Genomic DNA, 102,768 nt, shown 5'->3' on the forward strand with positions numbered 1-102,768 from the left:
CCCTGTCCTATGTAAGAAGTGCACATAGGCTGCTGTCATTTTTAAAAGTACATTCTTTCTATTTTGTATCTCAGTGCTCTATTGGGGGAGGACAGTGATTTCCAGCGTATTGGTTAAAGTTTTTGCTACGGTGTCCTGAGAGTAAGCAATTCAGCAAAAGAGGAGCTCTGCCAGCTTACGGTCTGAGGGATGCAGGCCATCACAAAGGGAACATCAGGTGACAGGAGTATGTGGCAGCTGCTTGTTAACGGCACTGGCAGAAAACAGAGCTTGGGCTGGAAACAGCCAACCTGGAACCCCTCAATCCCCCCACCCTCGCTTTATATCTGCCAGCCAGATCCCAGGTCCAAAAGGTTCCATGACCTTTGGACACTGTCCGCAGCTGAGGACCAATTGTATAAGCATGAGCCTGTGGAGACCATTTTACCATCAAACTGTAAACATTCCCACACAAAATCTTCTCGATTGTTTCCATCCTCCGAAACCAGTTGCCAAAATTGTGAACTTCTCTGACTTTTGTCCCGTTCCCTGAGAATATTCTAAGACAAAGATGTGAACATTATCATAGTAACCCCAAATGTTTGTGAAAGGTCTTCGTCCTGAAATCTGCCCATCTTTTCCACTGGAGGAACATACATCACCCTGTACAAGGACTGCATTCCCAGTACTCCCTAGCCCTTTCCCTTCATCCTGCTCAACCCAAGTGCCAGCCACATGCACTAGAATGGAGAAAGAGTAAGAAGATACGTAGCCAAGAAACCTGTTGCTTTCTAGATATGAATGAAATCCACTGATTCCTAGGGCTGGGTGGTTTTATCCTCAGTTCTGACTGTCAGTGTATGTGTGCCCAAGTACACACATGCACACATGCACACATGCACCAGACTGTCGTGAGACACTTACATTAAGTCTACAGGCAGTCCAACTGGAGACTTCCCTGTTCTTCCAGCCCACTGCTTTGACCGGTTTTATAACAGATAGAGTGGGTTGGAAGTAACAGATTGACCCCATTCCTGCCGACTTTTTTCGAAACACTTCCAGCAGAATTTACAAATGAAGAGGAAAACAGTCTTGTTAATCAGACAAACACTGTGTTCGGCAACACTTTGCAGCGCAATAAATTACAGCTCTTCCTTGTCACCTCAAACTCTCCCACACCCCTTACCCCAGGAAGGAAGAACAGATGTTGGCAGACAGGATCATGGGAAATACTGAATGGACTTTAGTCCCCAGCAGAGCCATTCTGTTCACTGGCAATGTGCTTATCCCTAACTGCACATGAAAACAGCTTCAAAGTTTGTGTTTTCTAATACTATCTGATGCCACCCCTGGCCCATTAAGCCTTCCTCTCTGAGGAGTGAGGTGCCTGCATCAGTACATGGTCAGACAAAGATAACAACTACAGAACCATTGCAAGTTCACAGACCAGACTCTTTCAGATACTTGACGCTTGTATGGCCCTGTCCCATTTGGGCATGATCAACTTGTGACCCATATGCTGTATTCATCCCAGGATAGCTAGGAATGTGACCAAATGAACTCAGTTGTAGATCACAGTGTCACGTGTCACTATGTCAAAAGGTTGGCCACCTCTTCATCCCCTCCAACACTGAGTACAACTGCTTGTCTAAACCAGTCTTGAAGAGAAGCACTCAGGGTGAAACAGAGTGGCATAATTGCATTCATTGTCACCGTGTTGCATAATCCTGAGAGTTATTGACCAGTCTAACTGGTCTAGACAATAAGATACCACAGAAGAGCCAAGGTATGGCTTCCAAGACTAGATCATCAAATACACTGTAACCCTAACCTTCTCCTCATTATAATCACTGTCTCTGGAGGAAGCCCAGTCTCATGTCATGGTGACATACATGATGATATGCAAGCAACCCTGCTGACACCCACCTGCCCCAGGGCTTCTGTTAGCAGGATCCACCAACTAAATCACCAGCCCTGCAAGCAAGCCACCACCCTGGTACCAGATTCCCTAGCCATGGCTTCAAATGACTGCAACTTCAGCTGATGCTGTAGCTCATGAGAGGCACAGTACCAAGCTATGCTTTTTTTTTTTAATTTATGACCTGCTGGCACTATAAGAGGAATAAATGCTTGTTTAATACCACCAAATTTCAGTATAATTTACCACATAGCAGTAGATAACTAACACAGCTCAACAAATGGAAAAATAAATTAAAGTTTGCCTCCTTTAATTATTCTCAACTTCTCCTTGGTTCCCAAGTAACAAAGACTTGCCTCATACACATAGCTGTTGTTTAATGAGATAATTATTTTTATTTAAACAACTTAATCATCACTGATATATTTACATTTTATTATGGATTTAGTTTGTTGTTTTATTTGGAGACATGAATACAAGCAGAAACAGCAAGATAAAAAAATGGCAGATTTGGAGACACAAATAGTTTTAGTAAAGGGAGAGATGATTCTACAGTACAATGTAAGTATGTCATTTTTAAGTCTGTGACGGGTGTGCTGGTGTTTTTACATTGGCTTCTTTTGAAGAGCTTTATTTGGTCTTTTTTTGGGCTTGTTCTGGTCACCATTTGCAATTCATCTCCCATTTGACTAGAAAATCAGTCATTTATCTGCTGGTTCAGTCAGTGACTCAGAGGAACTTTTCACAGAACTACAAAGTAGAGGGGCTAAGGCATCTTTTAGGTAGTGTGGCTTGACATCCCTTGTTCGAGCAAAATGAAGGTATCAGATGCACCTTAAAGTGGGTACCAACGAAACCCTACAGCCAGCCTCAAACAGCATCTCCATTCTCTTGTCATGTGGGCAGAGACTGTTCATTTCCTGGCCACTCAGAGCCAAAACAATCGCTCAGAAACTATATTTATTACAATAGCTTAGGCATATTCCTGCTTAATTCTTATATCTTAAATTAACCCATTTCTATTAATCTGTGTACCGCTACATGATGTGGCCTACCAGTAAGGTTTCATCTGTCTGGTATCTGTCTCCTGAGGCAGCTATATGGTGTCTCTCTTTGACTCTGCCTACTCTCTCTATATATCTCTTCCAGCCTGACTGTATTCTTCCTGCTATAAGCCGAAGGAGCTTCTTTTAGTAACCAGAGGTAGTAAAACACATTCACAGCATACAGTGGGGAATCCCACATCAGTAATAGACTCAGAGCCAGTAGTGGTGCTCTTACCTGTAGTTCAAGTAATCAGAAGGGGAAGGCAAAAGATCAGGTATTCAAGGTGAGCTTTTACTACATAGAGATTGGTTCTAGCCTGGGCTATATTAACACCCTATCTCCAAATACGTGTGTGTGTGTGTGTGTGTGTGTGTGTGTGTGTGTGTGTGTTAGTGTGTGTTTTGACACAATTATGTTCTACAGAAATATCAATATTTTTACCTTTGTAGTATACACGTCTTCACCACTGCCTTCATTTTCACTAAGAGGAATTTATATAGAATCATTCTGTCGTACATGACATTGTTATTCAGACACAAAAATTTTCTCACCTACTTGTACCGTTATTACACTTTGATTATGATCTTGGTCCTGTGACTTCTTTTGATCAATGGCATATCATGGCATGACTAACTCAAGCTTGGAAAACTGAATGTATGTTGGAATTATACTCTTGTTTTTGTATTGCTGTGAGACATTTTCACACTAGCATGATAATCCCAAGAACAAGATGAGAAGATCATGGTGTAGAACTGAACCGGCTAAGCCAAGCCAATGCTACACCAGCCAACCCCATAACCTACGATCTCCTGGGACACATAAGTATTTGCATATCACAGGAATTTTATGATTACCATATAGCATTGCTGTGGTAATATTTGTACACATAGATCAAGAAACATGTATTTTTATTAATGGCAAATACCTACACTTGGGAATAAAGAACATGCCCCAATCATAAAAGAATTCTTTCTCTGACTCAGCCTACCTTTTAGTTTTAACTGAAGAAGGTATAGTTGGCTTCACAAAATTTATTTTGCATTTTAAGTCTTTAAAATCATAGGATCCTTAACAAGGATGGACAGTAAAGGTCATTTTACAAATAGAGACGTAAATCCATAAAGTTGAGTTGCCCAGGGTCATACAACTAAACGCAGCAACATCAAAATGGTGGCACAGTTTTCTCATTCCTACCTCCAGTGCTCCCATCTTTGATTGCTTCCATACCTCCTTTTTATTTTTACTACAGAGACGACCTGTTTAAGTTATTAGTGATTTTTTAACTGTCTAGGCAATATACTCCAAAAATTTTTAACAGAAAACAAAACAGAACAAAGGCAGAAATAATTGATCCCTGAGGAGGAGATGGCTTAGAAAGAAAGGGGAAATGAGTAGATAACGAAAAATAGAGTAAAATCGGAAGCTGAACAGAAAGTCTAGAGAAGTTTGCCAAGGTCATGGGCAACGAAAGGTTGTTTCTCAGAGGTTCCGAGCAGTGGAGGGCCTCCGAGGCAACTTTGCCTTGAACCTGGAGGCTGACTCTGCAGAAACAGGCTATATCTCCTAGGCAGAGCTGAAAACTGCATGCTTTTGACAGTGGCACCCGCTACTGTGCCAGGAGAACAGAGTGAGAGTCCTCGAGCAGGGGCAGCTGCACTGGCAAGCGAGAGCTGCTCCCGCAGGAGAAAAGCCATTAACCAGCAGAAATGGGCTGATGTTCCAACCAGCAACACAGAGTGAGAAACTGGGGACAAAAGTTAGGTTCTGTTCCAGCTGCCGCAAGGCAGCTTCTTTCCAGATACTGAGATTGCTAACAAGGCTGCATGCTGTATCAGGAAGGCATTGCCAGCAAGAGGAGAGAGTATGACCTCAGGAGCAGAGAAAACTTATGTAAGTTATTCCAAAAATATACCGAGAGCAACTATGATGGATCTTGACATTAGTTGCAGGAAGATTAACATAGGAACAACAATCTAATGCTCACTCTTCAGCTAGCCTCTAGGAATTCTTTAATAACTGTTCAATTACTTGTATGACTCCTGGTATGTGTTCACAGGCTCTGCCATTGTGGGAACTCAGGCTATCAAGACCCAAAACAACAATCAGATATCAAGTTATAAACAAGAAACACTCAGATAAACCCCAGGAGCATATGCCCATTTTCCCTCAATTTTGTCAGACTATTTCTAATATACTGCCTTAGGAAAACATATCTAACCAAATAAAGCCGACTACAAGGGATGGGATGTAGTTCAGCTGGTAGAGAGCATGCTCAAGGCCTAGGGTTGAGTCTCGAGCACCACATAGACAGGATTGTGGGGTTGCAGGACTATAATCAATGCACTTGGGAGGTGGAGACAGGAAGATCAGAAGTTCAAAGTCATCTTTAGTATGGGATAAATTTGGAGCTAGCATAGAGTACTTTGAGATCCTGTCTCAGAAACAAGCAAAAGGAAAAATAATAACAGCAGTATCATTTTGGCACTGATTTATTAACAAAATTATTCAAAAGCACTAGAAAGGTGGTTTAAATGAGATAGGAAAACAGTGCCTTGTTTCTTAATCTGATAGGGACCCACTAACCTGAGGATAGGGCCCAGAAGTGGGTATCTGTGTGCTAGCTTTCTTCTTTGACACATAAACACTCGCACGTGTGTGTGTGTGTGTGTGTGTGTGTGTGTGTGTGTGTGTTATATGCACACATGTGTAGATGTGGATACCTGTACATATACATGTGTAGGCCAGGGCATAACATCTGGTGTCTTACTCTGACTCATTATCTTATTTTCTTAGACAGTCTCTTACTGTAACCTGAAGTTGGCTGTTTGACTAGTCTTCCTGACCAGCAAGCTCTTAAGATCTGCTTGTCCTCCTCCACCACTGGAAATACAAGCATGTGAAGTCATACACAGTGTCTTAGTTTGGTTTCGGTTACTGTGATAAAGACCATGACCAAAAGCAACCTGGGGAGGAAAGGGCTTATTTGGCTTACAAGTCCAGACCAGTTTATCACCAAGAGAAGTTGAAGCAGAAACTGGAGGTGGGAACCAAGGAGCAAGAAGAGAGACCAGAGAGGAATGTTGCTTACCGGTAGGCTTGCTCTCTGTGGCTTGCTCGGGATATTTTCTTATACAGCCCAGGACTACCTGCCTAGAGATGGCACTGCTCAGAGTGGGCGTGGCTCACCTATATCAATAAGCAATTTAGAAAATGCCCCATAGACACACCCACAAGTCAGTGTGATGGAGGTTATCCCTCAGTTAAGGTTCCCTCTTCCCAGGGATGTCAAGTTGACAACTGAAGCTTATGAGCTTCTATCAAGGTTGGGAAGGTGGACACATTCCTGTATTGCTGAAAATAATGTAAAATGCCATAGATGCTTCTAAAGGTACTTTACAGCACCAAACCAAAGCCTGTTTCCCTTTCTCCCTTGACCTGGCAGTTCCTCAGGAGGAGAGACCCTCCTGAGGCTCTCCACGCTGACAAACTATATAGACCTAGCTTATTCTTGCCATCACTGTCTGTACTTGATAAGTACTGGAAACCATCTGAGTGCCCAAACATGAGAGATTGGTTGAATAAACTATTACAAACACCTAAAATGGAGTAATGTTGTGCTCATCAGCTTCTGTTTTGTATGATAAATACCTGTGATAATAAACTTGCAAAGATAAAGGTCTGTTTGGCTCACAATGCTGGAACTTTTAAGCCATCATTTCTGGGCCTATGGTGAGGCAACACATCATGGCAGGGGCATGCAATATGACAAGACTGTCTACTCTTCAGCCAAAATCACAAGATGGAAAGAAAGGGGAACTGGGATACTAATCTTTTTTCGAGGATACTCTATGATGAGATAATTACCACATTTTAGAGGCCGCATAGGTCATGAAGATTACAGGGACTATTAGTTTAACCCTTAAGGCTTTAGATGATATGGGAGTCTCCTCTGTTACCATTGGTTAATAAAGAAGCTTCCTTTGGCCAATGGTTTAACAGAATATAGCCAGGCTGAAAAAGATGTATAGAGAGAGTAGGTGCAGTTGAGAGAAGCCGTGTAGCCACCCATAGGAGACAGATGCCTCTGCTGGAGCCCATTGGAACCCTGCCAGTAGGCCACACTACAGCCACATGGAAATACACAGATTAATAGAAATGGGTTAATTTAAGAGATAAGAGTGAGCCAGAAATATGCTCAAGCTATTGGCCAAACGGTATTGCAATTAATACAGATTTCTGTGCAATTATTTCGGTTCTGAGTGGCCAGGAATGAATGAACAGCCTCTGCCAACAAACTGGCACCAACCTGGTCAACTAAATTTACTTAAAAACCTGAGAGAGCTTGAAAAGGAATTCTAGACACAAAAAAACAGAGTTTCTTATTCTGTTTGCTGGCTTGTCACAGCTCCTTTAAGACAGGTCTTCCTGACTCAGCATTGACAAGGAAGGCTGCAAGGCTTATTTAGGAGCCGGCTTCCTGGTTTGGCAGCACAGCACAAAAGGCTCTGACTCTTCCAGGAGATCTGGCTATGAAGCATTTAAATGGGTTTTGTGAGCAGCGTGTTATAAACTACTTAACAGTGTAGACCCACTATATACCTGGAGCAGCTACATTACGGGCAGTGGGAATTCCCCCACACCTATTCATACCATGCCAGATACCAGAGAAAATGGCAGCAGCAAACCTGCAAAGTCACAGAGGTAGTGGGAGACATTCTGGAGCTGAAGCCCTTGGGGCCTTTCCTATTTAAGATCCACCCATCAGGGCTTTACTTCCTGGTAGGCCAATCTCTAGAAGCTCAATTGCCAACTGCAGCTCTACCAACATGGCCACCGGCAGACAATGGTAATTTTTCAATTTTATCATGACATGGAAGCAATATATATTCAGTTGGAACCTTATTTCAGACTTTGATCTCTTCCTGCACTAGTAATATGCAGTGTGCTGTTCTCTGATGACAGGTTGGCTCCAGTGAGGCGCCATGCCCAGTTAACTGAAATCCCCATCCGGCCAACAGTGAAGACTCGATAATTTGCTGTGTTGCCAAGGCAGCCTGTGGAGTATGTTAGATGTGATGAGCGCATTTGAAATTGCTTTATTCCAACTGAGCATGGTAAACTGTTTATGTACGTATATATTAGCTAAAGGAAAATCAACAAAAGATCATGGGGTTGGTTACCTGTGATGGCTAAGGAGGGACGTGGAGTGAAATGGGAGGGAATGTGTATACTTGATGTAGGAGGTGATGTGTGCTGTGAATATGTTTTACCGCCATTGGTTAATAAAAAAACTGCTTTTGACCAATGGCTTAGCAGAATATAGCCAGGCTAGAATGGAGATATATATATATAAAGAGAGTAGGCAGAGTAAAAGAGAAGCCATGGAGCTGCCAGAGGGGAAAGATGCCAGCTACCAGGTGGAACCTTGCTGGTAGGCCATGAGCCTCATGGTAAAATATAAAATAATAGAAATGGGTTAACCAAAGATATAAGAGCTAGCTAGCAATATGCTTAGGTGATTGACCAAGCAGTGATTTAAATAATATAGTTTCAAAAAATAATATAATATAGTTTCTGTGTGATTATTTCGGGAGTCTGGGCAGTCAGGAAACAAACAAGCAACCTCCAACTACATACACTTCTCTGCATAATATTATCAGACAGAAATATGTTAATATCTGGCCTATTCAAATAGTAAAATTGAACACAGAACAAGGAAAGCAAGCAAGAAAACTGAAAGAAAACTGAATGAAAACTTGTATTTCAGAAAAATACTGCAATCATAATGAAAGAAAGAAAAGAAACTAATCCAAGAACTTTCACAGACTATACTAATTACATATTTTTATTTTGATGTAGGATAGAAGTAAGAGACAAATGAGAAAACTGTATACAAATCTAGAATTATTTGTAATAGGATTTGTTTGGTTGGTTGTGGTTATATGAGCAAAGTACTTCTTAAACTCCTCTGTATATATAATATAACTGAGTGAATATATAAATATATTATTGTTGAAAGTTCATATTCTCATTCTGGGAGAAGAAACAGAGAATTATGAAATAAGGAACAGTATGAAAAACCCCTCTGTGTGAGCTCATTGCTTCCTCTATAATGTAAATGTGTAGGTGTATGCATATTCATACATGTATGTGCATAGTTAAAAATATCCACAGATAACACAGCTGGAGGCCCCATGATGTTCGCCTATACCTCATGCTGTTGTTAAACTTAGCCAAATTTATCATGCATGTGTGTGTGTGCATGCATGTATGTGTGCATATGTGTGTATTCGTGTGTGTGCTGTGCGTGTTGAAGGTCAGAGTACAACCTCTGGGAATCTGAACTCTCCTACTCCATGTGAATTTCAGAGATCAAACAGGTCATCAGGCTTGGTACGACCTATTCCTGATAAACCATACCACCAGCCTCTAATATATTTTTTTGCTGAAAGGATCTAGAATTACTCATAGAAATATCTAACCAAAGACAAATAGGTATAAATAGGCCTAGAATGTCTGTTTAAAATAATATCAGAAAAAACATAGCCTAAATATGTTGGATTATATCAAGAGAAAGAAAGCAGCAGCCTGAAACGACTATACCAGATAGAGCAAGGATCATTTGAACACCAGCATAATAATGGTTTTTAAAATACTGAATAAAAACAAGGGTTCATAAGTCTCTTGCCAGCCAGTTGGTTGGAGTCTTTGGCATTATTTCAAAGAAAATTGTGCATGGGCAAAGGGCGTGTTCCTCAGGGGTGGTAGCCACCCAGCCCACTAAGTAACAATGGGCTTGTGGACTAAACTAACAGACCTAGATGCTTAAGGCTCTGAGTCCTGAAAATCAGTAACAGGTGATGGTACTTAGTCCCTCAGAAGGGGCGGGTTCTTCTGAGACCTGCCACACAAATGGTTGCCAATAACAGGCAACAGACACGGAGGCCCAGAGTAGAATGCTGAACGGAGACTGAGAAATGTGGGTAGATCCTATAATTCTGGGGTTCTCTCGTTTTGTCGTCATCATAAGAACTGTATCACTCTAGAATCGTTCATGGGCATTAAACCACAGAGGAGGTCCGAGGGAAGATTAGGGTGTTTGTATGGTTTCTGGCTTCCTGCAGATGCTCCTTAGTGACAACCAAGGAAAAAGAAATAGCGAAGACATCAAACAACCACCTGACCACAATAATGTCTCCATGGAATGAAACAAGGGCACTGTGCCCCTCCATCTGTCTGTCTGTGTGGCATACATCCCCCACACAGTGCTAGGACAGAGAAGGAAAGCACCATACCCAGTCGCAAAGTAACATCAGACACAAGAAACAGTCTATTAAAAGGTGCCTTTGTTTTGTCTTTGTGACGACCAAATGTCCCATAGAACCTAATTAAAAGAGTAAGGGTTTATTTATCTCATGGTTTCTGGTCTGCATGCATAGTCCTTGACTCCCATGAGTCTGGGTCATGCGAGGAAGAACTGTATGGCAATGGGAATCCTTGACTGAGGTCATCCATCTCGTGGCAGACAGAAAGAAGAGCACCCACCTCCTCCAGCTAGTCCTCATGTCCTTCAGGTTTTCGAACACCCAATAAGAGCACCACTGGCTGGAGACCTGAACTTTAATAGAGGAGCCTCCGGAAGACATTTCTTATTCAAACCAGAATAAAGGGGGATTGTATTTTTCAAAAATGTAGCTATCTAGAAGACAAAGAAAGACTCTAAAAATATTTCAGACCAAAAAAAGAAAAGAAAAGAAAAAAACTAAAGAGACATTTTAATTGCAATACCTGATCCCAGACTGGATCTTCTACTAAAAGCGGAAAGATACTATAAGGAGCGTGGGGAGAGAAGTTGAGAGCAACATAATGTGGGTTGAAGACTTGTACTGTCAGCTCAGCTATTGCTAGGCGAAAAGGGTATTAATATTTTCATGAAATACACGTTGAAACATTGAGCATTAAAGGCATATATGCATGTACACAACCATCCCACAGTGTGTTCATGTATGTGCCTGCTTACACATATACAAACATACATATTCACAGCAGGAGAAAGGGAGAAAACGATGATGTGAGGGGGTAAATTATTAAAAAATAGCTTAATCTAGGAATAGAAAGAGTTTGCCTTACTTTCTTATGAAGTTTTCGTTTTTCAATCTTATTCTAAGTTCGAAAATATTTTCAAACACAAATTTGGCTTTGTTTGGTTTTATTCCAAGAGACGAGTGTCAATATGCTACTTAGGATAGCCACAAACGTGTAATCCTCCTATTTCTAGCTCCCAAGTCCTAATAGAAAAGGTAAATAAAAGCGCCCACGCAAGGACCTAACTAAAGATGCTTATTTATCCACAAACATCCTATTTTTGCAACAAATGCCAAAGTCTGTTTCTTGGGGCTTTTTTTCTCTGAGCATGGCTTCACGGTGAAGTTCAGAAGGAAATGAAGGCGTCTTTATCTGGCAAGTTCACTCTTTCCATTTCATTGCTGAGTCTTATTTGGCCCTAGGTCCTGGCTGGGATCCACTAAAACTTCAGTTTTGTTTTTTTTTTTTTTTTTCCTTTCTGAAGGAAATGAATGAGGTTCTTTGATTTCCCTAAAACCTTAGGGCAGACTTAGCCTCCCTCCCATAAACAATTTCATATCAAAAGAAGCTGAGCTGCATCTGCCCAGACCTCACCCATGAGTGAGACCTCCCTTCTTCCTCCAAACCCTGAGGCGGAGCTTTCTGTTGCAGCCTTAGTGGGAACTATGGAAACAGAGCCCAGTTTACCCGGCCCTGCAGAAAGAATTTCACACAGAGAGAGCAGTGGAGGCAGCTGCAGTTCAGAGAGCCTGTGAGTACCCACGAGGCGCTGACAGGACAGCCTCTGCAGTCACTTCCCGTCTCTTCCTCTAGACCTGTCAATACTCTATTGCTGTGAAAAGACACCTGATGATGGCAGCTCTTACCAAGAGAGCATTTAAATGGGGCTGGCTAGAGTTTCAGAGGAGAGTCTGATCTCATCAGGCAGCTCCCAGGCAGACACTGCTGGAGAAGCAGCTGAGAGCTACATCCTGATTTACAGGCTGCAGACTGAGAGAGCTGCTGAGCCCGGCTTGGGCTTTTGAAACCTCAAAGCCCTTTTGCAGTGACAAACTTCCTCCAACAAGGCCACAACTCCTAGTCCTCAAGTATCCCAGCTCCCTGATGACTAAGCTTTCAAACGGCCCTGTGGGGGCCACTCTCAGCCACGTTACAAGACCTCTTTCTATCACCTTTATATTTGAGTGCAGGACTTGCCCATGAGTTATTTATTCAATAAATGCTTAACTTGCAGGGGCTGGGACTGTGGGTCAATTGACACAGTGTTTGAGCAGTTTGCACGAAGCCCTGGGTTTAGTCCCCAGCACATCACAAACTGGGAATGGTGCTGCACACCTTCAATCCTAGCACTTAGAAACTGGGAGCAAAATAATGAGAAATTTAGTCGAGGCCAAATTTCTCAGCAAGATGGTTGAGACTAGTCTGGGATAGATGACATCCAGTCTTCAATAAAGAAGTCAGTAAATAGTCAAGAAACACTTAACTCGCATCTACTCAATATTCTACTGAGATGAAAATTTTGTTCACTGTTGTGGTTGGTATGAAGTTTATTTACTTATTTTTAAATATTTAGTTTATTTATTTGTATCTATGTCCCTGTGAGTATGTGGTGATAAGACGTGAAAATCAGAAGGGGGTGTTAGATATCCTGGAGATGGAATTACAGGCAACTGTGAGCTGCCCCCTGGGGTTCAGGAAACTGAATTTTAGTCCTCTAAGAAGCAGCAAGCTCTCTTAACCACCGAGCCATCAGTCCATCTCCAGCCATAACATCTCAATCAAAATTTGCAATGTCAGACCAACAAGATGATGCATTAAAGGAAGGCACTTGGCACCAAGCTGGATAGCCTGAATTCAGTTCCCAGAAACCACATGGTAGAAGGAGAGAACCGATTCCAGCAAGCTGTCCTCCGACCTCCACATACACCCTGGCATCACCCCCACCCCAGACGCACACACTGAGAGAATGAAATGCAAGAATAAGAACAATGGCTGCAGTGTCGCCCTGGTTTAGGAAGATCAGGTTATGAACTCCTGGACTGGACTCCAGCATTCTGGGCTAAGGACAGCTGCCTTTGCATCCTTCAGCATCCCTAGCTTAGGGGTGAGACCGGGACAAGTCAGTGCTTGGTAGGATGCTAGAACAGGAGAGAGAGAGAGAGAGAGAGAGAGAGAGAGAGAGAGAGAGAGAGAGAGTAGCCTTGTGATGTTTCTAACTCACACCACCAACACCAAATCCAAAGTCAACCAAATTGGCTGAAAGCAAGCGTTCCTTTAGAAGACTGAGCTTGTTAAATGATAACGCATGGGCAGGGACCCATCTATTTATGATTACAATCTGAGTTCTCACTAAGGGACATGTTATTAAAAGTCTCGGAATAAGTGAGGTCTCAGGGTGAGGTGGTGGGGGGACGGGCTGAAAGTGGTCCCACAGGCCTATAATTCCAGCACTCGAGGCCTAGATGCAGGAGAATCAGGAGTTCAGGCTGGGCCAGTCGTGAGTTGAGCTGGAAACCGACCTGAGCAATAGGAGAGAATAGGAAGAGAATGAAGGGGGACAGGCAGGGAGGAGATGGGGGAAGAGGGGGAGGAGCAAAAAATAGAAAGATAAGGGGGGGGGGGCAGAGCAGCTGGTTTTCCTGCCAATTTAGTTGAGATGAACTAACAGATGTACTGTTGCCACAGGTACATTTCTCTATATGGAAATTGATATGCAGTGTGTAGAAGAATTGCTTGCTCTATCTTTCTACCTGTTCTTTTTTTCCCCCCACATAAGAAAATTTGGTCTTTCGCAGACGAAGTCTCAAATATTTAGGGCATAAAAATCCCCAGGGGAGTTTTCTTAAAGGGTGGTAAATGTCACCCCACCCAAGAGGGTTGGCATTTGAACCAGGAACCACATAAACAATCTCTTCATTGTCCCTGGTGCAGGTGGTTCGACCTGTTGGAGTCATTGGAAACTGAAAGGCACTCTGCTGTAGTGCCAGCAGGTGGCGCTCTCGCCTCTGAAATCACAGCTGTTGCCTAAGGGCTGAGGGCTTTCAGACGTGAGATATAAGATGGGTCTGAACACAGGAGTAAGATGGTGTTGGAGGAGGAAATGGATATGAAAACAAATGCTACCATAATCAATTTGGGGAACTCTCCTTTAGGAAATTCCGCAGAAATACTGCGTTGTTGCTAGGGGAAATTTTCTTCTTAGAGATCAAAACCGTGTTGCGCCATGCATTGTGAAGGCACAAAGGCTCTGACTAGACACGCGTGCACTAAACACGTGTGCTTACAAATGTCGCCAACCCCTGGCACATCCTCTCCTGTCTCCCTCTGCAGTCTCAGCGGTGGACCACGAACAGAGGGTTGCATGCGATAAGAGCCCATGATTACTTCCTGCTAAGACCCTGCTGTCTTACACTATTTCACGCGTCCTGGTACAGTCAAGGCCCTGAGTCACAATAACAGCGGAGCAAAAGTTTGGGGCTCCAGCCCTGATCACGAAACATGTGGACCAAACACATGAACGCTGCCTCATGGTCAGGTGTATGTGTGTCGTCTCACATGTTCTTGAGACTGTGGTGACGAGCCATGACGAAACAAATCGTTTACATTACACTTACATGACATTCCATCTTCTACCTTCTGGCTCCTCATTTTAGTACCCTTTCTACCCTCTCAGGGAAAAGGAAGAAAGAAGTATATGTGGCTGGGGGGAGGGGAGCAGAGACAGAGAAAGAAAGACGGGGGGAGACAGAGAGAGAGAGACCACTGCAGAACTCAGAGCATCATAGAACCTCTCATGTCTCAAGCAACATCCCTGCATCAGATACACCTGGCCTGGTCGCTGATCCTGGTTGAGCTCTGGACTTTTTTCACCTAGCACATGGCCCGGACGGTAAAGGCTACACAGTGTAGTAGGCTCTGACTGTAGAGACAGCCCCAGTCCCCACACCTCTAAGACTATATGTTTGCTTTGAGGCTCTTTGAGTGCCTTCAATTAGAGAAATTTCAGCCTGGGAATCCTGCCAAACAGATTTAGGTGCTAAACTATTGAGGTGCTGCCCTGTTACTCTCTTTCATCATTTATACCATAAATCCAAACAAAACAAATAAACCAGCATCAGAATATAGATATTTCGAAATATAGCATAGCCATTAAGGAGGGGCCCAATGCTATAGCGATCTTTTCAGGAATCCATTATGTTCCTTACTCAAGTCTTAGATAGGACGTTTCAGAAAACAAAATTTGTAAATGGATCTGCAAGAAGGAACAGGTTTGGTTTTATATATGTAAAAATAAAAAGGGATGAAGAGTTTGATGAGGGTTTAACGTGATGAATATAATTTAAGAGGTTGTCTGGATGCCCACCCAGGCTCCAGAATTATAGGTTGAGAAAGACAAGCAGCAGACTTAAGGAAGGCCACGCATTTATTGCCTGGCTCTCTGACTTATTTTTGCTTAGACAATCGATTTTGATCAGTTACCTAAATTATGTTTGTTTTCCCATTATTTACCACTCTGCTGTAGGAATCTTCCTACAATACCAGGTAGTTTCATTCTCCCTTGTTCTAAAAACTTACAATCGTTTCTCTTGCCCAAAGAAAAGGGTCAACGCTTTAATACGCTTCGGTCATAAACATGCCTTGCCTGATTTATGATAATGATAGGTAGCATAGAGCAGGGAGTCCTTGGCAGAGTCACAGCTCCGCTCCTAAAAACCGGGACGTGTTCAGCCTCTGAGCAGGAGAGCGGCAAGAGTCCGAGTTCCTGAGGCTGCTCTGAAAGTTAACCGAAAGCAATAGTGCCGCGTGTCCATTTATTCCCGCGGCCGCGCGGGTGTGATTGTCTGCTCACACCTACACTCGCTCCCACAGCATTGTTCGTGTTTTCTCGGCTGTACCCGTCTTTCTACTCCACCACACCCCCACCTTCCAGGAGCAGACCTTCTTAGAACTCAAGTCCTTCCTTGACTGCCTCCCGCGTCCTTTGGCCCTTCCCTTGTCACAGTCTATGCCTCTTTATTGTGTCTGGAAACATGTGGGCTATGTCTTCATTCCATGTCACCCCACTACTTACAAGGTCCTTTTTTCCTCTTCCCCCAGCCCCACTTTCTTTTTTTACTGATTATATACTGTCTCGGAGGTATTCTGCTTTCTCTCCATTCCTGAAATCTGTCGGAACGGTTTGTGACTATTTATTAGCATTAATTTTAAATTTTCATCCCTTCTATTAGTTTCCTGTCTACTTGACAACTTTGACATCATAGTATCATGAACACTCAATTTCTGAATACTATTTTTTATGTGAAAATGATGTTTGTAAATGTCTGTAGTAGTTTTGTCGTTGTTGTTTTTGAAACAGGGTCTCTCCCACTGTCGCCCATCATGACCCGGAAGACCTGGAACTCACTCTGTAGCCTGCTCGGACCTTGAGTTCTTGGGCAAACTGCTTCAGCCATACAAGTGCTAGGATCACAGGCATGGTCCATTGCACGGAGCTCATTGGTGCTTTCTTTATCGGCTCTTTCTTTCTGAGGCAGCATGGACAGACAGGGGAAAGTAGAACCTGGGAAGGGAAAGAGCCAGCTTCCTGCACTTGTTACCAAGAATCAAGGGTAGGGAGCCTGCTAACTGGAGACTTTCTCAGAAGCCCCTATAAAAGGGCAAAGTCCAGGAATGGACTTGGCAAGGCCTGTCTGATGATGGAGCCAGTGCCACATTGGAGTCAAGGTTGCAGCTTCTGGGAACTATGGGGACTATGGTTCTTCTCTTTGGGCTATGGTTATATAATAGCCCTTGGGCAGATAGGTTGGAAGTATACCTTGTTCTCTTTGCTGACATTGTCTGACTTAGCTCTCCACTAACCTTGATCATATCCCCCTGCAAGTCATAAAAATGGTGCTGTACTTCTTAATACATTTACTTGGCACAGTCATCAGCTCATGTGAGATCTCCTGGGCCCAGCTATTGCTTTCATCCTCCTGCTTTAAAGGAGTTAATAAAGAAGTTCTCATCTTCTTTATTCTCATCCCTGGTTTTCCTACCCAATACCTCACCATTCAGGAATCCAAAGTGCTATTTAGTTCCATAGTAAGTTCTAGAGTATGTTTGGTTCTTTGTGGCCCATTCTGCAAAGAAAGAGAAACAGAAAGTGATTGGAAACCGCCGTTACTTAGTGACCTTTAACAGGTTGAACCAGGTTAAGGCATGACCTTTTGGGTACCCAGAGAAAACCACCAGCCTACCACCACCCAGGACTTGCTCTCTCTGGTCACACACCTGAGGTTGGACTTCTTGTTCCTGTTTTGTGAGTTTGCCCTTTATAATATGTGTGTGTGTGTGTGTGTGTGTGTGTGTGTGTGTGTGTATTTCAAATATTTTGGTGTTAGCTTGGGATTCTTTGACTTGCATTAACTCTCCAACATAGTTTTTCCTCAGGGCTGGGGACACCATTTAGGAGTTGACTATTACTTCTATAGGGTAAAGGGTTGGGGTAAAAATTATCTAGGCCCAGAGATCTCCTTAAAAAAAGAGAGAAGGAAAATTGAATGGGATAATAGGTAACTTAGTTGTGAACTTACTCACACTAATAATAATAATAATAATAATAATAATAATAATAATAATAATAATGATAGTGAGTAATAAAGTAAATACATGTGAGCTATAATTTATGAACAATTTACATTGGTATAGTTTCTTGTATATTGATACAGGTTCAAATTATATTTGCTATTTCTGTTTACAATATTTGTACACCTATGAAAAGTTATTCTATCAGATTGTATGCATGCATGTTTCTACCTCTGTTTAAGACATTTTATATATTGATACATTTTTTAGGATATTTTATCATATTACATTATATATTTCTACCTCTGATTAAGATACTTACACATTATGTACATTCTGAGGTCATTGTTCTCATTTACTGCACAGTTATTTACAGATTATTTAATATTCTGATATAAAGTCTTAGTTTTTAAGTTATACATGTATTTAGTATTATAAGTTAATAGTTATTCATGTTTGTTATACATTTAGTCAGATTAATTAGGTTCTTTAGATACATAGAGATTGTATTCTACATAGATAGGTAATCTTCAACCACTTCAAGGATCTGTAAAACATGGCATTTAAATAACTTAGGGATTTGTTGATGTGAAATACGAGTGTTCATGATAGCATCAATCTATTCCCGAGAAAATGTTGAGTACCAAAGACACTCACTCCACTTGGAGTTTGTTTTCTTCTTGGAACAATTGGCCTTTGTGCAAGAAATTGCCCATTCCTCGACCACTGACAAAGTACATGGTGTCCAGGCTGGATAAGCAGGTCACAAGAAAAAAGACTGCCAAACCTTACCAAGACAGGGTAAGACAGTTCTGAAGTTTTTCCTGCCTCTAAAAATGGTCTGTCAGTTACTCTAGACCTTAGCCAAAGTTGGTTGCTTCAACATTGTAAATGAGACTTTGGGTGATTGCTCAGGTAGCCAGCTGTCTCTGTCATATACCACACATGTTGGAAGCTACTGGATTGCACTTCCTGCCTACTCAAGTAATATTATCTCCGTTCTTAGGCATTTGATGGATTTAAAGATTAATTAGTCGTAGTTACCTTCCTCGTATAATTTAACCAAGCCATTTCCAATATAAGACTTAAACTCTTTAGGATAAAACATTTAACATGTGTTCCTTGTTTACCCTGGTTGTAATCCTAATTTTATACTTGATATCTGTTCCTAATGTATAAATTGGGTTTGAAACTCTATTATTTAGACAAAAGGTGGAGGTGATAGGGAACCTTTGTCAGTCAATGATCTTTAAGAGGTTGGGCCAGGTTAGGGATGATGTTTTGGGTACCCAGAGAAAACCACTGGAGCACCCAGGGCTCGCTCTCTCTGGTTCCCATGTTACACACCTGAGGTTGGACTTCTCATTCCTGTTCCGTGAGTTTGTTCCTTATAATAAACAAAAATAATAATTGAAATCTTTTGGTGTTATCTGGGATTCTTTGATCCATGTCCATACTCCAACAGGAAAGGAATGAATGGGGGGAGAAAAGATGGGAAAAGGAAGAGGAGACAAAGGAGGGACTAGAGGGAAGGAGAAAGGGAAAATAATAAAACACAGACAAACATGGTTGTAACCAGCCTGCCTGGAAGAAATGAATATGTAGCACAATTAATAAAAATCAGAGACAGATATTAGGGTTCAGCCTGAAGTCAGTAAAGCAAAACAGTCAGCCACTGGCTCTTACCTCTACCTCAGTCTGAAATGACGATCCTGCCTCCAGGAATTCTCAGAATGAGACCGTGTCTGAGAGTTGTCTCCTCCTTCTTATATTCCTCTCTAGTGCTGGGATTAAAGGCATGCACCACTACCACTAGTATCTATGGCAAACAAGTGTGGCTACAGGAATTAAAGGTGTATGTTATCACTGCCTAGTTTATAAGGCTGACCAGGGCTGCTGTTTTATTCTCTGGAATCGGGCAAGTTTTATTTATTAAAATACAAATAAAATATCATTATATGAGTATAGTCTAGAGACATCTGTACCTCTCTCTTTGGCAGTCAGACTATTGAAGCAATGGATCCAAAGAAATTAAATTTTCATCTCTGGATAAAGGTTTACAATTTTCCAAATGACCATGCAGGAGAAATTTGGAGCCAAAACAATGGAAGTCGAGGTAGAATGGGAGACAATTTATTTGTAATATATATATATATATATATATATATATATATATATGGGGTGATATCAATGCCAAGTCCATTGAAAACAGGGTCTTATTTAATGCAGACTAGACTGGATTCAAATCTGTATCCTCTTTTCTCATGTTCCTAAGTGCTAGGATTATAGATATGAGCCACCATGACCAGACTTATTATGCAGCCCAAGCTATCCGCAAACTCACTATGTACCGAAGGCTGGGGTTGATCTTGCTTCATCCTCTGGAATGTTGGGATCATAGACATGCACCACCATACTTGGTTTACGTGGCGCTGGGGCTGCAACCAAAGATTTGGTCCATGCTAGGCCAGCACTCTTCCAACTGAGCTACACACCAGTCCCATTAAAATCTTCCTAAATTCCAGCTTTGCTTCACAAGGACTATCCTGGCGTGATTTTCTACAGTGTAAGTCAAAGATCCCTGCTTCACCTACAGAAGGCGTCTGAACAGAGCTCCTCAACGCTTGGTACCACTGTCGGTTCAATACCAAGAATACAGGAGAAGCGGCAGAGCAAGGGACACTCTACAGCTGAGTTTCAAAAGCACATTTTGTGGATCTTAGCTCCCAGAAGACTGTTTTTGTCTGGAAACTAAATACATACGTATATACTCAAAGGAAGACCAGAAATGTGGAATCTGCAAAACAAATCTTGAGACACTGCTCGAGGGACTTTTTGTCTTGTGGGGAGATTTTGTTGAGTCTAACAGCTAGGTGACATATTGGTAAGATCTTGTGGTATCATTAAAAGAACACTATATACTGCAATGCCCTTTAAACACCAGAAGATTCAAGATAAATATTATATACTTTCTTTTAATGAGCTGTCAAGCAACACTCCTCCATGGAGACTTAGTAAATTTATGCATGGAAGCTAGTTTAAATGAATGTTAAGAATATCCGAGAAGAAGAAAAAGTATGTCAAAAGGCACCACTGTGCCTCGGGAACTGTGGCTACAGAACAGAGATGAAGTTGGGTCATTTGGTGATTAAATGACAGCTGGCCTAGGGTTCTGGACGGGAGCCTCTGATGCTCTACTTGCCTGAGTCCTGGACTCGGTTTTCTTCTTCCCTAAGGCCCTCCTCGGTCTCCAGGGCCCTTCCTACCATCAAGGCCACCTCATTTTAAAATAAATTTGCCTGTTTGCAAATTACCAGTGCGATTCTTCTTTAACTGGCCAGATCCCTGGGATCCCCATCATGGAAGGAGTGAAGGGAAGCATTCACATTCAATCCGCTGAACTTCACATGGACATGCTCACAGATAAACACATACAAGAAATCTGCAAATGTAATATGAGTTCTAAGCAATCAGATCAGGTCATGGAATTCTGTACTACATTTAAGTACTATTTGAAGTGGGAACATTTCAGCCAGCAGAGAAATGGGTCTGTGCTCTACAGACCAGGTTAGGGAAAAGAGGTTAGGGAAATTTCAAAATGAGGTTTGCACAGACTGTCCCATGTGACCTGCCTCGGGCTTGTTTCATCCATTAGAAGGAAGTGTTTCAGCAACCCTTTCTGCTTTGCAAGCCGCCTGCGTAGGGAAACTGTCAGTTTGCAACGTCTCAAACACAAACCGTCCTTCGATAGCTCTCATCCAAATACTAGCCGCAGCACCTCTCTAGCTCTCCCGTTCCGGCTGCTTTCGTGGTTTGCCGAAAATGGAGTGCTTTCTGGGTAATTTTCACCACAGTGAGTGCAAGGCGGAGGGAAAGGGGAGAACTATTTGTGGTCGCCTCGAAGATCCAGCTGGAAAGATCAATCTGAAGACAGCCGGCACAGTGCACATTTCCCCTTAGGGGACAGCAGGCCGCAGCTCAGCCAGTCCACACGCAAGGGGTCTGGAGTGGAGAAGGGAGGAGCTAACAGGCAGGGGAGGCGTGGGAGCGGGATGCAGGGGCGGGCCCCCAGAACGTCGACCAATCATAGCGCACTCCGTCGACGACCAATCACAGCTCGCCTAGCCGGGCAAATCTGCCCGGCAGTGCGGGGCGGGGCCGCCAGAGTCCCGGGGCCGCCGGTTACTCTTCTGAGAGCCTTTCAGGAAAGCACAGGGCAGGGGGCAGAGAAGCTGGGGAGGCGGGTGGCAGGCAGGCCCAGCTTGTGTACTAGCCCAGCGACACCCACGGAAGCACCCGTGAACTAGAGATGATGCAACCCGGGCGCGCACGTGTGTGCAGCCCTCTGGCATGTCTCTATGCCCTGTGGGCACCTGTCGTGTGAGTAGCTGCGGGTGTGGCTGTTCCTGGATGCCGTGAGTGTCAGTGAGGTTTGTGTGTCTTCGGGCCTGCCTCCCCCGTCTCCAGAGGGGGACTAAGAAGTTTAACTGAGCAGGGACACTGAGGAGATTAAAGGAGTAGATCTCAGAGGCGAGGCGGAGAGGGTGGGGACTGCGGGCGCAGCGGCTAGGGAAGCACCTATTTGACCCTTCTCCCAGGCAGAAAAGCATCTTGAAAAGGCTGGCGTGACCCATGTGGCTCTGAAATGTCTAGAGAGCCCCGAGCGGTGATGATCACAGAGTGACTGGCTCAAGGCTGAGCCTGTCTAATTCGTGGACAAGAGGGATGCTAGCATTTAGAAAGGCCAGGAGGAAACTCAGGATGGGGACCATCTGCTCTCCCAATCCCAGCGGGACAAAGGCGGCCTCGGAGGTCTGCAATGCCGACTGGATGGCCTCGCTCCCCCCTCACCTCCACAACGTCCCCCTTTCCAATCTGGCAATCCCAGGTACTCGTCTATAATTACTTGTTCACATTGTGTTTAATTCTGCCATTTTAGTGTTTGTTAGTGGGCTGGGTTGTTTGCTGTTGTGTTGATAAAAACAATAATTGTCAGTGATCTCTTTTATTTCCAAATAAAAAACTTAACAGGAAGGTTAAGATTTAAAGAGGGGCAAGCAGACTGCATCACTAGCAAAAGGGACAGACGGAAGAAAGGGACACGGCACTGCTGTTTTGTTGTTTTTATTCTGTTTATACATACAGCCTTGATCTAAGAATGCTAACCTTCTTAAGACTGAGCCCCCGGTATGTGAAGGGCTCCTTGTCTTGAATCATTTAAGGAAACGGGGGGGATCAAAGATGATGGATAAAAAGTCGTTAATAAAATTAGCTCTGGATCAAAATTGAAGCTTAAAAAATGTATCTTTTTTGTTTATCTGCCCTTGTGTGAAAAAAAAAGTCAGATAAATGTTAGAAAATAGGTTCAAACTTGGGGCTGGATATGAAGACACATAGTTTTGTTGTTGGGAAAAGCCAGAAATAGAGGATGCAAGCTGTCCTCGCAGACAGTCATTAGGTGTGATGAAGTGATGGTGTTTGAAGCTTTGTCTATATATACACAGGTGTCTGCTTGGCTGGTCTAGAACTGTAGCCTTGAAAAGTACCTCTGCTCCTGTCGCATTTCCTGCCAGAGGCTTTACAGCTTGACTCTCAGGCAATTGCTTAATCTTTTCACTAAATGCATTGTTAGGGCATAGTTATCTTGGGAAGAATTTTAAGACCACACTGAGTTTGGCTTGATGAGATGAGCCCAGTCCTGTGATGCTGGCACTTAGAAGGGACTCGAGGAGCAAAGGATGGACCTGTTCTTTCTCTTTCCTGGACATGTAGCAGTTAAAGTTCACCTTTAGAGTGTAAGACAAACTCACAAGCATTCCCTGGATCGGTCTGCTGTTGTCTGCCTTAAAAGATGACCTCATGCCACCTCCGTCTGCTTTCTATGCACGGGGAAGAGGAATGCTGGCTGTGGATGCAGGTTTTGCTTGGCTCACCTCTTCTTTTGGAGCTCTTCCAGGATCTTTGTCCTCATGGGCCTTCGCTGCTGCTGAACAAGGGAAAGGTTGAAAAATCTTGTTACAGTTACGATCCCTTTTGTTTTACTGGCCCTTAACTACAGTTCCTTGGGAAATGCCAGATGGCCATGCTTTAGAACATGCCTTTTCCATGTTTAATTGATGCCTATGGAGTCATCTCCAAAACGATGCATGGGACACTTTTAACATGACTCATTTGCCTCTGGGCTCTTCCATGGAATTATTTCTTCTGTGTGATATGGCAGGTGGTTCATGTTTGCAAACAGAATGGCATCTTAGGCAGGTCCTAAATGACCCTGTCACTCAGCGCATGTCCAGGTAGGCTGACTTCCTTCTTCCTTGTACTTTGGACAGTTCAAACTGTAGCTCTACTGGGCTTGACTGTGCATTCCGACGGACTCTACAAAGAATCCACGTGTTAGTTCCTGCTCTATACTGTATTTCAGTTACTAGAATTGCCAGAGGAAACAGAATTCTTGAGAACCACCACCATACTGGGAACTCAGTATTAGTTCTGTGAAGCACTCAGGGTTTGTTGACCCCACTTTGTGAAGCTAAGTGGAAAAAGAAAATAGTGCTCCCGACTCCCATAAACACGCCACATTTACTACCATGAGGTGTTTTCCCCCAGGAATGGAAGAAACATATGTAGGTAAGTCAGCTCAGAACAGGAAACTGAAACACTAAGTACTATCCGTGCACACTCCGTCATTCATTGCAGGTTATCTTTACTGTGCCCTGACTTTTAATATGTCCTGGAGAAAGGCTGACAGTCAGGTTCAGACTAGCCTTTACGAGAAATTAAAATATATGGAAGGTGTTCAGGAAGGAGCCATCATCTGCCCCTTTATCTGCATTATTGCTAACTTCATCATAACCACTACAACCCCCAAAACATACACACTTTTTTTTTCTAGCCTTTCTTTGTAGCTCCTATGTAGCTTAGCCTAGCTTCAACCTTGACGGCCTCCTGTTCTGCCTTCCAAATTGCAGCCTTGGGCCACCATGCCTGGTAATAGCTACCCATTACTGAGTTCCACCCTGATATACCCACTGGCATACAGTACCTAAGTACTGATACTTCCCATGAAATCAATAGATATTAATAGCACCATTTTTGAAAAAGGAAATTAGGGGTTGGAGTGTGGCTCTGTTGGTAGAGTACTGGCCTAGCATGGATAAAGTCTGCAGCCTGATCCCCAGCAACATAGAAATGGGGCAGAGAACAAGCAGGAAGATTAGGAGTTCAAGGTCACCCTCTATCTATTGCATAGTGAGTTCGAAACCTGTCTCAAAAAAAGAAGGAAAGAAAGAAAGAAAGAAATTATCATCCCAAAAATTTATCTTTTTTCCCCCATGTATGCTGAGTGGCAGAACTAGTATTTAGACGCTTATGTAATAAAAACACTTGCTCACTGCCTCAGTGCCCTTGAGGGGCCTCGGAAAGTACAGAGCAATAGAGATGGATTCTGGCTGGAAAGGCAGATTTCCCAGCCCATACTCTGCAGGATGGGAAAGAAAACTGGGTGGGCTTTTGTTGTGTTGTTCATTTGTTTGCTTGTGACAATCTCGTGTAGCCTTGGCTGACCTGGGACTCCTGATCCTTCTGCCTCTCTCTCTCAAACGCCGGGGATGGCAGGCCTGTTGCACCACACCCAGCCTGAATTCACTGGTTCTCATCTGAGCAGTCATATATCAGTTTGAATGTGAGCTAGATACAGAGGAAAGCTGTCTAGAGAGATGATAGATAGATAGATAGATAGATACATACATACATACATAGATACATAGATAGATACATAGATGGATAGAGACAGGCAGACAGATAGATGATAGATTGATAGATGAATATAGATAGATAGATAGATAGATAGATAGATAGACAGAAGGATAGACAGACAGATTTGTTTGAATTGGAACCCAGTAAGACTGAAATTCAGAACTGATTCTTTGATCCCACGTGTCTGAATGCTGAGCAAGATCCATCAGGAAGGGGACATTACAGGACAGCTTTCCTCTGTATCTAGCTCACATTCAAACTGGTATATGACTGCTCAGATGAGAACCAGCGAATTCAGGCTGGGTGTGGTGCAACAGGCCTGCCATCCCTGGCGTTTGAGAGAGAGAGGCAGAAGGATCAGCAGCAGTGATATGGGAGAGGTCGGGGAACGGATGAGGGATCTGGTGATTATAGATCCGGATGGTTTTAATTGTGTCAGATGTGGGAACTGCTGCCTGTGCCTAGGCGTTGATGAGAGACCACACATGTGGCTGTGTGCTCTCAACAGAGCCCTGGTGGATTACTACTCTTCCGAAACTGTGAGCCCCACCTGTTAAGCCCCACGGTCATTCAAACACATTGAAATATCTCAGAGGAGAATCTCAGAGTTATTCCCATTCCCACTGTATCTAGTCATTTCATCTCTACAAAGTAAAAGGTCTTAAAATTATAAATGCTACTTTTTTAAAATTAAAGTTTACTATACAAATACTTTCCTTGATGTTATTGACATTTTCTGAAAGAGAAAAGGTTTTTTTTTCTTTTTCTTTTCTTTCTTTTTTTTTTTTTGGTTTTTCGAGACAGGGTTTCTTTGTGGTTTTGGAGCCTGTCCTGGAACTAGCTCTTGTAGACCAGGCTGGACTCGAACTCACAGAGATCCACCTGCCTCTGCCTCCCCAAGTGCTGGGATTAAAGGCGTGCACCACCACAGCCTGGTTTTTCTTTCCTTTTTTAAGTATGTAATGTATACTGTTTTTCTTTTCTTCTTTTTATTTTCTTTTTTTTCTCTTTATAAACATGGTTTAACCCTGTAGCCCAGGCTGGCCTGGAGCTTACCAAAATCTTTCATCTTCTGCCTCCCTTCTGGTTGGGACTACAGTGTGAACCACCACACTTGGCTGTATACTGATTTTGAGTGAATTCATTTTCTCTGTGTATATTACTGCACTGCCTTTTTTTTTTTCCTTTTTTTGTGTTGTTATTTAGTTTTTAACAATGTTCTTTCTCCTTTATTCAAGGTAAGATATCTGGTCTATTGGGAAGAGCCTTCTTGAGTTTAAAGGTCTTAGGTTGTGCTGTTGATTCTGACTCTGTGGTACAAAGTAGCAGTTTTCTACTTGTGATTAAAATACTGATTAAGAGCTGGGTGTGGTGAGTCACATTTATAATCCCAGAGTTTGAGAAGTTAAACAGGTGAATTGCTGCAAGCTCTAAGTCAGTCTGAACTACATAGTAAGTTTCAGGCCAGTCTGGGGTACAAAATGAGACTCATCTCAAAAAGTAAGCATATTAAAAAATATACTGAGTTCAATGAAATACTTAATCGTTTTCAGATTAAAGATTAATTTAGGGTTTGGGGTTCTTTTGTTTGTTTGTTTAGTTGGTTGGTTGGTTTGTTGTTGTCGTTTTTTCAAGACAGGGCTTTTCTGTGAACCAGTCCTGGCTGTCCTGGAACTGGCTTTGTAGACCAGTTCTGAGCTGGAACTCACAGAGAACCACATGCCTCTGCCTCCCGAGTGCTGGGATTAAAGGTGTTGTGTTCACCACCACAATCCAGCTTGATTTAGGGTTTTTAAAACCGTTCTTTGTTAAAATAGAACTATTGGAAAGGATTGCTGAGTCCTTTTAGGTCTGAAGAACATTTTTTATATCCCTTTAAAACAAGAAAGTAATTTTGGTTTCAACAAGAACATAATTGTTTAAAAGAAGCAGGATCCACTTTAGCCTCCTCATTTTCACCTCATTATATCCCGAGTGCATTTTAAGAAAGCCCTACTTCTAAAGACGCTTAGAACCCAGCAATGTCTAGCTACCTCTGAGGACCTCCCCACCACACACAGTTCAGAGCAACCAGCGATAAACGTCAAAATAGATACAGAGGATGTGTCGCAGAGGCACACAGGATGGGCAGGGCATTCCCGTCTCGTATTCTCAGCTTTGTTGGGAAAATGGTATTTAAGAAATGGTCAGAGTGGGGTAGGGTAGCTCCACCCTCTGACTCCAGCCCTGGAGAGGCTGGGGTACCAGGAAGGTCTCTGGATGTGAGCCAACTCTGGGCCACAGAGTGAAGTCTAAAATTCTAAGCCTGGAATACATGAGACCTGAGAGAGAGAGAGAGAGAGAGAGAGAGAGAGAGAGAGAGAGAGAGAGAGAGAGAGAGGCAAGGTTAGTAAGTGGGTCAGGAGTGTAAGAGATACTACTCAAAGATTAGGGCTGGGAAGGGGTAGGTCTCAATAAAATAGTCTAATTGAGCTACGTGATGGGGGAAGTGGATGGAGGCACCTCCTTTTTCCACCCCTGTGGCCCTTAACAGTCCTGCCTTGTGAAGTTCTCACCGTGCTGTTTTTCCTACGGTCTGTGAATTAGTTGCTGGAAGTGTCTTTGTCTCCATTTATGACCCCAATTCAATGGAGTCAGCAGTAGATGAGCAGACACTGGTGACTGTTGACTGAATAATTCAGAAGGTGGCAGAGGGAGAACGTTGGTGTCCGGTTGATTGTCGTCATTTGCTGTTGTGTTGTGTTGGTCGTTTTTACTTTTAATGTTCTGAGACAAAGGGCTCACACTGTACCCCATGCCAGACTTGAACTCACTATATAGCCAAGTCTGACTTCCGTTTGAAGCTATCATCCTGCCTCAGTCTCCAGAGCCCAGCTCCTTCTCCAGCGTGGTCAGAGCTAAACTGAATAGACCGCCTAGGTTTGCCTTTGGTAGAAAGCCACACCAGGCCATGTGGAAACTTTTGAACCCATTTTTTGTTGGTATGCACTGTATTCCTGAAGTCACAAGCACCCTAGCAAATGAAAATTCTAGGCCAAAGAGATGGATGGGAGAGTTAGAAAAGAAACAGGCTTTGGGCCCAGCACCCTTTCTGCTTTCCTTCTTCCCTTGCCAGCCTGGAGCGTCTCACCTTCCTGCTGCTGTCTCTCCCTGCTCTGGTTGCTCCCTCCCCTTGTCACCTTTCTCCCACTGACCTGGTCTGCCTCTGCCTTACCCACCTTCCTCGGGGGCCATCCTGTCTTGGGTGACTGTGACAGCTCCAGTTTCCAGATGGCTCTGTTTTCTCGGGTTGCTGGCATCTCTTGCTTCCTACCCTTGTGGGGTCTTGTCCATTTCCATGAAGTTGAGCTAATGACCACTTGGTGATTTCTGTAACTCTCCTCCCTGTGGGTACACACTTTCTTCTCCCCTGGGTGACACAGAGATGAAGTCACTGGGGATGAGAGGGACCAGGATGAAGGGGTCATTGCTCAGATTTGGAAGTCACACCAAGTGTGGTGCACCTAAAAGAAATTCAGCGATCATTTCAAAGGTGGACAAGCAGACTGTGTAACAGCGTTGGGCTGATCCAGAGCTCTGAGTTAAACCCAGAACCAATCCATTCTTCTGGTAGACTTGAGGCTAAGGAAAAGCAAGGGCATAGTCAAACCAAATAATGCTGATTCCATAATTAAAACATATAAGAAAAAAAAGTGATTTCTTCAGCAGGAATGCTTTTTGTTTGTTTGTTTTGTTTGTGTTTATAGTTCTGGAGAATGAACCCAGAACCTACGCATGCAAATAAGCACTTGGCCACCAACCTGTCTCCCCAGCCATTTTTTTCACTTCTTATTTGGAGAATGGGTCTCTTTAGATTGCCCAGGCAGGCTTTGTTTAGACTCGCTATCTTCTCGCCCAGCATCCTGAGTAACTAGTGTCACAACCCTGTGCCAACAGTCTGGCTTTGTTTTCGCTTTGGTTGCTCGTGGTGGAGACAGAGCAGCTTCAACAGCAGCACCTTCAACTAGCAGTCTTCTCTCCCGAGATAGTTCTTCACTTCCTGGATGCCTGTCCCAACATCACAGAAAAGGGGCAAGAATTCAGCAATCTCCTGTATCTGTTAGAAGTGGGATCCCAGGCAGTAGCTGCAGTGCTGAAGACCTGCAGATCATAGCAACTGTGAGGAAGTGCATGTGTGGAGTGTGTGGGAAAGATCTCAACATTATCTCAATGTTAAAGAACCTGAGAAAGGAAGCGCTTAAGTTTAAAGCCATACTGGGCTATGTAGCAAGATGCTGTCTCCAAACACCAAAAGCCGAGAGGCTGTAACTGGTGGAGCACTGGCCTAGCAGACACCAAGCCCCAGGTTTAGTGTCCAATAGCACCACAAAGTAATTATAAATAAAAATAAATGCATGCATACATACATACATACATGCATACAGGCAGGATTGTGAATTGGTTAAGAATATAAGTGCCCTGCCACACTGCCTGAATTTACCCCTCCCAAGAACTGAAACCTTGAGCAAGATAAAAGTATCCCACTTTATTTGCTGAAGGTGAGAAGTAAGTCATACGGTATGCTTTCTGGTACAAATAAGTTCCATACAATTATTATGTGACTTTTTAAAGCCACTCACAAGATCCAAAGCCTGAGCCTAGAAGGAACCAGGAAAGAGGCCTGAGGTGCAATCTCTACCCTCAGGTAATTTACAGTCTAATTAAGGAGCCCACTATCCAATTAAACCCTGAGAGTCCCTCTGATCAGATTACCATAATTTGACAGGCCATGCCCCTAGGAGGGTTAGAGTTAGGAACAGGATAGAGGCCAATGGCTGCCTACCTGGGAACAGCAAGGGAGTCTTAAACACCACATAAACAACTGGTCAAGAGAGCTGGAAAAGTCTCCTTTAGCTGTTGGGTCTGTCTTGTCCACCTACTCCTAACTCAGCTGCCAGACCTTGTCATCGGCCGACGTACAAAGCCTGTGGGAAAGACTCTCTTGGACGAACCAGGCCATGTTTGAGGTGCTTCTCCTGTCACTCATTCCCTTAGCCCTCACCCTCCTTGACCATATTGCTTCCTGTCCTGGCATGAAGTATTGCAGAGTGCATTCCTGTGAACTTACCTTTCTATCGCTTACAGCCGCTGCCCCGTGACTGTAGAGTGCATATACCATCCACTCAAACAGATGCCTCAGCCTCCACACACCACCACGCATGTACTCCCCCACAGTTAACGCACAATTGCTACGATCTCGGCCTCCTCCTGAGAGGGTCCAAATTCTGATGTCTCTTACTGCTCATGCCTCATGAACATCCTGCCACCCTGCCCACCGACAGTTGCGGGGCTCTCTCCTGCATGTGCCTCTGCCAGACATCCTTTGGAAGCGAGATTTGGTGTCTGACATATGCTTTGACCTGGTCTCTGCCAGGTGTGACAGATCACCCACCTCCACCTCTCTCCAGCCCCGAGGAGCTTCTGAGCACAGGCACAGTAAAGCCATATAGGTGATGTGCTTCAGCTTCCTGGAACTTTGCCTTTGGGAACAATCTCAAGCAACTCTACCGATTTTGACTCAGTTACAGCTTCAAATCAGGCCTCCCGAGATCAGTTATAGACATTATAACTCAAGGAACAAACTCAGGTGCTAGGAATCTATCACTAGATCTGTGTGTTTATAAATATGGCTAAGTAGGAGGCCAGCCACGTCCTCCTTGTCTCAATTGTGTTGTTAAAAGTTTCTGTGCTTTATGTTGCTAAACAGCCCTGCTAATCAAATAGTATGGGAGGAATACCTTTGCAGATCTGCAGGGAACTGCTGGAGGAAACAACTTGGCTTACAGAGGCCAGCAGAGCTCTCTCAGTGGGACATCTAAGTCATGTAGTTCTTGAGACAGAGCCCCTCCTTTGTGAATACATTGTCTTCTGGGAACAGAAAATTTCTAAAAGAATAACTGTTGGTTTACATTCTCTGCTTGCTCTAGAAGTGTGTGTGTGTGTGTGTGTGTGTGTGTGTGTGTGTGTGTTTGCGCGTGCATGTGCGCAATCTTTATATTCTACCGGTATTTTTTCTGAACAGAAACTAAAATTAAAAAAAAAAAAATACAGCCGAGTGAGGTGGTCCGCACCAGTTGGAAGTCAGAAGTAGGTGGGTTGCTGCAGAGTTGAGGACAGCCTGGGCTACACAGTGAGGTCCAAGCCCGCAAAGATGAAAGAACGAGAGAATGAAGGAGCCCTTTGTACCCCATAAGTGTTCTGCAGCACAGCCATAGTCTGCAGTAATGGAGGAACTCAAATATTCAGGACTCTGTCAGACCTAGATGAATATTTTATGAACATGTATTATTTGAAGTCTTATGTTCTAAAAGCAATGTTTTTAAAGCGCGACTGGAAACAGGGAAGAATGCCGAACAGAGTCAGGTGAAGACGGGAACTGCTCAATCTTTCTTAGAGTTGAGTTTAGATGGAGCACGGAGAGTTCGTGTGGAGCCTCCTGAGTAGTAATGAGCACGCGCCATTAACTTGACTTGAAGTAGCAGCGATTTTAACCATTTGTCTTTTCTGGTTCTCATTGGTTATATAGAAAAATATAACTCACTTAAAGGAAAGTCGTGAATTCACAGTATTTATCGTTGTGCCACATACTGTGGCATATCAGGCAGAATATTCTTCTCTCTATTCTTCATGAAATGATTATCTTACAAAAAAATCTAAAATTCCAACGTAACAGAGAAGAATACACAGAATCTATAGCACCCAGGAAGCTGGATCCCAGTCCTGTTCCCGGAAGGAAAGCAAGGCAGGAGATTGCCCATGGCTGGTGGAGCTGGGGTCAGGAACCATTACACACCTCAGAGCGTTCCTTCCAGAAACACTGCTCCTCACCAGGATCCTTGGCTTTGCCGCAGGATGTCAGGATCAGCCAGTATGAAACAGAGTTGAAGTTTACTTTGTTTTACTTTCTTATTTGGGTTGGGGTTGAGACAGACTGTAAACTCAGTGTATAGTTGAGGCTAGCCTTGAATTCCCGATCTTCCTTTTTCTGTCTTCCAAGTGCTGTGATTGAAGGAGGGGACCAAGAGTATGCCAATGTGCCCGGCTGGGCTTTAGACTTTTGACGTAGATTAGAGTGTGCTAGTGTGCCCAGCTGGGCTTTAGACTTTTGACGTAGACTAGAGTGTGCCGGTTAATAGGAAGAGAAGTACTTAGGAAAAGAGTAAACATGGTCTTGATTGCAGGCATCTCTAGAAAGTCATAATTAAATGTCTTCACAATAGGCATGTACATGATTTAGTGGCTCCTGAAGGTACATCTCAAAAGGTTTCAAGGACATTAAAACAAATCATAGTGTGGTTTCTGGAATGTATTGGCGAAAATCACAACTGAGAAGGTAAGACTTGTTATTGCTATAAAGACAGGTTAGTTTACAAGTCTTGTTGGTGAAAAACATTCAAAATTACATGTTTATGTCTGGGAAAGGAGAAAGACCCCACTCAAAACTCATAAATGCTTAAGTATCTTTGGCGTCTATTTTAACTTCCCATCTGAAAAGGTCTACATATAAAAGGAACGTTGTGTAGACAACTTTTCCAGCAAATATCAAATATGCTGAAACTCTGAACCCTCAGCTACTAGGAAACTTCAGCCAGATTCTCCGATTTGAAGTCTCCTCTCTCTTGCTGAGTCCCTCAATCTTTCTTTTCTTATTACCCTACTTCAAGGTGACCTTTGAGTAGAAATAACAAACTGGAAGGTGTTGCAGGGAGAGGGAGGAGAGTCATGTGCAAGAGGAATTGAGGGACAGAAGATGATGATGACCTTGAAGAAACCCAGACAATCTGCTGTGATCAGAATAGATTTCATTTAAACGAAGGGATGGAGATGAGGCTGGAAAAGCAGGAAGAAGCAGGGTCCTAAAGAACTTGGTATGGCATGCTGAAATTGAGTGCTGTGCTCAAGTCAGCCGCTGGAAGCTTTGTGCAGGAATTGATGGAAGACCACTGACTGCATTAGTACAAAATGAATCAAAATGACTCCTCTGCTGTTAGAGCTAGCTGAGCAGGGGGAGGGAGGGGAGAGAAAGAAAGAAGGAAAGGAAGGAAGGAGGAAGGGAGGGAGGGAGGGAGGGAGGGAAGGGAAGGAAGGAAGGAAAGAAGGAAGGAAGGAAGGAAGGGGAGAGAGAGAGAGCGAGCAGAGAAAAGCAGCTTTGGCTTGTTTCACTTACTATGTTCAATCCATCTGTTGATTACCTTCTGTACAGCAGGCTCTCTCTCAGACACTAGTAATCCCTTGACTGTCAATAAGAGCATGGGCCCTGCCTTCAAAGAGCTGGTTGAAGAAAAGCACATTTAATCAGCTCCTCACAGCATAATATGCATATAAGATAATAGGGGAGGCTCGGCTGCATCTGGAAGAACATATGGCAAGGGCGTCCTAACAAGACCTGGGAGTTCAGAGAGGCCCATTAATGCACTGAAATAAATCATTATAGATGCATATCGGTTGACAAAGGGGAAAGTATAGGGGTTGAGGTCATAAAGTACGTGGAGGACCAATAATCTGCGGTAGGGGCTTAACTTCTCCTAACAAGAAGAATATGAAGGGGTCCTGGGGATAGAGCTTAGTTGTGAGAACCCTGTAAAAGCACACACAATGCTCTAGTGTAGCTAGCGTGTAAGTTAGAGCACAGTGGTACAAATCTGTAATGCCAGAACTCAAGAGGAGAGATCATTTTAGTCTCCATAGTGAGTATGGGGCCAGCAAGGGCTACCTGAGACTGTCTCAAGGAAGCAAACTGTGGGGTAAGGAGTGTACACGAAAATGTCAGCCGTGTGGTTTAAAAGGGCACGCTGGCTGCAGTTCAAAACGTATGGGAACAAGTGACAGCTGTAACCAAGGCACGTGTCAGGGGGTCATCCAAACAGGAAGCAACCTGACCCAAGTGACAACGTGTACCACAGAAAGGGGACAGAAGCTGGGGACAGAAGCTGGAGACGCTTAGGAGGAAACGTCAGCTGGACTTAGTGATTAGCCAGAAAGAGAAGCAGGTGTGAAGATGACCTGGATAGTGAGGAGGAGGAGGAGGAAGAGGAGGAGGAGGAGGAGGAGGAGGAGGAGGAGGAGGAGGAGGAGGAGGAGGAGGAGGAATTCTCCAAATACCTGTCTGGTGAGCCAGCAGCTGTGAGCGTGGATGAGAAACCTGTTGAGCTTCAGGTGGGGGAGGGGTATTTCAGACTTGGTATAGTGGAGATGATTTCAGAGCTAAGTCTTAACTGCACCTTTGGCCATCTCCCTGTGCTCACTGAAGCTATTCTATGCAATATCAGATGATTCAAGTTTTAAACTGCCATCCCTGTTTTGTTTATTTCATTATTTTTTGAAACAAATTCCTACACATTCCAGACTGGCCTTGAACTTTTTGCAACCAAGGATGATCCTCCAGGCTCCAGCTCTTGAGTGGCATGTGTCACCATGCTTAGTTTTATGCAGCCAGTGCTGGGGATCGAACCCAGTGCTCCAAGAGTGTCATGAGAATGTTGTTACTGAGCCATATTCTTAGTGACCGCTCCTTTAGAGTATACAACTTTGTTTAGAATTTAACTAAGATTTTTACCTATTTTAAGAAATAAGTTCTGGATGTCAAGTCTCAGAGAGCTGGTTCTTTTGTGAGCTGATTGAGTCTTCTACCTGTTTTTCTTGGATCCAGTCATTTCCTGTTGAACTCTTTCCCCAACCACGCCTTTTGCAGCACTGGGGGTGGGAGTGGGGTGACAGTTGTCTCTGCACCGCACAAGCTTTCTGCAAGTGGAAACTGGGCTTGAGAAGGATCCCTTCTATGAGGGGTGACTCTCATAAAGGTAGTGTCCTCTACTTGGAGGCAGAGTGGGACATATGTGAGCAGAACCGACGAGGATTTCTTTGAAGTGAGTTATTTAGACCAGCAGTGTTCCATCTGTAGCTCGCAACACCCCTTTGGGGGATCAAACAACCTTCCACAGAGGCTGAATATCAGCTATCCTGCATATCAGACATTCACAGCATGACTCGTAACAGTAGAAAAATGATAGTTATGCAGTAGTAATGAAATTAATTTTAGGTCAGGGGAGCACCACAGCCTGAGGAACTATAGTAAAGGGTCCTAGCATTAGGAAGGTGAGAATCACTAATTTTGACAGTGTTGATTTTGGATGAGTATCAGAGTCTACTGGACATTTGAAGACCAGGAAAATCTTTTGAAAGACAATAGACACCCATGCTTGTGGAAAGAGCTTTACCATGCCTCTCAGGGGTGATATTGGAACCCCTTAAACCTGGGATAATCAGGATATGGGGGCTGCATTGGAGACCATCTGGGATAATGACTCCCTGCGGAGTAACTGGGACAGAAGGGTTGGTACAATCTTTCTGTTTCTTAGAACAGCTCAGGCAAAGACTGTAGCCTTTGGAGTAGTGCCTGAGGCCAGAAAAGCTCTCCTTATGTGTGTTTTACAAATAAACATTTCATTTGAAAATCATTTAGATCTAGAGAACACCCACGAAACCACTCCTTCCTATAACTTCCTTCCAGCCAGGCATTGGTAGGCCAGATCCCTGGGCTATGTCTCTCCATAGACAGCGGGGAGGCCTCTTGGCTTCTCCACACTTAAAAGCAATATGTTGATGAAGGCCTTCTGTTTCCAGGTTTCGGCTTTACAGGTTGCTTTGGTGTATTGTGACTAATTAGGAATTCAATAGGCAACTGATTAAAAATTAAATTGGCCACATGGCTCGCTCAGATTTTGCTGGCAGTTTGATGGTTATTATTAACACTGTCCCACATGGCTCATGAAAAATAATCAAAGTGGAGAGTTGAAGTTTATCCCCTTAGATTGGCAATGAGGTGTGATGATGTTCTTATTATTGGGAAACTCCTAAATGGTTCCCCTGATCCCAAGTCTTGGCTCTGTTGGTTATCTCCGACTATCCTAAGGATGCCGAGTCCTGTGTACAGGTACTCCACAAACGCTGCATTTCCCCAGGGACCTACTGGGCGTGTGACATACATGGGAGGCCCCAGGCGATGCTATGAGGAACTAACTCAGGAAATCTAGTCTCTAGGACTTTTCTTTTTAAATTGTTCACAGCGGATTTTTTTTTAATTATAGCTGCCATTTTTGTTATCCTTTGCAGTTTATTTTTATCCTCTATGTCTTCTGGCACATTCCTCTTCGTTGCCCTAGATAAACCAGAAGGACCAATGGCGATAAACAGAGCCAGGGGTAAACAGGTGTCTGAGGTCAAAAGGTAGCTAAAAGAAGCTCTCTCTGTAAGAGGAAAATGAATGGACCTAAGAGAGGTTTGCAAAAGGGTCAGGGGACCAAAGCTTAATGGTATTAAGCAGGGCTCTAAGCATCTGTCCCTTCAGGTAGTGTTTGCATGTCCTCTGTATACGTGTACTCGGTACCTTAGAGAATAGAAAGATGGATGCATATTACACATGACCCTGTCTTGTCTGTCTTAGAGTTGGGAGATGAAGACAGACATGGAGATTCTTCCCACGCAGTGACCTCAGTCCATCAAGGACGTGCTGAGTACCAGCAGGGCACAGAGGGAAGAGAGGGCACTTAGCAGGACATCCTGGTGTCAAATGAATTGGGTCACATGGAAGTAATTAAGATGGAAAGGCCAGGTACAATAAAATAGCTTCCAAGAATGGTGAGGAATTTCCTAAGTGAGTCTTTTGCTGTATTTTCTAACCATAAGGCTCATTTCTCACATACAGCTTTGTAAATTGCTCTATTTTCAGCTCAGACCACTGAAATAATTCAACATGCAAATTGATTTATTCATATCAAATTTGTAGAGATTAAATGCCTGGGTTGTGAGACAAAATACTTCTCTGTAAACACTGTCCTGTCCGTGCAGGATGGCTCAAATTGATACATCAGAGCCACCCAGGACTGACATAGTATGAGGTCATCCTGGTACACATAGAAAGTTCCAGGCCAGCCCAACCTACAGATTGAGAGCCTGTTCCCAAAAAACCAAACATGGAACATAATGAAAGTGATCTAATCTGTCTTAGTCTCAGCACTGAATTAAGCCAAGAGATTCCAAACTTGAGGTCAATCTGGTCTACACTGTAACACCTTGTCTTATCTGTTTCCATCTGAAACACCTGTCCTAAACACCACCATTTAAGAATATACATTCATGTTTATATGTTTTAAATATTTTTGTATCTTATCCTATTTTCTTATTATTTTAACTGCTATATAACAGTTGCACGTATTTTCCAGGCACACTGTGATACTGTATACATGACGCTACATGTATACATTGTGTCCCTCTTTAGGAGTTTGAAGGTTTTTGTTTCAGTTTTGTTAATTTGCCTGTGTACCTGTATATGTATGTGTTGGGGTGTGGGAGGGTTGTGTTTTTGTGTGTCTGTATGTATATGATATGTGTATGGGACTGTATGGGTCTCCACTGGCGTGTGGAGGTCAGAGGACCACTTCATGGAGTTGGTTCTCTCCTTCTACCTTTATGTGGGTCTCAAGCATCAAATATAGCTTGCCCATATAGAAGGAGCTGCAGGCAGGCCTGCTTTTCACCCTGCCCGGCTCCCGCATGGTTAGCTTTGCCCCAGAAATAACAACACACAAATTGTATTCATTTAAACACTGCCTGGCCCATTAGTTCCAGCCTCTTCTTAGCTAACTCTCACATCTTGACTAACCCATTTCTAATAATCTGTGTAGCACCACGAGGTGTTGGCTTACCGGGAAAGATTTAGCATGTCTGACCTGGCTACTGGCTTTTTGGCGACTGCCTCATTTCCTTCTTCCCAGCATTCTGTTTTGTCTACTCCGCCTATATAAGCTGCTGTCCTATCAAAGGCCAAGGCAGTCTCTTTATTAACCAATAAAAGTAACACATAGACAGATGACCCTCCCACATCAAGCCCAGGCTTGCATGACAAGCCCCTTTACCCAAAGCCAATCATTGGCCTATTTTTATTTGCCTGTAAAGAGGTACAGCAGCATCCACCATTCAAGGTGTAATGTCTGCTCCTAGTGCCTGTTGGTTTAGCAGCTACTTGACCTTTGAGTGAAAGCTTTGCCTTTCTGCGATGTAGGTTAGGTTACCTGTCTGTCAAATGGAGGGAATTATATTATCTGGGCCAAGTTACACAATCCAGAAGCTCACCTCTACCCTGACAATGCAAGATTCCCTTTTGCCTGATAATTTGCTAAGATTCATAGAATGCACTGACAGCTATGTGTTCATGTTTACTGTTTGTTTCCATGAAAGCGTATAGATTATCGTCAATTCAGGAAGGGTTCATAGGACTCAGTATAAAAAGATTCCAAATGTGTTACTTCCAGTTGCTCATTCCCTATGGGGTCGCAGACAGCATGACTTCCCCAGGATGGATACGTGACAGTTTATGAAACATTGCCAGACACCTGGCCTCCTGTGCACACATGTGACTGGGCCACACAGCTGAGGTCAATATTTAACCCTTTCAAAATCCTATCTAAAGTCACATCCTTAGACTTTTCCATGAGACCACGGAACCTCTAGGGAATGCAGGTCAAGACTATACTTCCTAGTAAACTCAAATTCTTTTGTCGGTTTGTTAGGGAAACAAGGTTTTCTCGTAGCCTTGGTTGATCCAGAGCTGATGATATAGACCAGGTTGCTTCAGACTTGAAATAGCATGCTTCATGCCTCTACTTATAAATTCTGGGATTTGGAGATTTTTGTTTGTTTGAGACTGGCCTTGAACACCTGATCCCCCTGTCTCTACTTCCCAAGTGCTAATTGAATAGATACCACCATGTCTAGTTGGATATGGCTAAACTCTTTACATAGAAAAAAAATGAAGAATTTAATAAACAGGACATGTCTATAATCTCAGAAGTCAGGAGGCTGAAGCAGAGCTGTCACCATAAATCTGAGGCCATCCTGATCTATATAGTGAGCAGTAGGCCAGTCGGGGCTACATAGCTGGACCACATCTCAAAAGCCCTCAAAGATGAAATAAGAATTAAGTGCAGTGTAATAGTACACTATCTAGCACCAAAAAAATCTAATATTTTATATAGCTACTATGAACCATCCTTTCCGATTACCTCATTTTATACCTGATGGCATCGTGGATGCTCTACCAAATTCTAAGTGAGAGCCACAGTTCATATACATGTAAGCAATATCCAGCAGTTGGAACGAGGCCAGCAAACTCAGACTATGGCCAGTGCTTCCAAAATCAATACCAGCTGGGCCAGAGGATGTCAAGCAAGGGCGCTTGCTTCCTGGTACAGTCCGCTACAGCATACCTTTGAGGAAGTGAGACCCAGGAGCAAGACTTGACTCCTGGAAGGATCCAGAAGGAAGTAAATGAGAATAATTAGAAACAGGGACACAAGGCACCTTCAGGAACTAGGAAGGGGTGACATGGTGAGATGCAGAGTGACAGGTGAAAGAGGTGGGGAAATCGGGTAGAAATGGAGTCCAGCCTGTTTAAAGAGGTGTCCAGCATTGATTTGTTTGTATCCTATATGGAGTCAGACAGTTTAGGGCCTAAAGAAAACTCCCACAGTAAGTATGATCATTTTATGACCCCAGTCTGTGAATTGCTCTTTTCTCCACCCTCCCACCAACACCCCTGCTTCAGCTGGCTAGTGACAATTCATCCCGCAGGAACCGCCTCAGGAGTGACTCCTTCGTGTATCCCCACTACATGTGTACCCCTGGGACTGTTTCCTATTTCTCTCTCTACCACACACACGTCATGTTTCATCATCCCAGTATATACTTGGTGTCTGCTTCAGAACGGGCATCTAATTAAAAAGGTGGCAGGAGGGAGAGACAGAGGAGGCGAGAGACACAGAATCCAGAAATATCGACAGAACTTAGGCATGAGGGATGAGTGTTTCTAGTTGTCATAAGGAGAAACTAGGACAAGCAGAAAACAGGCACCAATGCCTAGGATGTGAAAAAACTTGTAGCTACACTGCCAAGTCTTAAGAGGCTCAACACTTGATATAACGAGTATGAAAATGCCAACAGGAGGAGAGGGATAACTTACTTAGTAATACTAATATAAGATTAACTAGGACTCCTGCATTGGTTTCCTTGTCTTACATAAACCTTGTTAAATCCTTTCAACAGCTCAGTGATGGAGGTGCATTTCTCCCCAATTTACAGATTAAGAAATTGAGACACAAAGGAATTAAACATATTGTCAAAAACAAGACTCTATATATCAGTGGTAGAACTGTGAAAACTGACTCTTGTCAAATTTGTTTTACCACATCTAAATAAAAGGCTATTATGGAGCTGGCGTCTGAACCGTGTTGGGCTAAAACTTCAGTTCTTTTTGTTGGATGTAATGAAGGCTAATTTTCTTTTCATCTGGGACTGTCTGATTCCATGCCAGGCTTCTAAAGCACGCTATCATGATGTTGGTGATGTATGAAGGACCACCCACTGACCTGTTCTTCTGAACAAGTTGCATTTTTTTCCCTTCTCGAAGATCAGACATCCAAGAGGCTTTTTATTGACTCAGAGCAAAAGCAGCCTGTCGGTTTAAGTACTCTGTGTGGTGATCAACAGCAAGGCTTCTGCAAAAAGAAACTTTCTGCACTAGACAGAATGAGCAGCATGAAGCATTAGCCAACTAGCTCTTTAGAGAGCCAGTCTTCAGGGATGAGAGGTGTTTGCGTTCACTTTCCCTGCTGAGGTGAGGGTACAGATTCACTATAATCCTACCATTTGGTGTAATTTAGACACTTCTTATTGGATTTCCTTTAGTTGGGGACCAACCTTGATAAAAAAAAAAATACCTCTTGCCAGGTACTTTTACAGCAGATAAATGCTGCTAGTGTTTTTACTAGAGGTATGGGGATTTAGAAAATATTAGTAAAGAATATGAAGATGCGAAGGAAATAATAAAACAGAGAAACGTATAGAATAGTATCGGGAGGGAGTTCCATTGAGGTAGAAGCATATCTACTTCCCTATTCTTGAAATACAAGGTCTGACTATTAGCCACACCTGCTGACAATGACCTTGAGAGAGCAGAACTCTCTGATCTAAATCTAGGTGGGACCTTTGTTTGTTGAGGTAGAAGTACAATAACCTTGAAGGACTAGAGGTAAGTTCCAACTCTCTCACCTTAATCAATGTGGAAACAGGCTCACATTTTTGGGCCTCCACATCCTTCCATCCCACAGAGCACTTGTCTTAGGATTTCATTCACAGAATAGAAGGAAGACCCTGGCTGGTCTTGGAAGAGATCTGAGACATTCCCCTCCCTGGGTTTCATTTGTGGGGAGAAGGCAAGTGCAGGTATGAATATGGAGGCCTTCAGACTCTATAAGAGGGCTTGGGATCTTCTGGACCTGGAGTTACAGCTGGTTGAGAAAGGCCCAATGTGAGTGTTAGGGAACCAAACTCAGTTCCCAGAGCAAGTGAAATGCATGCATGTTCTTAATTGCTGAGCCAGCTTTGTAGTCCTGTTAAAGGAATTCTGCCCTACCAACCCTGTGGAAGAGTCAACCAACTAGATGACTAGGAAGGAGCTGGTTTGGGGGTTTGGAGTCCCCCCCCCCAGAGTATTAATGCCACCCACAAAGCTGTGAGACAACAGCCTTTGGAATGAAGGGGAACAATCACAAATGTTAGGAATTGGATGGACCACCAGGGGAGTCGAGGTGCTGTCCAGCCATTGTCAACCAACATAAAGATACTCACTGCAGAGCTGTAGGAGGGGACAGATTTCTCCAGCAATTTACCCAATTCTCAGATGAATCAAAAATAAATACACACAGCCTTAGTTTCAGGTATGGTTTGCTGTTTTGCAAAGATGGTTAAGTTAAATCTATAAACGTGTTTTCTGTTTAAATATAGTTAGAAATAAATTAATGTAGCTTAAAATGTTTATTTGTGTTGATATATGTACTTGTGCAACACGTATGCGTAACACATGTGTGCAGGTGTCCATGGAGACCAGAAAAGGACAGCATATCCTTTGTAACTAGAGTTACAGGGGTTTGTGGGCTGTTGGATGTGGGTGCTGGAAATTGAACCCAGCTCTTCTGCTAGAGCAGTAAGAATGCATAACAACCAAGCCATCTCTCCAGCCTCAAAACCTTGTCTTTGCAATGGCGAATAGAGCACTAAATTTCTTACATGAACAGCTAATGAGTGGAAGTAGCCAACTCTTGAGAGAAGAGATGCTAAGGCTCATTCCTCAGCCGTCCTAAGTTTAGGAATGGGGAGGCTGAAGTCCAAGAAAAGCATGTGTGCCAAAACTGTGAGCTGTGAAAGTCCCAGAAAATGTTTCTTTAACTGAGAGAAGGTTAGAGTGCCCTCATGTGTTCCTAAACAGAAATGTTTTCAGTTCTATCTTTTTTTTTTTTTTTTTGCTTGTCAGGAGAGGATTTCTCTGTAGCTTTGGAGCCTGTCCTGGAACTATCTCTTGTAGACCAGGCTGGCCTCGAATTCACAGAAATTTGCCTGTTTCTGCCTCCCAAGTGCTGGCATTAAAGGCATGCACACCACCAACCGCCCAACTTCTTTACAAAACTTTAAAAAGCTTTCATCTCTTCCTTGATCTTTCGGCACTTGGGTGAGGACTCAGCAGTAAAGGCAGGCCAAAGGATGTCACCAGATGTAAGTGAGCAGCATATTTGGCTTGCTTAGATGCTCAGGGAACAGAAGCAACAGTGTCATCCCTACGGTATCCTGGCGTAGCACCAATTATCAAGCCCTGGATCTGTCCCAGGCAGCCATTTGCAAACTTTGCATCTCTGAAGCCATGGCAAAGCCAGTCTGAGGCTCAGTTTCTTCATCTATACTAAGCGTATGGAACCGCTGCCTTCAGGATTATGACAGAGCATAAATGATAGAAGCAACATGTCTAAGCCTGCCATTGGCAGTGAGCTCAGGAGAAACTGAAAAAGTTTATTTTCAAACCAGAGCCCGTGTGAGGGACCAGGGACAGGTTAGTGGTGAAGCCTGAGGTTCAAGCATCGCGGAAGTAACGTCTTTCTAGTCTTGACTACAAGTTTTCCACAAGTACTGTGTGTGTGAGTACCAGAGATGCTTTGACAAGCTATGTGGCCAAATACGTGATTTCTCCAATATAAATTACTTTTCTTTTTCATTTTTCTTTTGTTGGTTGGTTTTTTGAGACGGGGTTTCTCCATGTAGTCCTAGCTGTCTAGGAACTTGCTCTGTAAATCAGGCTGCCCTTGAACTCACAAAGATGTGCCTGCCTCTGCCTCCCAAGTGCTGGGACTAAAGGTGTGCACCACCACCCAGCTAAATTACTTTTAAATAGGGAAATATGAGTGAAATTAGCCATGTGCCCTTTCCACAGATGGCAGCTTCCAGAGGTAGCATATACCTTATCTCTGGAACTAAGATCTGAGCAGCCAAAAAGACCCTAGAGGGCTGCCTTTATAGCCCAGTGGTAGAGCTTGCCTCATGGACCAAGACTCTGAGTTTCTTATCACCACAAAATGAAAAAGGATAAGGAAAAGAGGCCTGCTATAAAATAAGATATTTGAAAACTGGATTTGATTTCTGCCATTGATCAGTTCTTAAAGTTCTTACTCTGGCCGGGCGGTGGTGGCTCACACCTTTAATCCCAGCACTCGGGAGGCAGAGGCAGGCAGATCTCTGTGAGTTCGAGACCAGCCTGGTCTACAAGAGCTAGTTCCAGGACAGGCTCCAAAACCACAGAGAAACCCTGTCTTGTAAAACCAAAAAAAAAAAAAAGTTCTTACTCTGTTGATTAAGAAGCTGCTGGGGCAGAGGTGGCTCATGCCTTTAATCCCAGCATTCAGGAGACAGAGGCAAGAGGATCACTGTGAGTTCAAGGCCTGGTCAACAAGAGCTTGTTCCAGGACAGGATACAAAGCTACAGAGAAACCCTGTCTTGAAAAACAAAACAGAACGAAAATCAATAAAAATCAGGGGGAAACAATAGTTGGGTGCGTCTATCCTTTTATTTTATTTTTTATTTGTCTGTGACAAAAGCTTTCTCAGCTAAAGCATTAGCAAAATTGCAGCAAACAAAGTCGTTTTAGCTCAATGAGCTCACGGCTATCCTTCTCAGATGTGTGGAAGGGAAATATCATTGTGATACAACGAGATCTGACCTTTAAATGTCAACACAGTACAGGGTCTGGCCATCCCTTCTGTATCTTCCTCCTGCCTCTCAGAGCATTGAGGAAAGTGGTTTAATAGCATCTAAACTGAGAAAGGTTGGGGGTCAGAGGAACACCTCATTAGAGCCTCTCTTTCCCTTGTATAACCAGGGAAGAGAGAAGGAAGTGTTCATCTGGCTCAGGGCTTCTAAATTTGTAGGCAGAGGCTGCTCGTTAGTTCCAAGCCTTCCAGACCTGAAATAATCATACAGAAACTATATTAGTGACAACACTACTTGGCCAATAACTTAGGCTTCTTATTAACTAACTCTTACATTTTAAATTATCCCATTCTTATTATTTTATATTTCACCATGAGGTATCTGTCTCCTTTGGCAGCTACATGGCATCTCCCTGACTCTGCCTTCTTTTCTCCTCTATCTCTTGGAATTCCTGCCTTGCTCTATTCTGCACTGCCATAGGCCCAAACCTGCTTCTTTATTAACCAATGGTAATAAAACATATTCACAACATACAGAGGGGAATCCCACATCACATGAGGCTGAGGCATTTATTACTAATGGGAAGTTTCTCATCAGCTGCATCTTTGGGTGTGGATCCCTTGGTCCTATATCTCGAAAACCTAAAACAACTTCACTACCTCAGTATTCTTCAGGGCAGTGAGAAGCTTCCGATGGTCCTTCTCTGTGGTCAGAATTCTGTTGTCAGCTTCTGCAAAGAGGTCCCCTGCCTCATGCTTGGGCAAGTTAGTCGAACAATACATTTTCTTGGCATTGTGCTTACTTCAGTACTCTTCGTCCAATGTTATTTCTGGTAGTTTCTTGTAACTTTCCACTTTCTCTTTGCGCATTTATGTTATACATTACATTTGTTCTTAGAATGCTTCTTACATCTCTATCAGTTGCTTATAATACATTGCTATCCTTTATAAAATTAAGGTTTAAATTCCAGTATACCAAAAAGAAAACTGTGAGTCTTTGAGGAATCAGTTTTGACCAGAGGATCTTTCTTCTTGCACGTTTCCCTGCATGTCTGCCCTGCCTGTGGCACCACAGTCAATCTAAGCTAGATCTGCAGCTGCCTGAGAACTCTGGTTCCAATTCAACCAACCAATGGTGTAATCCCACAGAGCAAAGCTTCCAATAGATAGAGACCTCAAGCAGAGTTGGACTGAGACCCATGTGTGCTTCCAGACAAATTAATGTTTGGCCACCCATGCACATGCTCATTTTCAAAGCCTTCTTTGTTTTATGAGAAATGGAGATGTGAAATCATTGAAAGCTCTCCCCTGGGTCTCCTCTCTGAAGTTCTCTCCTCAGCCACACAGACCTTCCTAACCCTGACTCCCAGCATCCTCTGCTTCACTTCTCTGCTTTTGTCCCCTTCTTATCAGAGTGGATGAAGTCTTCCCAGTTTTCTTTCTCCCTTCACACATGCCTATCCATCTCCCATGCTGGAGTTGGGTATTTTAGCTGTACATAGCAAATAGAAGATACCAGAGTTACCCAGAATCTTTGTGCTTGGAAGATTACAGATGAGTTGCTTTTCTTTATCACGTGTCTATATTCAAGACTAGAGGTTTTCTTTTTTTTTTCTTTTTTGGTTTTTTCGGGACAGGGTTTCTCTGTGGCTTTCCAAAGCCTGTCCTGGAACTAGCTCTGTAGACCAGGCTAGTCTCAAACTCACAGAGATTGGCCTGCCTCTGCCTCCCGAGTGCTGGGATTAAAGGCATGCGCCACCATCACCCGGCCGACTAGAGGTTTTCTATGAGTCAACTTTCCTCCTAAGTGTCTCATAAAATAGTGCTTTTTGTTTTGTCTTACCACTGTGCCCCATTTCATAAGGAGTCACTAGTGAAACCCTGCACCAACCAGCCCTAGGCTTACTTTAGTACCGTGGCCTCTTCTGTTGCTGCTCCACTGGTGTGCCTCTCCACATGGCCGGACCTAGAAACTCCAAACCCTACAGAGCTGGCAGCTGTCACGAGTCAGGAAGATGCTGGAAAATGAAGTGGAACAGCCAGAGTCTCCAGAGGAAGTCAGGGCCTCACACACTAGGAAGTCCAGCTGGTGCCTTGCGCAGGGTCTGCGATGCATCTGAGTCCTTGTTAGCACTCTAGTCTGAGAGTATAGGCACATGCTGAGGAGTGAGCACTTTCCAAATGGTTCTTCAAACCGAAGCTTAGCCTTGCTCACTAACTCCATACTGAGACATACTTGTTTAGTCATTTGTAAAACAGCAGTGTGTCCTTCAGACCTTAGAAAAACATTCAGAGCTTGGAATCAAAGGAGATTGCATAGAAACATTGGGGCCGGGAGCACAGGACTGAGAACTGAACCTAGGACCTCATGTGTGCAAAGAGAGTGCTCGGCTAAGTCTACATTACCAACGCTGAGTGGGTACATATGCTTAATACTTAAACTTTAATACATTTGAGTTTTGGAGGAATTTCTTTAAAACAATAGTCCCTTAAGCACTTTGAGTGAGATAATGTATTGGAGGACATGAACCTCCTCTTAGGTCTTGCAGTTCTGGAGCTCAAACTCACAACCTTGTACCTGCTAAGGCAAGTACTTTATCACTGAGCCATTCTAGCCCTCTTAGATTTTAGAGACTCATTCTTATTAATAGCCTAGACTTGCCTTGAATCTCAGACCCTCCTTCCCCAGCCTCCTGAATGCTTAGATCACAAGCACTTCCATGGCTCCCGTCATGAGATATTTTTAATGGAAATTCTACATGGACACTGTCTTCCAGTCTCTGTTTGAATCAAGCATGAGCCCCAAGAAACCAAGCCATCAAAACCCCTGAAACTTGGCATTAGAACATCCATCTGAGCTAGTGTTCAGCTGAATCTCTCCTTTTCTGATTCCAGTTCCAGTTAGGGTCTATTCTTTTCTCCTTTAAGAGATGGAAGCAAACTACTTGTCAGTCTTTGGCTTAGACCCCAATGGCTTGTCTCTGCACAGTATGCCACTACGTTGTCTCTTGCTGTTTACACAAAACATCAGAAAGCCCAGCTTTGTCTTCATGGCTACCCAGAAGCCAATGACTGGCCGTCAGTATCATGTGGCTGATGTAGCTTAGCTAAGATAAAGTATGAGCAAAACTTTTGGTCTTCTGTGTTTGGGCATTTTTAAGATTTCTTAATTTTGTTGGACTGGGACAGAAAGAGGTCCCTATGGCTAAAATCTTATTAATTTTCCTAGGACATATAACTTATATGCTCCACATTTATTTTAGAAAAAAAAAACACTTGACATTCAGTTTAATTTTTGAAAGTTATCTGTAACCAGTGGGCTTTTTGTATGGTTTGACGTGGAGTTTTGTTCAAGCTGCTTTCATTACTGTGGCCTCATATGACAAAGTATAGATTAATAGTCGGGGAATGAACATCCAAATCACACATCACAGAAAGTAACATTCAGACTGAGGTAATATAGCCGAGCCCTAACTGAGTGCTGCAACTGGACCAGTCCGTCTTACTCGCAATAGAAATGATATGCTTCTGTTTTATTCTGGCTTTATGTTTGTTGTCCTGACTAAAAACAACTTAGGGGAGGAAAGGCTTTATTCCCTTCCCTCATTAAAGTGAAATCAAGCCATGAACTCAAGCAGCTGGTCACATCCCATCCACAGTCAGGAGCAGAGAGAAGCAAATGGAAGATTGCTTGTTTGGTTGGTTGTTTGCTTGCTTGGACTACTTAGCTAGCTTTTTCTATCCCTACACAAGCCAGAGGGTCAGCCCTTGAAGTAATGCCACCCAGTAGGCTGAGTCAATTAACAAGCAAGAGAAACTTCGACAGACTCATCCACAAGCCAGTCTGATCTAAGCAATACCTCAACTAAGACTCCCTTCATGAGCAATCCTAGTTTGTATTAAGTTGATGGTTAAAAGTAACCAGCACAAATTTCAGTAAGAATGCAGCTTTTACATGGAAAAATGTAACTTAGTTAAGTTCTTTTTTGAGAACTTAACTAAGATTGGCTTTGAAATACTGCTTGTAAGGTATATATTCCTATACCTTACTTTTGTTGGTGTTAGTAAAAATACTTCCATGAAAATGGATTTTACTTTAAGCCTTTTAACATATTTTCCCAACTGAAAGGGAGGTGGTTTCTCCCTCTTTGCATGAGGATTGGTTTTGTGTCTCTGTCATTCAGGATTGACCAATCTGAGTGTCCGTTCACAGACATATATGCAGACAGGGAGGTAACAGAGGCCATTAGATGTCAACTGACATATCAATATGCAAATATAACACTACAAATATCTGATGAAAAAACACAAGATTTTTTTAAATTTGTTTTTCCATAGAATCACTTGAGGATGTCTAATTCCATCCAGCTAGAAGCAGAACATCCCTGGAGTTCTCAATAGCCTGCTTTCACACTGGGTTGTCAGTGTTTATTGACGGCTGTTGATGTAAGAGCAGACTGGAGATCACTAATAAGATTAGTTGGTTTTATAAGTTTATTGCCAATTTGGGCTCAGATCATGTAATACTGTAACCTAAAGTGATTAGTTTTGTATATAATAAAAACTACATCACTTACACTTGACTTCCTCCCTCCCAGCTTGAAATATTAACCATTTAGAAGCTTGGCAGTTCTCCCACTATAAATATTTGCTGGAATCTCAATGATTTGGTTCTCAAATATAATTGGCAGAGAGAAAGCAATAAATAATGAGTAATGATGAATTTGAGCTGATTTTGTTGTCAGGGACCCCTCTCAGTGCTCACTTAGTCTTTGTAACAAACTAATGAGTGTTACTAATGTCATTCCCATTTCACAGATTAGGAAACTAAGGCACACCATTCCTGTCACATAGCAAGTAAGCAACAGAGCCAGAATGATGAACGCAGGCATCATGTTACCATGTGGTTACTCTACATTACACTTACTCAGAGCTATGGCTGTTTTCCAAATTACTTTTTATCATCCATCGCTTGTAAATATCTATGGCCTAAATTAACAGCTTGTAAACTTGGGTCTTTGAGGTTGAATAGACATAAAAATGACTTATTCTTGGGAAAGATACCTGGGAATACTTTTAAAAAACTGAAGATGAGAGATTTAAATGGTTATCTATTATCCTGGAACAAGGAATGGGGGACATTATTTTCCATAAAGGGTCTTCTGAGGGACGACCACTGGGAAAGGTTTCTGAGGGGACTGGGGGGCATGCCCAATAAGAGTAAGACAGCCAAGGTGCTATCCAGACAAGCTGGGGTCTCAGTCTAGGGCAGTGTTCCTCAGATTGCTCACAATAGCCTCCTCACCATCAGTCTTTCTTAACATTTCTGTTCTGAACATGTAATCTTCAATATTAAAGCTCTGAAGAGATGGCCAATGGGTGAGAGCTTATACTGCTTTTGCAGAGGACCAAAATTCAATTTCTCACACCCATGTTGGCATCTCACAACTTCCTGTAACTCCAACTCCAGGGCATCCAATGTTCTATTCTGCTCTCCTTGAACACTGTCCACACATGGCCTACAGACACATAAACACAAAAAGACAAAAGTAAAATAGGTTTTTAAATTTAAAAAGTTAAGATTGGTGTATATCTGCTTGTGTGCTACACATACAGCTGTGTTTTGAAATAGAGTAAGTTGTTGTTGTTGTTGTTGTCGTTGACTGTTCTCACTCCCTCTAAGAACCAGTTATGATATTGGGACTTTGAGGCACACTATCTCCAAAAAGAATGGAGAAATCAGACCAGGGGAGGTAGGGCCAGTGAACCACCCAGAGGGCCTACTCAGTTTCAGAATTAGAGGGCTCCCAAAGGCAGAGTTGTGCCTATGGCAGTTGTGAGCAGAGAGGTTCCTAAATATATGAGGTCAGGAGCTCTTCATGTGAGTCACCATCCTTCTCTCCCTGTTGTGGCCCAGAGGTGTGAGTGTTGTAGGAGAGAGGCTGCTTGTTCGTCCCAGCTGCCCTGCTAGCTTGGTTCCAAAATAACCGCACAGAAACTGTATTAATTAAAACACTGCTTGGCCATTTGCTCTAGCCTCTTGTTGGCTAACTCTCACATCTTGATTTAGCCCATTTCTATTAATCTATTTATCGCCATGTGGCAGAGGCTTACTGGAAAAGATTCAGCATGTCTGACTCTGGTGGCTCCATGGCATCTCTCTGACTCTGCTTTCTTCCTCCCAGAATTCAGTTCCATCTTCTCCACCTACCTAAGTTTTGCCCTATTAGGCCAAAGGCAGTTTCTTTACTCATTAACCAATGAAAGCAACACATAGACAGAAGGACCTTCTACACCATGTGAGGATGAAATTCATCCTCCTCCCAGCTTCCTCTTCCTCTTCCTCCATTCTTGCCTCTGTGTCTATAAGGAATGTCACTTTGTTCTGAAGGCCACTGTGGTACAATACGATGTCTCATGGCAGACTGTGTTGTCTGGATTATTTATGTGTTATTTAGAAATTGGGTTCTCAGGACATTCGCTTTAAATTCCTTTTAACTGAGCTCAGAAAATGACTACTCCTCCAATCTGTGAGGACTAGGGAAAGGCTGTGCATTAACTAAACACTGCTGCGTGCTCATCTGAGCTCTTGAATCCCCAAGAAACAATCAGCAGAAAGAAGGGAGCAGAGATTTGGGTTCCAGATAAGGAACACACTGGCTGTCCCCGGAACACACGGCCAGCTCATTTTCTTATTCCTAGCCTCTTAGATGATCCTGTCCAGCAATGCTGTCCAAGAGGGAGTAACCATGAGTCTGATGAAAGATACGGCCAGCCTTTCCCCCATTCCATTCTCTCTTCCTCCGTGATTTGGCTTGCTCCACTGTCTCTGTTGTGAACTCACACAGGCCATAACCAAACTTAAACCACCTATCCAGTCACCCCTAGAAAGCACAATAGTGAATGCCAGGCCTCCTGATAGCCTCTTCTCCCTAATAAGCTGTAGCTATTCAGTTGGTCAAAGGGGACTTTTGTGGGTCAGTGACATAATAAATGAGGTATTCTTAGGTATGAGAAAGCCTAGCCACCAGAATAGTGCTTCAAAATTTGAAAGCATTCTAGGAACAACCTAAACATGTTAGGCAAGGATAATCTTACGTTCGTGGCAGTGAATGCCAAACCTGGGAATTCAACAGCATCATTTGGGGGGTTTTTGACCCCCACATCAAAGAGATTCTGAGTTGGTGTTTCTGGGGTGGAATTCTGGTGCTGGTACTTTTTAAAGCCCCGAGATTCTGCTATATGACCCAAACTGAGAATCACTGTTTACCTTTATAAACTATCGTTACATATATGAAGGAGTCCCTGAAGGTATCATAAAGGGATTCAAACCACTCGAAGTGATAAGAATAAAAACCCCATGCAGACTGGATCATACTTCCAGGAGTTTAATAACAGGTGGTTTATTCCCAATGTATTTGAGACCTGTATAATTTGGAAAACAAAACAAAACAAAACCTTCCCTGGTATAAGACAATCCCTGTCGCACAATGAAGTGTAATTACATTGAAACTCAACTCAGGGTATATGTCGTTTCTTCCAAGAAGATGGGTTCTGGAGATACACTAGCTGTACTAGCTTAAGGGCCTAAGGGCCTGGTCTTGGTCATACAGATAGCACGGAAGGCATTTGGGCTATTAGTTACATCTAGTCCTTGTTGTGGGAGGGAGCTTGGGGGGAATGTCTGGCTGTCAGGTCATTTAGATTACCTGCCACCTCCAGTCTCAGCTGTAAGAGCTTGGTATGGCCTGGACCGACAGGTAACGCAGATCACCATGCTGTTTATGACTCCCTCTTCTCAGCTTTCTGGATGGAAGAGCAGGTTTTCATCTTTCCCATTGGAAAGACAGTCCTGTGTGCTTGACATCCTGGTTTCTTCAGAGATCTGTGGGCGCAAGGACCTCTGTGCTATGCTCCCAACACATGTATGTTCCAGGGTTTCACATACATCAAGAGGAAAATGAAACATAAAGTGATGTGGTGTTATAAATAAGAAGAAATGATTATAAAATAACCATAAAACTAAAGAAATTGCAGACAACTAAATTTTTAGAACTAGGAGAAAAAAATCTTCATCTTTTAAAAATGACTTCTGTATTTTTATTTTTATGTATATTTCTGTAAGCCTGCATGAATGTGTGTGTGTGTGCGTGTGTGTGTGTGTGTGTGTGTGCGTGTGTGTGTATGTGTGTGTGTGCAGGAGCCCGTGGAGGTCAGAAGATGATGTCTGCTTCCTTAGAACTGGAGCTGCAGGTAATTGTGAGCCACCATGTGGGAGCTGGGAACTGAACTCTGACTCTCTGAAAGAGCAGAGACCAGCCTGGTCTACAAGAGCTAGTTCCAGGACAGGCTCCAAAACCACAGAGAAACCCTGTCTCGAAAAACCAAAAAAAAAAAAGAGCAGGAAGAGCGCTTCATAACTGAGTCATCTCTCCAGCCCCACCTCTCTTCTCTGTAAAGGCTAAAATTAGTCCTGGAAGGACAGACCATGAAGGAGGGACTCATTTATCCAAAGATTTTGCTATGCATCATGTAGTCCAGGTGGCATGAAACTGGTGGCATCCTCCTGCCTCTGCCTCCTGGGTACTGGGATTACAGGTGTGAGTTCTATGGTTCCAGTTTCCTGTGGAAGGCGCCACCTGGTGGTCTGAACATACAATGAATGACTTATTTCTAAAGACTACTGTTGATGTCACCCTCAGGAAGTATTTGTTAGTTCCCCCATTTCCCCACCTCCCTATTCCCTACAAAGTACTCTGGAACTTCTGCCAATAAAAAAATCGAGTCACAGGGACTTGGTGTTTGGGACTAGATTTAAAGTCTTTCCTCCCCCTAATCCCGTCCCCTTTACCTGGCCAGATACCAGAACTTAACACTGTTTTCACCGTTATTTTATCCACTCTATGTTAACAAAAGTTTTCTTGGGGGGAGGGGGGAACATAAATAAAAAAAGCAAAAATATTGAAAATACATCATAATGGATGATGGTTGCTTTTGACTTCTGTGGACATAGGTGAGACAGTCCCTGAAAAGCACTGGGCCGTCTACACCAACACCATACGCTGCAGACAACAGGTGGGGTGGGGGATGGAGTACTGGATGTTTGGATGGTTGGGAGATTGAAACGAAGACAAAGAGTCAAAGGGAGACTGGCTGTTCTGCTGGCTCTCACTCCTGTGGGGTGGGCGTCTCTTTCTTCGGTGGAGTGGACTGGGAATGGTGTGTGTCCTGTGCAATCAGAAATGGTCCCTTGGGTCCCATGACTGTCACATTTCTGCACAGTTCTCAGCTGAGCAAAACACTGGAGGTTGTTAGCACATCTCCCTGTGGAGCTAAAACTGGGCTCAGCACCAGCAAGCACACTCCAGAGGAGATTTGCCTGTCCTCCCTGCTTGGCTAACAGCTATTCCCTGGTGCCCGGGCAAGAATTAAGTTGACTGTGTGCCTTGCACTCTGTTAGATGCTGTGTCCCAAACAGCTGGCTCATTAATGCGATTTAGAAGGAAAACAGAACTAGCTGTTCACCATTATATCTACGGGATTTGTAATAAATCTCTCAATAAGGAGGTATAAAAATTCCCTGTTTCTGCACAGCCAAAGGAAGCAGAGCATTAAGCAGAACTCAGTGGGCCTCATTAGCTACAGGATCCAATGCAGAAGGCCCAGGGGGACTCGCCCCACATTCCTGTTAGCAATCGCTTCTCTTTCACCTGAAATATGCTGGGAATTTTCTCACTTGTGAAATTCGGTTCATCGAAAGGTTAACAAATGTACGGTTCCTTAATATTTGACTGAATCTCTTCCATGCTCTGGATGCAACAGACAAATAAAGCATCATTTCTGTCCTGTCTTTCTTTTGTTCACTCTTACTTCTGAGACATTGGGATAACGCCTGTAGAGGGTAATCCCCAGGAGAAGGAAATAACGTCACCAACTGTCTCTGGTTATTTTCTTACATGCATGTATGTGTGTACGTATGTACGTATGAAACAGTCGCTTTAGAATTCAGTCCCATAGAGAGCTGATGACAACGCAGTATGAATGAAAGCACCCAGGTGTGGTAGTGAAGGACCAGGTTATCATAGCTAGAGTTAGGGCCTGCGGTCAGAGGATTGCAGGCCTCGCTGGTCCCCAGCCTGGGTTCCAGGTTCAGTGAGAGTCTGTTGCAAGGTTCTGGCCTCTGTGCACACAAATAAGCAGGTTTCTCCATCCCAACACACACATGCGTACGTGCTGTGTATTTGTAGGCCTTATGTTCTTTTTTTATGCCCTAGTCCTGGTGCCTTCTGGTTAAACACAAGGGCTAGTGAGTGCAATCACTTTTAAGGTTACTTTGTTTTGAAATTAAGATAAATTAGAATCAATTAGGTTTTTAAGGAAAGTCAGATTATAGAAGATCAAAATTATGGTTCCAGTCATACACAAATCAGTGTGAGATTAAGTACAGCTTCCTTTTATATAATAGCGTTGCATAGTGAAAGATATGCACACATTGCTTACAGATATACTCCTTTATATTGTATGTACTGTATTTTAAATAAATAGGAAGGGAGAGCCTATTTTACTAGTTCCATCAAAATATTTCAGGTGATTATACAAAACAATAATGTGCTGTGTATTTGAGACAGGTCCTAGAGATTTTCTGTTTTGGTGAACTCCGTTGTGCATTCATTGCTCACAGTACCGTTCTATACAGGCATTTTCATACAAGAATATATAATACACTGAGCACACACAGTCCCTGCCTCCTTATCCCCCCTTTCTCAGCCTTCCCCACATTAGTCTCTTTTGTCCTCCAATTCAGTTTTGTTTCTACTCTCATGTCCTGTATGCATATTTCATGTGTTGAATTAAAATCTAGGAACCACAAACGAGAGAGAATGTGCTGAATGTATTTTGGAGACTGGCTTAATTCCCTAACTGTGACTATCGCTAGCGGGACTTGTTTTCCTGCACACGACATAAGTTCATTCTTCCTTACGGCTGGAAGGTGACATGTTCACCACATGTCATCTCACCATCCCTCTGCTGTTGGGCGCCTAGATCGGCTTCACGATGGTTGTGTACAGTGCTGCAGTGAACACTGTGACGTGTGTCTGTCGTGTGTTGACTTCAGGACCTTTGGGTAAAAAATATGGTGGCGTTGGGTCATATGGTAAATGTGGTTTGAGTTTTTTTGAGAAACTTCTTTCTGATTTCCATCATGGCTGTACCAAATATTGCTACAATAAAGGCACACAAAGGTTCTATTGTGTCTTTATACTTTTCCAGCCTCTCTTGCTGTTTTCTTAGTGGCTGTCATTCAGACTGGAACGCGATGGAATCGCGATGTATTTCCAACTTGCTTTTCTCCGATGGCTAGTGAGCTTAAACGTTCTTCTGCTTATTGGCCATTTGCATTTCACTACTTGAGAGCTGTCTGCCACCTCGTTATTCTGCCAATCCGTGAACATGAAAGGGCATTCTGTTGTTCAGTTTTCCAGCGTTTTATATTTTTCAGTGTGAGCTCCCTTATTTCTTTCATCAGGTTCACTTTAAGGGTGCTTGTGTCCTTGTTTATTTTGAGGCTACTGTAAATATTCTTGTTTCCCTATTTCTCTCTCAAGATATTTGTTATTGGCATTAATATTATCTGTTAATATTATATACTGCCATTCTGCTGAGAAAAACTCTATCAGTCTAAGAATTTTCTAGCAGTACCGTTAGGGTGTTTTATGAACAAAATGACATCATCTGCAGATAAGGTTATTTTGGCTTTTCCCTTTCATATTCCTATACCTTTTATTTCCTTCTCAGTTACAGTGGGCCAGCTAAGACTTCAGAATAAAAGCTGCTCTCCATTTGGTGTAGCGGTGGCTGTGGGTTGCTGTAGACAGCCTTAACTGTGCTGAAACGTATTCTTCTAGTCCTGTTCTTTCCAGACTTTTATTATGATGGCATCGGGAATGATTATTATTCTTTACTGAAATGCCTGCCCCAACATTCCTGAGCTCAGCACAATGTTCCTATACCCTTCCACACTTCAACGGAATGAATACCAGGGACAAACATCCTATGAGAAACACTTAAGCCTCCTCCTGTTCACGTCTATTGTCATAGCCTCTGGCTGCCATCTTTGTTTCTTCCAAAGGTTTGAGTTTATTTCCTGCAGAGTAGCTTCCCTGAAATGAAATTACTAGATCAAAATGCAATGAATATTTTAAAGCCCTGATTTCTAAGCATATTTCTAAAGAGCTTTCTAAAAAGTTATTAATTTACCTTACACTAGCAATATGTGAGAATTATGGTATTACCCTAGGCTTAAAGAGCTGCTAATAAGACAGCATTACTTTCATTTTTGTTTATTTCATTCCCAGCAGGCCAGAAAGTTTTTGCAAGTGCTTATTTATAATGTATTTGAGCTCTTGTTTCTTATCTGTTGTCATCTTATCAGCTAAATAGTCTCAACTATGGTTTTCTCCCTTTATTGCTTTATTCAGGCTCCCATGATTCATTCAGTTACTGGGTAGATGAAAAGTCCCCCGTGGGGCCTGACCAAACCCAAGCTGTCAAACGCCTTGCCCGGATCTCCTTGGTAAAGAAGCTAATGAAGAAATGGTCTGTAACTCAGAACCTGACCTTCCGGGAGCAACTGGAGGCTGGGATCCGCTACTTTGACCTGCGTGTGTCCTCCAAGCCAGGGGACACTGACCAGGAGATCTACTTCATCCATGGGCTCTTTGGCATCAAGGTTTGGGATGGACTGATGGAGATTGATGCGTTCCTCACTCAGCACCCTCAAGAGATCATCTTCCTGGATTTCAACCACTTCTATGCCATGGATGAGGCCCACCACAAATGCCTGGTTCTGCGGATCCAGGAGGCCTTTGGGAGCAAGCTGTGCCCAGCCTGCAGTGTGGAGAGCATGACGCTGCAAAGCCTGTGGGAGAAGAAGTGCCAGGTAAGAGCGGAGGAGTGATGTGCTTCTGAGAGCAAGAACTTAACTCTTTGCTCTCCTTAGGTTGCCACCTGCAAAATCGTTCAACTCAAGGGTTAGGGGCTGGAAGAATAGATTGGTGGAAGTATTGAGCGTGTGTAGAATAGTACCTGGACTCTGGGGGTAGCTACAAGAGATTTAGTGGGGCTGGTAGAAGTGGAATTAATGTTTGATGTCTTTGTTACTTTTTCATTGCTGTGATAAAACACCATGACCAAGGCAACTGATGGAAGAAAGCATTTAATTTGGCTCATGGATATAGTAGTAAGAGCGGCGGGGCTGCGTCCCTGGCACCCCAGCCGCCTGCTCGGCTAGCTTAGCTTATGCCCCGAAATAACAACACACAAACTGTATTCATTTAAACACTGCTTGGCCCATTCTCTTCTAGGCTAATTCTCACATATTAATTTAGCCCATTTCTAATCATCTGTGTGTAGCACCCCAAGGTGCGCTTACCGGGGAGATTCTAGCCTATGTCCATCCTGGGTCGGAGCTTCATCCCGGGAGCGGGGCATGGCGTCTCTCTCAGGTGTCTGCTCCCGAGAGGAGAGCTGTCGAGACTGAGCTCACTTCCTCTTCCTCCCAGCGTTCTGTTCTGTTTACTCCTCCCACCTATCCTCTAACCAATAAAATGGGCCAAGGCAGTTCCTTTATTAGCCAATGACCTTCCTCCATCACATGGATCCAAAGGGTTAGCGTCCATGACAGCAAAGCAAAGCAACAGCTAAGAGCTCCCATCTTGACCCACAATCATGAGACAGAGAGAGAAAGCACTGAGAATGGTACACATCTTCTGAAACCTGGAAGCCAACCTTTAGTGAGCACTTCCTCCAGCAAGTCCACACATCCTAATCTGGCCCTAATATTTTCAGCAACTGAGGACCAAGAATGCAATAGGAGCCTACATTAGTCATTCTTATTTTGACTACCACATTCCCCCTCCCTGGTCCTCCCTGGTGACTTGTAGCCACATCATAATGCAAAATGCATCTGATCCGAATTCAAAAGCCCCATAGTCTTTCACAGTCTCAACACTGTTTAAAAGTCTGAAGTCTCTTCTGCGACGCACTGCAATGTCTGAACTATAACCCCCGTGAAATCAAAAGAACAAGGCAAATTACATGCTTTCAACATGCAACAGCACAGAACCTACATGAAGTATTCCTAAAGGGAGGAAAGGAGGCGGGTGTAGTGAAGAAATACTGAACTAAAGCAAGGCTAAAACGGAGGGGAAAAAAACCACCGACTCCTGTAGCTTCATGTCCAATGTCAAGGGACCTACATGGTTCTGCCCTTCCGGCTTCGCTGCTTGCAGAATACTTGTCTCTCTTGAGCTGGTTCCACTGCCTCCATGCAGCTCTCTTTGGCAGCCATCCTGTGACTCTAGCACCTCTAACACTTTTGTGTCTCTACCACAATCCCAGCTCCACTTCCTCAGCTTTGACCTCTCAGGGCCCCCATCCAGGGAGTCCCTCACCTGGTGACAGAGTCATTGGCTCTCCTTCCACATGGAGGAAGATTCCCTAACCCCTTCCGTTGGCATCTTTCTTGACTCTAAAGCCAGAACCCGGGGGATGACAGCGCCAAGTATGACTACCAACTTGGCACCCTGGAATCGTATTTGTAGCAGCTTTGATCTGCTGCTGCTATTCGAAGCAGAAGCTTCCTCTATACAAGTTGAAAGCTTATCTGGGTGAAGTCACACCCTGAAGGCTCCCCTCCCTTTACTCCACTTCAGATCAGGCCTCTCTTTAATCCTCTTATCTCTGTCAGCACAAGTCTTGGCTCCAACAGTAAATTTCTTGGTGCCCCTTTTCCTCTCTAAACTATATTTTCTATTTCTCTTTGCGCCAGCTGCTCTTTTCCACTGTAGACCTGTAGAGGAATGATTACCATATTAGCGTGATAAGCACACGACAGAGTCAATATTAAGCTGTCTTGAAATCTCCCCTGCCAAGGAAATTATTTTATTGACTTCTGTTTAGCCTCAAGAAAATGCATAGGATAAGGTCAAACAGCAGCCACATTCTTTACCAAAATACCAAAACTGGGGCTCTAGCCTAGTTGTTCATATTGTTTCCCTCTGAAACCTCTTGAGCTGAGACAAATGTTTCCACCAACTGGAGACCCAGTGAGCCTGTTGGGGGGCATTCTCATTCAGACCACCACACCTGCCAAATAAAGTTTCTCTGCACTCTAATTGGCATCTAAATTTACTTGTAGTGCTTGGCTATTATCAGCCCAAGACAAAACTGCGAAATAAGCCAGTTGTTCAGTAGAGAATCATTCCATCTGCTCTAAGGGCTTAGTATCCTATCCATGTTCCCCAGTAAAGATGGGATTCCAAACCTACACCCCTGAGGAGCACTCAGTTAAACGATGGGCCCCAGATGCATTCCATTCTGATCCCAGAGCGTGGTAGCAGCAAACAAGAGCTTCAAAAAAACTGATTTGAACTTTCTCTGAGAAAAACAAAAAGCACACATTCATTCAGCGTTGCTCCCTTTCTTTCAAACGTTGGAGAAGGACCTCAGTCTTTCTACACGCTAGGCAAGCGGCTCCACCACGGTACAGCCCCATCCCTGGCCCTAAGAACAACTTGGGAAGGAAGTATTTTGGAAGGGCTACAGATCCCAAAACCAGCATAAGGAGCAACATGTCCCCCCACAAGTGACTTTACCTCCAGCTCCGGAGCGGGTGGCTCAGGTGGGTCACTGGGGCATGTGAGCTTCCAGCTCAGCCAAGAGTATGTGAATCTCAGGTTCAGGGAGAGACTGTCTCACAGGAACAGGTGAAGAGTGAGTGTCGGACGACTCTGGTGTTCTGCTCTGGCCTCAGTGTGCATGCACGGCTCACATGTGTGTACACTTACAGGCAGGCACACGCAGAGAGGCTCACATGTATATACATTCACAGACACATGCACAGGCTCACATGTATATACACTCACAGACACACGCACAGGCTCACAAGTATATACACTCACAGACACACACAGGCTCACATGTATATACACTCACAGACACACGCACAGGCTCACATGTATATACACTCACAGACACACGCACAGGCTCACATGTATATACACTCACAGACACACGCACACGCTCACATGTGTGTACACTCACAGACACACGCACAGGCTCACAAGTATATGCACTCACGCACACGCACAGGCTCACATGTATATACACTCACAGATACACGCACAGGCTCACATGTATATACACTCACAGATACACGCACAGGCTCACATGTGTGTACACTCACAGACACACGCACAGGCTCACATGTATATACACTCACAGGCACACACACACACACAGAGAGGCTCACATGTATATACACTCACAGACACACGCACAGGCTCACAAGTATATACACTCACGCACACACACAGGCTCACATGTATATACACTCACAGACACGCACACACACAGAGGCTCACATGTATATACACTCACAGGCACACGCACAGGCTCACAAGTATATACACTCACAGACACACACAGGCTCACATGTATATACACTCACAGACACACGCACAGGCTCACATGTATATACACTCACAGACACACGCACAGGCTCACATGTATATACACTCACAGACACACACAGGCTCACATGTATATACACTCACAGACACACGCACAGGCTCACATGTATATACACTCACAGACACACGCACACGCTCACATGTATATACACTCACAGACACACGCACAGGCTCACATGTGTGTACACTCACAGACACACGCACAGGCTCACATGTATATACACTCACACACACACGCACAGGCTCGCAAGTATATACACTCACAGGCACACACACACACACAGAGAGGCTCACATGTATATACACTCACAGACACACGCACAGGCTCACAAGTATATACACTCACGCACACACACAGGCTCACATGTATATACACTCACAGACACGCACACACACAGAGGCTCACATGTATATACACTCACAGGCACACACACACAGAGGCTCACATGTATATACATTCACAGGCGCACACACACATGCATAAATAAATAGAAATTTTAAGAAGAAACATTTAACTCAAAGAAGTTTCGTGTTGAAAATAAGCTCAGCCATTTGTTTATAAACATTTGTCCTGCCACACCTATCTCTAATACTGTTCAGACTCATGGGTTTAATTTTTTTTATTTATTTATTTGTCGTGAAGTCTCACTATGTTGCAGCCCAGTCTTACCTGGAACTATTGGAATACCAACCCAGTTTTGTTAATACACCAGAATGTGCTGGATTAGCTTGCGTCATCTTCTCAACACTATGAGATAGGCATTTACTGTGTTGTATCCCTCACCCCCATCCCCACCTGAAGCTGAAGTCCAAACCCAGGGCCTGTGCTTGCTAGGCAAACACTGAGCTTCATCCCAAACCCAGAGACAGCCATTTTATTCCCTCCCCATTTTACAGATGGGAAAATTGAGGAATGGAGGGTGAAGCAACGTGCCCAGGAAGCCCTGTGGGTGGTGTGGCTTGGACTCCTTCACTGGCTGGCTCCTCTCCAGTATTCCCAAAGCTCCTGCTACTCTCCGAGGATTTGCCAGGGGCCTTGATTTTCACAACTGCTTTCTGGTATTGTGAAACAAAAACACTTCTTTTCATTAAGAACCTGTTCTCAAAGGGTCCCAGACTATTCCCATTGAGAAAAGGAGGATGGCATTTGAATGTGGGGGTCAGATAAGGTTAAACTGAGGTCGGGTAACATTGTATAATTTGGTACACTGAAGATATACTCGACGGTTGGCAGATAGGAACAGGTAGGTTCCTGAAAGTCATTAGTCTGCCAGTCTGGCTAAATAGAGCTTTAGATTCACCAAGAGACTCTCTGTTAAAAAAAAAAAAAAAAAAAAAAAAAAAGAGGGTCCCGCACATAAAGGAACTTGCTTCCAACCCAGGACGTACATACAGATAGAAATAGGAAAATGAACCCTGAATGTTGTCCTCTGACCTCTACATTAAAAAGGTGAAAGGCTATCAAGGAACGAAACCCAACCTCAAACTCTAGCCTCCACACGTGTGCACACTCAAGCATGTGCACCTGCAAACAAGTACATATGCATGACACGCACACACACACACGTACACACGTGCACGCACACAAATACACACACACACACACACACACACACACACACAAACACGCTGATTTAGCTGCATTATCCACTACAGACAGTCTTAAGGTTATGGGGAAAAGAGAGTAGAATGATATATTAGAAAAAGGGACAAGGTCGCCATTGAAATTCTGCGCCTCCCCCATCCCTGTTTCTCCAGTCATGTCTCTTTTTAACAGGAAACAAGAGCACTCAAAGACAGCCACCGGTCACTGGCCCCATGCTGGGCTCTGACACACTTGTGGTCAGGCTTTAAATATTCATTACATGAGCTGTCTTGCTCACCCTCCCCTGTGTTTGGTGTTTTATTACTGGAATTTAATGTCAGGAAGGGCTCTACCACTGCCCCATTTCATGTACTCCACATGTAATTATGCCCCAGCTCCCAGATTCTGTCTGCATACTTTAGTAGATAAGGTTTTAAGGGCACGGAGAATTAGAGGATTTAGCCTACAGTTTCGGAGTATTTGGGATCTTAATGAGAAGGGAAGAAATACATAATTCTAGGGAAGTACAAAGCAATCAAGCTGGACGTGGTGGTGCACACCTGGACCCTCAGCACCTGGGCTGAGATAAGAAGATTGCTCTGAGCTGGAGCTCTGTAGCAAGCTCCCAGTGGAATAGTAAGACTTGTCTCAAAAATCCCAAACAAAAAGGACAGTAACACGGTTCATGGGTTAAAAACACTTGTTATGAAAACCTCATGACCCAAGTTCAACCCCTGGAACTCATATTCAAAGGAGAGAACCAATTCCTGAAAGTTCCATTCTGATGTCCACTTGTGTGCCATGGTAGGCACACACCTGCAGACAATAATAAAAATAAGTTCTAAACATAATTTATCAATCCGTGATAATAATAAACAAAAATGATCAATATGCCATTGCAGGATAAGATAGCATCTGTTTTTCCGTATGGTATGAAGAGAGGGGTTTTTGGTGTGTGGAAAAGTAGAGCGCACAGGGAACCTGCATCCCAGAGGCTCCCAGTAAAGCAACCTCTGCAGTGAGAAGAGGTTACCCAAAGGACTGTTCTTAAAGGAAATGAGATTTTCCATCTAAGTCTCAAGAGAAAAACTGAACATGAACTGCTACTGAGCTGGAGGGGAGAGGTTTCCAAAAAAACAGCACAGGGAGATGGGGAGGGAGGTAGGGAGAGAAATGGGGAGGGAGGTGGGGATAGAGATGGGGAAGGAGGTGGGGCGGGAGATGAGGGAGGAAATGGGGAGCGAGTTGGGAAGGGAGATGGGAAAAGGGATGGGGAGAGATGCTCTTAAGCTCCATGAATGCTCCTACACCTGTATTCTGTATCCTTAGCCTTGGGGCTGGTCTGCCAGCCTCCCACTGTCAGGAGAGAATCCCAGCAAGCAACCATCAGATCAGACTTCCCAAGAAGCACACCCCACCCCCCAAAGAGGGAAGGACAGAAAACCCCTTTTGTGTCATTTGTACTGAAAACACATTTTCTGCCACAGAGTAAAGTTGTTACTGTTCTCTAGGGCACCCACCCAGGGGCAGATGTCTTGGGTACCACCTGCTGTGCCCGTCCCAGGGCTGCCCAGTCTCCTGCCCACCTCCTGCCCCTAGCCCATTCTTCAAGGCAGCTCTCCTTGTGGGTGTCAGCCTTCCAAACCAGCTAGTTACAATGCCAGGAGGAAAATCTTTGGCTCTCCCCAGCAATCTGCTTACAGTGAGCCTGTGATTAACCTCATTAACACCACAGTCAGCATGCTGCTCAGCCTTACTCAGAACCATTAAGAACCAGGAGGGTAGACATTACCCCGCTGGCAGCCCTCTGCCTGGCACTCCCTACCTCGGGGCCTTCAAAAGGTCAGTCACCGTCATCATCACCTGAACAGCTGGAAGTGAGAGGAGCAGATGGAATCCCTGTTCCTGGGTGCCTGCAGGACTACTCTGAAGATTACAGTCTAGCATAAACATGAGCTGGGCATTCCTCAGGGAAGAGCTCACCCGTGCCCCAAAGGGGAAAAATGCAGCTCTTTTAGAAAGCCATACAGCAGAACTCACAATTGGGACAATCAGAAGAGCAAGTCTGTTCCCCAGCTGCCTCCCAGAAACTAATTAATGCTATGGATATAGCTTGCTAATTATTTTCAAAATTACCACCATCTCGAGTGGCCCCGCTGGAGGCTCATGGCCTCTGTAAAGTCTTCCCTGATGCTAGTGGGGCATCGGTGTCTTCCCCTGGGAAGGGCAATTTCATCACAGCCAGGGCACACAATTGGAAATCTATTCACTCACAAATGAGTTCACACTGTTTATCTAAACTCCAAGAGCCAAGTGTCAATTCCATGAGCACAGAAGACATGATTTCTGGTACACATGATTTCTGTCCGGGATCTAGAGACTTCCCAGGGAGTATGAGATGGAATTTAATGAGCATGTGTCTGGTTGGTTAAGACAAACAGACAAAAACAACAAAAAACTACAGGTTCACTTTTACTCACCTTGAGCTGAAGAGTCCACGTGGCCACCAGTCACACATGCTGGCGGTAATATCCTACTTCTGCAGGCTTGGCCCTGCCTGTCAGTTATCCGCAGTGATATAGCCATGTCAGGTTCTCTGCAGATTGTCTTAAAATACATTCATGCTTATCACTAACTCATAGTTAATGGAGATTATTAGACTCTATCAAAATAATTTGATGCATTTATCATGAGGCTCTACATTAATTTCTTACAGATGTATTTGTCATATGAGTAGGTATAATTCCTTCATATTATGTCAGTTTCCTTTATAATGTTGTCGGTTTTGTGAATTTATCCAAGACAAACTGTGAGGAGGTGGCCTGTGCTTTTCCCACATGCACAGACAAAAAGGAAGTCATTCAATTAGACAGCAAGTTTTAAAAAATAATCAATAGGACCATTGAGATGGCTCAGTGGGTAAGGCATACCCCCAAGATGGATGACCTAAGTTAAATTCCTAGGTCCTATTTGAAGGTGAGAGCTAATTCCCAAAAGTCACCACCCCATCCCTCTGCCACGTAAAAATAAGCAAATACATAATAAAAAGAAAGATATGACCTGTGCGAAAGACAGCTCTCACTTCAAAGAGACTAAGAAATAGTTTGTTTGTGAACCAAATTGGAAAGGTCTTGGAACACAGACTCAGGTGGCCTGGAATAACATGTTCATTGTGGAAATGGTCACGTGTGATTTGATTAGCCTCGGAAGTAAAGAAAATCATAAGGCAATGTATTAAACAACATTGGTAGGTACCACAAACAGGTGGGTTATGGTGGGAGAAGGTACTATAGGTCTCACATGCACTCAGTGGACCTTTCTGGTCTTGGAAGTTGGTGATCTGCTATGAATACAGACCCAAGGTTTTAGCCCGTTGGTCAGAAGGATGGCAGGTCTGGTACCCGTGTGAGCAGTGAATGGCTACTGAGAGAATCAAGGCTAGCACTAAACAACTCGACTCCAAACTGTAGCATTCTAGCTTCCCATAATCATGAGGTTATACTCTCTCATCCAGCTCCACAAAACCTTGCACAGAGAACTGACTTTCCTTTATATTTCAGTTTATGTGAACAATTCTGTTACTTCTGCGCATGTTTGTCCACCTCCCTCCCCAACACCCCCATCCCAGTATTCAGCTTTTATATGTTGGTGACCTTTATCTGCTCTGAACATTTCAGGTTCTCATTTTCTACCACTGTCCCTTCTACAAGCAATACCCATTCCTGTGGCCAGGAAAGAAAATTCCAGCACCCTGGGCAAATACCACAAGTGTGCAGAAACTGATCCTCTTCTTGGAGACCACCCTGAGTGAGCGAGCCCCACGTGGGGCCTTCCATGTCTCCCAGGCCATCCTCACCCCAAGAGTGAAGACCATTGCCCGAGGCCTGGTGGGGGGCCTCAAGAACACACTAGTTCACAGGTAAGAGGTGACTTCACCCCACAGGTAGAGGTTATGTTATTGTTTCATTGGTGGTGGTGGTGGTTGGTTGATTGGTTGGTTTGGTTAGTTGACTGGTTGGTTGGTTGGATGATTTGGTTGGTTTCCTGAGACAGTTCAGACTGGCCTTGAACTCATAATCTACCCTTCTTTGCTTCCCTGATACTGGAACTATAGGTTCAAATGCCTAGCCTCTTCTGGCCTCCCACACAAGCACAGACACGTGCACTCAAACGAATACACTTGCATGAACACACACACACACACACACACACACATTTATCTTGATTTTATTCTAAACACACAACAGTAAAATTCTAGACTTTGAGAATTACAAAAACAAACACAAAACTTATAAAGTATACTGTTGAAAGCTGTGGGTTCTAGGAGGAATTACATGAGTAGTACCCAAAGAATCTTGGGACACTTTGCTAAAATGTTTGCATTATTCCATAAATACTCACTCTGATTTGATACCATGACAAGCACTCTGAGTCAACGTCGCTGTGTGTTTTCTTTATGACGCACACCCGTGGTGATCCTGTTACAGCCCGTGCAGTTGGCTGTTTAAGCAGTAAACAAGCTGCTGCATTCTGTGCTGGGGACCGAAAGCTGGTCCTTCAGGAATTGGTTTTTCTGTGGTGACCGTGAGTCTCGAGATCCATGCCACAGCCTCTAATACTCCCTTGAGACAGAATTAGGCTTGATACACAGTTAAGCAGGGATCGTGTAGTCATTTTGTACGAGATGATGTTCTTTGTTCTGGGCACCAGTGATTAATGGATAGAGGATGTCAAGAGAGTATATTACATGTCTATGCACATGTGGGTATATGATGCAGGCTGCAGAAACTAATGTATTTGTGTCTTCTAAAAGTTATGTTCACAAGCATCTGTTTTGAGTTCTGGGTGGTGACTGCAGTTCGGCTAGTGAAAGCTTTGGCCAGTCACGTGGCCAGTCACATGGACAGTCACATGGACAGGCACTCTCATCTGGTTCTGAGTTTGGAGAGCAGGGTTTCAGATAAGAGTCATGTGCCTATTCAGGAGTTTAACAGGCAAACAGCAACTGTGCTCCTCCTCCCTGCCGAAGACTCCTGATAATGGCCACCATGGACATTCTTAGGCAGTTCTTCCTAGTCTCAACCAAATCAGCTGCATTCAGCACAAACAAAGAAATCTGTGGGCTGGCCATGGTGCTGCACACCCGCGATTCCCAGCACTTGGAAAACTAAGGCAAGAGGGTTGTGAGTTCAAAGCCAGAAGAGGCTGTGACTAGGATAAATAAGAATGCTCTCTGGCGGGGATGGGGGGGCGGTGCGGGGGCGAGGGTGTGGTAGAGTTAGACAAGATCTCACTCTAGAGCCTGGGCTGGCTTCAAACTGATACTCTGCAATCCTCCTGCCTCAGTCCAAGAGTGTAGGGATTATAAATGTGAGTTACCATGTTTGACTAAAACAAATCAAAAGAAAAGAACAACAACAAAAACAACCCCTTAAACCAGTGTGATATCTCTTTAAAAGATCTAGACTCGCAAACTCTCCTTTCCATAGATTGTACATTCATGTTCCCATTCCATTTCCATCCTACTTTTGGTAAATTTGCAGTTACCACTATTTATTCATTCATTTGATAAACTTTGAAATGTCAGGAGAAATGGAAAGAGTGCCTAGGAGGAGGCAGGTGTAGAGCCCTGGTGAGTCCTGTAGCCTTGGCCCTGTGGACAGTCTTTCAATAAAAATTAGCATGACCGTTTCTAGAGCAGAGTGAAGACCATTCCACTGCAAACCTGTGTGGGCAGCTGTTCTAAGGAAGTACTTCAGACTCAGGATAAAAGTCCTTTATTCTGAATAAAAGGTGCCTTTTGCAAATGATTGAATATGATTCTTATGGACAGCCTTTCAAAGGAGGGCAAGGGGACACTATCTAAGACACTTTTTGTCTTATGTAGGACAGTGTTATGCCTAGATCATGGAGTTCCCCCCAAAACCAACTAGGAGACCGAGTCCTGTGTGCATTAGGAATTTTTCCTAACGCGAGCTCTCTGCCGATGCAAAAATCCCAATCAAACCGAATCACAACAAGCCAAATTAAAAAATATCCAAGTTTAATGGGATTCCTGCGCTCTCGGGTGGCCCCGAGGGGGAACCGGGAAACCAAAAAGGCAACCACCAAGGGGAGAGGAAAGAGACCATGAGGGGACCTTCAGGGGAGCAGTTTAAGTAGACTGGGGGAGTGGTCAAGATTTTGATGGTTCATCTTGACCCTCCTCTGGGGAGGGGTCAAGGCTTCGTTGGCCACAGGGATATGGCCTCCAAAGATAGAGGCCAGAGACCAGGATTTGGGACTTACAGTATATAAAAGCAAAGAGCCTTTATTCTTATACAAGCTTGCAAACTCCGTCTCTCTGTGTGTCCATTGTATTGGAGTGATCAGAGAGCCCCGACATCAATTACAGTTTGGTTTTTGTAGTGGCAAAGGTGGAGGTGAGGGATTTCTAAGATTCAGCACCCCTGATTGGCTGACATTTGTCTAGGGGTGTCCTGGTGAAAAGTGATGGGTGTGTGTTAGAACGTTAGGAATTCCCTTTGGACGGTCTGTTCTTGGGTGGTGTTTGTGGTCTTTCTTGGAACCAGGTATTGCCTTGGGGAAAACTACTGAGACTCAGGCTGCTATTGAGTTTGTCATGGCTGGGTTCTACATTAGTCCTCAGGGAAGCTAAGTGAGGCAGCCCAGCAGAGCTTCCAGGAACCAAGAGTCTGTGGAGACTGCTGGGCATCAGCCAGTGTAGTGTGAGCACTGGTATGAGCAGAGATGGTGCCCGTGCCCTGTTTCTTGGTGTCCCCTTGGAGCCCATGACTGAGTTAGGAGCCTGGATCTGGTCAGCTCACACTGGTTGTAGCTGTTAACCCACAATAGCGCTAGACTTTGCTGCTGCCTCAGTCTGGCTGTCCAAGAATCCCAGCCTCTTTACTTGTTGTAATGGAGATAGCATGAGCCCAAAGGCAAGGTCTCCTTGCTGGTAGTGAGAATATCCCTTAAAGGAGTAGCCATGTTGGCTTCCCAGTCCTTTCTGGTCATGGGAATATTAGGGGTATGATCCTACATCCCTGTGCCTACACATCAACTGGAAAGAGAAACGTGACCCTGGCCAGGAACCAAATGGCAGCAAATCACATGACTGTCATTTCACCACAGAGTAATCGTAGGCTCTCCCTCCTGGGCGCCAGCACCCTAAGAGGCTGTCCTACCTGACTAACCACACAGGGATGCATGTTGTCTAGTTGATCCTACTGATCCGCAGCTCAAACCTGGGAAGATGGGAGTGTTTTCCTACTGCAGGAGGTAGTTTTCCTCAGTGGGAAGCTAATCCCCAATTCTCAGATGATCTTTGGGTGTGAGATTCTGTTCACTGTGGTCCATCATTTTGGAAAGAAGCCACAAACATACAGAGCCCATTTACACTGAACTTCTGGAGTAGTTTAGACTAGAAGAATCCTGAAGTTCGAACTTATAATACTCATAGTAATATGAAATACAGGTGAGTTTTGCCTAAGACTGAGGACCAAATGATCACTGAAACTCTGGAAGGTGACAAGCACTGAGTCAGGAGGCCTGGGGTTGAAGCTTATAGGGTCCCTAAAGTATGTTCCCTCTTCACAAATCCTTGCATTAAAATTCTAATCCAGTCAGTGTAATTGTGCACTTGAAAGGCAGAGGCAGACAGATCTTTGTAAATCTGAGGCCAGCCAGACCTATATAGTGAGCCCCTGTCTCAAATTGTAGCAAGTTTTCTTGTTAGACTTTATTGGGGGGCAGCCAGGCAGTCCCCCAGTTGTGACATGGAGACTTATTAATATGAAAGCTTGGCTCTTATAACTTAAATTAGCCTGAACCTATTAATTTATGTTCTGTCACGTGGCTTTTTACCTCTCATTCTGTATGTCTTCCTCCGCGTCTCATTGGCGTCTCTTGGGCACCTAGCTTCATCTGGAGTCCTCTCTCTCTCCAGAAGTCCCACCTGTTCTCTCCTGACTAGCTATTGGCCATGCAGCTTCCTATTAAACCAATCCAGCGGCACATCTTCACGCAGTGTAAACAAATAAATATACTGCAGCATCAAGTAGAATAAAACCCTAATCCTTTCTCCTTTGAATATGAGTATATTTGGAGAAATGGCCTTTTAAGGTGGTAATTAAGTTGAAAGGCCTTTAGGCCCAATCCCGATGTGCCCACACTGAAGTCCAAAGGAAATGTAAACCAAGGGGAGACAATAGAAGCTAAACAGGCGGCACCAGCCAGTAATCCTGAGACTTCAAGAGGCCATGGGTAAGCAGACATTCAAGGTCACCTTGGGATATACTACACTGTGTCCAAAAACAAACAAAGAGGTCATAGAGATCTGTGTAGGTACACAGAGAAAATACCATGGGGTGAGGGGCAGTGGAATTTGGTCAGGAGGAAATGACCTACAAGGCCTCAGATAAAGGCCACCCTGCAGCATCTTAATCTTGTGCTGACAGTCTCTAGAACAGGAGGACGGAACTTCAGTTCTTTGAAATCACTAGTGTGTGTGTGTTGTTTCGGCACCCCAAGTGAACTAACACAGTCCCCCACGGGCAATGGGGTGACCCTGTACAAGTTCTTGAGATCTCTGGGTTGTGATTTGCTTCACCCCTGGGAAATCTGAAAATGCACGTTACGGTGACGTGTAAAGAAATGAGGTGGCCTCAAGGTCGAAGGGAAGTTTGAAGCCCAGTGCTGCAGCCCATGGGATTGCTGTCAGTGGATACCTGGCCCAGCCGAGATCTGCAAAGTTCTCTGTTCCTGATCAGTGCCAGCGGGTTCCACGTTTCCTTTTACGTCAACCGGTTCATTTGATACTAGCCCTGGGCAAGCTTGACACACGCGACCCAAAGCTAACACAGACCTCTTTGTCCCTGGAGACCATGGTTACATAGCTTTTCCCGAAAGCTCCGTTCATGCTCTTGGAATCCTCCAAGGTGTGGCTCTGGCCACGATGGTGGCGGCAGCGGTGGTGGTGGTGGATCCAGGCTGTCGGGCATCATTTTCCCAGAATGACCAGCAGATGGCGTAGGATCTCCAAACATAGGCACTGACAAAGGCTGTTTTCAAACCGTGAATGTAGACAGGCTCACTACCATGTCCTTCATTTAGAGTGCTGTGAATTATTGGTCTTTGTCTGTAACAGGGTTCTGTGTTTTCGGTTCCTCTTCTCAGCATTTTGTTGTGTGGATATAGTAAGGAATTTCTTACCCACACTCCTCAAATCTTTCTCTCTCTACTTTTTTACTCGTTTGCTGAGGATCCCTTTTCCTTGGCCAAATACATGGCACGTGAAGTAAGCGGGCATTTTTCGGAACACTTTCTGTGTATGTACTATTTTACTATCTTTCTGATGCACCCTGTCTCCCAGGGAAGTGGAGCAGAGGGACAAGGAATTTTAGTAAACTAAGTTCTTCAAGAGTCCCTGATAAAAATGAAGGACAATCGTGAGTCACAACCAGCTATTAAAATAAAAATGTAAGTTGATCTATAAGACTTTTTTTTTAAGTCCTTGGTAAAATATAGATCCCCCCCCCCCCGCCCCGAATAAGAGAAGAACTCAGTTTTTATCACCATAAGATGAAGGAAGAGGAGGTGGAAAATGCAGCCATAGTCTAAACATCACTCTAGAAGACCAAGAAAGGAGTGCACGCCATGGCAGAAGGGAGGGCAGCTTCAAAGGAGAATATAGACATGGGGGAAGTGGCAATCAGAGAGGGCATGAGTCACAGAAGAGAAGAGGCATCCATGTTAGTTAGAGAAATCCAACCCAAAGAATTCCCGGTCCCGCCATCAAATGTGAGCCGGTTTCCACCTTCCTTTGCTGAGGAGCATTTGGTGAGCAGAGCTGTGTTTACCAGGATGTAAGACAGCGAGTAGCCTTGGCTGCTCTCTTCTGCCCTTCTGTGGTTCTTCACATTTAGGTCACATTGGATTGAAAGTGTTGTTTACGTCACTGGCTCTGAGCCTCTGTCACATCGGAAGCCTTCTGTTTATAAAATAACCCCAGCAACTGTATTCGAGAGGCAGCTGATTAAATACTAGTCTGCTACAGGAGGCATGCACAGTACTGGGTTAACTCTCTGTGTGTAAAACAAACCCTGACCCTTACCTTATGCCTTTTGCAAAAATTGACTGCTGTCTTAGGGTTCCTGTTGCTGGGAAGAGACACAGGCCACAACCCCAGCAACTCTCGTAAAGAAAACATTTGATTGGCTGGCTCGCTTATAGTTTCAGAGGTTCAGCCCATTATCATCATGATAGGGAGCATGGCAGCTTACAGGCAGATACTGGGCAGTTTCTTGAGCATAGGAAATTTCAAAGCCAGCCCTCACAGTGACACACTTCATGTAACAAGGCCATGCCCCTACAATAAAGCCACGCCTCCTAATGGTGCTACTTTCTGAGACTATGAGGGTCAGGTGCATTCAAACTATCACACTGGCAATAGCTTTAGAAAGTAAAAGAAAGGAGAAGCCCCTGATGCTTTCAGAAAACAGGGGAGGACATCTTTGGGATCCAATTGCTTTATTTAGATTCTATGAACACCCCTACACACATGCACATAACCTCATAAAGACACAACACTATTTTTTACATACTTTTCTCATTTTGCATACCAATCCTAGTTCCCACTCCCTCCCCTCTTCCTTCTCCTTCCACTTTTACCCCCATCCACCCCCAATCCACTCCTCTGAGAGGGTAAAGCTTCCCATGGGGAGTTAACAATATCTGGCACCTAACTTTGAGGAAGGACCAAGGTACTCCCCCTATATCTAGGCTGAGCAAGGTATCCCTCCAAGAAAATGGGCTCAGTTCAAGCACTAGGAATAAATCCCGGTCCCACTGCCAGTGGCCCCACAGACTGCCTAAGCCACACAACTGTCACCCACATTCAGAGGGCCTAGTTTGGTCCTATGCAGGTTCCCCTGCTACCAGTCCAACCAGTCCCTCTAGACCAGGTCAGCTGTCTCTGTTGGTATCCCCATCATGGCCTTGACCCCTTTGTTCATATTCTCCCTTCTTCCTCTCTTCAAATGGACTCTGGGAGCTCAGCCCAGTGCTTAGCTGTGGATCTCAGCATCTGCTTCCATCATTTACTGAATGAAGGTTCTATGACGACAGTTAGGGTAGTCACAAATCTGATTACAGCGGAACACCAGTTCAGGCACTCTCCCCGCTTTTGCTTAGGGTCTTAGCTGGGATCATCCTTGTGGATTCCTGAGAATTTTCCTAGTGCCAGGTTTCTCGATAGCCCCATTCCTTGTTCGTCCTCTCTGCCCTTCTTCCATCTCAACTATCCTATTCCCTCAAGTTCTCTACTCCCTTCCCTTCTCCCACCGCTTCCACCTCCCACCCCCTGCCATACTCCTGATTTTCTCAGGAGATCTTGTCTATTTTCCCTTCCAAGGGCAATTCATGTTATGTCTCTCTTAGGGTTCTCCTTGTTCCCTAGCTTCTTTGGGGCCATGGGCTACAGGCTGGTTACCTTTGCTTTATGTCTAATATTCACTTCTGAAGGAGTACATGTCGTCTTTGTCTTTTTAGTCTTGGTTCCCTGTCAGGATGTTTTTTTTTTTTAGTTCCATCCATTTGCCTGCAAATTTCAAGATGTAATTATTTTTTACTGCTAAGTAAGTATTCCGTTGTATAAATGTACCACATTTTTTGAAAAATCCATTCTTCGGTTGAGAGACATCTAGCTTGTTTCCAGGTTCTGGCTTTTACACATAATGCTGCTGTGAACATAGCCGAACAAATGTCCATGTAGTATAATTGAGCATCCTTTGGGTATATGCCCAAGAGTAGTATTGCTGGGTCTTAAAGTAGATTGATTGCAAACTATCTGAGAAATTGTCATACTTATTTCCACGGTAGATGTACAAGTCTTCATTCCCACCAGCAATAGAGGAGTGTTTCCCTTACTCCAAATCCTCTCTAGCATAAGCTATCATCAGTGTTTTTGATCTTAGCCATTCTGACAGGTATAAGATGGTATCTCAGAGTTGTATTGATTTGCATTTCCCTGATGGAAATGTTGAACATTTCCTTAAGTGTCTTCTGGCCATTTTAGATTCTTCTGTTGAGAATTCTCTGTTTAAATCTGTACCCCATTTTTAAATTGGATTATCTAGTATTTTGATGTCTAGTTTCTTAAGTTCTTTATGTGTTTTGAAAATCAGTCTTCTGTCGGATGTGGGGCTGGTGAAGATCTTTTCCCATTCATGTCTTGTTAACCATGTTCTTTGCCTTACAGAAGCTTCTCAGTTTCAGGAGGTCCCATTTATTAGTTGTTGCTCTAAGTGTCTGTGCTGCTAGTGTTATATTTAGGAAGTTGTCTCCTGTGCCCATGCATTCAAGGCTACTTTTCACATTCTCTTCTATGAGTTCAGTGTGGCTGGCTTTATGTTGAGGTCTTTGATCCATTTGGACTTGAGTTTTGTGCATGGTGATAGATATGGATCTATTTTCATTCTTCTACGAGTTGACATCCAATTATGCCAGCACAATTTGTTAAAGATGCTTTCTTTTTTTCATTATATAATTCTAGCTTCTTTGTCAAAAATCAGATGTTCATAGGTGTATGGATTAATATCAGGGTCTTCGGTTTGATTCCATTGGTTCTCCTGTCTGTTTTTATGTCAATACCAAGCTGTTTTTATTACTGTAGCTCTATAATAGAATTTGATGTCAAGGATGATGATGCCTACAGAAGTTCCTTTATTGTACAGGATTGTTTTGATTATCCTAGGTTTTTTTGTTTTTCCATATGAAGTTGATAATTGCTCTTTCAAGGTCTGTGAAAAATTTGTGTTGGAATTTTGATGGGCATTGCATTGAATCTGTGGATTGCTTTTGGTAAGATTGCCATTTTTATTATGTTGATCCTACCTATCCAGGAACATGGGAGATCTTTCAATTTTCTGATATCTTCTTTAGTTTTTTTCTTCAAAGGCTTAAAATTCTTTTCATGCAGGTCTTTCACTTCTTTGGTTAGTGTTATCCCAAGATACTTTATATTATTTGTGGCTATTGTAAAGGGTGATATTTCTATGATATTTTTCTCAGTATAATTTTCATTTGTGTATAAGAGGATTTATGATTTCTTTCTTTTTTTCTTTCTTTCTTCTTTTTTTCTTGAGTTAATCTTGTATGCAGCCACATTACTGAAGGTGTTTATCAGCTGTAGGAGTCCCCTAATAGAATTTTTGGGGCCACTAATGTACACTATCATTTCATCTACAAATAGTGAAAGTTTGACTTCTTCCTTTCCAATTTGTAGCCCCTTGATCTACTTTTGTTGTCTTATTGCTCTAGCTAGAACTTTGGGTGCTATATTAAATAAATATGGAGAGTAGACAGCCTTGTCTCGTTGCCGATTTTAGTGGAATAGCTTTGAGTTTCTCTCCATTTAATTTGATGTTGGCTGTTGGCTGGCTTTATGTTGCTTTTTATTATATTTAGATATGTTCCTTGTATTCCTGATCTCCCCAAGGCCTTTGTTGGATTTTGACTAAGGCTTTTTCAGGCTCTAAAGAGATGATCATGTGGGTTTTTTTTTTTTCTTTCAGTTTATTTATATGGTTGATTGCATTGACAGATTTTTGTGTGCTGAACCATCCCCGACTCTCTGGGATGAAGCCAACTTGATTATGGTGGATTTTTTTTGATACGTTCTTATATTTGATTTACAAGCATGGTTTATTGAGTATTTTTACATCAATGTTTATGAGATCAGTCTGTAATTCTCTTTCTTAGTTGAGTCTTTGTGTAGTCTGAGTATCAGAGTGACTGTGGCTTAGTAAAAGGAGTTTGGCAATGTTCCTTCTATTCCTATTGTTTGAAACAATTTGAGGAGTATAGGTATTAATTCTTCTTTAAAGTTTTGGTAGGTAGAATTCTGAAACCATATGTCCCTGGGATTTTGTTTGTTTGTTTGTTTGTTTGTTTTTAGAAGACTTTTAATGACTGCCTTTATTTCCTTAGGGGTGATAGGTCTATTTAAATTATTTATCTGGTCTTGGTTTAATTTTGGTATTTGGTACTTACTCAGAAAAATATCCATTTCTGATGTGGGAGTGTCATATATCCGTTGCTTTCATTGGTTAATTAATAAAGAAACTGCTTGGTCTGATAGGTTAGAACATAGGTGGGTGGAGTAAACAGAAAAGAATGCTGGGAGGAAGAAGAAGTAAGCTTAGATGCTATGCCGCTCCTCTCTGGGGCAGATGCGAAGAAGCTCCCACCCAAGATGGACGTAGGCTAGAATCTCCCTGGTAAGTTACCACCTCATGGTGTTACACACATTAATAGAAATGGGCCAAGCAGTGTTTATATGAATACAGTTTGTGTGTTATTATTTCAGGTATAAAGCTAGCCGGTGGCCAGAAGCCGGGCGGTGGAACACAGCCTGTAGCTCCTTCAACAGAATGGTGCCCAACATGGGGCTCGAACCCACGGACCTGAGATTAAGAGTCTCATGCTCTACCGATTGTTTTTATCTTAGTTTTTTGGCTTTCTTTAAGAGATTTATTGATTTCTTCCATTTTTTTATTTTCTTCCATTTCCTTAAGAGAGCTTTTCATTTCCTCTTTAAGGGTCTCTATCATCTTCATAAAGTTATATTTAAAGTTGCTTTTTCCTGCTTCTGGATTAGAATGTTCAGGTCTTGCTGTTGTAGGACGACTAGGTTCTGGTGTTGCCATTTTGTTCTGGAGGTTATTGAGTATGTTCTTGCATTGGTACCGACCCATCTGTTCTTCTAATCAGTACAGGCAATGTCTTTGCCTTTTGGTCTAATCCTTGCAATTGGTGTCTGTGTCTTAGGTATCCTCTCTTGGACTGAGGGTTGCAGCTGTCTGTCTCTCAGGAGCTGCTCTTGGTCTGTTCTGTGCAGTCTTTGTGTCTCAGAGAGCAAATGAGTTCTCAGGGAATGGGTGGGTTTGGGGGCAGAGAGGAACTTGTAGATTACAGGGTCTGATGGGGTGGTGCTGGAGCAGCCTGTCTGCAGGAGGCTTGCCAGATGACCAGCTAGCTAGTACAGGCGAGGTGGGTGGGAGAAGGGCCTGGGGTTTTGCCCAAGGGCCTACAAAGCCTAGAGACTGGGGGGGGGGCTAGTCACTCACATCTTGGTCTTTTCTGTGCAGTAGCAGTCTGTATCTCAGTGAGCACTGAGGTCACAGGTGATGGTGGGTTTGGAGTCAGAGTGGGGCTTGTAGATTATAGGGTTCAAAGGACCACATCAATTTTTTTAAGAGAAAGAAAAAATGATTAACAAATTACACTCCATAAAAAATTAAGGAATTCAATCCAATCAAAATATTTCATTGAGAAAGTTAAAGGCAAGTTACAGGATAGAAGAAATATTTGCAAAATATTTCGTACAAAACAGTAGTATTTAGAATGTAAACATAATTTCTAAAACTCAACATTTAAAAGAACAAAGGGCAAATACTATCAAAACACATTGCATGAAAGTCTAGAGAACAAATGAAAATACAAAAAGAATATATGAAAATTAAATGGAAAAAATTATCAAAGTGTTGGATAGGTACTTGTATAAAGAAGGTACACAGTGGCCGTTAGACCTCCTGCTTCAACCTTCCATGTGCTTGGATTACAGGTACGAGTCCCCATACTTTATTTAGAATAATGAGACTTCAAAACACTAGAGAGACCAATTTTTCGGGATAATATTAACTGTCCAGAGCTTTTCTTCTCTGTTGGTGGGACTGGCAGTTTCTTATAAAACTAAATATAATTAAACCCTCTCACAGGCCAGTTTTGTCCCATGATTTTTATCCAAGAAAAATAAAATGATACCCATAAAAAGACTCATAGAAGAATGCCCATAATAGTTTATTCATAATGACCCAAAATCGAAAACAACTGGTGTATCTAACAATAAGAACATGGGTAAGCTATGTTGTAGTCATACAATGGGATAATATATGGAACTATAAGAAAAATGCAATTAATCACATGCACACTGACCGATGTAAGGGTTTTATATGTTTCTACGTGGAGTATGTCAAAAATAGAAGCAACATTGACAGGAAGATAGTGATGCATGAATAGATATGTAACAAGCAAAATAGTAACATATTAGTGGTAAAAGACAGGGTAGATCCACTTACCACAACAGTTCTATCAGTTTGCCATATATTTGAGATTTTTCATGAGGAATTCTAAAAACCTAACAACGAGAGGACTGTTGGACTTGGTGTTGTGAAATCCTGTCATTCTGGCTGTCTTTTGGATCTGTGAGCACATAGTTTCTTGCATAAGAGAAACCTTGGAAAGATAAGTTCTCAGGTGGGATGATAACTCCATATCCATATCCATGGGACTATAAGGCTTATGTGAGTCTCACCCCAGGGAGTTGTGTGTTTCTGTTATACTTCCTGTAGTAAGAAAAACAAACATTTTATTTCCATTTCTGGAGTTGTCTAACCACTACTAACTCTGTCTGTTTTCTTTTCACCCAATGCATCTTCCATGTAGGAATCTCCCTGCCATCCTTGACTGGGTGAAGACTCAAAAGCCTGGAGCCATGGGTGTCAACATCATCACATCTGACTTCGTGGACCTGGTGGACTTTGCCACAACTGTGATTGAACTGAATGACCTTCTAGAGGACCAAGCTCTGACTAAGTGTTGAATTAATGCTATGTTTAATTTCATGTTGAGATTGTTGATCTAAGGTAGGATTCTAGAGGGTTCCAGTTAGGATGGCTCACTCCCAGGCAGTCATGGTGAAGTGAGGAAGAGAAAGAGGGTCCTCCCCACCTTTCCTCACAGAGCCATTTGGATAGAACTCCCGGGATTTTCATGCATTTCCCCAAATGAGACTTTTAAAAACTTAAGTCTAAGGGAAGAGCACGTATTTTATATGGCCAAGGTCAGGACCTACCTAGTGGCTTTTGGTCACAAATGGAAAAAGGAAGTATGGTTTCTAGGTTCCATGAGCTATGCAACATCCTAATCTAATCGTCCCAACTTCCTGTTATCTTCTGTGGGCATTTGCGCCTGTGTGAAGGCTACATTGGAAAGGCATTCCTGGCCAGAAGAATGGCAATGGCACATACAGGCACGGACCACCCTCTGGGAGGTCTTTGTCATTAACCTAGAACTCTGAGGGGCTCCTAGGGAGACAAGCACTGGGCCCTCTCTTGAACTGTACAATATCACCACTTCTCTATGGGAGCAAGATGTGTTTATAATGGCACTCTTCAGCCACAGGCTGGCTCTGGAAGTGGTTCCCTTAATTCTTCATGTAAAAAGTACACACTACCCTTGGTTGGCATCAGAAATGTGTTTCCCTATCTGAAAGTATTGGTTCCTTTCATTTCCTTTTGGGCCCTTTTCCCATTTCCTTTTCTTTTAAAATGAAAGGAACGGTGGTAGGGAATCTTTTGTGCGAGGGCCGAATAAGAGCTAAGCATGCATGTGTGTTGCATGCCAGAATTCTTTGATTTAATCTTGTAGCTCTCTCCCCAAATGACTATCAGGCAAGCACCTGCATCATTTTGGCACTGTCCTATTTGTATGAGGTCTTCACGCAGATACCAGAATCCCATTTTATGGTGGTCTGCCTGGAGCCTGATCTGCTGCGGGTCACAATGCTAAGCAGAAGTCTGATTGTTCGTTACACAATGGAGGCTGACACAGGACGTGTGGGACCGTGCAATGCATTACAGGAGCAAGCTCCAAGTGCGTTTGGAATTAATCTGCAACTCCTTGCAAACAAGACTACCTCGGGGACATTTAGGGTGACTTGTATATCGTCAAGTGAGAAAGAAAAGCAATGCTGGAACATTTCCACCTGTTTTTCCGTTTGATCTTTTTCCTGTGGATTGTTCTGCCAACCAAGCAGCACTGCATGAGAGCTTGGAAACTCAAGAGAAAAGTTTTTTTTTAATTGATAAGTGGTGTGTTTTTTTATTGATAAGAGACCTCTTTCGTTTCCTTTGCTTTGTACCTGTATTTATTCATTATTTATTCATAGAGTAAGTATCTGCAGTGCTTACTGCCTCAAGAGCACTCACATAGATGTTTACTGGACTTTTCCTACCCAGGACGGATGCTGCTGTGGTCTTCCACCCGTGCACTGGTTGGTGCACCTCAGGGCTGTGAATGACCTTGTTCTTTGCTGTAGATGTCCTACCCCACCCCCATCTTGATAAGGGTGGTGTATAGGTGTGGATGTGATCCAGGAAACCACTGCCAAAAGCATAGATGTAGACCGGGACAGAGGTGAAAGGGTCATGACAAACTACACAGGCATTTCTGTAGAGCATTGGCTAGGAATAACAGCCTAGAAGAAGCATGAGCATGTTTTGGTACCCCTCAGCCCTATCTGAGAATCCCTGAGAAGGTGTCCGATTCCCAGCTCCTAAGGAGGACTATAAAGAGGCAATCCTGAGTGGAGAGACTGCTGGACCCTCTCCGAGAAGTTCTCCTATCTCTCCTTCGGTTTCCTAGTCAGACGTGCATGCTGGCTCTAGTGGGGGTAATCTTGGGTGAGCTATTGAAAACACACGCATGCCCCTCACTGCTGATCATCTGGCCTTTTTTTCTTCCTAAAGTAATTTAGGCCTTGACTTTTTAATCTCCGTAGTTCATGGAGGCCACAGCACAAACACCTCTGGGAATACCTGCTTTAACTTCTCCTGTTCTTGCATACTAATCCCTCCCAGAGGAGGTTTCCGGAATGATCTTGTCAAATTTGATGGAGCCTTCTTCTCTGCACGGAGCTTCTTTATTGGCATTGAAGTGTGTACCCTCATTATCTTAATTTTCCTCCAATTATGATACTGAGCCCCTCGGAGAAGCTCTGAAAACCTTGGCTTTTAGTTTTGTTTTTAATTATTGCATTTTGTTTGTTTGGTTTGGTTCGAATTCTCAATTCTTTACCAGGGACTAGATCATTCTCCATCTGTTAACCCTTTGTTACTTGGCAAAGAGATACGAAGACAAAAAGAAGAGGCATTCTGCTCTGTGTAATCGGAGCCTCAGCTTTGCCCAGGTGCTTGGTGCTATGTGGCTCGGTGTGATAGCAGGTATCTGCCCTGGATTTGTGTTTCACTTTAAGGCTGTCGACTGTTCAGTGAATTTTTTACTTCATCCATTGTCTCGGTTCTGACATAGATAGTTGTACTTCACTTCTGACGTCCACGTGCACCTCCGTGTTTGCATGCATAACACAGAAACACAGCACACTTCCAAGGCCACGTGCACAGGCCTCCTGCTCCTGTAGTGAGTGCACATCCAAGCTCTTCCACACTGCTTTAGGGGCTCAGCCTTGTTGATATGGTAAAGTCTGAGAGGTAGCAGGGAGAGGCTTATTCACAATCTTCCCTAGGAAGTACTCCAATCTCTGCCCTGAGACAAAAGCTTCTTATATGCTGTAAAGGCTGTGGCATGTATTCTGTTCCTTGACGACCAAGCAGAAACTCGGGTGAGCTGGACAGAATAGCAACAGAATATAGGCCCCATGTCTTATTCTGCAATAATTACCAGTAAGAATTCTGACCCAAACATATGACGCGTTCTTGAAAATCCTGGGAATCATTCAGATCAAAATAAGGCTCTCAAAATGATTCAGAGTCGATTTCAAGAGCAACTAGAATGCTGGTTTACTAACTTAGAATCTGGGCCCATTCCTATCTGGTTCTCCGCACCAACACAGCCATATTTCCTTCATGGCCCAGACCTTTTTAGGTTTCTGTGGCGTGAAACTGTCTCAAAGCCTAAACCTATTGAAAGTTCCATGTATGTTATGGATAGAGACAACGTTCTCAGGACTGATCAGACAGCTCAGGGTGGACCAGATGGAAGGAACTGACGGGTGTTGAGGATGTGGTCTGATATCATGGCAGTCTTAGAAGTCATGCAAAAAAAAAATTCCTTGTATTTGCTGCTTGATATTTGATATGCATCATTTCCTTTATTGCCAGGTCTAAACCCCTGATTTTTTTTTTAGAACAGTTGATCTAGAATTCAAATCCAGGATTTTATTTACATGCAAAGAAAAGCACAAGATCTGAGCAGGGTCAATGACAAACCTTAAGAATCTCAGGCCTTTCATAACTTCATGTTCACATCTGAAAATTTATGTTTCTTTCCACGAAAGCAAGGAAATGCACATTGCAGCATTCTGAGGTGACATGGAGCTTTCTGGTGTGTCGGGACAGCCATGTGGGTTGTTTTCAGTCTTACCAGTAGGAAGTAATCCCAAAGAAACGTGATACAACCCAGTCATTAGCACACAGTGAAAGGTACGAAAGGTTGCTGCTTTTCTCTGAAAAGCAAAAGGGCTACAAAGTGACGTCATTACAGATGTTTTATGATGTACATGACTGCCTATTAAGTTCTGGGAAGCAGAACAGAAGAATGAAAGGGTCACAGTCACGTGGTCTCTTCCCTTAGCTGAGCAACTGACCCGAGGCTAACCTGTCCTTGGTTCTTTCATCTTTAGTAATGTTGCCAATCTCAGTTGATTAGTTCATGATGTATATAAGGTCCTAGGGCTTAGATGCCTTGCACTCTGGGCTGTACCTTTGCAATGATTCTTCCCTCTGTACACATGTGCAGAGAATATGGTTGGGGTCATTGTCCAAGAGTGTGGTACAGCCTGATTGAACTTGACTATGTATTATACTTTCTAGAGTCTGAATAATGTGTGGGGCTCAAAGAAATATGCCAAAATGTATGTTGGCCCCTGAGAGGTGGGCTTTCTCAACATGTCAGCAGGAATCAATAGACACTGAGGATATCAGACATCAGAGCTGACAGGAAGTTCGTTTGGTACAGCATAGAAGAGCATGGATGTCCCTCTAAATCCCATCATCTTCTAGTACATCTTAACCTTCATCCGCAGATGCTTCCTGTAGGTGGTACCCTGGTTTCATGACACAATAGTGTCACCTTGGGACACAGGAGAGTGAACTGAATGAATAACAAGAAGTATTGACATAAACTTCCCCTTAATTCCAGATGGTTCTAATCAGCTCTTTACTGCCCCAGGAGACCTCCTATTTCCACAACCTTTGAATTCCCCAACTTCCTGCTACAAACCCTGGCACTAATGGCCATATGTCTGAGCTATCCTAACTCGGAAACAACCCTACAGTGATACTAATGATTTTTTTTTTTAAAAAAAGAGCAAAGTTTTAGAAACTGTTAAAAATATTCTGAGATAAGGATATTTTGCTTTAGATAATGTGTTTTAGCATCCACTCTGGCAAACTTGTTCTTAGGATTTATCAAACCCATTTTAAAACAAAATGGTTTGAATAAACCACTTCCCTACATTCTCTGGGGAAATTCAGAAGCATGGCTGTTAAGACAACTGCATCACCAGTCTAGAGGCATTTTCTGTCACTCTTCCGCATTCCCTTCATAGAGTGCTACTTCCTCCTATCTCCCAGCATTCCCATCATCTGCCAATGACGTCATCACAAGAGGCTGACAGAAGGTTTGCTCTGACTGTAGTGGTAGCTGTTTTTTAGCTTTCTCAATTGCATCCTTCTGCCTCCTGCTTCCACCCAGTCCATAGAACTATGCTTAATTGGAGCCCTGAAGTTGGGACCAATACTTAATTCAGATAGCACAGGCTTGTTCTCAGTGCTAAGCCCACTACAAAGCACAGCACTTTGAAAAGTCGCATAGGCCTTCGGCAGCTCTGTACAGTTGCAATGTCACACCTGTTTTCAGTTCATAGCACTAAGGACGTGTCAGCTATTGACCTATAGTATCAAGATGATCAATCTTAGATCATATTTTAGAAATAATATTACCTTGCTGCTACTAATTATTACCCCAGTCAGTATTCATAAGTATTAACTGCAGGTTGTGTATGCATTATTTGTATTGTGAGTATACCAACTGTAATACTTAGCCCCTCCTGATCAGTAATTTAAAATCACAGAAATTGTCATAGTAAAAATAAGTCTTGGTCAGTTCAGATAATTCGTGTATCTGATAAATGCTGTAATAGAGACTGTGTTTTATCTTCTGTTACTTGATTTACACTGCAACGCATGTGGTTTGCTAAACTTAAGAAATAATAATCAGTTTTACCAATGTTAAGGTTAGGGATAAAATTGTGCATATATGCTGCTTGATACTCTGAAATGTATTTGTGGTTTGTCACCTTCATACATATTTCACTTGGCTTCTTTCCCTTTAGGAAGTAATTGTTCAATTATATCTCTTTCTTCTTTCTTGTGACCTGGATTAAATCACATGATTCAACCTAAAATATTGTGACGCCACAATACCTCATTTTAACTGTGAAAAAAATGTTAATAGTTCTGATCATATGATGCATTTCCTTGTGTTGGATTTGAGCCACTTATCAAGGTTTAATCTTAGTAATAAACATGAATCTTTAATAGCCGTGATTCCTTGGTTTGAACGAGTGTGTTCTAACTGACCTACGTCTACCTCTGTTTTAAAGAGCTGAAGAGTCGATATCAAGAAGACCGAGTGTGGAATGTGTTCACAGCCATGTCTACAAGGCTCCTTCAAGCTTCTCCTTAGCACTTCAATTATTTCTGTTAAAGTTAGCAGAGACTTTAGTGACATCCAGAGTCTCACTGGATCACCATCCCTGGCTCACCATAATTCGAATGATTGCTGAATGCAAAAATACTCAGCAATAACCTAGCCACGCATACAATGAATAAATAAGAGTAATCTGCTGTTTCTGCTGCAATGGAGATCACAGTATTTATCTTCTTTTAACTACTTTTAATGGAATATCTAGGTCTACTTCATTTCCTTAAACCACTCCCCATTCTTTTTTTGCCCTATAAGTTTCCAAAAAAATTCCTTTTTATGAATTTAGCAGAGACCAAATTTAATTTGAGTAGTAATGCATCTCAACAAAACCAAATGTTGGAGCAAGCAATTAGGATTGATGATGTGTCTGTTAAAGCTACCTCTGCAGTTTAAGAACAATGCCAAAGTGGGATTTCTCTGCCTGTATTTAGGTGTTGCTTTAGGAAATCTGCCACACCAGCTCTGACCAACTGTCATGTGCACCGCGATCAGGGATTCCCACTTGTTTTTTAAAACTTGTATTTATGTATAATGTGTGAGTTGTACAAAATGCCAGGTTTCAACATTGTAACCTCGTGTATGTGGAATTCTATGACCAGGCTCAAGTCAGTGAAAATGGGTATGATCTATGTGGTGTAAGTGCAGAGATACTTTTCTTCTTCAACTTCTCAGCAAGTACTTCAGTGGAGACATTGCTCTGTGACAAAGAGGCTCTTGCTTTGAGGATGGACTCTGTAATACCTAACCACAGTTTAATTTCTCATGTTACTGCCAGGCTGTAAGCATAGCACATGCACAGACCTGGCTTTCTATATGAACTCTGTCGCCTCCCAACTGGATGACCTTAGGCAAAGTGTGTATCTGAATCTCTATGTAGAGCTCCTGGTGCTGAGTAAACATGCAGCAGTTATGGCTGGGAGGCTCTGGCTTTGTACCTCTCCTCTCTGAATAGCACCCAACACCATGCCTGACAACACACGTGTTGACTGAATGATTTGTCAGGAACTCACCACCGAGACACAGAAGCAGTATCTTCAGACAGTGTGGTCCACTTATGGGAGCTTTGCAGCGAAAGGCCTAGATGGTGCTGCGAACCTTGACTTAGTTCATTCTCATTCTGCTCACACCCCGATTGTGGGGCAATCAATGGCAAAAAAAAAAAAAAAGAAAATAATCAGTAGAGTATAAAGAAGATACTGGAGATAATGTCTAGGAAGTCATCATCATTTATATGTCTAGACTCAACCACCAGAAATGGTGATTATTTCTTAGAGTCTATCTTAGAAGGAGTCAGTGAAAATATGTTTTTGGGTGTATAGAAAGTTGGGATTCATACCACAGAGACATGCATGGCGATGTGGGTTAAAGGTGGCCATGCCCTTAAATAAAATAATTACCACCAATCATTCAGCAACTACAGTCAGTTAAGAGTGAAGTCATAGCTGAGTGAGGAAACGTTTTAACATATACAAAGAAAGAGGCAGCAGTATCTAGCTGATGGCCTGTACAATTTTGCTTGCATTGTATTATTTTGTGGTTCCCCTTTCTTTGTAAAAGCAGGTTTCCAATAAAGCTAGAAATGTCCCTTTCAAGATAGACGTAAGCTTGTTAAAGAGCATGTTGTGCAGAAACTAGAGGGTTAATCTCCCTTTCTGACTCTTTCTAGGTTTCCTTGGGTGGGGCTGCAGCTGATGTTGCCACACACTCTACCCTAGAACTGAGTTAGGCCGCGCTCTTTCTTAGACACTCTTTGCCCAATAAGTACATATGTGGGCTACTATGTGAGAGAAAATCAGCTCTTCTTTTTGTCAGGAGGGAACTTCATGTCTTCTGTCCATCTTCCACATTTGCAACAATTCATACAGAGGGAGGAAAAGGTCTTTGCGTCAGTCACATCCATGGCCACACTGGGTAAATATTGAAGGCAGAGAGCAAATCCCACTCCTTCACCCTTGAAAATGATTCCATTTCTGTGAATTCCTGCAGCGAAGATGCCTGAAAGTCCTAGGTATTTTAGTTTTAGTGTTACATTTTTCCCCAAATAGAGTTCTTCCAACCAGCAGCTTGTTTTTGTTTTCCCCTCTGCAAATCTGTTCCCTGTGACCAAAGGTATGTTATTATTTTTAAGACTTGAAATCTTTCAGTCTCACAGAGGGCGAGATGTTGCCATATAGGGACAGTCGCCGTGTGCTTCAGACCTCACCCAGGATGGCCTGGGCAAGTGTCAGACCAGTGTGTTTTCATAGCTGGCTACAGTTGGGGTAGCATGGAGCTGGGAAGAACAGAGAAGAGTGGGCTTCTCTGTCCAGGAGCATCATGTGATAGAAGGCTTGGGCTGTCAGGTGGCTTTACCCAAGGGACCAAGCATCTGAAGGGTGGGATTAATCCTGGAGAGAATGGTACTGAGAAGCGAAGTCCTTATTGCATGGGAGGCCACTGAACGCTATTCTTTGTTTAGCCTGAGCACTCAGCTTTTGTGGGATCTGAAGCCTTTTTTTTGCTTGGTATTCATTGGGTGTTCATTCAGTCTAGGCCCAGGAGACCTCATTTTACCCCTCTTCGAAGCACAGAGGGAGAAGACAGCAGACTGATCTCTGCTAAGGTCACCAGCCTTGTGAACTTACCGCACATCAGAGAATAGTGCAAGGGAGCTGAAATGCTGCAAAGTGATAAAATAATGGACAGGGAGCGTGTGTGCTTCTTGATGGCAGAGAGGCCGTCGCTTTCGTTGGATTCTCCAAAGACAATCTGTATTCCTGGGGCTAGAAGGATGGCTCAGTGGTTAAGGATCTATCACTGCTCTTCCAGAGGATCCAAGTTTGCTTTCCAACATCCACGTTGGGTGAGACAGAGGCACCTGGGACTTCATCTCCTAGGAATTTGACTTCTTCTGGCCTCCGTGGGCACCAGCATTCACATGCACATACCCACTCACAGACATGTACATATGCATTCCATTAAAACAACAGAATAAATCTTTTTAAAAAAGGATCTATGACGCTAAGACGTTACAAACATTGACTTCCAGTAGCTGTGAAATGAATTATCACTTAAATTCTGCTAAACAGATGAGTGTGGCTAATTTAGACAACCACTGGAAAAGCTTGCTCCTCCCTTTTATAAAGAATTAAGACTTGAGTTATGTCATTCAGTCTAGGTGCTCTGTTTTGGGAGGTAAAGTCGTCAGAAAAGTCAGATGAAAAGACCATACTGAGTCTGAAGAGTCACATGGAATAGTCAGATGGCCTGTAGAAAGAGGGGAAGCAGGTTCGCTAGTAGACTGGGAAGCTTGGATGCCTTGTAACATCTGGATACTACCTCACCACAGAGGGAGGTAAATCAGAGCTCTCCAGGGAACATAGCTAATAGGAAGGATGCAGAAGTCATGTAAGATGGGAAGTGTGGAAAGGAGATATAAAATGGAAACTTTTTATTTGTTTGCTTGTTTGTTTTTTCGAGACAGGGTTTCCCAGTAATGTGGAACTAGTCCTGGAACTCGCTCTGTAGACCAGGCTGCCCTCAAACTCTGCTTCCTGAGTGCTGGGATTAAGGCATGTGCCACCACTGCCTAGCAAGAATGGAAATTTAATATGAATTTTTCTAATGTCCTCAAGTTGTTACACGACTTAGAGTTCAGGATTTTTGTTTGTTTGTTTTAGGTGTGTTATGGGTGTTTTGTTTGTATATGTCTCCACACAACGTGTATGCACAGTGCCTTTGGAGGCAAGAAGAGGGCACCGAATCCCCTGGAGTGGGAGTTACAGATGATTGTTAGCAGCTGGGTGTGCTGGAAATCAAACCTGGGTCCTCTGAATGAGCAGTCCAGCTCTCTTAACTGCCGAGCCATCTCTCCAGCCCAGATTTACATTTCAAATTCAAGAGTTGTAAGACTTTAGATGTAGAAGGGGTGAAAGAACACTCTTACCAGGTGATACTCTCACCGAGAAACCAAACAAGCAAACCCTGATTAGCTAAAAGTCCATGTTCTGTGTTTCTTCAGGGTGTAGTTTTCCACCATTTCCAGCTGCCTCCCTAGGCACCCTTAGTATGGGGAATAACCAGGGCAAGTGGTTACCTTTTCAGCAATTGGAGATTGGCTGAATAAGTGCATGCCCTGCGGGGAGGGTGCTGAGACTCACTACTATTAAGCAAGGTGTGCACTATCAATCCCCTCTTTCCACACAAGTTGCACCTAATTTAACAAAAACAACACAAATTCATTATCTTGAAGGTCTCAGGTCAAAGGTTGAAAATGAGCCGCTGAGGGCAGGTTCTGTCTGAGGGTCCTCAAGGAAGACCCACTTCTTTGTCAAGACCATGTCTACATTCATTGACTCGGGGACTCCTTGTTCACCTTCCATGCTAGTTACAGAGCATTTTTAATATTTGGCTCTGCCTCTGGCATTACATAGCCTCTGATTTTGACCTCTTATGACTATGTAAGATTCCACTTAAGTAAACTATAATGATCTCCCATCTCAAGATCCTTATCTATGAGGCCCCTCATTTTCCTAAAGACCTAGAAGCACTTGGCTGCTAGGAGATGGAGAGGCAGTTTCTTCAATGGGGTAGCCACTGGTAAGCTGTCTATGGTCCTATGAATAACTCTAATTAAATTAATTGGAATATGAAACACACACATACCACACTCACACACACACACTCAATATAATCAAGTGTGAAAAGTCCATTTTTACCATGTATGGTAACATATTCACAGGTTTTGGGAACCAGGTCTGGATACCCTCTGGAGATATTAGCCAGCCTATTTCAGACTATGTCAAGGGAAGATTAGTGCTGGCATTGCTTTCAGGGCATATCTGGTCCTAATCCCAGTTTTAGCACCGGTTGCTGGTTGTGTGCCCATCATCCCATTGGGTTTCTGCTCCTTCACCATAAAATGGTGGTAAAATATATAGTAATATATCTAACATATACTGTATCTTCAATACATACAGCCCTATTTCTTCAAAGAATTGTAAGATGATTCTCAAAAAAATAGTCAATAGAAGAAATTATATTACTAAATTGGAGGTTTAATAAAGGATCCCCCAAATTCCTTCCTGAAGCTGGTAAAATATGCTGGGTAAAGCTCTTCCTTCTTATGTAGATTATTCTCAAGGCCTCTTGTCCATAGACCCAGTGACAAGCTAATTGCTGTCTGCTTTCTGCCACCACCTCCCAGTCCTGCTCTTTGGTTCCATCACCCAGCTCTGGTTGGATTTGTCGACCTGGTGTGTATTGATTGGTTAGATCTGCCGCCGAGACCAGCACAGACTCCTTCCTTCACATCTGTGCACACCTGACTGTAGGCACGTTGCTGCCTGTGACCAGTAAGGAAGGAGACAACGGGGACACACCGCATTCTAGCATGGGGAGCCTTGGAAGCCTGTGCTGATGCTTCTTGCCCAGCCCTAGGTTCTTCAGCTGAGTGGGGAAGCTGGGAAAGGATCTGGATTGGAAGGCGGCAGCAGAGGTAGGTAACCTACCCAGCCATTGCTCCTTCTCTCAAGATCACAGCTCAAACGCCTTGCCTCACCTCATGGTTAGGATGTGTTGGACAATGGCCTGCTGAAAGCAGAGGTGGTGGATTTCAGTGTGTCACAGAATAACCAGTTACCTGTCCATTAACATATTCTCGAAAGCAAGCTGTAATTCCTTCCATCTTCTCTCCTCTGTAAGTTGTTGGTTGTTCCATGTTTCAAGTTTTGCTGAGATTTATTTTTCTCTTTCATCATGGGATATTGTATTTGTGATTTATTGACAAGTTTTCACCAGCATAGCTCTTTGTTCCAGAACTTTGCTTACTTTCTTCTTACAAGATTACCAGAGGGAACGGTGCATATATTTCTGAGGGATATCCTGTCCATTCAGAGGGCTATCAACGCCAAGTGACAGACTTTCTCAGAAATCCACATGCGTTTTCCTGCTTTGGAGCCTAGGGGGTTAAAAAGTCCTGACATTACTGGAGCAGAATCAAGTGTGTTTACCTAAGCTTATCACCAGGGCAGCCAGGTCAATCATTCACTGACTGTCCCTTACCTTTAAAGGAGACCACCAAAGTCCTAGCCTAACTGAGTCCCCCTAGAACACAAACGTGGTTATATAGAAGGTATGGTCTGAAGCCAGAGCCCATATGCTTTTGTTAACCCATAAATGACTTTATTCTTTCCGGAGTGGTAAGCACCCCAAGGCCCGTATCAGCCCAGTGATTCATTAACTCAGTAAGACTCACACACAGACCTGATGCCTAGTTTCACCTCAAGGACAGGAGCCTGTGACTTTGCAGAGAACCTTGTCTATCACTGCCCAGGAAAGATCATGTAATGATCCCAAAAGATGTTAACTGATTCTCGGAAGAGAACAAGATTATAGAGAAATAATGGGGAGGGGTAGAAATTCGAGGAACTTTATTTTTATCAAATAAAAACCACTCTTCTTCAGTCTGACGGTAACTCTGTTAGTTGCAGAAGGGGCACATGGCCACTGCACAGACCTGTAATGATTTCCACCTCTGACAATTATTAGTCAGGTGGTTAGTGGTAGGGCGGCCAAACTCTTCTGAACTCCATTTAGGGAACAGATTGGGCCACACACTAAACAAAGTAATATGTGATATTTATTTGGTCAATCATTTACGGCTACAAAGGGAATTGAGTTTACCAGGGTGATGCTGTGGTCAGAGGCGGAGCCAGAATTGGACTCACTTCTGCCTGGTTCCTAATCTGTTGTCTTTCTGGTGAGTCATAGACTTGAGCATACAGAATAGCCTAATCTAGAGAGCCAAGCCTGCAAGGTAAACAGTGCTTACCACAGATTCTGCTCTGACCCCTGGTTGTGCCCTCCCTGAGGCCAGTTGGGAGCCACTACAACCAAAAGGCCCAAGCAGTGGATCACACACTTCTTTGATGGAGGTAAAGGAAGAAACAGGCAGGGAACAGAAGGAAATATGGCCTAGTGATCTCGGTTCATTCTGAGGATAGGACTGAGCCCCATTCATTTCATGCCCTTCAAATCCATGGTCCCTATTATAAGTGGAGAACCAAAAGATGAAATGACACCACCACATCTCTGGGAACTCAGGAGTTTACCATCCCATCCGTTCCCACTAATGTCCACTCGCCTAAATACAAGGAATTTAGCAGAATGAAGCTTTAAGAAGGAACCATGAGCAATCCATTCTATCAAAGCTCCACCATCTCCAATTACTTGATGTTGGCTTGGAGTCTGAGAAGCTTGTTGTTTAAGAAATAGTTGAGTAATCTACAGCAATAAGCCTTCCTTTGCCCTCCAATCCCAGGTTCTGCTAACTTCACATTTATCTTAAAAATGTAGTTAGCTGTCTGGCACAAATGGCAAGGCCGCCACAATTCCCAGTATTTACACAATTAATGTAAAGACAAGCCATGGTACAATGTGGTCAGTTAAACATTGCTGAACAAAGGGTTTTTTTTTAAGCCAGCCTGCCAGTGCACAACTCAAGATGAGCGCAAAGGCCTTACAAGTAGAGATTTGAATATGAATCACCATGTCCACCTCCTTAGTCAGTTGGCACCACATGAACCTTACCCCTGTGCTATCATTCTTACCCAAAACATCAGAAGAAACAGAGAAAGCTGAGGTAGGAGGCCAGTGTCTCAGAAGAATGAGCCACCAGTATCAAACATTAGATGAAGACGCTATAAGGTGCCATTTACTAATCTTGTTTATTAGCTCTCTCTTCTTTCTTTCTTTCTTTCTTTCTTTCTTTCTTTCTACTTTTGGTTTTTCAAGACAGGGTTTTTCTGCGTAGTTTTGAGACCAGGCAGGCTGGCCTCTCACACACAGAGATCTGCTAGCCTCTGCCTCCTGAGTGCTGGGATTAAAGGTGTGCGCCACCACCATCCAGCCTATTAGTTCTAACAGAACAAACCTATCTAACTTGCCCACGTTACAGATTCATGAACGTGAGGTAACCTTTGAGTTAGCATGTATCTGGTCTGAAAGTCCATATTCTGTGCCACTACCCTGGAAAAGAAGTCTACACAATAGGAACAATGCTGGCGGAAAGGGGTGAAAAGTCCTTCTCAAAAGCATTTACTTGGCTCCTCGGAGATGCTATCTATTCCCCTTCCTGGTCCTCCAGCTGATGCTTTTGACCCTGTAGAGGTAAAGAGCCCTCCCTTAAAGGAAAATGCCGTGAAACAACCAGCAATGTCCACAGATTGCTTTCTGATCCCTTTGAGAAGCTGTGACAGAAATTCTTTCTGTCCTTTGTCACAAACACTCTTTGGTTTGATTATTTGGTTAATTTTTAATGAAATATAGAGGAAATGGTTTTTGTTTATTGTCATAGTATTTGTTTATAGTGTGGTGATGAGGGCTTTGGCAAATGACTTAGCATCCTTGACCCTCTAAAGATTTTTTACAAGTTGATTTCTGTGGTCACATTGGTCCTAGAGAAAGCTCAGTTTCTTCAAAACTTTCTTTCTAGTGTGTTGTTGTTTGATTTAATGTCATAACAACCACTTGAGATGAACTCTTGTGCAGGTTCTATCCTTTTAGATAAAAAATTTAAGGCCTAATCCCACTCAGTCTCTCTTAATTAACAAGCCCCATGGGCCCCTGGACCTCAAATTATTGTGTGTGTGTGTGTGTGTGTGTGTGTGTGTTACACAATGATTCTTCTAGATACTTAAGGACTCCAAATGGGAGCAGCGAAACCTACAGCTATTTTCACCTGTGAAAAAATGCCAAACGATTGCACAACCTATTCTCAGGCTATAGAGACCCATTCAAACAGCAGTTCTCTTGCTTTTTGGCTAGAATTCTATCAGGTCAGAACTCTAAGGCTATTACTCTAATTAGATTTTGTGGAGTAATGAAAACAACGGCAATAATTGTTACTTAACGAAATCTAACGACCAAAGTCTTTGCCCTTGAGCAAAGTAAGACATCAACAAAGTTCATGCCAAAAATAGATAGATAGATAGATAGATAGATAGATGAAAACACTATTTTCCAATCTGTGTCCCCTTAAGTAGCTTGTATTGTTAAGGGTGGAGGACCCACTAGTAGTCATTTCCCAGTTGGCCTATCAACCAAACGTATTCTCAGAGTTGCTGTGGGCCTTGGTTCTGGAGAATCAATAAGCTTGAGGTAAGCAGTAGAGAGAATAAAACTCCTATCCTGGCCCACAGCAACTTCAAAATTGTTGTCCTTCCGTCTCTAACTGCCAGATCAATTTTCTTTATAGGCACAGTAAATGGATTGCATGTAAAAATAATAATTAATGATAATAATTAACAATGGCAGTTTTCCATAACTTGGAGAGTTTTTCAGAATGTAAAATGAAGATGGGATTTTTCACAGAAGACCTCCATCTGTGTTTGAAGGGCAGGATTCAAACAGTTTTAAGTTTCACTCTACGCTATGGTGACACTCATAAAATCCTCCCTTTTTTTATATATATATATAAAGACAAAACGTTACCAAAAACACTTCTTGTAAAAATCCTAAGTAAGCCAGATGATCTCCTGTCACCCCTGGATTGCTGTTTTTGTGGGTGCATTTCTTAAGAAAAACCTTGGACAGTGCCATTGGCTGGTGCTGCAATGAGTTTCTGTGAAAAGAGGGTTTCGTCCTTGGGGCCACTTTGTGGTGATCTCGTTTGGTGTCACCGAGTGAGCAGCTGAGAGCTTGTGGTTAGGATGCAAGCAGGTTGCCAGAGGAAAGGAAATCCAGAAACCGAGCAGAAGAGCTCGCCAAGAAGACATGTGCAGCAAGCTTCTTGACAGCCGAAGAAAACCTTGTACGAGTCTGCCAGCTCAAGAGCAATGACACCTCAAATTCAAACTCCTGGGTTTCACAGACTCTAACTTTTTCCTTGGTAGCAATCATGGACATAAGCAGAACTGATTCCCAGAACCTCAGGGACCTCTCTCGAAACTCATCGTGTCTTGCATCTATCTGCAATAGGGAGATTCCTCACTGTCGACATACAGTGTATGATTGTGGTGGGAACTTGCCAGCTAACAGAAGCACTTGCGGCCACCAAAGTCATCCTTATCCCAACTCCACCATTGTCTCTCTATCTGGGCTTGTGCTAAGACTTCTTTTGGGTGTCTAGGATTCACTATGTACTCAGGTGTGTCTACTTGCATAATCATAAACATCTGTTGACGGGTTTTGCTAAGTTTGGCAACAGACACCTGTTAGATACTGTTTTTAAGAACCATTTTGCGGACTAGGTTTGGTGACATATGACTTTAACCCTAGTGTTCAGGAGACAGAGGCAGGAGGATCTCTGTGAGTTGCAAAGGGTACACAGTGAGATCCTCTCTTAAAAACAAAATGAAAACAAAAACAAAATTTGTTATCTATCACATGTAAGGGTTAAAGTTAACCCTTGAACAAAACCCCAGTCTCAGAGGGGTGTCTGTGGGGGTGTGTGATTTTAATCACTAATACAGTACCCTGAATATTTTGGAATCTCAGCAAGTATTTGTGAGTTACATTAAAAAATAAAAAAACATGACTTTAACAGAGAAAGTGATTTTTAAAAAGATATCGGAGCCAGACATGGTGACACATGCCTTTGTTTCCATCACTTTGGGGACAGAGCCAGGTGGATCTCTTTGAATCCTCTTTGAGGACAGCTTGGTGAACAGATGTTCAAGCCAGCCAGAGGTACACAGTGAAGCTCTGTCCAAAAGAAGAGGAAGAGAAGATGGTTGGGGAGGCAGGAGGATGACAACGTTGGAAGGCCAGTAAGATGGCCCACTGCTATTTCACCTCACTATAAGCATCCTGTCTTAAGAAGGTTCTCTCCTAAATAGAAGGCTTTAAACTTGGAGGAAACAGCTACACAGCACAGTAACCACTGGTAAAGCCCATGCAAAAAACTTCTCGCCTATGCTCATGCACAAAACCCGGCTCAAAGAGGAAAGGGGGTGAGGCTAGAAGGGGCCCTGGTTAGGACATAGGGCAAGAGAGGGAAAGTGACCAAATTACAGCATACAGATGTATGAAAATGTCATAATGAAACCCAGTATATATATATATATATATATATATATATATATATATATATATATATATATATACACACACACACACACATTAATATACACTAATACAAAACTGGGTAAATACAGAAATTTTTTTCCTATTCACATTTTTTATTTTAGAATTTAAAACATTCACTATAACAGTTTTCTTCTTTCACTCTGATTTTGTCATTAAATGGACATTTATCTATTGATCACAGCAAGGAGTCAAGAACTCAAACTATTAAGCAATCTAGGTAACTCTACCTGTCTTGTATTATTTATTGTCTAGTCATATATCATGTATCTATCTCTACTAATCAGGTGATGAAAGGCAATCTTACCTTTTCCCTAACTACTTTGAATAAACAGGGAGAAAGAAGCCAAGTGAAGAAAAAGTAGTGTTATCTTTTATCGTTTATGAACTGGACAGTTAATCTCCTCTCATTTATACAACCATGAGCTGTATCCAAGGCCAGGATTGTATTTTATTACTAACTAAATTTGTCCACTGACAATTTCAGACATCTGTATAATGCATTCTGACTGTTTCACTCCCCCTCCCAAACCTACAAATGCTACATCCTCCTATGGTCATGTCTTTTTTTTTTTTTTCTGTTTTGTGAGTCACTGAGTTTAACCAGGCCTGTTGGTGTGAACAGGGATTTAGAATTATCCAATAGAACCCCATGGGCTAATATAACAACTATAATCAATGACTCACTACCCCAGAATCCCCAAGTAGCAATGAAGGAGAGGTAGGCTCCTCTAAGCCTCTCTGAGACCCATGAGTGCCTGCTACTGACAAGCCCAGGCTGGTCAGATGCAGTGTAGACAAGCCTCGCTGCTGCGAGCTGGCATTTGCAGGGCTGGGTCATGCCCAGGAGATGGCATTTTGCAGTTCTCCCTTCCACCTTCTAACTCTTACATTCTGTCTGCCTCCTGCTCCACAGTGTTCCCTGAGTCTGGGGAGAGAGCGCTCAGTTGTCCCTTATTCTAAGTACTCAGAGCAGCCACGAGTCTCTCCATTCACTGACATTTATTGCAAAGCAGCTTCTCTGACTAAGGCTAAGGGTACGATTCTCCCAGCACCCCCTTAGGTTATAAGTGTAAGGGATTAGCAAGTGATTTGTAACCACGTTCACTGAGTTGAACAACTGTCGTAAGTTCTTCCCTAGGGTCTAAGTATCAGACACTGATTCCCTTCTACGGAGAAGGCAAGAAATCTAATCAGAGGGTGCTTGGTTGCCCAAGCAAGTATATGCTAATAAAATCTTTACATAAAGAAAACTCTGAGGGTCTGGAGAGCTGTCTCAGAGATTAAGAGCACTGACTGCTCTTACAGAGGACTCACATGGTGACTCAAAGCTACCCATAACTCCAGTTCCAGAAAATCCTATACCCTTTTCTGGCCTCTGCAGGCTCTGTCCGCACACGGTACACATGACTTCATGCAAGAATACAAATTCATATCAGTAAAACCAGTAAGTCAATTCCTATATCTTGCATGTGTAATTCTGAGCATGCCATGCACTGCGGAGGCTGGCATCTGTGTAAAGAAGCTGTGAGATTGCCGTGAGTCACGCGTGCGTTCGCATCCAGCTGCAACCCTGGCAGAGATGCTGAGCTTTGTCTCACTTGGGGCACGGATGAGCGCTTCAGAAAGCTGTCATTTTCCCTTACTAAAGAAACAGCAGCTCTTACAGGTGACCCGACTTGCCTGCAGTTAAAGACACGTGGCAGAGAGTCAGATGGAACTTAGTGCCCTTTGGAGGAGGGGGATGTGAGCAAAAGGACCAGTATAGGTCTGATTCTTGCCTCCGCTGAGGAGTCTGATCCGGATTCCGGGACCACCTTTGTCCCGCTGCCCCTCCCTGAACCCAGCCTACTGCCTCACCCAGCCTTACTCAGCCAGCTTCTTGCTGACTTATGCCTGAGCTCCTGTTCCTTCTTGTAAGCTCCATGAAAGGCTATTTGTGATGAAGCACAGCACATCAAGGAAGTGAGAGCGAGAGCATGAGAGATCTTCCCCGCGGGCCTGAGCTGGAAGGGCAGTTTGCTTTGGAGAGGTTCTGATTTCTCTCTTATGATCTGCAGAACCGAAGGGCGTGCTGATGACTTGGTAGGGCTGTGACATCCATTCCAAGCACTGTGACTCCCCGCCCCCAGGGGGGAGGATTGTTTCATCCTGTGCTCCATTTCTCCTCCTAAAAAGGAAGGATTAATGCTTGCTCATTGAAATTAGTGGCTTGCTTTGCACAGGACTTCCCTGGGCAGCTTTCTTCCATACAGTGTGTGATGGTTAATACTGATTGATAATGAACACTGTGAATAAATACGCTGAAAATAAAATGGTTCTGTGAATTAGTTTCTTTCCCTGCTGTTGTGATAAAATACCTGGACCAAAGTTACTGAAAGAGAGGAAAGGTTGTTTGAGGCAGTTTGAGTCTAGTCTATCTTAGTAGGGGAGTCGGGAAGGCAGGAATTCGAGAACACTGGTCACATTGTATCCATAGTCAGGAAGCAGCAAAAGATGGACGCTGGTGCTCTAGTCTAGTTGTATACAGTGTTACTACTGTTAGGGTAAAACACCATGAATAAAAGCAACTAGGGCAGGAAGTACTTTATTTGGCTTGTGCTTCCACATCATCGTTCATCACTGGAGGATGTCAGGACAGGAACATAAGCAGGGTAAGAACCTGGAGGCAGGAGCTGGTGCAGAAGCCAAGGAAGGGTGCTGCTTACTGGTTTGCTCCTTATGGCTTGTTCAATCTACTTTCTTATAGACCCCAGGACCACCAGCCCACAATGGGCTGGGCTCTTCCCCATCAATTACTAAGAAAATGCTCCAAAGGTTTACCTATAGGCCGATCTTAATGGAGACATTTTCTCGCTTAGGTTCCCTCCTAACAGATGGCTACAGCTAGTGTCATGTTGACTACATCCATCCAGCACAGCTCTCCTTCCTTGTGTTCAGTCTAAGACCCCATTCCAGAGAATGATGTCGCTCACAGTTAAGGTGGGTTCTCACTTAGCCTAATGTACATAACCCCTCACAGGCATGTCAGAAGGCTTGTCCTGTTGAACAGATATTAATTATTTATCAATATTAACCATCACACATTGTATGGAAGAAACATCAAGGGAAGTCCTATTCAAAGAAAGCCACTAGTTATTCTAAACACCAAGACTTGCTTTGAAATTCCAATAAAGAAAATGTGGCATTCCCATGGACCCACATTGGTTTAAATTAACTCTTCAAATGTATACTCCCACTGAAGGGCCACATTCTAAAGAGACTGAACAAGAGAGTAAGAAAAATATTATACATAGATGTTCTTATGTCTCAGAGGGATTTAGAGTCTATATCACTGCCCATTTTTGTCCCATTTTGAAGGATATATATATATATACATATATATTATATACACACATCCATACGTATTATAATTTTCTGGGGGAGGAGTCAATGTTATAAATTTCATGAGAAGAGTCTGTGTCTCACTTGTGGGATCATCAAGTGCCTTTCTATAGAACCAAGAAAAGTCATACTAAGTCTTCCTACCTCAAAGCTTTCACTCCTTTCCTAATGTCTAATTGACTTCTTGGATGATTTCTCAGTATTGGCAACTCAATAAGTAATGTTTAGATGATACTGCCCATAATTGTATTGGCTATAATCATGTTTAAGAACCTATAAAACAAACAATTGATCACCAAATGGCACTTTGATGGTTTATGTTCATCGTCCACTTGGCAGAATTTACCATCAAATACCCAGAATATGGGCCTCTAAGCAAGTCCTGGGGGGATTATCATAACATTAAGGTAGAAAGACTCACCCAGTGTGGGTGATACCATGCCCTGGGCAGGGAATCTGGGACTGTATAAAGATGGCAAGGGTAAGCTGGGCACTAGCATTTAGGCATGCACTGCCCTCTTCCTGACTGTGAGCATGTGACCATCTGCGTCAATCTCCTGGCGCTACAAGTCCCCTACCATAATCAACTGGAACTTGGAACCATGAGTTAAATAAACACTTTCTCCCTTGATCTGCCTTCATTGGGGTAGTTTATGACACAACAGGAAAGAAATTAATACAGCACTTCCAAGTTACTGATCATACGCATGCAACTAAAGCCCAAGGGAAAAGTGTAAGCATAGAATGCTACCGTGTACTGTCTCTTCATATGCTGAGAGTATCAGAATGGCTTCTGACCCAAGAGCATTGAGATCAAACTTTCCTCAAAACAGACCTCTATGCCTTAACACAGTTCCACCAAGTTTAAAAGGAAAAAGACAAGATGTGAAAATACAGTATACTTTCTTATTTATTTATTTATTTGGTTAATGACAAAAAACCAGCTGGAGTGGTCTTCTACAGTCAAGGAGTGTGCTGTTGCTTCTTAATTAAACTTAGCTTCTTTTTGGCTGAATTATCTAACCTAGCTTGTTTTCTAGCAGCGGAGAAAGGGTTCCATATTATGAAGTAAATTGTATTCTAAATCCAGGTATGTTAGTACAAGCCTTTAATCCCAGCATTTGGGAGGCAGAGGCACCAAAACTCCATGAATTTGAGATCAGCCTTATGAGTTCTAGGACAAAAAGATAAAGCAAAAAGCTATGTAGTGAGATGCTGTCTCAAATAGTGTATTCTGTTTTCCTACTTCCAAAGGCCCTGATTACTCATTTATATAGCTGCCCATAACTTTCACTCCGCCCCTGATAACCAAGGAAGCCAGAGCCCATCTGTTTCTCCTCTCAATGACTAAGGCAAGAACAGCTTATCTAGTAGACATTTCTCAGAAGAAGCACAGCTCTTCCTTACGTTCCCATTTACACTGCCTACTGGGCAAAAGTGTAAGAGACATCATTTTAACCAGAAAGGGTTTTCATACCATTAATTTTCAAGTACTTGAGAACTCTGAGTGTCTTCTATAGTTAAGTTGGAACTAAAATAATTTACACAGTGTGTGAATGTGTGTGTGTGTGTGTGTGTGTGTGTGTGTGTACTTTGATGGAAGGTATCTTAACTTGACAAAGACAGTAGAAAATTCTACAAGAAAAATTGCACCAGGACTATTACTGGATGTGGATTATATAAAGCCCAAATACTTGTTTAATGTCTGGAATTAATTAGAATCCGCTTAAAGGAATGGCCTTGAAGACATCTATTGATAGCATCCTCCGTGCTTTAAAATTGCTGCAACATATTTTGATCATTTTTAGAAAAGTCCCACTCCAAGAACCTTTGGCATGTAAACAATTCCGCAGTGATAATCTAAATCCATCTCAGGGGTGGTTAACTATATGAACTTCATATGTCTTCAGCAACTCATGGCATGCTCAGCCAGATAGCCCATCACCATCTACCCAATTTAAGTGACATTATCAACAAAATTAACTAATGGAATTTGAGGAGATTTATCCATGGAGACAGTGACATCAGTACCACTTGGTGGATTATGCACATAGCTGCACATATTCTTAACTCTCTTTTTTCGATGTATTCCAACAACGTCTGGTTTTGCTTAATCTTTGACTGTTTTCCCTAAGTAGATTAACCAAGGTTACCATACATCCTCTTTCAAGTCTTAGCTGGTGAATCTCTAATAGTGGTGCTACCCTCCCTCAAATGCATTTGTATTGAAAGCCAGCACTCCCCCACGTCCACCCAGGCCAAGGTCATAACAGTGTGCGGAAACCAAATGTTTTCCTTTTTTTTCTGGCACAGATATAATAAGAAGGCATCTGCAGAGTGCCTGATGCATGTTGGACTATGTGCTGCGTGCAGATTCAAGACGTGTATTTATGTTAAAAAATGTTCTCAAAAAGGAGATCTGGGTCTCATAGCACAGGTAAACCAAAGAAGCAGTCATCACCGCATCATGCAAAGCTGTAAAGCCATCAGGGACTGAACACAGCACAGACAGGTTCCCAGTGGATGGATATTCAGAAAACAGTTGGAGGAGCTGAGGTCTATGCAGTATGTCAAATAAAAATAAGATTTGGAGTTACATCCTTCCCTTTTAAGAGCTCAGAATGGGAAAAAAAAAATGCTGCTTCCTTTTAGGAATTTATCTAATTCTCCTAAAGTTACCAGAGTAGAGAGTTATGGTAGCTGTGGGTATGGAGGCTTTGCTCCCTAGAGTGGAAAGGAAAGAAGGAAAGCCAGAGAGATGGTTTTAAAGAAGAAGTCAGAGAAACAAAGTGGAAGTGTCCCCTGAATTGGAGCATTAATTGAGAAACAGTTTCTCTAAGCCATGCCTTTCATATTTCCATTGGTCAGAGAGACCTTTGCCTGGTAGACAGTCCTGTTATAAACCTGACTTTTCCTCTGCTGTGCTTGAACTTCGTTTATCCTGGAACAATGGTGAACAAACAGAACTGGAGAAACAGCAATGAGGGCGCCTGATACATGAGACAATATGGTTAGACCACAGGGTGGTCCACCCGGAACCAAGCCTGATCATCCACACTAACTGGTAAATCCAACTTTGTCCTAGAACACATTTTCAACAGTGTCAGTCAGAACGGTAAACTTCATGGCTTTCAACCTGGACTACATGAATGACTTAG

The 102,768-nt window shown here is 43.3% G+C and overlaps 1 protein-coding gene across 1 annotated transcript; it reads left to right on the forward strand.

Moving 5' to 3' along the window:
- The first annotated feature begins 21,751 nt into the window (after positions 1-21,751).
- Positions 21,752-85,002, forward strand: Plcxd2 (phosphatidylinositol specific phospholipase C X domain containing 2). The gene is made up of 4 exons (XM_041673001.1): positions 21,752-22,484; positions 56,956-57,416; positions 66,271-66,512; positions 79,100-85,002. The coding sequence occupies exons 1-4, from the start codon at positions 22,322-22,324 to the stop codon at positions 79,254-79,256; spliced, it is 1,023 nt and encodes a 340-aa protein (XP_041528935.1). The 5' UTR covers positions 21,752-22,321; the 3' UTR covers positions 79,257-85,002.
- Positions 85,003-102,768: the final 17,766 nt, after the last annotated feature.

This window comes from Microtus oregoni, unplaced genomic scaffold (genome assembly GCF_018167655.1).
Source record: "Microtus oregoni isolate MIOR12 unplaced genomic scaffold, Mior012 000023F_ref0000262, whole genome shotgun sequence".
Lineage (NCBI taxonomy): Eukaryota > Metazoa > Chordata > Mammalia > Rodentia > Cricetidae > Microtus > Microtus oregoni.

What these genes read in the sequence shown, in the direction of transcription:
- Plcxd2 (XM_041673001.1), top strand. Translation starts at nt 22,322, where the DNA reads ATGCTAGCATTTAGAAAGGCCAGGAGGAAACTCAGGATGGGGACCATC. An exon ending in TTCCAATCTGGCAATCCCAG is followed by an intron (nt 22,485 to 56,955) that starts GTACTCGTCTAT and finishes TGCTTTATTCAG; the next exon opens with GCTCCCATGATTCATTCAGT. An exon ending in AAGAACACACTAGTTCACAG is followed by an intron (nt 66,513 to 79,099) that starts GTAAGAGGTGAC and finishes TCTTCCATGTAG; the next exon opens with GAATCTCCCTGCCATCCTTG.